General features: G+C 35.0%; 1 protein-coding gene across 1 annotated transcript; it reads right to left on the bottom strand.

Annotated features, from left to right (window-relative positions):
- Positions 1-25,386: 25,386 nt before the first annotated feature.
- Positions 25,387-140,427, bottom strand: CPS1 (carbamoyl-phosphate synthase 1; the record flags this gene model as incomplete). The annotated part of the gene is made up of 38 exons (XM_081260634.1): positions 25,387-25,513; positions 26,266-26,395; positions 27,680-27,792; positions 28,526-28,585; positions 37,898-37,996; positions 40,632-40,706; positions 43,131-43,301; positions 44,620-44,709; positions 46,321-46,428; positions 48,869-48,946; positions 53,445-53,520; positions 55,114-55,181; positions 55,603-55,797; positions 62,250-62,431; positions 64,492-64,555; positions 65,013-65,078; positions 66,509-66,650; positions 84,781-84,899; positions 88,278-88,454; positions 93,117-93,315; positions 94,753-94,963; positions 96,616-96,760; positions 99,751-99,879; positions 101,635-101,792; positions 102,756-102,945; positions 105,841-105,936; positions 106,955-107,053; positions 109,059-109,136; positions 109,813-109,951; positions 110,785-110,891; positions 111,461-111,589; positions 113,394-113,483; positions 116,472-116,564; positions 119,252-119,308; positions 121,380-121,469; positions 122,387-122,531; positions 125,463-125,572; positions 140,302-140,427. The coding sequence occupies 38 exons, from the start codon at positions 140,425-140,427 to the stop codon at positions 25,415-25,417; spliced, it is 4,503 nt and encodes a 1,500-aa protein (XP_081116760.1). The 3' UTR covers positions 25,387-25,414.
- Between the last annotated feature and the right edge of the window lie 3,752 nt (positions 140,428-144,179).

Raw genomic sequence — 144,179 nt, 5'->3', positions numbered from 1 at the left:
TAAACAACTCACAAATAAATCACTGCCACTTATAATAATGCCCAGATACTGCTCACATAGGCATTGTGCAAAGCACTGATTCACATACAATTAGTCACCTCAATTAAGAATGTGGTATAATAGAAAAAGAGTACAGCATAGAATCACTTCAAAATACTTTAAGAGGAAAGGAAGAGAAAAAAAAAATGATAGACCAAAAACACAATAACTAGAAAAAATACTGCTACCAAGCAGATGAAAATCTTGGCCAAGAACATTGCTATGAATTCAAAGTGACTGAATGAATTAATCAAAGAGTTCAAAGAACTACAAGAACCCAGAAAAAATATATAGTGAGACAACAGAAGGAGATGAAACATAATCTTAAGTGGCTCAGAAAGAAATGAAAAAAAAAATCACAAAACTAAAATCCACCAGAGAAGTAACAAAAAGGAGACAATACTGCTAAAAATAGAGTAATGTGCATGAAGACAAGACCTGGGGGAAACAAAATGAATTGGAATGAGAGAAATTATTAAGTGAGGAGAAGGAAAAAGAGACATAAAACACTAATATCCTCAAATTCTATATGCAGAATGTGAAATATATTATTTAAGTGAAATAAACTAAGGAAGGGACATAAGTTATTCAAAGGAGGTAATCAACAGATACCTAAGGAAAATAATATCCATATAAAATATTGTGAAGGAAGAAGAAGAAGGCAGAAAGAAGAAAGTATATATTAATTTCATTGTGGTTTATTCTATAAAGTAAATTGATAAAAACTAAAGAAATAGATAAATGTATTGTTTTATATGTAATACAAATATATCTATAACCTTCTTCCTATGTCTATATTAAAAATAGATGTACTATTTTTAAAAAACTATAAAACAGAGTGAGGGAAAAAATAATAAGGCTGGTTGGAGAAATTACTTACTCTGGAATTTGATGATGAAATATGCAAGAGGAGCCTGGAACATCTTATAAACTTGTAAAGTCAGAAAATAAGAATGCTAAAAAAAAAAAAAAAAGAAGAAGAAAGAAATCATCATAATTGGTAGAAGTAGGGCAAAGAGACACAGGGCCCAAATGAAAGATCTTCCCAAAACCAAAACTGAAACAACTGAGCAACAAAATAAATAAGATTATGTTAGATTATAACCCAATATACAAAATGAATATCTTTGAGCCCTGCTGACATAAAGTCATGATTGGCTACATTAATAAATTTTGCAGAGAGATAAATCCACAGTGCAGAATTTCAAATAATTTAGGGGGGAACCATTGCTCTCAAGGAGGTGGAGCATAGCTCTTTTTTCTTTAAGGGTGGGTTTTATATACAGGCTTTCTTCCAAAGAGTGAGAAGAATCAAAAGTAATTTTACAATGAAGATGTGATGAAAATGGTCTTCCTCCCCAACAGATATAAATTCAATCTAATCATGAAGAAAATTTCAGATAAACTCCAATTGAAAGACTTTCTATGAAACACCTAATCAATACTCTTCAAGACCTAACACAGGAGCTGAGGTTGTAGCTCAGTGGTATGCACTTGCCTTGCACACATGAGACATTGGGTTCAATCCTCAACACCACATAAAATAAATAAATAAGTAAAACAAAGGTTTTGTTTCCATGTTGAACTAAAAAAAAAAAAACAACCTAATACTAAATATAAACACAAAAAATATGAAGCCATCAAAACTATAAAGTAGTAGAAACTTTTGCAATAAGGAAAAACTAGTTGGGGTAGCACACACCTATAATCTCTGCAGCTCAGGAGAATGAGGCAGGAGGATCACAAATTCAAGGCCAGCCTGAGCAACTTAGCAAGGCCCTAAGCAACTTAAAGAAAGCCTGTCGCAAAAATAAAAGAGCCTAGGGATGTGGCTTGGTGGCAAATTGGCCTATGTTTAATCCCCATTTAAAAAAAAAAAAAAGCCTAAAAAGACATGAGAAAGAAAATATTACGCAAAAACCAAAAAAGTCCTGGGCATGATGGCATACGCCTGCAATCCCAACTGCTCAGGAGGCTGAGGTGGGAGGTTCACGAATTCAAAGACAGCCTCAGCAAAAACAAGGCACTAAGCAACTCAGTGAGACTCTGTCTCTAAATAAATACAAAATAGGGCTGGGGATGTGGCTGGGGATGTGGCTCAGTGGTTGAGTGCTCCTGAGTTCAATCCCTGGTACAAAAAAAACCTCCAAAATGTATGAATAAAGTATATACTCTAAATAACAATAAGGTATCATTTTAGGTTTATCAATTGTGACAAATGTACTATTGAAAAGTAATACTAAAAGAAGAAACTTGGTATAGGTTATATGGGAACTGCTTGTAATATATTCATTATTTTCCTGTAAATCTAAAGTGGTTCTAAAATAAAAAGTTTGTATATATATGTGCGTATATATATACGCACATATGTACATTTGACATACATACATCATATTTAATTTATATACACATTATATATTTATGTATATTTGTATATTTCATTTCATATATACATTATATAACAGAACAAACTCACAAATTATCTTTCAAAACCAAATCCAAACATGGGCTATATGAAAGAAATGCCCATGCAATTAAACAAATTTAACTTTGAAGATTGAAAATGAAAGTATAGCAAAGAATTACCTAGCACATCCAATTTTAAAAACAACAATTTCAAAAAGTATGAAAATCAGTGATTGGTCCTAATCATAATAGCTAACCAAGCAGAATATACAGACAAAGGTAATAATGATGAGTTTACAATATACAATAAAGATGTTCATGCTGTGAATATCTTTTTACTAAGTATAACACTGAAATTCTAAACACAAAATCTACCAAAAGACAGAGAGAGGGAAAAATACACAAAAATGAAAAAAAAATTATCTCTTCTGGCCACGACATATTAAATAAATGACAACATAAATACATAACAAACATATGCCTTGCCTACATGTGTTCATGGAAATTCAAAGTATATTCACCATATGTAAAGCCATAAAGAAACTTCCACTAAAATTTCAAAACTTACATTTGAGATTTGTTCACTACGCAATACTAGAAATTACTTTTAAAACACAACAGCAATTAAAATACAAACCTTGAAAATATTGCACTTTTTATTAAAGATTGTGAAATTTTAAAAAAGAGGGCTCAAATTGTAGACTATCTAGGAAATAACTAACTTGAAAACTATTGAGATAAGGGTCTATGGGACTCAGATAAAATGAGACTTAGAGTAGAATTCTTAGAATTATAGATTTATCAATTATGAAAAAAAAGAATAAAAATAAATTAAGGGAGCAATCAATGCACGATGTGACAAACAAAATTTTAAAAATTACCTAAAGGACTTTAAGGATGTAATTAAATCAGTAAAGAAAAAACAAAGCAGAAATCATTGACTTAGAAAAATAGAACATTTAGAACCACAGAAAAAGTGTTGGGTTAAATAGTAGGTAGAGAAAAATGTAGCAATGTATAAACTCTCAGTTGACCGAATGAAGAAAAATAAATAGAGGGATAGCACAAAAGTACACAAGATCAAAGAGTAACGGAGACTTGGAAGGGTCAAGATGGCAGGGTAGAGGAGATTACTTTCCAAGCTGCTCCATGGAGTGAAACCAGAAAAGTGGACAGTTTCTCTTTGAGGTAGGTGAAAAAAGAAATTCTACTGGGATTTAATACTGGACTCTCAGAACAGCCCGGGGACTCAAAAGTTTGGATAGAATACATTTTTTTTTAAGAGGAAAGAAAAAACCTACCACTAGCACCAGCAGCCATGGATGCTATCCACAGCAGGCAAATCAGAGAGAAAACCAGGTGAAATTCAGGTGTGGAGAGTGTTGTACCCAGGGGAATTTAAGACACTCAGACCCCAGGGATTCTGGCGCCTCCCACTCTTTGAATCTCATGATTCACAGGACCAGCTGGGGAAACCGGGAACTTGATCAGTAGAGGTAAGGGAGAGTAAAAGTGGCTTTGGGACTCAGCCCAGAAGACCTAGATGTGGGAGCTGAGGGACAGGGAGGGGGCTAAGGACGAGTTTGTCCACCTAGATTAGAAGCCAGGGGAGATTCCACTGATACAGACTCCCAGCATGGATCAGAAGCAGCCAGGAGGTGTGCTGACTTAAAGGCTTTAGCCTAAACATCATTGGCAAAGCACTGGGGATCTAGCTAGACCCAAACCTCAACTTTAGGATCTCGGCCTCTGTGAACCCCTGCCACAGCACTCTACAGAGACCCCGTGCTGTGAGTGAAGCAGACAACACACTCTGACCCACCCCACTCCATTCTCCAAGAAGGAAAGCTGAGAAAGGGTAACATGACTAGCTTTACAAAAAAAAAAAAAAAAAAAGGAATTGGCAGCCCCCAACACTACCCTTGCACACAATACACACCTCAAGAAAAAAACAGAAAGACAGACAATTGGGAACTGACAACCAACATATTATATTATTGACAATTTTTTAACCATTGCAACAGAAATAATTTCTTAATATTCCATCAATAAGCTTTTTTTTTTTAACTTTTGTGGGCTGAATGGTCTGTGGACATTTGTGCATGCACATATTTGTCTCACTTCCCATTTCTAGCATTTCTTAAAGGTAATTATTTTCTTGACTGTCTATTGAGGACTAAAGTTTTTGATTAGTATACTTTGGTTTTGATCTATTTTTTTCTCCTGTTTATATTCCTTTATTTCGTTACTCTCTTTTATTTCCCTCACAGACAAATTCTTTCACTCTTCATTTAATTCTTTACTACTACTTTTCACATCCTCCCTGTTAATTATCATTATATCCTATATATCTCCTGCATTTTCTCTCTTCATCTTTTGAAATAGCAAACCCCTTTGGAAATATAGATCTCTACTGTTGGCAATGGCTTACCATACCGTTTCTGTGTCTAGTGCCAATTAACATTGTAGATGCCAAAACAAGAACTAAGGATTAGTTTAATGCTGAATATTGTTGATTGCATTGATTATTGTTACTATTTGTCTCCCCCTAAATCATGAGGTACTGAAACCTTCAGGAGCACTATAAGTTTATAAGGTAGAGGCTCTACCATCTCAGATTCTCACTGATAAATGGATAGACATACAAACAACATGAAAAGGCAAGGAACCAAAACATCCCATACAAGTCAACATACCTCATTAACATAATCAAATATCACAATAGAAGAAATGTCAGAGAAGGAATTTATAAAGTTTATAGTTGAACTGATCTGCAAGGTAAAAGATGGTGTAAGAAGTGAAATCAGAAAAGCCAGGTGTGGTGGTGCATACCTGTAATCCCAGCAGCTTGGGAGGCTAAGGCAGGAAGATTGTGAGTTCAAAGCCAGCCTCAGCAACATGCCAAGGTCATAAGTAACTCAGTGAGATCCAGTCTCTAAATAAAATAAAAAGAAAAATAAAAGCCAGTGATATGGCTCAGTGGTTAAGTACCTCTGGGTTTAATTCCTGGTGAAAAATAAGGAGAAGAAAAAGAGAAATCAGAGAGAAATTCCTAGTGAAAGATCACTTCAATAAGGAGATAGAAATCCTGAAGAAGGAGAATCCATCGGAAAATCTCTAAATGAAGGAATCAATAAACTGAATTAAAAACTCAATGCAAAACTTCACCAGAATAAACCACTAGGAAGACAGTTTCAGGCAACAAAGACAAAGTAGGTAATCTGTCAAATAAAGTTTACTATGGAGAAAAGATGTTAAGAGAACACAAACAGAATTTTTAAGAAATATGGCATAACATGAAAAGACAAAATTTAAGGTTTATCAGGATAGATGAAGGCTCAAGGATAAAAACCAAAGCAATGCACAATCTTTTCAATAAAATAGTATCAGAAAATTTCCCAAACCTTAAGAATAAAATGAAAAAAATCAAATACAGGAGGCTTACAAGGCTCCAAATACACGAAACTGAAACAGACCTATACCAAGGTACATCGTTATGAAAACATCCAAAATACAGAATAAGGATAAAGTTTTAAAGGCTGATAGAGAGAAATGACAGATTGTATTCAGAGGGAAACCAATCCATATCTCAGCTGACTTTTCAACCTACGCCCTGAAAGCTAGGAGGTTTTGGAATAATATATACCAAGCCCTGAAAGAAAATGGATGCCAACCAGGAATACCATACCAGCAAAATAAAGCTTCAGATTTGATGATGAAATAAAAATCTTCCATGATATACAGAAATTAAAAGAATTCACAACTAGAAAGCTTGCACTACAAAACATGTTCAATAAAATATTTCATAAAGAATAAATAAAATTGAAAACCAGCAAAGGGACGAACTATACTAGAATAGTCAATCAAGGGAGAAAATAATTCAAATTAAAAATCAGAAACAAATCAAATTGACAGGAATTAAAAATTATTTCTTAATAGTAACTTTGAATGTAAATGGCCTAAACTCATCAATCAAAGACAAACAAAAAACAAAAAACCAAGACCCAACATTAAGCTGTCTCCAAGAGACTCATCCCATGGGCAAACATATCCACAGACTGAAGGTAAAAGATGGAAAAAATATATCATTCACATGGATCTCCTAAACAAGCAGGATTTTTAATCCTCATATCAGATAAAATAGACTTAAAGCCAAAGTTAATCAGAAGAGACCAAGAAGGCCATTTCATACTGTTTAAGGGAATTATACAACAAGAAATAACCATCATAAATGTTTATGCCCCTAACAATGGAGCATCTATATACATCACAGAAACCCTTCTCAATTATAAGAATCAAATAGACAACAACTCAATAATATTGACATTAACATGTCTCTCTCATCATTGGATAGATCGTCCAAACAAAGACCTTTACAATTGAAAGAACTTTACAATGAAAACTACAGAACACTAAAGAAAAAAATTGAAGAAGATCTTATACGATGGGAAGATCTCCAGTGTTCTTGGATAAGCAGAGTTAATATTATCAAAATGGCCACACTAACAAAAGTGCCATGCAGATTTAATTGAATTCCTATTAAAATTCCAATGATGATCTTCACAGAAATAGAAAAAGCAACCATGAAATTCCTTTGGAAAAAATAGAGGCCCAGAATAGCCAGGGCAATTCTTAGTGAGAAAAGTGAAGCAGAAGGCATCAGAATACCAAACCTTAAATTATACTACAGAGCTATAGTAACAAAAATGGCATGGTATTAGTACCAAAACAGACAGGAAGAACAATGGTACAGAATAGAAGACACAGAGTAAACCCACATAAATGCAGTTACCTAATACTAGACCAAGGTGTCATAAACAAACATTGGAGAAAAGAGCCTCTTCAAGAAATTGTGCTGGGAAAACTAGAAATCCATATGTAGCAGAATGAAATTTAACCCTTATCTCTCACTCTGCACAAAACTCAACTCAAACTGGATCTAAGGCGTAGGCCTTAGACCAGAAACTCTACAACTATTAGAAGAAAAGGTAGGCCCAACACTCCATCATTTTGGCTGTGAACCAACTTCCTCAATAAGACTCCTAAAATGCAAGAAGTAAAATCAAGAATCAATAAATGGGATAGTATCAAACTAAAACGCTTCTTCACAGCAAAGGAAATAATCAAGAGAACAAAGAGAGTGCTTACAGAATGGGAGAAAATCTGTGCCATCTGTACCTCAGATAGAACATGAATCTCCAGGATATAAAGAACTCAAAAAAACTTAATGCAAAATAATAACCCAATCAATAAATGGGAAGAGGTACTAAACAGGCACTTCATAAAATAAATACAAATGCTCAACAAATATATGAAAAAATATTCATCATATCTAGCAATTAGAGAAATGCAAATTAAACCACACTGAGATTCCATCTCACTCCAGTCAGAATGGCAATGATTAAGAAATCAAGCAACAATAAATGTTGGTGAGTGTTTGGGGAAAAAAGTACACTCATACATTGCTGGTTGGACTGCAAATTGGTATAACCACTTTGGAAAGCAGTATGGAAATTCCTCAGAAAACTTGGAATGGAACCACCATTTGACCTGGTTTTCCCATTCCTTGGTATATACTCAAAACACTTAAAGTCAGCATACTTCAGTGATGTAGCCATGTCAATATTTATAACAGCTCAATTCACAGTAACTAAACTATGGAACCAACCTAGAAATACTTCAAAGATGAATGGATAAAGAAAATGTGATATAAATATACAATGGAATATTACTCGGACATAAAAAAGAATGACTTTATGATTTTTCCAGTAAATGGATGGATCTGGAGAGTGTCATGCTATGTGAAATAAGCCAGTCCCCAAAAAACAAAGGTCAAATGGTTTCTCTGATATGTGGATACTAACATTCACTAAGGGGCAGGGTGGGAAGAATAGAAGTTCAGTGGATTAGACGAAGGGGAATCAAGAGAAGGAGGGGGAACAGGAATAGGAGTTACGGTAGAATGAATCTGACATAACTTTTCTATGTACATATATGAATACATCACAGTGAATCGTCACTTCATGTACAACCACAAGACTGGATCCTAACTGGAGTAAAATGTACTCCATGTTTGTATAAGAATACTCTACTGTGATATATAACTAAAAAGAACAAATTGTAAAAAAGAGTAATGGTTACTCACTAACACATTACTTATACAATCAGACATTTTACTTAACTCAATATGAATCTTTTAAGACTAATTTGATTAATTATTTTTCTAAAATTATGTGTTTCAAAATAACACAAAAAAAGAGAAATAAACTCTAAACAGAGAAATTATTTTAAATAAAATAATTTTCAAAGGCTTCTTTTCAACAAAAGGCGTCAGTCCTGAACAACTCCACAGGGAATTCATAGCATTTCTTAATTTTTTAACCCCCCATATCTCATAGGTTCTATGTCATAGCAAAATAAAACATAAAAGAACAGAACAGGCTGATCTCATTTATCAATATGGATATAAAAAATTCTAAATAAAAAAAAGAAACAGATGATGCACAATTTCTTAACATGATTATGCTGAATGGGAAAAAAAACTAGAAGCATCTTTTTAAAATTAGCAAAACAATGAATCTATCAGTTCTCACTACTATTATTTATAATTCTTTCAGGAAAACTAGCTGAAACAAATCAAAGTAAAACATTAAAAGGAAGTAAAAATTTCAACAGAAAAAGGAAAAATAATTACTTACAAATGAAATCTTACAAAAGCCAAGAGAAACAACTGAAAATAACAAACAATAAATGACTTCAGTAAAATGTCTGGGTACAAAATCAATTTATGAGATTAATGGCTTCAATATACAAATAAAATGTAAAATTGGGAAAAATATGTCATTTATAGAGGAGATTTTGAAAAAATAACCAGGAACAAACTTAGGAAAAGTACAAAACCTGTATGCAAATTTCATACTTAAGATTACTACATTCTACCTGTGTGGAGTAACATTTAAATGTTTCTGAAAAACTCAGAAAGACTAGAGTAAATGGAAAACAATTCTGGTTCTTCGATGCCAATGCTTCATGAATTAATTTATAAACTTAAAGTGACTCTAATAAATTAAAAACAAGCACTACAGTGGAGAAAGGATAGTCTTTTCAATAAACAGACCTGGGAAAGCTATAAATCTTACCTTATACTTTGTACCATGTGCAAAAATAAATTCTAGATGGATTGCAAATGTAAATGTGAAAGAGAAAACTGCAAAGTTCTTAAATGAAAAACATAGGTGAGCAATTCATAAGCAGGCAAAATTTTCTGAAATGTCCACAGACTATGCTCTCCAAAAAGTAAAACCATTAAAATTCTGATAAAAGGCAAACTATAGAATGCAAGACATTTATTTGTAACAGATATATACACATAGATTCAACTGCATTCAAAAAAGTGTTTAGATGCAGAATAGATAAAACAACTACTATCAGTAAGAAAAAAAGAAGACAAACTACTGGAGGACAGGTAAAATATTTAAGCAAGCAGTTCACAATAGTTATTTTCATGACCAGTAAACATGAAACGATGTTCAACTTCACCAGCCATCACACACATGCAGATTTAAACAATATAGCATTATCACCAGTTTAGAGTCTGGACATGAGGTGTTTCCTAAAAGCTCCTGTGTTCACATAGGAATATTGACAGGTGAAATGATTGGATTATGAGAGCTCCAACTAATCAGTCTATCCTAGTTCCAATGCACTGACTGGGTGGTAACCCAGGAAGGTGGGGCACGACTGGAGGAGGTTGGTCTCTGGGACCTGGAATTGTGCATCTTCCCTGCAGCGCTCCTCTCTCTCTCTGCTTCCTAACTGTCATGAGCTGAGTGGCGTTCCTCTCCCCTGTCCTTCCACCATGATATTCTGCCTCAGCTAGGGCCTGGAGCAAAGGGGTATATTAGTGAGAGCAACAAAAAGTTAACACGCCATACTTCTGCCACCGTAGCTAAAATCCCTCCAAAACAGAAAATAGACAATATAAATGTCAGGTGAGAGTGTGGATTAAATGAAACTCATCTGATGCTAGTGGGAATGCATGCCGGCAAAACAACTCCAGCAGCATCTGCTAATCTGGCCACATGTGCACACTTTCTGACTCAGCAACTCTCCTTCCAGATAAACATCCCACAAAGATAACACATATCCCCCAAAGGCCATGTTCAGGGATACTCATGGGCACCCTATTCAGAAGAGCCAAAAACCAGTAACAACCTGATGTCCATCCATAGAAGAATGGATATAGAAAGGATGGGATATTCACACAAAATACTGTGATTCGACAATGAGAGTAAACAACCTACAGGTATCCACAACAGCATAAATGAAATTTATGAATTTTTTTGAGCCAAAAAATAAAAAAGCCAAATGCAAGAAAGTATATCATATATAATACGGACCTCTGAAAGAAGTCACAGCTAATCTGGTGCTAGAGCAGAATAACAGTCAATCACCCTTCTGAGGAGATGAGAACCACAAGGGGCTTTCCATGGAGCAGGTGACTTTCTGTTTCTTGATCTGGGTGAGGATTTCGTGGTATGTTCACTTTCTGAAAATTCATCAAGTGGTATAGTATCGATACATGTATGCCTCTGTATGTAACTATATTTCGAAAACAAATTTTACTAAAGCAAAATAAGATAAACATTTGATAGAAAAACTAACAGTAAGAATTTACTGGTAGCTAATGAAATTTGAAGAACAATTCCAAGAACCAGTCATTTTATGAAATCATATTTAATAGGTAGAATAGTTTAAACTGGTCACTGTTTCTCCATCAAGATCAAATATCTGCCTATGTCTACCCTGCTCTATTTTCCTAGGAGATTGAAAATCTCTGAAAATTTATCATCAGACAAGACAAGGATTTGGTTTAACAATGCAGGCACCAGCCAGAGCATGGCAGGAAGGAGGAGGAGTAAGAGGTCAGGTATATATTCCCAAGGCTCATACTCCTGCTGTGCGGAGGCTGTGATTTTTACAAGTAGTTGCATTCATCTGTGGAGCTGTGTCCAGCTTCTTTCCTGGCTACAGGCTCCCTGGATTATGGCAACATGAGTCCCTCTCCTATCTTCAGGGCTACTGGTATCAAAGTCTTCCCACTGTTACTACTGCCTGGGTGCCTCATGCATGGCCCTCCATTCCCTTAATTTTGCTCAGTCCTGTGTGTACTACATTAAGTCCTCTTCAAATAACTCTTTGACATTACTATTTCCCACACTGAAGTCTGACTAATACCAGCTATCAATATGAATAGAATTGGAGTTCTCATGAGTAGAGAGAATATTGGAACAGATTCAAAAACTTATAGAAATTTAGGATGTTATAACGTGGCATGTGCAGCAGGGAAGTTACAAAATGCTATTTCAGTTTTTCCATATTTAAAATATCATTCTAAGAAAAATCTCCAAGATACCCAGGGCTTGAATCCAGGCCATGGATGTGTTAAATAATTACATTGTAGTCTCAATAAGATGGCTGGATCTTCGCAACAAATACAAAATTCAAATCTGAAGTATTATCTATTTTCTGTTTGGAACTATACAGTTAATATTTTTTACCCTTTTAGTGAGATTGTCAAGCAGCTTGAGGAAACCACTGTTGAGAACCTTAGAGTGAATAATGATCAAACTCTTAGTCCCAAGGCAAGCCCAAGAACCCAGGTCATGGAAGACTTTTCTCCTGGGCAACTTGATGATGAGAAAAGTCAGTCTTCTCCTTTCCCTCAGGAAGAGACCAAAGGGGAGAGGAGACACATCCTCACACTGATCCTATGTTGTATTGTCATCAACCAAAAGTGGCCTCAGCAGATAATTCTGATCCTGTCACCTAATCACTGTCAGAAAGTATGGCTTAATAACACCCACTCCAAAACTTTAATAATCATTTTGGCAGACCTCCAAAACTTAAATAGCTTATACTTAACAACTCTGTATCATAGGTCAATTCATTTAGTTACCTAGGTGTATCTTTTATAACCAGTCTATCTTGGAGATGTACTAGGAAATGACTTAGACTCATATCAGGCATTCTGTTGTTGCCTTGATATTTTTATGCTACCATGAACAATTGGGAATGCCTGCTTTGACTATTCTTTTTCAATATAAAATTATTATGACCATGTTATATAAATTTTATACCAAACTTGACTCTCTGACATAGAATTTGGGGAACTTGAGTGCCCTTATATTAATTTATTGGAATAAACCTGACAGAAAAAAAATGCATTAGAATCACATGGCTTGTCAAATATGCTACCCAATTTAGATAGCAATTAGAGGTGAAGAACAGTCCTGACCTGAATTGACTTTCTTATTTCCAGGTTTTTGCCAGAGAAGATATTGTCAAATTATTGGATTTTCAATATTTTAGAATTGTTTCATAGGCGATGAAACTAAAAGGATTTCAGTTACCAACATTGTGTATCAAGTAACCTGCTTCCTATTGCCCTTAGAACAGCATCAACCTGGTTACTGTATCTACTTCCGGCCTCAGCTTAGCATCTCTTTATTTCATTCACTAGGCTCCAGCCATACCAACTTCTTCACTATTTCTCCAACACACCCCAGTTCTTTCCTCCCCTGAGATCTTATGATATTGCTGTTCTCCACATCTGTAAACCTTACTTCTGAGTCTTGTATTGACATCTCCTTGGTGTCATTTAAATGTGCCTGCAATGCCATCTTTCCAAGAGGCTGCTCCCTCCCCACCGTGGATCCTGCTGCACTGTCTCCTCTTCAAACCAAGGTCAGATATTTATTCATCACCTATTTTCAAAACAGGCTGTCATCTAGGACACATCACCCATCTTGTCCCCAAGTCTGTCTCCAGTATGAAAGAATCCAGCACATAGCAAGTCCTCAATATACATTTTATATATTTCTTAATTGAATAAATAAATGATGCTAGATTATCAGAGTAGTGAACTATTCTGAAGGATAAGCATCTATTAGATCTAGCTTTTATATTGTATAAACAATTTGGGAGATTGAATACATTTTATCCAACCTTAATCCTAAAAAGGATTTATATGAGATATTTATCTCAAGGATTACACACAAGACCAACTAGCAACTTTTGTGCTTCATCTGGGATCATATGTCTCTTACAACCAATCTTATTTTTGTTTTGGGCTGCCAAGAAACTCAGGGCCAAATCTGAGACCCATCTCCAAAATCCAGACAGAAATTCATGGTGCACATTTGGAGTACAGAATTCCCCCTTTGAATCATTGCATAGTATTTATATATCCATCTCTTATTTGTGTGTGTGTGTGTGTGTATGTGTGTGTGTGTGTGTGTGTGTGTATCTTTGTTTATTTGTTTTTTTGTTTGTTGTTGTGGTTTGTACTGGGAATTGGACCCAGGACTGTTTTATCACTGAGCTACATCCAAGCCCTCTTTATTTTTATTTCTAAGCAGGGTCTCATTAAGTTTCTGGAGTACTCACTAAGTTGTAGAGGCTGGCATCAGACTTTTTGTCCTCCTGCTTTAGCCGCTCAGGCCACGGGGATTATAGGTGTGCACCATCAAATCCCCCTTTTTATTTGTTCTATTTTTATCATGTTGTGCTGTATGCTTTTCTGTAAATCATCTCAAATCCTATGTGAATTGACCTAAATTGCAAAATTTAACAACTGCATAAAATATACATGTTTGTTTATTACTTACAGGCAGTATTCTGAGGCAGCTCAGGATCTCTTCTCTGTGAATCTTTCAAGTGTTTATCCCCACTCAAGACTAAGGTAACCTTAAAGTCCTTTGGCTACCATTCAGTATTGATAAAAATACTATCATATGGTATGTTCTATTTATTTCATAACATAGATCCTGTAAGACTTTTGGCCCTTATGTATTTATATATGTTCTCCACAGCACTCAGAATATATCTGCCATATTATAGATCCTCAATAGACTTTTATTAAATTAATTGATAAACAAATAGCTAAATTCACATGGCTCGATAAAAGGGTGAAACTGTGCTTAAAATTTCTAGATAAAATCAAAAATAGTTCAATCCTTCTAATATTCTGGAGATTCACCTATCAAATGAACGGGAAATTAGGGATTTCTTTCTTTCTTTCTTTTTATTTTTTGTACTGTAAGGGGAAATTTTTTGTTTTTCATTTTTTTGCAAGAACAAAGAAAGCATCGATGATGTTCAATTACATAAATATTAGGAGACAGTCTATGCCATGCTTCCAGGATGCAGAATTTCACTAGGCACATATTCGTCAACTATGTGAGGCTTTTGTATTGATTCTAAAGTGCTTTTTGGATGAACTTTGAAAGCCATTTGCTGAGTGTGGGATTTTGTAGGCTTGAGGTTGTCAATAAATGTGTTTTGCTGCAATTAATAACTATATGCTCTTGCACCTGTGGAGAAGATGAAGTGTCTTTCTAATTTCATGTTCAGCAATAAACATGAGCAACTGTCTGCACGATTCCTCTTTTGATTCCAGCTGCCAACAGCTTGGAATGCTTTGAGTCCGGCTACCTCTTCATTCCCTCATTAGCTGGTGTCCCCATTTATTTTTCTGCCTAAATGGGTACAGAAGTCATTTTGTTTAGCTCATTCAGATCTGTTGAGAAAGATACCAGCAAATCAACACCTGTCACTTTTCAGTAAATCCTAAGAGGAAATGGGCTTTGTAGCAGATTTGCCTTGGCAGGGAACAAAATGCTCAAGGATTGCAATAAATGACTTGATTCTATGAAACTGCCATCTCCTACTTTAAAGTGGTGAATAAGCATCAGTCTATTATGGATGTAATTAATCCAAATCACTTATAAGACAATAAAATTTAATTATGGGTTCCTAGAATATAAGAACCTACCAATTATTGTTAATAGGCTTTTCCTTGATTGTGGCTAGTGAGTCAAAATTGTTGAAGGCTATTTCTCCAACAGTTAATTTTTTAAAATAAAATCACTCTATTTTTAGTTTAGTAGCTCTGGGTTAGCATTGCCTTATAGTGAACCAAATACTTCACTAACCTCAGTTTAGCTACTGTATTTTGGAAAATACATAAAGATCTAAATATATGTATGGTTTTTATATAATTGGCATTTAGATACCTTCTATCTCTATTATCTGTGAAGAGAAGTATTTCCCTCTTATCTCTGAGCACCTGAATATCTGTTTCTACATTGATTTTTATACATCTCTGTGTTTGAAAGTGCAAACGTCGCAAAATATTTCAAAATTCATTCTGATTTTATCAGATCTTACAGTAGGTCAGTTTTTTTCAATTGCTTGAATGTGTGTTAACAAGAATATTATGGAAGTAAAGACCCTTGTGTCTACAAAGGGTTAAGTTGTGGTCAGAAATGAGTAGTTGATTTTTTTTAAAGTACCTTTAAGATTTAAAGTACCTTTAAGATTTAATATTTATTGAGTTTTTGCTATGTGACAGGTACTTTTCTATAGCAGTCTACATGCATTATCTTGTTTATCTGTAACACAATTCTATAAACTAGCTGTTACTTCCCCCAACCTTATCACTGACAAAACTGAAGCAGAAAGGTTTTTGATAGCTTGACAAAAGTTATATGGCAAGTCATTGTTAGAGACCAACTTTAAACTCAAGAACTTGGATTTTAACTATTATATTGCAGTCTTCTCCCTTGACACCAGGGTGAAAGAAAGTGTACACAGCATACAGGCACTCATTTCTTGAAGGCATGTCATGTTCTCATTGTCACAAAGAGCTCTGTGATTGATACCAAAAATTCCTATCTGTGCATGCTGTGTATGGATGCCTCTTTAGAAGAATATGTCCAAAGTGATTTTTAGAGCCATGAGTATAGTCTGTTACCTAGATCTAGGTATGCAACTATATCAGAAATGCCCACCTATCTTCTAAACTTCATCCAAATAGATATTTCTAGTAATAATTCTGCTTTGCCTTTGAGTCAGTCAAAATTACTATCATCATAGTCCTTGACCCATGTTGACTTTAAAATATCACCTACCCTCTGATAGCAAAATATTACTTTGTACTCTGGAGAAGCTAATGTATCTTCAAATGAAGAAAATGCTGTTCTTACACTGCTGATGAGATTTACACTGTGAATGGTGTTTACAACAAAGATGGTGAGTATGTAAGGACAACTTCAGGCTCTTGGATCAATTCTTATTTACAAATGGTCCATTTGGAGTCACCTGTGTGTGATTAATTGAATATGGCTATTAATTCTCTGCGACTCCCCCAATTGAGAGATAGAGTCCTCTTTCCTTGGATCTTAACTGTCCTTCGTGATTAATATATCTAACCAACAGAATGCAGAGAAGAATGCCATTTCTGGGAGTTCTTAGACCACAGCATAAAAAGATTTCCATTCCCACCTGGGTCCCTTGACATGATCACTTGAAAAGAACCCAATTGCCATGTCTCAGCCTTGAGGCAGACATATTAGAAAAATGAAGGGAAGGCATGCTGGTTATCATGGTAATCACTACGGCTGGGTCCAGGCTTCCACCCACTCTTTCCCTGATGGTACACACATCCAGTGAAGAACCTTGGATTCTCCAGACCAGCCAAACTACCAGCTTAGTACCACAAAATGACCTCAGCCAGTGCCACAAGAGAAGAAGAATCAAACTGACAAGTCTGGTCCAAATTTCTAATCTACATAATTATGAGATAGAATAAAATGGTTATTTTAGGCTAATAACTACTGTGGTACTTTGTTATCCAACAGTGGTAACCACAACAGAGTATGGTATATGGCTTTGTCTCAAGGAAATCAAACCTGACATTCTGATCCTATCATCACCCAAACACAAAGACAAAAGGCCCATGGAGGTCACTTCATATTTATAGCCAGATTTCACTTCCATGTTTGGATCTGCCTAAATAACTCTGGGCCTCTGACTCTTTAACTGGACCCTCAGAATACATCTCCAGCATATTCAGGAATGAGCCCGTGGAAGCTGGCCACTCTCTGGTTTCTCTCTCTATCCTTGAGTCCAGCAAAAGGCCTTCACCTTCCTCTGGGTCCAGCAAAGGCCTTCAGCTTCTGAGTGTCACTTATATTTTCATGAACATCTTCACAAGGACCCCAAAACCAGGTCCCATAAGTCAATGTGCAGAGCAGCCGCCTCTTCCTTCGGTTTGTGCGTCTCTCCCACATTCCTCCTTCTGTGTGGCCTCAGGCAGTCACTGCCCCTCTGTGAGCCTCCACCTCCCATCTCAATACTGTAAGCATTGAGAACACATAATTAAAATATCAGCATAGCAGCTTAGTATAAATAGAGTAAGTGCTAAACACATATTCACCTTTATTTTTTGTTATTATCATTTAACCTAAAGCAATAAACTCATACCAATAAGCACCTGTGTGACTAACAATTACAACACCCTATCACACATTCCCATTCCAATCCACATTCCCTTTTAGTTCATTCAGGACCACATCTGCCACAACCAAAGCCTTCTAACAAAAGTAACCACAATGCCCAGAAAACCACAGCATATCCTGGACATGGTATAATGGCCAGCCCCATCATGCTCAGAGACTCTTACCAAACTCACTAAAGCCATTCCTGTGATCCAATTGTGCCAATGAAATTATTCTTTACAACATTATGATTTTGTTCCATAATATATTACATTTGATGGACATATCAAAGTTAGTTTTATTTTATAGAATATTGGAACATTTCATTTTATTCCAAGTAGTATAATACTAAGAAAGCTCTTATACATTCAATGAAGAGTCATAATAATTCATAGTTTTATATCCCTAGGATGCTTTTTTATATAATTGACCCCTAAACATGTCATTATTCCATCAATTTTACTTTTATATTGATAGGAAGTCAATGATAACTATTAGGACTTCCTTTGTTACAGTTCATTTATTTACAGTATCTAATAGATGCTTAATAAGACATAAACATACTGATAAACAATCTCATTCCAGTCTTTAAACCTAAACATACAGTTGTCTAATAGATGTCTTCATTTGAATATCAATAATAATAATAATAATAATAATAATAATAATAATAATAATAATGGCTAGCACTACTTTTTACACAGCACTGTTCCAAGTTCATGATTCATATTTTCTCTGTCTAAACATCACAATGCCCTTATGGGTAGGAGTTTTTCTTCTCACTGTAGAGGAAACTGAGATATTGGAAATTTAAATAACATGCTCAAGATTATACAACTACCAAGTGTCAGAACATATATTCAAATCCAAGAAAACTAGCTATAATATCTGGCATTCAGTATCTGTGTACCATTTCCATTCTGCCTATAATGAACACTGAAATGCACAGGCCCAAACATGACATCATTTTTGTTCTACTCTAACTTCCGGCTCTCCAGGGCAAAAAACAAAACAAAAACAAAAACAATGTGACCCCTCACCTATTTTTTCCTAGTCTATAATGTGAAACTTGGAATTTTAATACCCACTTTCATTCATCCAAGTATATCATAGCAGTTCTTCCCCTGAAAACATCATTCCTCAAATTGGATTTCTCTTCTTTCTCTCTCTCTCTCTCTCTCTCTCTCTCTCTCTCTCTCTCTCTCTCTCTCTCTCTCTCTCATTGGAATAGCCTCCTAGTTTCTGTGACTCCAATTGGGGTACATTCAATCTATTTTGCAGTCAAAGTGAGTTCTCCCAAAATGGAAACACACCTTCTGACTTAAAACACTTCAACAGCTTCTTATACATTTAGTGAAGTGTCCTAGCTCCTTAATGTGACCTACAAGACCCTTATGATTTAGTCCTGTTTCCCTGGCCTCACCATCAACCATGTATGCTCAACTCTCCCATTATACTCAGTTTCCTAAAACTAAAAAGAGAGGAGAGAAATATAATCCTTCTGATCAAACACTTCTCACCACAATGATATTTTAGTATCAAAATGTGTGGGCTCAATCATGTTGAACAGCAACTATAATTTAAGTTCTGCAAACACAACAGTCAATAAGACAAACATGTCTCTGCCTTTCATGAACTTGTATAAATACTAGGGACTTATGATTTGCTCTCAGCAATAGGTGTCAATTTGAAGAAAAGAGAAGCTACGATGATTTGGAAGAGTGACCACCTTAATAGAGCAAAGAAAACTGTCATTGATTAAAACCAACTCATCACATTGGTATTAATATTATGAAGACAGTAACCAAAAACAGTAACTAGAATCTTTGTGTATTTCTGAGAATATCAGTTTGAAAGCAGCTTTCCAGAGCCAGCATAGTAAAACCCAATAGGGTAAGCCAGGGACCATTCCATGAGGAAACAGTTCACATTGTACCACATGTTTGCATTCTCAAATTGCTGGGGCCCCCAGATCCACAGATTTCAACAGAACCAGACATTAGACTTAGTGAGGCACATTTGAAATGAACAGGACTTTGCAAAGGACATAAGGCACATAATGATTGATGTAGCACAAGATGATTGTTTGCTCTGGAGGCCTCCCCAATGTTGAGAAAGTCAAGTCAGTGTTGTTTATTTCATTTTGATCCAATGAATAAAATTTAAGCCTAATTTACATAAAATACTTACAACCTATGCTTTCAAAAATCTCTACAAATTCCCACTCACATTTTAACTGGAAAAACACCATTTCCCCTGAAGCTCCCTGTATATTTTAATGAGGAGTGGAAAAGGAAGTGTACCAAACATTGTACTTTATGTCCCCATAATAGGAAGCTATTTTTAAAAAAAAGAATCTATATACAAATATTCTTGAATAAAAAGATTAATATTACAATCCAATTAAATTATTCCATATTGATTTCACTTGCAGTATTCTATGAGGAAATGTTTAAAGAGCTATGGAAAGCACTTAGGATACTTCTGTTACATTAAAGATCCCAAAATCCTGCCATATTTCAACCTTCCAGGGGCTCCATAGGCAGGTAGAAGAAAGATTGCTAAACAAATTACTGAACACCCTTAACTTTCAGACAGGAAAACATAGTTATCTGGGCACTAGATACTAGAATATATCCTTGATTAACAAAATAAAAATTTCAAGTTACTCCTCTCCTTTGATGACATGTTTTAAACTTGTCCTTTATTCCTTTTCTGCATTTCGAGGATATCTTGTCTCAAGGTTTTCATTATGGCTGCCCAAGGGCACTGAGCTTTGTGTGGGAAATTGTCTACAGAGGACACAAACATCTTTGTTTCCTGAGATGGCTCCTGTTGCTGCTTTGATGAACAAAAGCTCCTCCCTGTGGTTTGTGTTTCTTCTAGGAAATACCTTAAAGAAATAATTTGGTAGGCTGGTAGTTTCAGGAAAAATGGACCTTTACTGATGCTGGGGAAAGCCCTTTTTTGTGAGCAATTAATAATTTCCTTTATGGATTAAGTCCTTTATAAAATAAAAGTTGCTAAGACTCAAAAATCATCTTTAAGCAACAAAAAGCATGCACAACTGGTACTAATTTGGGCTTGCAGAGAATTTCTTTTCCATTGCTGCATTGATCTCAACAGCTGTAGGTACTTAAATTCTCTTTCAGGAGCCCTTGCACCCTACATTATGCACAAGAGAAGAAGTAGAGACAATTATTACTAATCTTTCAAAGAGCCCGGGGAGCCACTCAGAGGGAGCACAGACAACCTTCTCCTGCCACATTCCCTCCATACTCACCAGCCTCAATAGCGTCTTATAAAATAGCACAGTAATAGTCGTAGGAAATATAGAATTTTTATACATAAGAACAAAGGGGAAAGAAATGGTAAGAGAAAGAAGGGAGAGAAATAAAGTTGAGCTAGTCCTTTTCAAGTTAAGTGTGTCTCAAATGATATGTAATGAAAGGTCTTTGTGGGTTTGATTGGGTGTGTGTGAGCATTTATGGCACCTGTGCCCGCAGGGGGCCGAACCAGCAGCCAAATGGTAAGGCTGGTGTGTAATTACAGAGCACTTAACTGCATTCAGACATGGTTTGTTTCTCTGATAATTTCCACTTTCATTGTTCAAGAGGCTGTGGACACTGTAGAAGCTGAGGTTCAAGTACCTGCAGCTGTTGAGATAAGTGAATGGTGTAGCCCTTTCAAAAGTTTCCAACAGGAATGCTGCTGGCGAGGAAAGTTTGACAGAAGTACACTTAAACTATTCTACTTACCTTTCCAAAGTCACGAAATCCTCAATCTATAAATGGATTGTTCTTCATTCCTCCTCTTCTTTCAGAACTGGCAGAGTTCCTGCTCCCTACCCAACCCCACCCATCTTCCTTGCATGCTGTTAAATGCTCCATATGGGAAAAGCTTCTTGGATTTACTACTGGGCTTTACAGACACAGTGGCTGTGTTGTCTGCGCTGGTGATATATTACAGATTCAGACATTTAAAAACACGTGTTAACCTGTTTATAGGAAAGAATAAATGTGTTCCAAAAAGGACAGTGCCTCACCAGAACTGAGCACAAGTATGTTTCTTACTACTTTCTTGCATTCATTTTTCACCTCTGACCAAAGTTCTTGAATGCTTTATTATTTTTATTGAAGTATTTTTAAAGTTTGAAACATTAGAAGACAGAAAGGAAGCAAAAACAGCAATTAACATAATTCTATTTTCACTATCATGAAAGGGATGTATCTGGTCTTTGGTTTCCCAAAGATTCTTGATTACACCCTCAAGACAGTGTTCATATAGAAACCAACCAGGTTGCTGATTAATTATTATTAGCTTCTGATGTTACTGAATTTTGCAAATATTCTGTTCAAATTAATATAAAAGGTAAGAAACTTTATTAAATCCTCACAATACAAAAATTAAATATCACTTCAAATATTTGGAAGTTATTTCAAACTGAGTTGCATTTCTAAATTTGTCCCTACCAGCCTGTTTACTTGTGGTCAAAATGCAATCTTTATCTTTCTCTGTGAGCGTGAATATGTGTGTGAGTATGAATTTGTATGTGTGTGTGTGTGTGTGTGTGTGTGTGTATGAGAGAGAGAGAGAGAGAGAGAGAGAGAGAGAGAGATACATAATTATGACAGTGCTATGGTTTGGATATTATTTAAGTGTGTCTCCCCAATGGAGCATGTGTTGGAGACTTGGTGTCCAGAATGGTAGTGGTAGGAAAATGGTATGGGCCTTTAAGGGGCGGGTCTTAGTAGGAGGTCCTTGGGTTAATAGGGCCCTTCCCTTCAAAAGGAGAAGGTATTTCTTGTGGGACTCTGGTGGGTTCTCTTGAGTGTGAGTTGTTATATAAGTCTAATCCTGACCCTTGGGTCTCTCTGGCTTCCTATTTGACTATGTGATCTCTTGCTCACATAAGCATTCCAACTGATGCACAGAGGCCCCCAACAGAGTCTAACTGATTCTAACATCATGTCCTTGAACCCAGAACTGTGAACTAAGAAAATCTCTTTTTTTAATAAAGTTAGCCTGCCTTTGGTATTTTGTTAGAATAACAAAACCTGTACTAGAGAAAGAAAAAGAGGCACAATAAAGCAAATAAGGTGAAGTATATAAAAACTAAACAAAAAAAATTAAATACTTTAGTTCCGAAATTTTTAAGTCCAAAATGTTTTTCCAAAATAAAAAGATTTAAAACTTTTATGTTGTTTAAATATGCACAGCTTGAGAGTCCAGCCCCAAATTCTATCTCTAGCCCTTTCTCTGCACGTGTATCTTGAGTTCCACTCACATCAGATTACTTGTATTTCCCTTAAATGAATGTCCTCACCCTGTAGTTTTCAACACAGTACAACACATGAGCTCATATCCCCAAAATGCTTTTGTCTGATATCATCAGGCAAGATTTCTTTTTTTGCTATGAGAAATGGTTTCTTTTTATTTTTATCTGATCAAAGTATAAGTTACCCAAAAAAGGCTGTATTTTGTGTGATATTAAGCATGTTACTTAACTTCTGTATGCCTAAGTTTACTTGTTCATAATATAGAGATAACAGCACCTACTCATAGGGATATTTTGAGGATCAAGTTCTTACACTGTACTTAGAACTGCCTGAGAAATAGCAGGTGCCACATGTTAATTATTACGGTGGTGGTGGTGGTGTTACTGGTGACAAGTAGTATACTAAGAGAAAAGTATTAGAAAAATTGGAGTAGGAGGGACATGGCTATTCTACATAAAGCACATCAGAAACTCATTAAGAATCTTCAGGCAAATGTATGAATAACCAGGAATTACACTTTTACAGTTACAAGGAAGAAGCCATTAATTTCTCATCCACAGTGGTAACAAGAAAGAAATGGAGAAAACAAATTTGAAATAGTGTCATATAGATCTATGCAAAATGGTCAACAATTGGCTTTGGGATGAGAGACAATGAATAAAATCTATATGGCATCACTATCTTAGGACTGTCACAAGTCACATAGCCTGGTAAGTCCAGGATACAGCATCACTGTGCCCATTGGCACTGTCTCCATCAGTCAATGTGTGTCAGCCTCTGATTGGGTTCAGTCGCTCTTTTCTGTGTTACACAAAACTTCTTATAGAAGTTTATTATACATTGGTGACAATATTTAGTCAGTGTATGGGCGTAGCTACACATTTTAAAGGATCCAGATCAAAGGTGGTGTATAATAACATGCCTACATTATAAATTTTATATTGACACCAGAGGGATAAGAACCAGGTATGGTGGCACATGTCTGTAATCCCGGCTACTCAGGAGGCTGAAGCAGGAGGATTATAGGTTCAAGGGCAGCCTGGGCAACTTGTTGAGACCCAGCCTCAAAAACGAAACAAACGAACAAAAATTTAAAGGACTGGGCATGGAGTTGAGTGCTTTGTCTAGGATGTGTGAAGTCCTGGGTTCAATCCCCAGTATTGCATTAAAAAGAGAGAGAGAGATAAGGAAAAAAATATATGAAAAACTAATAACAAAAGCTCCTCTATTTTCAACACTAATTTGCTCATATCCTCTATGAGTTTGTATAGAAAAAAAATTAGCAATGTGATCCTGGCCCTAAGCTCTGTGTTATCATTGAAATGAATTGATTTGTATATATCAGTGTAATTAAATGAATAAATACAAGACTATACTGGCAATGTCTCTTAAGAGTATTTTATTTAAAAGTTCACAATTAGAGCACTTGTAATAACACAAAACATTTAAAAATGACAAAGGCTGCCCAGAAGAAGGACTTTTCTAGTATGTAAAAGGAATGGTGTCCCTGTGTTTAAATTGTGTGGAATTCATAGTGCATGTGGGACTCAGTAGATCTACAGAATCCATTATCTGAACGAGTAAGCAAGAATTCCAAGTCATTCCAAAATCGGAGGAGAGGGTGAATGACACAAATCTACAGATTTCATTTTACCTACGTAAAACTCCAATGTAAAACAAAGAAGTACTTAACTATCTCAGTGTTCTCTACCATCAGTGAACGTACTCCAAAGACCAAAACAACAAACCAGTATTCTGAAAAGAAATCCTTAACCTAAAGGCCTCTGTCACATTTCTTGAATTCAGTCACATGAGAACGGAAAATGGTATTTGTGGATTAGCCAGATAGGTGAGAATTATTATCAAAAAGAAGCAATACACAACATCATGATGAAGTGGCTCATAAATTAAACCTACATTTTATGTTACCAAATTTTTATAGTATTCTGTGTCCTGAGTGTGGCAGATACTATTTAAAAACAATGCCAAGGGTATGTTTAAAGTACTGAGAGTTCAGAAGATAGAACGGCAACTTTTTTCTGCCATGATTGTCATTAATCAGCACCATAAAATGTTAACTGCAAATAAACACATAGGTGAGCCTAGCCCACCCAAAACAGGTGTTATTAAATGGATGAAAATCTCACGAAGAATGAGTTACTTAAAAAGGACTCTAATCAAGTTTTGACAATTAAATTGTGAAAGATATGAAATATTAAGGCATAACAGGGTAAACTGAAATAAAGTTTGGTATCAATATTCATCTCTGGAAAACAAAGTTGGGAATCAGTTCATTTTGATAAAACAGGGCTCAGGTTGATTGAAGAATGGGACTGGGCTTCTGCTTCCCTATGCTGCTTTCCCAGCACTGTACTGCCTGTAGTGGAAAAGACTCTTGGAGTCCACATTGCGAGATTTCTGCACAGCTTCAGCAAAAAGTTTGGTCACCTGCAAATAAATGATAAGAATCTTAGCAACCCACGTGCAATGAAAGTGAATGTTCAATGAATAAGAAGTGAAAAGTCACAACTGTGTGCTCTCAATTTCTAAACGGATATGGGATGAAAGGAATAAAAAAATTTATTTCATGGAGATTTTTCCCCATTTCTCAGATGTCACTATGAATAAGCTTATTTCTACCCCAACCTCCAGGGATTGATATTGATTTAGTATGTGTGTGTGTGCACACACACACGTTATGTATATGGTGGGCAGGAGGTTAATGAGTCTCAAGTCTGTGAGTCTACCTATGATAAATTTGGTGGGTCATTTCTAAGTAAAACTGAATGGACCTTATACAACCATTTTCTGTGGATTGGACAAGCACTTGTACCTTCAATTATTTATCTGTTGCTTACATGTGGTCACTTTCATTGAGAAACAGTGGAATAAAATTTCAACCTTTATTCCATACCCCACTGTCACTTTTTATTCAAAGGGTACTTGTATAAGGAATGAAGTAATGAAAGAGCCATGGTTATTCAAGAATTTTAATGCTCTCAATTGCTTGATCACCAACTGTCCCATTAAAGCCATGACCCACCATGTTACTACCATTATCTTAGACTCTATTAAAAATTCCAATCTATTCTGAACATTGCAAGGAGAAGGAAAGAGATGTGCATATACTGATTAACATTCCTAGTGTGGGACCAAAAATAAAACCTATGTGTAGCCTATACTCAAAGGAGAGAACATACCTGAAAATTAGTGAGGAGAGCTATTCCACTGTCAACAGCTGTCCTCCGAATCACATAATTATCATGGACAAACTTAGTGTTGTTGTTGGGGAGGTTAATCACTAGGTCAATGCTGCCATCTTTAATCAGTCTGGAAGAATAAACAAAATAAATTAAAACTTGCAATGTATATTGTATAATTTGTTTTTAAAATACTAACATAAATGATTCTCTTGGTCATTTAAGTCAATGTCATACTGAATTGACTGCCTCCTGCCTTCCTCTATTCCTAAGTAAATTTTCAAACTCATTTGGGGATTATAACTCTTTTATTGTGTTCTTAAAAAAGTTCAACTGAAATTTTAATTAATGGGATGTAAAATATGTTTCTATTTAAAAATGCTATCTGACCATAGTAAGAATTGATAATTTGATACATATTTACTTTTTTTTTTTTTTACAAAGTGGTGATATCTGTATCAATGAAAGCCTTCCTATCCCACAATCCAAACTCATATTCCATCTACTTCACTGCCTGCTTCCCAGGGCCTCTCAGCAGATGGTGTAAAAACACAGGTAACTTGATTTTGAATTAAACTGTTTCACATTTTGTTACTGGGCTGTTACAGACACTACGAGACAGTTAAATACCAAAAGCATAAAGTAGTACTGATTATTGTCTTACAAAGCTCTAAAGAGAGGAATTACATTATCTTGGGAAGCCTGTGACGGTCTGTACATGATGCCATTTTTTTATTAATTTGATAATAATTTATAGGTTGGCTTTCTAAAAGCTTGGACAAATAGTAGCATGTATAAGATTTGGTATAATGTAGTCAGTGGGTAGGTTGTAACATCCTGAAATGGTCTGCCATGCACTTAGACCACATAGTTTAGTAGTGACATGCTGGTAGCTCACACAATGTTCTGAAATAATGTCTTACAAAACCTAATGGTGATGTGGTCTAAGGCATGATGACAATGTGATCAGGCAATGAGCAATTTAGAAATCTGATGGATGGCATTACCACAATGCTCATGAAGCAAAGGCTCAATAAATTGATCCACTGATGCACAACATCAGTGAAATGTAGATGATTAACCTTACACTTAATATACATGAGTTTGACATGAAATAAAGTACTGCAAGGCATTCATTCTTGCTTTCATTTTTCTGTCAATAAAATGATCTTACCAAGAAGTATTTGAAAGATGTTTCATAATACCATGCACACCATAGACAAAGTGTGTTCTATAGTATTTGAAAATTTCATTAGTGAAATTTTACTAGCATCCACAAATATATTCATTTTTAAATTGGTTGATTAAAAGGATTTTTCATAGGCTTATAATTGTAAAGTAACACATTTACATTATACTCATTCCCACAATTAATCCTCTATGTCACAAACTCAGAAAATAGTTCAGCTCTTACTTTCTGATGGAAGACAGGCTGGGATTCTGTCCTTCCTGAGATGGCCATGCCACTGGGGTGGCGGGGACATTGTTGGCATTGAGCCAGTCTGATGTGGCTTCTGTGGCAAAGAGCTGCATTCAAAATGAGAAATCAGTTACTGTGTCATAGTCAAAGTTTTTGTAGATCAAGGAAGCCTACTAAGATATATGTATCATTTAAAATATAAAGAAGAAATTGATAAGCAGGAGAAGTAATATGGCACCAGTAGTAGAGACTGGGACTCAAAATCTAGAGGCATGGGCACTTTAAATACTTTTAAAATATTTGCAGTAAAAAAAAAATAAGAATCTCAGCTGTAACTGTTTTGTAGAAGAGAAAAATATAGAATTATTCATGGCTTAGGACTTATTTTTATCAGGTCAACAAAGCCCCATGGTCACAGACCCACCCTGAGCCATGAGAATAATTTTGCTTTACTGAACCAGGCTTTGTGTACAGGTATTCACTGCAAAGAAGTTTTGCCTGTAACTATAACAGCTGGAAACTATGACCTCAGATGGAAACAGGAAAATAAAAAAGAAAACTATGTGAAAATGCATTGGAACTTTGTTCCAATTAGGCTTCAGCTAAACTTGCTAAGATTTTAGCTGACAACGTGTATTGAGTTTGTGGTAATTTTGTTAAAAACTAGTCTTTCTAATCTTTTCCTTCTATTGAAGTTTAGAAACTACCAAGTGAGTTCAACCTTTCAGGTTGAAAGGAAAAATTTTAAGTGATTTATTTCCCTCTTTCTACCATATTTGGTTTTGTGGGCAGATATCAATGCAAACCAAAAATACTGAAAAGAATAATAATATAGCATACCTTGAAGCCTTCATTGTGTAACTGCTCAGCCACACCAAGGAATCTTGGACGGAATGATTGCTGAAATGGAATTTAATAAGATTCACTCTCTAGATGTATATGCTCTTTATTTAAATATATTCAATATGGCGGTCCCTCACACTGTCAGAAAAGACAAAACCACATGTTGCTGGGTACTTTATATTAAAGATGACAGGTTTTTTCCCCCTTTTATTCCCCTATACTGATTATAAGTTCTTATTAATTTTCCAACAGATGAAATTTCAACCACACTGATTTGTTCTATACTATTACAAAGTCTCCCTATTGAATCCACTTAGTCTTTGACTATAGGTTTAGATCCCCTCAATTCTACATGGATCCTTTCCCATGTCAGGGGCATGTAAAAGACACCTGGGTTAGGATATGAACACCAAGTCTTCCTCTTGAGTTGTTCTGCCTGTCCAGCCTGCTCTAATTGCTAAGTTCTAATTCCATGCTACCTTCAATAACTCAGCCACTGTCCTGGTAGCTCAAGTACAGGTCCTGGAAATAGCTCAATCATTTGGAACTCAATTTTGCATTTACTCTGAGGCAATAAAATTTTGTGATTAAAGAATGAGGTCTATACCACACATACAGAGAGAGAAAAAAAATAGAGCTCTGGAGTCTCTAAGCTGCATATCGAATTTTAGCTTTACCATTCACAAGTAACATGTGCTTAGAGAAGTTAATATCTTTGAGCACTCATTTCTAAAGCAGTGATGACAATAATATTTCTACTTCTTGTGGACTTACAACTTACTAACAAATTAAGCCCAAGTTTTCAATTCTGCTTATATTATAAGAAAACCAACACAGGTATACTAAAATAGGTTGAAGTCATAATCTAGAGCTTACATATCCTTTATATTTTTTCATATATATGACACATATTTTTTAAATGCTCTAATCATTCACCTTTTACTTTTCTCAAAAGAACAGACCTCTAAAAATATAACAATTATTCAAAGTTACCACAAGTGGTATATTTGTTGCTCAATTTAAGTTTTTGTAAGTGCCTCAAATCTCGGGCAATTGGACAAAATGTGCTAAACTGCACGACCTTGAGCAACTTCACCTCTCTATGATATATTCTCCTCATCTCTTAAATGGAAATAGTAACAGTACCTTGTCACAGGGTTAGTGTTATTTTCAATAAAGTAATTGTAAATAGTACATAAGTGCTAATACTACAACTTAGCACAGTGACAGGCCCAATAATATTTCTCAATAAATATTAATTATTATTATTATTATTATTATTATTATTATTATTATTATTATTGAAATCATTGTTTTTTCCAGTTTCTTATATGTTAGATTTCTTCATCTACCTCCTCGTTTCCAAGCCTGGGATCTTAAAGCAGCTGTTATACTAGTAACAGTTACACTGTTACCCAAACGAGTTTCCTATCACATATACACATTTTACTTCCACACAGGTTTCCCTAACGTTCCAACTCACTGTTCAAATACTTACTAATAGTCCATTGTCCTTTCCTTCCCAGGACCCGAGATGGTTTCCAGGTCCTACCTTCCCTGGACTTCTGCCCATTACCATCAGGGCACTCCCACTTCTAAATATACCACCCGTGTTTAAGAGCTCATCTTTGTAAGACAGTAGTCAGGATGAAAGGAAACAAAGCTAAGTGACATATCTAAAGACCAGTCCTTGATCTTGGCTTCATTAACATGGATGTCTGAGCACCTGTCCTATATTATTTAAAGTCATATTTAAAAACATATCCATTCTTATTTCTTATTTTATTTTTTTAAGAGAGAGAGAGAGAGAGAGAGAGAGAGAGAGAGAGAGAGAGAGAGAGAGATTTTTTGTTTTTGTAGATGGACACAACACAATGCCTTTATTTTTATGTGGTGCTGAGAATTGAACCCCGGTCCCACAGCTAGGCCAGCGTTCTACCACAATCCCAGCCACAATCTAGCCACAATACCAGCCCAAATATCCATTCTTTAAATGGGACCATTTTGCTGGTTTCCCTTGAAAAAGGTTTTAAACAGATGATGTAATTTGGTTACCTCAGTAAATGTCTTAAACCTATTTAGAAATCATACTATAAATGGTTGAAAATCATGGACATAATCTTATTTCAAAGAAACTAGGAATTGCAATAAAACCTATCAAGATTCTTGTACAATATTGATAATGTTCAGTGGATAACACCTTCTCGTATTTATACGCAGAGGTTCTCTGAGAGTAGATTTAAATCCTAGGGAAAGACCCCAAAGATTATATTCAAATATAAAATTCTTTCAGATTCTGACGCTCTCAATCCCAGAACTGAAGTTTTATGAAACGAAACTATTGGCAAATAGAAAAGATAAATGCAACAGGATGGATCTCAGCTAAGGCAGGCTAAGGGGTTATTCATGACAGTCTTCTAGAATATGAATTGAAACTATGCCCAGGACAATCATTTTCCATATACAGTTGGGACCAAGCAGGAATAAATGAGCTTGGATACAGAATCTCATGGCTAAACATTTAAAAGAGTAGAATAAAATTAGACAAGTAAAATTAGAGAATAACTCTTAGTGACATTAGGACTGTTTAATGAGTTATATGGCAGACTCATAAAAAAAAGTCAGGCAGAAGAACAGAACAATCATATGCTAAAGCATGATCTTTCTGGTACAGGAAGGAACTGAACTAGATGACATATTTAGTTTTGTTCATGGTCTAAAGTCTCTTGATTTACAGGAAATATACATGAAATATTCAAAATGAACCTCTGAGTTTTGTTAAATTCCTAATATGAAAACTTATATGGTGACCTCTGGCTAAACACAGAACAGATGGAACTTTGCCCAAAATCAGATTAGGAGATAAAACATAAAAGTGTTCAGCAAACTTATTGAATAAATGATACATTAATCATGAACTTAACTATTAATCTCTTAGACTTTCTTAACAAAAAGTCACTGAAAATATAGTGATAATAATAGTAAATAATGACTTTATTTATTTATTTGAAATACTAGGAATTAACTCAGGGATACTCTACAATTAAACTACATTCCCAGTCTTTTTCTTTAAGACAGGGTCCATCTTTTTCTTCGATTAGGTGCAGGGTCTCTGGTCTAATTCATATGTCCTTGATCCAATTTGAGTTTTGTGCATGATGAGAGATAGGGGCTTAATTTCATTTTGTTGCATAGGGATTTCCAGTTTTCCCAGCATCATTTGTTGAAGAGACTATCTTTTCTCCAATATATGTTTTGGGCAACTTTGTCTAGGATGAGATAACTGTATATATGTGGGTTTCTCTCTGTGTCCTCTATTCTGTACCATTGGTCTATAAGACTTCCTTAACAAGACTCGTATAGGGCAAGAAATATAATCAAGAATCAATAAATGGGATGCATTCAGACTAAAAAGCTCCTTCTCAGCAAAAGAAACAATCAGTGAGGTGAAGAGAGAGCCTACAGAATATCACACACACATAAGATAGAGCACTAATCTCTAGGATATATAAAGAACTCAAAAAACTTAATAGCAAAAAACCAAATAACCCAATCAATAAATGGGCCAAGGACATGAACAGACACTTCTCAGAAGATGATATACAGTCAATCAACAAATATATGAAAAAATGTTCAACATCTTTAGCAATTAGAGAAATGCGAATCAAAACTACTCTAAGATTTCATCTCACTCCAGTTAGAATGGCAGCTATCAAGAATACAAACAACAAAGGGTTAGGGTTATGGCTCAGCGGTGGAGCACTAGCCAAGCACGTGTGAGACACTGGGTTCAATCCTCGGCACCACATAAAAATAAATAAATAAAATAAAGGTATTGTTTCCAACTATAAAAACTAAAAAATATTTTTAAAAAGAATACAAACAATAATAAATGTTGGTGAGGATGTGGGGAAAAGGGCACAATCATACATTGCTTATGGGACTGCAAATTGGTACAGTCAATATAGAAAGCAGTATGGAGATTGCCTGGAAAATTGGAATGGAACCACCATTTGACCCAGATATCCCACTCCTCGGTTTATACCTAAAGGACTTATAAACAGCATACTACAGGAACATAGCCACATCAATGTGTATAGCAGCACAACTCACAATAGCTAAATGTGAAACCAACCTAGATGTCCTTCAGTAGATGAAGTAAAGAAACTGTGGTGTATATACACACAATGGAATATTACTCAGCATTAAAAGTGAATAAAATCATGGCATTTGAAGGTAAATGGATGGAGTTGGAGAATATGATGCTAAGTGACATAAACCAATCCCCCAAAACCAAAGGCTGAACTTTTCACTGATATGTGAATTCTGATCCATAATGGGGGGTGGGGGTGGAACATGGGAGGAATGGAGGAACTTTAGATAGGGCAAAGGAGAGGGAGGGGAAGGGTGGGAAAGATTGTGGAATGAGATGGACATCATTACCCTAAGTACACGTATGAAGACACAAATAGTGCGACTCTAATTTGTGTACAACCAGAGATATGAAAAATTGTGCTCTGTATGTGTAGCATGAATTGAAATGCATTCTACTGTCATGTATAACAAATTAGAATAAATAAATTTAAAACTAAAAAATAAAGACTGAGTCCATCTTAAGACAGAGTCTCACTAAATTGCTAAGGCCAGCCTTAAATTTTCCATTCTTTTACCTCAGCCTTTGTAGTTACTCAAATTCTAGGTGTGTGCCACCATGCGCAGAAAATAACTTTTAACTATATTTCTGAGAAGGCTATTTCACCAGTAAAGTGGTTCTCAAAGCAGACTTTGAGAACAGCAGCAAGCATTACCTGGGAACTTATTAAAAATATGAAAATTTAGGCTCCACCCAGATTTACTGAATCAGAAACTCAAGGAGTATATCCCAACAATCTGTAGTTTCACAAACCTTCCAGGCAAGTCTGATGCACATTAACGTTTAGAAGTGGAAAAGAAGGGAGGCTGAGTGGACGATCCTTCACTCATTTTGCAATTTAAGGTCAAGATGCATTAACCTCAGCCAAAGTCACAATGAAAAATGTTGAGGGAGGAGTACTAGAATGCAACTTTTTTTCTTTGTCATTTTAAAGTAAAATAAGTCAGCAAGGCCTCTAAGATCTGCAGACACCAGGCAGAACCTCATTATGGAGCTGTTTCAGTGCTGTCCCCCAAGTGGAAAAGATAAATATCCAACATGACAGTATTGGCAGTTCCCAGCCAGGGAACCACTCTGCCTTCTGGTCTGGGGTGTTGGCTTCCATAGACACATTATAAACTTCTATCAAACATGTATTGAACACTTGTGACACATAAAACAGCCTCTCTACAAAAAGAAATTACAGCTGTCAGCTTGCATCTGAGTAGCCTCAGATTTAAAAGCTGATTGAAAATACCTGTGTAAGAAACCATTTGTTACTAAAGGTGAAAAGTACAAGCTGATTTATTTTCTTGGAAATGTTTATAAGGAGGAATCCCTTTAAAAGTGAAACACACACACACATATATATATATATATATATATATATATATATATATATATATATATATATATATTTCCTCCAATGATCATTTTTTCCATTAACCCAACTGCTAGCTGAAGAAAAGAAAGCCAAGTTAATACTAAGTAATGCCTACAGATTCTCCAGGGACATCAGGACTGACAACTCTATGGTTGTTCCTAATGATGCTGTATTGAAGATAAAAGGTTATTCATGTCACTTGGAGTTGTCCTTTCAAATAAAATGCTTGCTTTGTGTTTCTGAGAAATGCTGAAGCGCAGATGTCAGGTTGTGCTTGCCATTTCACAAGCATCAGTGAATAGCCCAATCAGAGGGGGGAAAAAGCGAGTGCTCTTGATCTACTCCAGAGTGAATCATTTATTGTTAAAGGGTGTTCCAGAAAACCTCAAAACAAGGCAGATTGCCTACTCATAGAAACTAAAAATAAGTTCTGATGTGATGAACAGTGGCTGGAACTACTGCAGGAAAATCAAGCATGATTTTGTTGCCACATAAACCTATATTAAGCCTTTCTTACTTTTGAAATGCCTTGGAATATGGCAAGTCTTGGTAGAGACTTGAAACAGTTAAGTTGGCCAGGATCCCTTGTCAATATGTGAATCCTGACTTTTTCTCTAAATCCTCGTTAGGCAAGATTGATATGATGATACTACGAATATTTCATACTTCCCAGGCAATTTGGCCCATGGGATTTAACTTTGGAAGGGCAGAAAGAAACAAAGAGTTTTTAAAGGAGTAGGGTAGAAAAGAGGTGAGAATTTAATATTTAGGACTGCCTCAGATAATGTGTGTGTGCACACACGCGCACGCGCGCGTGCGCACACACACACACAAGCACACCCAATCTACTTATTAAATATTGAGAAGTGGTTTTTGAAACCTGCTAGTAATAAATGCCTATTTAAAACATATAACAAGTTTAAACACTAAGAAAAAATGTTTCCTGGCTCAGAGATACTTTTTCCTCTGCTTCATGTTTATCTGTTCCTACAACTATCTCTTGAAACCTGCAGTAAAATTAATAAGTCAAGGTACCTTCACTAAATCCTTCTACCCATACCAGGAATTTGTCGGGGGTAGGGGAGAGGAAGACAAAGGAAGCCCTTTACATCAAATGGGATATTGATCATCTTCCCCATTAATAATGAAGAAATAAATTATCAAATTAACTGCAGCAAAGTTGGGTACCAATGTTCTTCTGTAAGTGAAGTTCATACAGCTTCATATTAAATGAATGTTTCCCTTAAGAAATCAAAATGTAATCATGAACTTGTTCTCTCAGAACTTTATTACCTAACTCATCTTCAACCATATACTTTCCAATATATTTACTAGGCCCAAGCTCCATTTACATTTTAGCAGTAGTATTTTATGATCTTTTCAGTTTTGACTTTATATGTTTGAAAAAAGTTTATATATATTCTCTAACCAAGTAAGATCATGGTCAGTAAAGTGTTTTCTAAAAGGAACAGTGTATCCTGAAATATGAAACTTGGATTACTTTATCTGTATCTGCTATGAAAATTGGATAAAAAGGAAAGATTTGATTCCTTTCTAGCTAAGAAGATTTCTGATGGGTTTTATGGCTATTAACTCTCTGGTTAGAATATTCTGTCATGTTTTTCAGTTTAAATTGTCTGATTAAGCACTTTTTAAAAATCACTATGAATGAAAATCCCCGATTTAGCAATAAAGAGACTATACATTAACTGTTGGAATGGAAAGTTTTCCTTGCCTATCATATAAAATAAGTTAAAAAATGATTCTTGTCTACCTCGAGATTTACAGTCCAGTCCTGTCAAATTTTTCCACAGTTGTAAATATTTCATTAAATATAATTTTAGCAAATATTTTCTTAAAACTTTGTTTTTGACTTTATACTTAAGAACATATTTTTAAATTCCTAACATTTTGTATTTATACACAGACAGAAGGTCCTTTACCACAATTCATGTAGATGCTAGAATACTGATATTCTTTAAAACTGACATCCTTTAAAAAGAATTCATTCAAAGGTAGAATTCCAATGGACAAAATCGTACTGCTTTAAGAAACCAATTTTTTCCCTTAAAATAAAAAAACTCCCTTTTTTCCTACAAAGCAAAATTCTGTTCACTGATGCCAAAATCACACAAATACTTCATAGGGATCAAATTAATTTTGGCTTCACATTTCCCTGCATCGCTGGAACCAAACAAGGCACAATTTTATACATCACTGCCTTCTTAAACTGGTATTTTAAAATGTTAGCACTATTATGATTAGTCTGAAGATCAAGGCTAAGGGCATGGTCTCCTTTGAATGCCCCCAGGTCTCACATTAAACTTTAAGCCATAACTGGAAGTTGGGCAAATATTCTCATACTTGAGACTTAATAATACTTAATATGCGTTTATAACGTGATGAGTTGCTCAGATGATGTGATTTGTCTCTAAACTGCCATTAAGCTTCACAATTGCAAGTCATCTTGTTAGCCTCTGCTCTAACTATTCACCATCACCCTTCTGGCACCTTTATTTTATTTTATTTTATTTAGTTCCTTCTGGCACCTTTATGAAGCAAAATCTCAAGTTACTCTTTGCAAAAACTTCTCCAAAACCACTACTTGTCCAGTCTCCAGAGTCTCATTTACTAATATTAAGAAACCCTAATGAGACGGCATTTATAATAATCACCTACTGACTTAAGAATACCTGTTACTGTTCTAATTATATTTTTATTGATTTTTTAATGTAACCACACAGGGTTTGTACTTATTAAAAGCATGGTGGGGATGTTATATAAGGCCATCCATCATTTTTATAGGACCTAAGAATTACTAATCTCAAAAAAAAATGACCATTGAGAAGCATATAGTATTTTTTTCAGGAAATTTGTAAACATAATGATTTGTGCACTTTTCCAATAAACATTCCAAGGGATAATAGATGTTTTCTGTGTGCTATTTTATCCTAAGATTTACATTTGACTTGAAAAAATAAACTGATAACGCCCTTTTCATTGTACATGATATTTATAATAATTTCTCCCTGATTTGACCTTGAAAGCTTATCAAATACTAATATTTTAAGAACTTCCACAATATACTATGGAGTATTTCTTAAGTTACTGCCCTGCAAGAATGTTCAATCTGGGAAGTTAGACTGAGAACATTTCTCAAATAATTTTCCTTTCTTCAAACTTGAATCTTTGTCATTTAGCAGACATCGAAATATGAAGGACTGGGCATATGCAGGACTGAATGAGAAAGGAAAGAAGGAGGGAGGAGAGGAAGGAAATGGAAGGAGAAAGGAAGAATATTCAAGAAAGAACAAACATGACTTCAATTTGAGAAATGTTGGGTTTGAAACATCCAAAAGAGGTAGACAGATTGTTGGAAACATGAGATGATAGAAGAGAAAGAATTAAAGGGGTTACTTACAGCTAGAGAATAGATACTATAGACACAGAGGAGATGGCAAGGGAGATGGTCAAAAGAGGAGAGAATGGAGTGCACTCTATTCAAAGCCTATGTTGAAGGGCTAAGAAGGAGGAGCCATGAGCAAAATATACAAAAAGGGCCATACCAAGGAGTAAGAGAGATTGCTGTTGTTTTAAGGTACCTGAGTGCCTTTTAGAACAAATCCTCCTTCACTACAGAAATTTCCTTTCTTTTTATCTTATTATTTTATTTTTGAATTGGCTACTGTAACAGGAAAAGACAAAAATCAGAGAACAAATAGAATAACAAATGTCCATTTTTTCTATAAGTTGGTATTTTCTTTAGTGGAATGTGAAACAAGTCTCCTCTCTTCTATGCCACAATTAATGTCTCAGGCACTCTGTGCTACCCCGGGAATGTGCACACCCTTACCTGGATTCCAATCAGGATGCCTTTCTGAGGTATCTTAAACCCTGTGGAAAGCATTGCCTTCAGGAAGGCTGTATGAATACCTTCACCAAAGCAAGCCACCTGTTTAGGAACAAAGGAAAAAATAAAACAGAAAGAAAATAAAGGTCAACTGTACTTACCAAAACAAAGCAAAGCAAAACAAAACAAAATACAAATGGAAAGCAATTTACTCATAGACTTCTTTCTTAGATTTTATCAATGTTGCCCAAAGACCAGGAAATCTGAATCCAGGGATTAAAAGGCTGGCCAAGGCAGATGTATCTTATGTTTTTAATTAAGCATAATGAATGAATAAGCAATTCTTTCTCTATTCAACAACACTCAGTGGAACAACATACTGGATTCTACTGTGAGTTATTTGGATACAAATCATAGCTTCTGGTCCATAATGTGGTGAGTTACCAAATGTTAATATGACTTAATGTTTAAATAACAGTATATGTCATATATACTACCCAGCAGCGCATGAATTCACAGGTCAGTAGTAGAAATGACTAACTGCTGATCAATTGGTTAGGAGTCATTTCATACAGCTTATAGAAAAAGCTCCTGGGAAATTCAATAGCAGCATGAAAATCTCAGAGGAGCTTGTTCGTTTTTTTATCATTTTCATAGAATGAACCAAAATATCCTGCAACTAGTCCTGAATGCCACAGCCATAGGTTTAAAAAAAGATTCCAAACTAACACGTATTAGGAGGTACAGAGGTTTCATGGAGGGTAACTGTGCTACAATCTAGCTACAAGTCAAATAGCCACCATAACTAGAGGACAAGTGGTATATTTCAACATGATGGGAGTCATTTCTGCCATGCACATCATCATTTGGCACAGGTACAGAACCACCATTATAGTAAATAACACCGATGTCTGAATTCATTCTTTAAGCAAATGACTCCCTTACTGGGCAAGGATAGTGCTCATAACTATAACCTTCACTGACCACAAGTGCATGCTGCTTTTCACTCCACAGTGACTATTTTAATCAGTCCTGTACTGACCAATTATCTTAAATAATATCACCCTAAGTTAACAGATCAGAAATTTTACTGAAATGAATTGTGGAATCAGTCATAAAGTACAGGTAAAATGACACAGAAGTGGTTTCAGCAATTTTCTGTGAAACCATACAAAGTAGTGAATATTCCATTAAAGATTAAGACTTGCATCCCCAGTTTACCACCAAGAAAATAAAATGTCCTTTCATTCATCCAGGAGCTGGAGTCTTACATGAACCTGGAACAAGCCATTTAAACACCGAAAAATCTCTCTGAAGCATAATTGAGATTTCAAAGCTAAAACTATTATTCTGATTTCAATTATAAAACAGACCTTGAAACATGACACTTGATGGCACTTGGAAATATGACTTATTTCTAATAACAGAGGAATTTTCTCCTTTTTATACTTAAATTAAAAAAAAAATGTACAACCAAGAGCAGAGCTCAATTTCTTGTTCAATATTTCAACAATTCCAAAAATGTATGTAGGGAAGCGGCAAGGACATTAGCACTGAAACCAAATTTGTCACGCTGGAGAAAATGCATGAAGGAATATAGACCTCTCCCAGGCTGACCCTGGACCAGCTGAAAACAGCCCTATTACTACTGACCATGGGATCGAGATGAACCTGAAGTCTCCTTTACCGACCAAAAATAGAATGTAGTACCTTGTCTAAAGTTAGATTTTCTCCCCTATTAAATTAAAAGAGGTAGCAAAGGAGCCAAAAGTCCCCTCTTCTAAGAATCCATGTAAAAACAGGATAGTCATTTATTCCTCATTGCCTGCCTTCTTGTCTCACTTGGCTTCTTCTCACAGATCTTGCTTGTAACCAGGCAACCATATAAAACATCACGTATTTGTTGTAATTAAATATTCTCCTCTTTCAGGCTTTCCTTAATACCAAGAGAAACAATGACGCCTCACAGTCTGATGTTGCCACTCCGATGTGCACTGATGAGGATTTGAAGGTTGTATCTAGTATGTCTGTCAAGGGCTAGGTGATTCATAAAATGTCCTGACACTGACATGTAGAGAACTTTCCAGAATCTGACAGCTCGCTATGAGAAAACACATTTCACATTCTCAAAGAAACCTTCTATTGACATAGTCCCAACACAAGTGAAGAGGGACATCCAGTGGCCAGTCCCATTATAGTTTATAGAAAATCCCCAAGTGGTTCAAGTTGCTTTAAAAGTGGTCCATAGATTTTGCATGTATTTGCAGATTTTCACACTATGTAGGTCTATGATCTCTTTAATGCTGTCATTCTACATGCTGTCTGTAAAAATACTATGATCTGATTTCATGATAATAAAGCAGGGGATGAAGTGCTGTTACAGAGAAAACTGAGAACCTTAAAATAAAAGGAAACACACAGGGTGCATTTACTGAGAATGCAGTAAACATCTAGAGAAATATTTGAAATTTTTGTAATGTGGAAATAAATGTGTAATGTGGAAATGAATCAAGACTACATATATTATTTTCCCACGTTGAAATATAACTGAGAATTTTGACTGTTACAAAAGAAGTGATTTCTCTTTAATGCAAAATTCTTCAGTACTTTGAAACTCTGAAAGTAGAAGTTTGTGTTTCTCTCACTACTCAGTATCTTCTTTACTATATTCACATCATAAAACCATAGATTTCAAAGTAGATTTGATGAAAGTACTCATGGATCATTAACTAGTTACCTCTCCAGTGGAAGCCATCTCACATCTCAGAATGGGGTCAGCATCCCTCAACCGGGGCCACGAAAACATTGGCGCCTGTCAGACAAAACAAGGAGGAAAAATATGTGAGGGAAAGGTACAAAAAGATAAGAGAGGCTAAATACATTTAGTGGATCATCTCTCATAGAATTCATTTAGGCTATGGAAGAAATAAAAAAAAATATTTGGTCCAAGAATCTGACTTGAAAAATAGCTTTAAAATTCTGTTCCAAGAATTTGTTGAGCTCTTGGCCAAAAACTAGGGTTAAATAATCACAAATTATTTCTGTAAATAGGTCCCCTGTGACCAGTCCAGACCAGTGCTTCTAATCTGGACTACACATATTCTTATTGGAGTGATTTCAAACAACGTCTACTGGGCATTGGTTTCCCCAAACACAAAGTTCAAACACATTTTCTTTTCCTTGATAGGCTTTTGGAACATTCTTCTTTTTCTGACTATTTGAACTTGTAACAAGCCACCTTGCCAGCATTGGCTGTCTGTAAGCTGACTTCTGAGACATTAAACTGTTGTTGACACCTCTTAAAAGCTTTGAAAACATTCTACTTGGGAACACTTTTTCCCAGAACTTTCATATGAACTGGAACATAGGAGTGGTTCCTTTTCTTTTACTTTACCAGTGAAATTCACTAAGAACCAAGTTTTTGTATCTTGCATATATGTCCAATTATCTGATCTAGACTATTTCGTCACTGATTCTGTTACCCTTCTAAGTTATCATGGGAATTCTACCTTGGGCTCATTTCACTGGGTCATCTAAATCAAATTAGTATATATTCCTGCACTCCAGCTTTCCTATTCTTCCTTCTGTTGATGTCCATCAACCCACTAGGGCTATTGACTATGTAAAAAAAATTCAAAATTCATATACAATGACAACTGGGAAAAAAGCAAGCTGGAAAATATGGTGCATTTTGAAAACTGTTTACCCATAAATATTATTTTTAGCTGGAAATTATGCATGCATATTCATATATACACATGATATTTATAAGAAAAATAAGTGACATATTTCTATATCTATAATTAAACATAAATTTTAAAATTTATATACACTGAAATATATTTTAGAGTGCCTACTACCTGTTTGTCTCAAACAAAACCACATCTTACACACACACGCACACACACATACAAATAAAAGCTTTACCAATTTATGTTTGTGTCATAGTCTCTAGGAACAAAATGCCACCTTTGTCCCCACATGAAGTAACATTCCATCTTAATGCACTATAAAATCCAAAGTATCCTAAGTTATCAACTTAAGCAAGTTTAATAAATACTCTGATTCATAGCTTCAACTTGAAGTTCCCACTATAAAAATCAGAGGTCAGTCACTTAGCACCCTTAGAAAGAGAAACTTTTTGAAGACATCCAAAATATGTCAAGAGCACCTAAATAAATCACGGAGTATAAATTAATTTTATTGTATGCTTCACTTAAGAAATGATGTGGATGCTAATTCACAATAAGGTGGGGGGGCACTAGGGAAGAATAATGTTACCTTTGATTAGGTAGAGGGAAGTTATGGGAGGGAAAGGGAGGGGATGTGGGGATAGGAAAGATAGCAGAATGAAACAGACATTATTACTGTATGTATATATATAATTACATGACCAATGATTCTGCAACATGTACACTCAGAAAAATGAGAAATTATTCCATTTATGTATGATATATCAAAGTGAATAAATGCATTCTAGTGTCATGTGTAATTAATTAAAACAAATTTTAAAATTTTAATAAGAAATTAAAATATACTTATATATTTATATAATATTTATTAATGTTTATGTATCACACTAGTCCTCATGCCTGTCCATCAAAGAAGTTCAAGACCACAGTTATAAATATTCCATGCATGAACATACTTAGTCAGTTAGAGAAGTACCATGACTTTATTATTAAGGTACTGTTAAAATATAATTTTAATCCATTACTCTCATAGCATCTCTATAAACAGCAAATTCTATCTCAGTCTTTCAAAAGGAAAATTTATGCCACTGAAGAAAATACAAACTAAGAAAGGTGACCAAGTTGGTAAGCATTTAACCATCTCCTCGGGGTAACCACTTTTACAGAAGTCATGCTTACATCAAGGTTTGACACAATTTAAAAGTGGCACAATTCTACCCTTATCCCAACAAATTATGTCTAGGATTTCTACTTATCAACTAAACTGATACCATCATGTGTCAGCTGCATAAACATAGTTTACAATTTACTTGCTAGTTAATTTTGACTTTAGGAATTCTAGATGTTGGGGGAATTCTGTAAAGGTACAACAGTTACATGGAATTTTCTACAGTACAATTGCATCTCATTATTGAAAGGAAGTATAAATCCCCAGTCTGTCACTTTAGTTAGAAGGTTCATAAAGTCACTAGACTTTTTATGTCAAACTTCCTTTTACTTCACTGGAACTCATAAAATGACTACTGGATTTTTGAAAACGTTACCTTGATTGCAACATAGTCAGCAGGAATTATGGGATGTTCCAGCGTTGGAAGATGCTGCTCATCAATGTTCTCTCCAATCATTACCTTTGTGGCCACATCAATGAAGTCCACCCCAAGGGTCTTGGAAACAAAGGGGAAAGATCGAGAAGCTCTCAGGTTGCACTCAATCACCTGAAGAGAAAGGAAAATTCAACAGGAAAGAGATGATGAGAGCCAAAAATAGAGTATTAATATTTTCCTTGCCACTTGATTTCCAACTGTTATTAACTAGAGCCCAACACTTGTTTAGCTGATCCTGTCCCTTTTCTCCCCATTGCTTAGATTTTTTCTAACTGGTTTCCTCTTTGTTGACATCTTTGGATTTTTCCTTTGGACTCTGACTTTTCATCCCATTTCCCCAATTGAATCCCACACACTGCTGGTAAATTCATTTGAATTCAGAGATCAGATAATGCCAGGCCTCTACTGAAAGGCCTTTTTAAAAATTTGCTGGCATCAAAGACTAGTCCATGAGGACCTTCTATCCTCTTGTCTCAATACACCTCTCTGTTTTATCTTATGCCACCTTCCTGGCCCCAAACCCACTTCAAAGTTTACTTCCCATTTTTTACCTAGAAAAATACCCCACTAAGCTGAACTACTTACTATCTCATAAAATATACTATCTTCTGACCTTTGTAGATGATCTATGTATAATATCCTCTCTAACTTCTTTAATTGTCAGAATCCTAACTATTCTGTAAGGTCCAGCTCATAAGACAAAACCTTCCTGGAAGACTTTTATGATCTATGCCAAACCAGGCAAATGATATTCAGGCTCATGCACATGTGTGTAAATACACTATCAATTATAATCTCTCTGTTCTTTAACCCCCAAACTATTTTTATTTGTATAATCCCCCACCACAACAACAATCAGCTACTATACTCTTATATTTATTTACAAATTTCTTTTTTTCATGGTCCTAAGTTACAAAGTTTTGGAGAACAAAGATTATACCTTAAACACTTTTTGTAGCCATTATGTAATGGCATAACTTGTTTAATTGGTTAAATAAATAAGTTACTTAGGAATAACCTGGTTAATTTAAATTTTGTCTTACATGTTTACTTTTTATAAATGGATTCCAAAATAGCTTTCTTCTCTGATTAAGGAGAAAGCAGAACTTTAATGAATACATTTATGAATACTCTCTGCATTATTTTAAGATAGCACTGTGTATTACTGTAGATGGTAGAGTATACAGTGATCTTCTTTCCAATGGATCAGAGTGCTTCACAAAGCTGTGACTGACATATCAATGTCACCAAGAGCCTGTGGCTTCAAACAAAATCAGCATTGTAAGCTGTGCAATGTCACTCTCAGGCACAAGTAGCTGCAGGGGTCTTGGTGGCTCTCTGGCTGGTGCTCAGAGTCTACCAGAGGGACACAAACCAAACTGATCAGGCTCTATGGAAGTACCCTCTCATGGACGTTGGTATTTCTTACCAAAACATCATTTCCTTTGACAAGAAACTGGACATTGAATGGGCCAGAGATGGCAAAAGCCTTTGCAATCTTTCGGGTAGCATCCTTCACCTAAAACAAAAGACCAATGACATGGTGATAAAGAGCATAGCTTAGATTAAAAACCAACAAACAAAAATGTGTAATACCTTAAATTTATATTGCTTAAATTTCTCATTATGGAGATTTATATCTATATTGATGATGATGATAATGATGATGATGATGGTAGTGGTAGTGATGGTGATGAGGATGATAGGGAACATTATTTGGCTTCTATTAACAAAATAATATGTACTATATAATCATAACAGGCTAGCAGTGGAAAAAGACAAATAGTATCACAGGATTATCTGCTTGTCAAAAGCCCTTATATCCTACAATTATATACCCTGATCTTACATACAGGGTTAAATGAAATCCTTTCTGTCTACTTGCTTCAGCACCAGAAACTGCAGTCCAAACTCTATATCAATCTAATGACCTACCTGCTGAGAGGTGCAGGCCCTGAAATTACATGGTACTGCAAAGAGACCAGGGAGATTTCCTTTATGTTGCTTTTCTGTTGCCCTAAACTCTATAAGGGTAGATATTATGGTCAGAAGGAAATGGTGTTTGCCTGCAGGGAGGCCCTGCATGTCTGCATGTCACATATAGGAATTTCTGAACCCAACCAGAGCCAGAAGGTCCCTATGCTAAGAGGGGGCACTAATTTCAAGAAGCAAGAGCACCTTGCTCATTACCATTACAGGAGTAGGTCAGCAACTTAATTGGGTATGAAAGGAAGTGGAGTCTGTGGCACAGTGACCTCTGAGAGATTTGGAAAAAATCTGAGTTTTTTAAGTCATTTATCCTGACATGAGACAGTGAAACATATTAGAATTTCAGGGACTTTTTTCCTTTTATACTGCTACTATTAAAACTCATCCTGCTACAACCACATTCTAGAACAAAGTAAAGCCTTCAGGATACAGCCCAATATACAATAGGCCTATGTGGATTCTGATGGCAGGATTGTTGGAAAAGCCAAGCCTGACTTAATGTACCTGAAGATGTATTGAGAGGCCCCCCTAGGTGAACACCAGCCATGCATACTGAGTGCTGAGGCAGAGTTTACTTTCTTGGGAAGTTCTTTAAAGAAGTGGCTCTCAAAGATGGGTCAAAAGAGACATATCAGGAATTGCTGATTGGAGATGAGGGTAAGGGTGAAAAATGAAAGCATAGGTTCCAGAAGTTTCCCAAGTCAGACTGCTGCACACCTGCTTTACCACTCCTATCAGCATCACTTCATATGCTGCTAATCTGTAAGTGGCTCTCAACCACTAAAGTCACCTGCAGCAGCCACTCTCTCAATGTGGTCCCCAGACCAGCAACAACAGCATCACTGGGGGATCTGGTGAAATTGCCAATTTAAGGGTCTCACTCAAAACTACATGATTACAAATGTCAGGGTAGAGTCCAGCAATCTGTATTTTATCAAGCTCCCTAGGTAGTTTGAATGCACACTATGGGCAGTGAAAGAAATTATCTTTAAAGTATTCAGCTAAGGACAAGGAAGTTCCCCTCATTATTAAATTTAAACTGAAGCATGTCTTACATTGCTACCTAATTTTTTTAAACTGAGCTTTTTTATTTTTTTTCATCTTTTGCTATTGCCCTTCTCTTTCATTTATAAATGATGACCTTTTCAACGGCTCCTTGGCTGATGGTTTGTGTGGGCAGCATCAGAGTTGCATCTCCAGAGTGGACACCTGCATCTTCAACGTGTTCAGAGATGGCATGGGAGATAACCTGGCCAAAAGAAGATTTTAGAAAGTGCTGTCAGACACCTGCTCCAAGGAAGCTGCTCCCTTACCCACCCCTTTGATCCTAACAGATGCCTCCTCGCCTGGAGCATTGAACTGTTCTCTTGCTAAGTTTTTGATGAAAACAGGAGAATGAGGTGCGCACACACACTGTCCAAGGCCCCTGCTCAGTGACAGTTGCCTCCAGAGGCAGCTGAGAGTGCCTGAGAGCTGCCTTCCTCTTACACTGATTAACATGGATATAAATAAACATAAAATTAAAACCTAAACCAACCCATCCTGACTTTTGAGAACAGGACAAGAAGCTACAGCATTGGAAAGGCACAGGGGATACCTTTTTCTTTTAGAACTAGCAAAGAAAAGAAGATAGGAGAGGTGAATAATCCAGCTAGAGGAATGGCATAACTTAGGTGGACTAGAAAGCATTTTAGATCTGATCAAGACATCTATAAATTGAAGTCTGAGAGAGAAGGAATGCAAGAGGAAAATATTCTTGTGTTCTTTTAGAAATATGGAAATGAAAGCAATGCAAGAATAAATAACCAAGTTCATCTAAGCAGTAAGTGACTGAGTTAGGATTTTGAACCCTATCTGTCATATTCTAAAGTCCATGGCCTCAATCACTTTCCTGGACGTTAATAATATGTGTGTATGGGGTGTGGGGGGGAGTAATGAAGCTGAAAGTGAGGCAGAATAATAGGGTGACTGTAAAAGACTCACATAAATTATATGGAAGATTTGCTTATCAGATTTATAAATGACTTAAATCAGAGTGATATGGAGTCTACATCTTTCTGTTGTCGCTTGTGAGCACTGTGACCTGGGCAAGGTGCCTTATCTACTTAGCTTTGGTTTCTGACAAGAAATAACAATCGTTTTTGTCTCACATAATATTTTTAAAGATAAAACAAATACATATACAATATCTGGCTTGATACTTGACACAGAGGAAGAGTTCATGTTGTGTGTGAGTGTGTGTGTGTGTGTGTGTGTGTGCACGCGTGTGTGTGCATACACATGATTGTATGGAAAATGGGAGGCAATCATCCCACTTGGGAATAATCATAATGTACCTGAACTTCTATGCCCCATTTTGAGTATGCTAGTTTAAAAACTGTGTGAATAACCTGGAGTATATATAAAACAGAGGGTACAAGAGATACAATAGTCAGCAGCTGAGAGAAGCTAGGTGCTGAATATCCTAGCATCCTGGAGCCAAATCGGATCACCAGAGCAGTACCAGCATAATAATGGAATAAATGCAAATGTCTCTAGGACAGTCTTATAGCCTCCACTTTCACAGATGTACAATCATATTCCTCTTGTTTACATCTGAACCTTCAAATATTTAAAATGTTGAAAGAGAAGAGATTAAATTTATGCTCTGAAATTCAGGAAGTCAGGAATGACAGAGAGTTCCCGTAACAAATAAATAAATAAATAAAAATAAACTTCCACAATATACTCTTGCAGTATTTCAGCATTTTTTGTGTTATATCGCCTAAGAGTTTAAAAGAAATCAGATGACTGCCTTCTGAAGACATTGTAAATATATATACATCTCCTGTCCTTAGGGAAGGGAAGCTGGAATAAATTATCTCTAATAGTGCTTCGAATAAAGATTCCATGCTTCTGTGGTAAATAGACATTAGATGTTTAAAAAGAAAAATAAGAAAACTGCTAATCGGGACAAAAAAAAAAAGAGAGAGAGAAACAAAACATTTGACATCTTCAGTAGTGTTTTGAAATATTTGCAAATCAGAAGATGAAGGCTTTTTATTTTTCCTTGATGACATGGACCTCTAAAACATAGCTTCCTATATTTCAAGATAAATCACAAATGCCTTGTTAACACAACTGGCAAGCTTAAGTGAAACATCCTTCATATTTTCATTTCTCCCTGAAGCATGTGTTGCTCTATTAGGGATACCAGATGTGATATAATAAAGTAATTTTATATTATTATCCTATACACCTTCCTCTGTTTTGTTTTGCCTTTATTAATTCAATAAAAAGGGGGGAGGGTGGGAAACCAAAGGAAAACCAGGGATTCAATTAGAAACTTCAGAAAGAAAAGTATTGGATGTTTTTATAATATTCATTGAGACATAAAAGGAAAACTGCAGACAAAAGAAAATGAGAGAGGAAGTCTATTCAAAAAGAATGATGAGAAGAGGATGATAATTAATTTTGAGTATCATCAAAGAAAAATTCTAAGAGTATGAAACAGGAAATACGATACCCATGACACATCAACTGGTTGTCAGTGAATTTCATTTTTTTTTTGACTGAGCAACTTCTCCACTGTTGTCAGCTCTGTTTTGTAGAAATTGTGAATTCTTATCTGTGAATGTTTCAAGACTGCTAAGGAAGAAAAAAATTGATGGGAAGGAAAGGGATAGGGGAGATGAGGATAAAGCACTCACCCTTCCGTCTTTGCCAACAGCATCCATTTCTACTTCCCGGGCCCCCTCAACAAATTTTGTCAGCACTACTGGGTGTTCCTGTCAACACAGAAAACACAGAAGAAAAGAACCTTAGCTGAAATTATGTTCATCATTGTCAAGTAAAATCCTATAGTTTGAGTAAATATGAAGAAACCTTGCAGAAAACATAAGGCTGCAAACACCACATAAACTCATTAGCCAGTCTGTTTTGTAAGAACAAGGTCATTCTCTGCTTATGATGAGACCAAGGGTCTTTCTGCAAACTGAACATGAGTTTCAAAATCTCAAATACTGACTTCTAGGCCAGTTAGAGGAAGCTAAGAAGGATACAAAATGTGGCTTCCTTCTCTATTACCAGAATCATGAAATTTTTTCTACTTTATCTATAATTATATATAACTATTGCTTCCAGTTCTTTGTCTCTTCCTACCCTCATTTTTTTCAACCACTACAACTTTCTAAAAGTTCCTTACATGAGAACTGTGAACAAACTAAGACTGAGAGTAACATTTACTTTTGTTTTTTATTGAGCCAAAGATGAAATCCTTTGCCAGATGTTGATGTGCCTTATCCAGCTTTCAACATTGCCAAAGGTAAAACCAAACATATTCTTCACTAATTTTAGCACATACTTCCTTTCCTGGCTGTTTCACATTGCCACTCATTTCCTCCCACACTCATTTCCTCCAGGACAGTGTTGACCATCATTTGCTTTTTCCAGACTAAATGAAGATATTGCCTGATAATCTCCCAAGTTTAGATGTCTCCTACTTCCTCAGTAGGACTCCTAAAGCTCAGGAAATAACATCAAAAACTAATATATGAAATAGCATCAAATTAAAAAGCTTCTGCACAGCAAAGGAAACACAAGCATGAGAGGAAAGCCTACAGAATGGGAGAAAATCATCGCCAGCCTCTCTGTGTCCCATTCTCCAGCAGCCTGGACCACATGTTGTGTTCTTACTAGACTCTGAATCTACCTGTCTCCAAGTCCGTCTTTCTCTTGTGTCTTCTACCTTTTCTCCTCAGCTTCGGCTTTTCATATCTCAACTTGTTCCTTGGGCCCTGGCTTAGATGTTCGCTCTTCCCTACAGCCTGCTCTGAACATCTTGTTTTCCTCTTGAACACAAACACCTTCTGGCCACCATCATGGAACACATCATCTTGTGTGTGCACTAAATTTAACATATTCTGTCTCCTTGAACACTTTAAACAGAAATGAATTTTGTGAAGAAGACATAATAAACAATGTTTCATGCCATCAATAAGCTTCTTCCTTCTTAAAATGTATTATTCAGTGAGGTAAATTTTAATACTGTCTTCTTTTCTGAAGATTATTGGACAGGCAAGTATTTATTAGCAAAGAGAGAGATTTTTTTTCCCTCTTGTTAAAACCCTGGATGTTTACTATAGAGGGCCTAATTGAGTTCCGTTGAGACAAATGAGGAGTTTTTTGTTGTTGTTTTATTTTCTATGCCATACGACAACATTAACTCCAAAAGAGAGAGAGAAAGAGACACACAGAGAGAAAAGGCAGAGGGAAGATGGTTTTTCAGCTGTTTTGTCAGTCAAATCCTCTAGCTAAGCCTGAGATGGAGATCCATGTTAAAGTGATTTACTGAAGGAGTTCGAAAGCAAGGTAGGGAAGCAGGAAAAGCTGGCATGTTTGTGGTCTCAGTGAACATGAGACTCAGCCTTACTCCACAGGAAGCTCTGCAGCATGAATTACACCACAGGGTTAAATCCCCTCCTGAATCCAAGTGTGTCATTATCTAGGGTTTTGATGGTGGACATGAGGTGAGGCATCTTGCCTTCTGGTTGATGAGGCTCCCACTTGAGAATAGTTTTCCAGTGAAGAGTGTAACTGGGAAGTATGGTCAGCTGTCACAGCAGTCGGGGGACAAGAGCTCCCACAGATAAGGGGATTGGTGGGAGCAGGCAATGACATGCACCATCCTGGACAACTGAATAGATTTTTGAAAGAGCCCTATGTTGAGAAATAAAATCTCCTAATAAATTTTAATCTAATAATACACATTGTTGCTAGGCACAATGGCAAACACCTGTAATCCCAGCAGTTTGGGAGGCTGAGACAGAAAGGTCTTGAGTTCAAAGTCAGCCTCAGCAAAAGCAAGGCTTTAAGCAACTCAGTGAGATCCTGTCTCTAAATAAAATACAAAATAGAAGTGGGGATGTGGCTCAGTGGTCCAGTATGAATAATAATAATAATAATAATAATACACATTGTTGGTCTTTTTAAAATACTTTCTTCCTTTGGTATCTAGAAACTACATTTTCATGTTTTTTTCTCAGGATCTGTCAGGGTTCTTGATTTTCCACTAAAATGTTGGCTTTCCTCTTAGCTATTCCCGTTTCTATAGTCCCTTCTTTAGTAATTGTTTCCATCCCCAAAGCTTCAATTGAAATGATAAGCTATTTATTTTAAAATCTATATTCATATCTCTATCTCTAGCTGTGACCTTGATCATCAATTCTAAATATATATAACCCTCTGCTTTTAAATCATCTCCACTTAGATTCCTCACAGGCAGCGCACATTCAAAAGGTCAAAAATTAAATACATGATTTCCTCCTCTAAAACTTTTTTTTTTCTCCAGTGTTCCCTATCTCAGTAAGTGACACTACTGTCCATCAATTGTCCAAGATAGAAATTCAGGAGTCATCCTTTATCCTCATTTACCCTCAACCTCCATCCACTCACTAATTTCCTTCAATGCACATCCTCAATATTTCTCTCTCTACCTTTACTGCCATTCTTCTGAGCTAAGTCATTGTCATGTCTACCCTGAGCTACAGCAACAGCCAACTAAACTCTCTGCATGAATTTGGTTTTGCTATATAATTCACTTTCTCTGCACTACAGCAGACTAATCAATATAATCACCACATATTTGGCGTCCTGACCATGTAACGAATGCTTTATCAGTTTTGAGAAATTCTATACTCTTTCTCATCTTCAGATCTTTACACATGCTGTTTTTTTCTTCCCAGTCACATGTACAATATAAAACTTGCACCCAATTAACTCTTAACCAACAATCAGACATAATTTTAAAATTCCTTTCTCAGGATCTGGACAGCAAGACTTTTACACTCTGCTTCTGAATCCTGTATTTTATCCATTACAATGCTCATTGATTACCATATTTAATTATAATTACTTGAAATTTTGATGTTCCTAGCAAAGGGAGCAGAGACCATATCTTTCAACGAGTATATCCCCTGATAATGGGAACAGCACTAACAAATAGCTTCTATTATATATTAAATGAATACATAAATAGAAATAATGATTGATAGGGACTGGTTTTACTCTACACATATTGAATTGAGGAACTCAGATTCTGCTGTGGTTTGATGGGGACACTTGAATCAGAAACTCTTCAATCAGGATATCTGTATTATAAGACTTTGGTTCTAACAATAAAACTGAGAAAAATATTTTTAAATAATCTAATAAGTAGAAGTCCTATGAGGTTCAATGTTTCAGGCAGAAAAGAGGAGAACCCTGCTGATCACATACATGAAATCAAATGGGTATAGTTACTGGTCTCTCAAAAGGGGAGAGCTGCAGGACCCCTGACAGGGATTAACATAGAAGGAACAGTTTGTGTCTCACTCCAGACAGCATTGACAAAAAGTGGGCATTAAAGAGATTCCCTTCACAGTTATCTGACTTTCACACCAATGTGAATTCTAAACCCACATGGTTTTCCTTCTTTATACTCTTAGCCTCTTCTCATTCTTCATCCTTACCCACTCTCTTCATGACCTAAACATCCATGGGGAGCAACTATCACAGAGAAGAGGAATCTGGCTTCCTGTGTGCAGGAACAATCCATGCCCTTTATTCCTCTTTGAAATGACTCTGATTTCACTTTTCAGCTTCCTCCAAATTCCACTTGCCTAACATGAAACTCTTCTGAGTTGTTCTTTTTTTTTTAAACCCCAAGTAGCTTTTGAAAGCTTTTAAAAGGAAAACATTACTTTCATCCTCCACAGTACAAGGTCTGCAGATCAATAACCCCACTGGGTAAATCTTAAATGGATCATGCCAAGGTAACACCAAGGGAGAAAGCAAAAACTGTGAGCAGTGAAGGAAGGTGGTGGAATCACAACAAAATTATAAACATTCTTATTAACCCACAAATAAAATGTGCCAAAATGAAAAAAAAAATTAAATAGGGGAGTGAGGGAACGTACTGTTTGTGTTGCATGGTTGACTTAGACAAAGTCCCCAGGTATAAGAATGAAAAATCAGAAATCCTTTTATTGGTTAGTGATGAGCTTGTTGAGTAAGCCTTGAGGTTAGGAATCCCAGGAATGACTATATCTGGGTCTAATTCATGAGAACAGGGTGTTTTCCAGCATCCAGTAAGGATGCTTACTTTTATAGATTCCTGAATTCTAAAACGAAGTCTGTTTTGAGGGAAATCATCATCCCATCAACAATGTGTGAAAAGATAAACAGCATGCAAAATAAGATGGCCATTAAAGGAAAGGACAAAGTCACCAGGAGGAAATTGGACACTACCTGAGAGACTCTAGTGGCCTCCTCCAGGAATCTTTTCATTTCATCTTCCGAGAATACCACATTCATGGCAGATCCACTGGGAAAGGAGGGAGTGAAAAGCAGTTAAGTTCTTTTGCCACTTTGGAAATAAGGCGTGCTAGACTTGATCAAAACAGCTCCAGACAATCTTCTGGTTCCAGTCTGGACTAAATAAGTCGACTGTCTAAATTAAGACTTTACTACATTGAATTATTAAGCAAAAGTGAAAAGTCACCAGAGTTGAGAATGGGTCCAAAGGGAACCCTGATGGCTCTAAAGGTTGCATTTCCCCAAGGTTCACTCTATCTGACTTATTAATGTTTGGCTGGTTCCAGGTCATTATTAAACCTTAGAAGGATTCAGCCTAGAGCCTAATTTCACTAATCCTGTTTCTTCAGTCAGATGATCCTAACTCACTAGCAAGCTGTCAAAGCAAACCACTCTACTCTCTCTATCACTAAAGAATCAATTTTTAGTAACATTTTCAAATATAATATACAGTACCTGGTAGAAACTTATTCATCTGTGTCCTTATTTCTAAATACTTAAGAAATAATGTTATCTGAGATCAATTTACACTGGACTTTTGACATTTTCAAAATGGGATGGGAGGAAAGAAGAAGCAATATGGAGCACTAAAGAATAAGGTGGATAAATCATTTCCCACTTCCTTTTTTTAAAAAAGTGGTATTCATTTACCTTTTCTACCCTGTTATAAATTTTTGCATAAAAAGCTTTAATTGCTTCATCTGCTTAAGACAGGAAGGCTAAGCAAATAATGCTGATAATCCAGAGTATATAAAACTGGAACAAAGACATAGATTGCAAAATGGGAAAGGAAATGCAATTGTCAACGCTGGTTAATTTTTTTAATTTTTCCCAATCCTTTCTTAAATGCTTGTTGTTTAAATTAATTCCCTCAAAGAACTAGTATTCTTAGACTCTGGTTTACACAAAATGACATTTCAATAAAAAGGAAAGTTTTCCACCTCATTTGAAATTTTTCATTATTTTAAAGGATCCCATCTCAAATTCCATTTGCACTTTCAAATTGTGCACAGCAAATTGTGTTTCTCTTATTATCCTCTGTTCAGTGAAGTGGCTCCTTACATGTGGTAACATCTGAAGAGAGGAAGTGATAATTCACAACTTCTCCTTTGATGATAGAATTTAGTTTCAAAGTTTAATATGAAAGATCCTAACTGCCCATGTTCCTCGCTGTTCTAATTCATCTATTTAAAAAAATCTGATCTCAAAAACTCAAAATTGCTAAACAAAACAATATCAAGAAGGTGCTGAAATAGTCAAAGAGAAGCTGTCATTTCTGGGTATCAGAAAATAGATGCTTGCAAGAGACCTTCTAATTTTTGTTTGAATTGTCCTGTTTTCTTATTTGACACTCCCCTCCCCTCACTCAGTTTGGCGAGGAGATGCCTGAAGCTATGCTTCTAGGTATAGGACTGAGGTCTCTCCCTGAAGGAAAATTGGTAAACTGAAGGAACACATGTTGGTCCTCAAGCTGGCTGTGATGGTTTCGAGATTGTGGATGGATTCACAAATTACAACACATCAAAGTCTAGTGCTATCAGCATACAGCATGCATTTCTGTATCTCCCAATGTTTAAATCTGTTTCTGAAAACAATACATTACCTCAATACATAGGAAGGTCTCAACAAGCAGGGGTAGCCCACAGATTTTGCAAATTCCAGTGCTTCATTCTAATTAATAGGAACAACAACAAAAATGTGTGAGTAGCTAAAATATGCAATCAAAATGCAGACTTGTATCTTAGATCAAGGGATAACCTAACTCTTTTTATTCTTTCTCTCAAAAGACTCCATTAAAATGTAAATTGAGCATTGAAATACATAAAATTCCTAGTTTCTAATTCTAAATATCAAATCTAGTTCAAAAATAGTTTGAACTTCTTTTCATTGTCTGAATCTTAATGAGAATACTGCTATCTATTTATAATCAGCATTTAGAGTGCAATCATGGAAATACAGCAACTTTACAGTAAATTCACTACGCATAATGTGCATCCTGTCTGCCCTCTCCTTAGTATCTTCAGTAGTTAACATTCAGGTTACAACTCTCCACAAAAGAACCTTAAAAGGAGATACTTGCTTCTCTCCTTACCAAAGTATTAACAGCTTTCCACGGTGCCTGGGCCACATTCAGTTCATCCAAGACGGCTGAGAAGATGGAGCGATCCTCAGCCCTGTCGATCTGCAGAGGGCTTGTGCCCATGATCTTCACACCATTCTTGTACAGAGGGACTGCAAGGTTGTTTGGAATCTGGCCTCCAACAGATATGATGCAGCCACTACATGCCTGGAAAAGACATTCACACCATCAGCTGCGGCAGTAGTTTCATCAGGAATGGACAGCTGTGCTCATAGTGCCACCATTTCCTTACTGACCATCTTCAACCTAAATTTTATGTTTCCATCCCTCTTATGAAGGGATGATATTAAATTATGTCATAAAGAGATAAATGAACTTAGTTTTTACTTTTCAGGCTATCACATCCTAAAATCTATGCAAGATTTCCACAAAGTTCACATGGTATATATCACTGGCAACATTTGCACCTGTGACGTCTGGAAAAGAAAAACAAGTTGATGAATTTGCACTCTATACTACAATTATTTTCTGGACTACTCACATAATTTCCTAAATGGATACCAATTTCTTCTTCCAACGTGCCTCTCCTGCAACCCCTTCATCCAACCCTTTACATTCAAATTAAACCCTCTACAAAACTGCTTTGCCAAGTTAGTCCTATACGCAGAGTTCTCCAGAAGTTCCCATTGCCTAGAGAATAAAGTACAAATTCATTACCTCAGGTCATTTAAACCTTCCACTCTTGGCTATCACCACCCTTCTCAGCCCCAGAGACTCCACTACTCATTCCCCCCAAGAACGTATATTCTCACTAGCAAACTCTCTGTTCCACCAAAACTTCTTTGACTGTTACTCCTTTCTCTTATAGTTATCTAGCCTCTAACCACCTCGTGTTCCACCTCCATTTCCTCTCCTCTCCTGCCACCTTAGCATCTATCCCCACTACCCAGTAGCTGCTTTTAGTTCCTATTTCCTTCCTACTTGCTTCATAACCAGTGCCTGAATCATTGCCCTTCATTCAGATGTTAGATTAGTTTAAATTTTCCTTACTTAAAACCAAATCTCCTATTACCAGTCTAAAGTTAAGGATTAAAAGATTGAAGATTAAAAAATATTAGCCCACCAAATCTCAAAGTCTCTTAAGATTTTTTTTTTAATATTTATTTTTTAGTTCTCGGCAGACACAACATCTTTGTTGGTATGTGGTGCTGAGGATCGAACCCAGGCCGCATGCATGCCAGGCGAGCGCGCTACCGCTTGAGCCACATCCCCAGCCCAAGTCTCTTAAGATTGATGTTGGAATAATAAACATGAGCCAGTGTGTGATAGTGGGGATTGGATTTGTAGATACAAGACTCTTCCCATCTTGGTTCCCTCTGTTTACTACCATGTTCAACCTAAGGTTCAGTCCTTGTATATAAAATTAGGGTTAGAATACCTTCAGACTTCTTGTGCATAAAATTGGAATCAGATACCTTCCTGCTTCACAAGACTGCTATGTGGATGAAATAGGATAATAAACATTAAAAATCCTTTGTACACTTTACATTTATGAATAAATAAAATATAATTATTAATATTTAAACTATCTGACAGTCCATGGATCTTGGCATAATTTATGTTTGCCATAATGACCTGCTATTAAATATTAGTAGAATTACTGAAGTGATAGATATGTGCCAAATACATCTTATTATTTGAAATTGTTCTGAAACACTCTTTTAAGGGATAAAGCTGATTTCTCTCTGATGAGAGCAATTACAGTACTGCCTAAACAAACACCCTGCAAGTGAATGCTTTAAGGCATTGTAAATAGTACTGAAAATAATAATCCAACGTTCTGCGTATTTATAAGTGTACTTAAGATACTTTTATCATCATTTTAAAATATGTTCAACATACATTCTTGCAAAATCTTTAAAAAGAATTATTCACTTTACTATAATAATCTTTTTTTCTTATTATCATCCTTGGTTTATTAGCAGTGTTGTTAAGATTTTGAGGCTTGAAAACAAATTCTTCAAGTTTTTTATGTGAGACATTTCAAATAACTTTTAAAAATAAGAAAAAAGTAGCAAAAACTGTAGTTACTTGGTCTAAATGGGAGCTTAAAGTTGAATGAAAAGGCCTTCATTAATAAATACATGGATATTTTTTCAAAGTGGAATTATTACACTGATTTATATTTTCTAAACATCAACTTTCAAAATAAGAATAGGCTAATAGCTGATACTTTTTGTATTCTGGTCAATATGTTTTGACCTTCATGATGACCTTCTAAGATGACTTTTATTATCCCCATTTACATCCAAAAAAAAAACTGAGACTCAATCAGTTGAAATGATTCATTCATATCTCTTCCCCAGCAGTAGAGAGAGGGTGTGTGAATTCAATTCTGTAGACTGAACAACAGGTATGCTCAAGTAAATGACCAAATATTCCAATCTTAGGCTAACTCTACTTGGCTGGCTATTTTCAGAAATGTTTAATATTAGAGGATAAGAGAAAAGCTATTGCTAAAGCATTGTTTTAGAAAAGTGATACAAAGAAAATCTTCCAGTGCACAACCAAATCCTCATAGTTGACCTCCAGATATATATAACATCATTGGGACAATAAATCATGTCCACAGAAATGTTATAGAGTAACAGTGTGAAGACGTAGTGCAGGTTTTGCCCACACAGCAAAAGGAGTTCAGTATGAAAACATGCTTATTAGATGAAGTCAAGGTAGGGCAGTTTCATAGATCTAATCTTAAATTGTCCCTAACTCTAAGAACAGGGCTTGTATGGACATTAGGACAAGAACCTGGTATCCCACACAGGTAAATCATCATCATTTTGATAACTTGTGTCTAAATAGTTGTAAATAATTTACTAAAATAAAATATTCTAAAATTTAGATATTATTCCACAAATTTCTAAAATATTTAGACTTAAAATGATACATTAGGCTCCCAAAACTCTTATCTAAATTTGTTCTGTGTTTTTTGTTTGTTTGTTTGTTTTCTGTGGGGGTTTGTTTGGTTGGGTGGCAATGGTGGTCCTTGGGATTAAACCCAGAGCATCAAGCATGCTAGGCAAATGCTGTACCACTGAGCTACATCCTCCATCTGTGTATTTTTTTTGCTCATCTTTGATTTCTGTTCTATTAAATCTGATACCACCAAGAAAAGTAACACAAGAGTATTTCTGAAACAATATTCAAGCTGAAATCACACCAGAAATTTATTTTAAGCACTAAAGAATTAAAAGAAAATATCTTAAATTTATTTGACATCATTTTAATTGTTCCTAGCCACTAATCACTTTGGTCAGTCCTAATTAGATGCAGTATTTTAGGCACGATGCAATATGAGAAAATTTATCTTACTAATAGAAATAGCATTTGCCTCATTAAAAATGGCCCTGATTTTTAAAATTTCATGGATGATCTCCAATTTACAAAATTCCATTATTTATACATTTGCCAATGAGGAAGGATTGTGGTTCATATTTTAGTAATTTTAATTTTCTCTTCTTCTTTTGTTTTCCCTTATTACAGTGCTGGGGATTAAAATCAGGGGTTCATGCATGTTAGGCAAGCACTCTGCCACTGAGATACATCTCAATCATTTATATTTTAGTAACATGTTGTTTTACATTGTAGGCAGAACTTTAGGCTTATATTTAATTACAATTAAACCAAAAGCTAGAAATGAATCCCAATTCTATTTAGAGTCATACATTCCCTAATGAGTTTTGCCTACCACTAATTAATATCTGCAATTACTTAATTCAGTTAACTCCTGTGCCATTGTCTATAGGTATATATATAGAGAGAAAATATGGCAAAGAAACCGTTAAACAGGGTCCATGTTTATAGTCAAGCAAAGCAAGCATTATACAAGCAAGAAAAAAATTATTTAAACTAGACTCTAAACAAACAGGGACATCAAAAGGTGTCAGATATATTATCTGATGAGGTTTTCTTTGTTGTTACTCTTTGTTGGTTAGATGGGGTCTTGCTATGTTGCCCAGTGCCCAATCTGGTCTTAAACTGGACTCAAGCAATCCTCCTGCCTCAGCCTCCCAAGTAGTTGAGACTACACACGCACCACCGTACCTGGTTCAAATCTATCTTTTAATGAACAATTGCAAAAGAGACTGAGAAACGAGGCTTGAATATAGACCAATATTATGGTTGTTGGTGAACACAAGTTTTTAACTCATGAGTATTCAAAGGAATAAAGGTGGGGGGGAATATGAATTTAGGATCAGATCTATATGGTTCCTTTTTTGTGGCCTATAAAGATTATTGAATAATTTATCCCTAGCAAATAGATCTACTAAAAGAAAAGCACCATGTAGCAACTTTATAAACAATGTAACAATTTCAAGCTATTGACCTCAACATACTCTGAGAACACCTTTATCCTTTGTAAGAAATATCCTAACCTAAACTGTAAACCAGGCAAAACTCATCTTGCAAAGCATCACAGATGGTTTACACCAACTTCTTGCTTCCTTGACTCTACTCCACATACCAAACAAGCAAACAAACAAAAAATCAAATTTAAATCTCTTCTCAGAAAGCAGAACCTATAAACATAATCACAAGGAATAAATGACTGTACTTAAGGGGTCACTCTATAAAGCAAATGAATGATCCTATGGTCAAAGTGAGTGGCAGTAAGTGGAATTATAACATTTTACATGAAAAATTAAGAATAAACAGGAGGATACCTCAGCACCTTCTTGCTCTACCTGCTATGAAAGCCTCTTCCACAACAGCCTGCTTCACCTCTGTGGCATGTTATTACTGACTTTCCCTTAATGCCTTATCCATGGTTTTTTCCTTGATACCATGCAAATGGCCTTGGTCCAAAACTAGACTGAGACTCAGACCAGGAGACCCATTGTACCCATGGAGCTATGCATCCTCGGGAAAGTAGATTGCCCAAGTGACTTAGATGTGTGCTTCTTCCTTGATCAGAGACAGCGGAGCAGCACTACAGAGCCTTTGATGAAGAAGTCCACACCTGCCTCATAAAAGGAAGTGCACACACTTATTACATGTGTGTATGATAAGGTGTGTACTGTGTGATTTATAACATTTCTTATGAGATAGTCTGAAGAATACATTAGTGGGATAATGTTCTTCCATTCCAACATAACATTGCAAATTACCTCATAATATATAGGAATATTACTTTAAATGCCAATTAGCTTCAAAGAAAGGGCAGTTTATTTCTTTCTATAGCACTGACTTTGGTTATTCTAGAAGAATCTCATTAATAGTTATATGTAACTGTATCCAAAAGCAATTGTAGAACTTTTTCATCTTTTCTTAGATGATTTCACAAGGAAATCACAAATCTGTTCCTATTGCCTGTGATGCTTTTTCATATTTTTGAAACAAATATTTGGTTTTTCACATATTTATATCATTAAACCCAGTTTTATTGTTAATATCTTAAAGATAGGGGCTTGATTTTATAGCTGTCCATCTTGCTGAACCAGGTCTATATAAGGTACTCAAGACATGTTTGCAGACTGTATTTGTTTTGATGCCCACATATGTTTCTGAAATGAATATTAAGGAGCAACAAGAAAAACATTATCAGAAAGGGGACTAAAAACAGCCGATATTCTGCATAAAGGAAAGTTGGGCCTAAACACAATTATGATTGTATATGTATCATAATTCGGTTTCTCCTTATAATAATAAAATCATCACATTGCTATACCATGTTATCTGCACAGTGCCTGAAAGTAGCATGTTTTACATGCATAGGATGCATTAATAAAAAGAGAGAGGGAAAGAAAGAGAGACAGACAGACAGAGACAGAGAACAGAGAATTCAAATTGCACAAGTCAATTAGTTTTCAAATCAAAACTAGAATTTAAGCATTGTGACTCAATTTAGTACTTTTTTTTCTCTAAATGACCATATTTTATACATAAGGATGATTCTCTGTGGTAAGGAATTAACAATAATAACTCAAGACATGATTATTGAACATCATTTTGGAATTTTCCAGTTGCTTTTTTTTTTTAATTGTATGACAACTATTTGTTCTACAGACGCAGAGTAACCTGCAATCATGTGAATCCACAGTGAAAACACACTCAATAAGATTGGCATGGAAATGGAAAAGCAACTCTAAGAAAAGGCCTTAAAGGAAGCAAAATCATTCAGAATGGACTCATTGATCTTAAACTGAAGACTAACAACTTTATCTGATGGAACAGGCATTAACTGGTCCTTGGTAAACAACTTATGTCTCTCCTCCGGGAACTGTTCCTCATCAAAACACATCCCATGAACTAGAAAGAAACTGTTTATAGTTTGTCTAGATGACCAATTAAAACATTCTGCAAAATATTTATGAAAGGCCACCTTGATAGCTAATATGTGGCTGGTACATGTTACCAAGTAAAGTTTTCAATACAGCCAGAATGCTTAGAAAGAAAGAGAATTTTACATGAAAATAACCACTTAATGCCAAGGCCTCAAGAATATAAGGCTGGACTGATTTTCTTTTAGAGTTTCACTACAAAATTAGGCAACAGAAGACACTGGCAGAAATTTCTCCTAGGGGAAATACAATATAAATCTAGAGACGTGAATACAGATATACATAAAATGCATTATATATATATAACTTTTTTTTTACCTCCTGATGGTAGATGTCTAGGATTCTCTCCAAAGACAACTCTTCAAAGTACAGTTTGTCACACTCATCGAAGTCAGTGCTCACAGTCTCTGGATTGCAATTCACCACCACTGTCTTCTTGCCAAGCTGACGCAGTGTTCGGATACTGGAGACAGCACACCAATCAAATTCCACGCTGCTGCCTGCAGAGGCAACAAAATGGGCAAAAGGGGGAGAGAAGCATGAAGTTGCAGCACAAAGAGAAGCAGAAAAATATATCACCAGTCAGTCCATGCTAAGGTAGCCAATGCCTTTCAATTTTTAAAACTGCAAAATATAAATTTCAGACCTCTGAGGTACACTATATTCGCAGTAGGAAAACCAAGCACTAATTAAACAATCATGAAAATTTTGGCTTGTTTTATATCCAGAATTCTACAATTGATGATCTCCATATTTGAGGAGCTCGATGTTAATAGGAGATAGTTTCAATGGTAAAAATAACCCTCATGTTCTGAAAAGAAATGTAAAATGAACACAATCCCCTCAATACACAAAAAGAGTAAAGCCAATGATCAGAATACTTGTACATTTGCTTCAGTTTTTCCACTTAATCCACTATTTGAGGGCTAAACCAAATAATCCCTAAGTACCTTGCTGATCTGACATATCTTGATTGATTAGAAAGTCCTGTCCTTTCTGAGCATATCCTTTTAAGCCTGGCAAGGCCACCCCATGCAGAGTGAGTGACCTTCTGTGAAGCAATCTGAAATATAATAATGGTCTAACAGCCTCAAATATCACCTCTGCTGGGATGCCATAGAACTGAAAGTCCTAGTACTTGTCCTAATTCTTTGTATTAATACATTGTCTCCTAAAAAGTCTTGTCAAACTATAGTGTTCCAATACAGTAATACATTAATTCTCACTATAGAGCAAGTATGTACTTGATTATCAGCTTAGCTAGTCTTGCTAGACACTAAGGTTAATGCAGAATTGTTGAATAAATTAGGTTAAATTTTAAAACAAGAAAAAAAGGTCCAGAGAGGTGAAAAGTTTAGGCCATTTACCTATAAGATAACTGCTATGGGCTGAATGAATCAAAATTCAGATTTGTGTGTCAGAAAGTTAATTCCTAATGCAACAGTGTTGGGAAAGTGAAACCTTTTGAGATGTGTTTAGGTGGAGACCTCATGAATAGATTAATGCCATTATAAAAGGCCTCAAGAGAGAGTTTGTCCTTCATGTTCTTTTTGCTTTTGCCATTGAGGACAGCATTTTTTCCCAAAGGACACAGGTATTTAGGATGTGATCATGGAAGCAGAGATCTAATCCTCACCAAATAACTGAAGGGGCTGATTCCTTGATCTTGAACTTTCTACCCTCCAGAATTGTGAGAAATAAATTTCTGTTCTTTATAAATTACTCAGTCTCGGGTATTTTGTTGTAGCAGCAGAAATGGAACTAAGACAATAATAGAGTGATTAAAAAAAAAAAAAACGGTTTTGGCCTATGTCAGATTTGGCCAAAGATTGGTAAACTAGAATACCCTGAAGCATTAATTAATTATAAAAACTCAAACTGTACTTAAAGAAATAGTAAGACTACATGTATTTAAATTGTGTATTTTATCATTTCCATATCAGAATGCCTTTCAGGGACTAAATATGAAATGCAGTTGTTGGTTAACATCCTGCCCACATAATATACACCTTGTGTAATAGATTTGGAGTGGTTATTAAACATCTAATTGACTAGAGAGGAAATGTCACCATCTCTGGTGAGTTTGTTTTAATTGGATTTTATAAATCTCTACCTGCCAATGAGACAAACTCTGCATTTGATGTATGCATCAAACGTTAACTCAGAGACTGTATAAGTAATGTAATTTCTAGCTGATGTATAAGTCTTTGAGGAAAATTTAGATCTTTATGAAAAACTGTTAGAAGAGAAAAAGCCAAGTCTAATTCACTCCCCAAATCCAAAGCGGATGTCAATTCAGTTGAAGAGAATGAAAATGATTCAGTAACATGGTAAAATGAAAGGAGATGGAATTTCTAGTTTAAAATCTGTGTTTGAATTCCACTTCTACCACTAAGTAGCTATATAAGTTTGGGTTTTATTTCTCTGAACCTCAATTTCCTAATTTTCAAAACATTTACTCTAACAGCATTTACTGTACACAGTTCTTAGAACAATGGAATTAACATTAATGAGCACTATATAAGTTGTGAAGTTGTATATACATATGTCATCACTTTACCAATGTGATATGGACCACAGCCCAGCACCATCATTCCATGTTCATCAAAATTGATATCATGCTCCTGAGGATGGAAAACAACAGAAAATATAGAAGTTATTATGTTATTCTTCCATTTAATTCAACTATTTGTCCTGTCTTTTAAATGTGTCTTTCTCATTCTTTCTTTTGTTCACATGAAACCTCTATTAGTCTCTGGGAACCCAAAGTATGGTGTTCTCCAAGTTACTTTTTCATTTAAAAAAAATAGTTGTAGCTAAATATTTGTAAGTGTAAGTCATGAGAACCCAGCATAATGGTATGCTTGTGTGACCATTGTCTTTATCATATTTTCACTGTCTTGATTTCATTATCATAAGAGAGTTCTTAACAGACTATATATCATTGCATATACCTCTGTGAGGCCCTTTTTATTGCCAAGATAAGTAAATAATCAAAGAAGGAAAAAACTATGTATTCCCAATAGTAGACCAGCTACTAAAATTAGAGCTCTCTGCATATGGCAGTTAGGCAGTTCTTACCTGACCATTGTAGGTAACATACAGGTAGTTTGTTACTGATGGGTATTCTGCAGCCAGTGTATCAATCTGAAAGAGAAAAGTAATTTATTAGTTGATTGATTAACATGAATTTTACTCCCTATCTCCATTATAACCTTTTTCACAACTGTGGTTTTATTTTTTTGTATGCTGCATTCATATTTACTTAATGCCTAATGTTGTCAAATATAAAGGCAAGAAAAGCTATGTATAATGTAATTGCTTTCTAATTCTGAATTAAGAGAGAGAAAAAAAATGATGTGATCTAGTTATCACTTGAGCAATTAACAGTCATATACACCCAGGGGATTGCTGGGTCACTATAGTAGTTCCCATGAGCACAACAAAATGATCATGTAGTTCACTGGTTACCAGGAAGATTTAACCTGTCAGCTATTTAAAGCAACTGTCTATGAAATCTAAAATCAGAGAAAATGGTCTATATGTAGGGATGCATTTGGTTGCAAATTAATGTGTAGGATTTACATTACCAATGGCACCAAGACATGGACTGACACAAATACTATAAAGCATACACGAGGGATGAGAGACAAGGATCTCATTGAACATATTTGGAAAAAGTAAATCAATTCCACTCTCAAGGGCTCAGCTTAGTGAGCAAGAATTTGAGGCCAACAGGGCAAGCTGGCATAAAGCAGGTGAGAAGGAAGAAAGATAACAATTGCTGAGTGGAAAATATTTAGTATCAAGCTTGAGACCTAAGAGTATACATGTGCCCCCTGAGCACACAGAGAAAAGTCAATAATTTTAAAGGGCAAAAACTCACTGGTGGTACTTTAAGTGAACACATTCCTTCCATTAAAAGCCAAAAAGGCACAACTATGACTGTTCATGTATGACTGTCATGAATACTAGAGGAACTCATTACACCCAGCCCTATCATGATGCATACTGAATGAACCATAGCAACGGGGCACCTGAAGTATCATCTTGTAAAATATTTTTGAGCCCAGCCTGGGCAACTTATCAAGACCTTACCTCCAAATTAAATTCCAAAAGAGCTGGGGTGTAGATTGATGGAAGACTCTTGCCTAGCATGTGCAAGACCCTGGGTTCAACCCCCAGTACCACCAAAAAAAAAAAAAAGGTGCCAAAGGAAATAACTATCTTTTCAAAAGGGTCAGCCAGCATGCTAAGGTATTTCAAATCCTAATATTACACTAAGAATTTTTCTTATGACATATATATTTGAACATAGGTCAAAAAGCAAAGGAAATGTCACTTCTTTTTTATAAATTTATTTAGGTTATAAAAATTAGGTATCCATTCTTTTCTTTACATCTCACTGTTTTCCCTTTTAAGCATAAAATAAAAGTTGAATAAAATTGATGACATCATGAGCATCAATTGGACAAGTAGGATCATTTTTCAAACCCTTCTTTCTTATTGACAATGACTTTTTGAGTGGTGCCTACATTTCACCATGGAAATCCTGGGAAAAAAAGAAACTCCCTTACCTGTTTAACCCAAGGGTGGATATTTTTCTTTAATCTCAGCTCCCTTGTCTGAGTCTCAGTCAGTCCTAGACATTTTGAAATCTGCTTGTCCGAGAAGCCAATCTCCTTTGCCTTTCTCAGGGTTTCTTCTGTAATGGATTCACTGGGGTTGAATGTGAACGATTCAAGGTTAGACCAAACACACAAAAAAACAGTAAATGGTTTAATTCCAAAAGCAACAAAGACTCCTTATTTTCTACCTTCAAACATAGTTCACTCATCTTGTGTTTAAAAAATATACAAATTACCCACTAAGTCGCCCAGTCTCTGTATTCTTTTGCATTGGCAATGATGACCTCTCTGTGCTCTTCCACTTTCATAGCCTATGTGCCCTCTTTTCTGCTTATTTCCTTAAAAAAATAGGTCCTGTATTTACTTTTCATATGAATTTTCTTGTTCAGTAATAGAGACCTCTCTGTCTAAATCCAGAGCCCTTTCTCAATTTTCATTTTCCTCAACCTGTCACCATAGAACCCTTTTGAAGCTTCATTCCTTAAAGAGACACTTTCTCTGGCCTCTGTTAAGTTGCTTCCAGCCTACTTTATTGCTCACAACTATTTGCTGTTTGGGGTTTGGGGGTTTTTGTTTCTTGCTTTTCTGATTTTCCCCAAGCCTCTACCCTCTGTAATCTACTTCTCTCCCCCTATACAGTCAGCCACTATCGTGGCTTGAGTTCAGAGCTGGGTGATGACTCTCAAATCTGTGGCCTCTTCTCCAGTGACTGACTTGTGCTCTAGGTCATCATGCATGTGAACTTGAGGAATCATCTTTACCCATGTCCCTGTCTTGCTTCAGACTGAACCGCCTCTCTATAAACTGCCTCTACTTATTAATATCACACACCTTTCTATTTGAGAAAGTAGTTTGTGGCTTTATAATTATTTTCCTTTCAAGCTAGATTGTCTTCATGTTTTTCTTATGTTCATTTATATCATGTAGAGTTTGAGTTGCTTCTCTTGGGCTGTAAAGCCTTTGACATACTTTTTATCCACCCAACTTCTTCCCAACCCTCAGCTACTCCACAAAGGTCAAATAAAACCAGGTCTCATCCACAAAGTTTCTCAGCTTCCTCTCACCCAATGAGCTCCTTGAGCTTTTCCTGCCTTTTTTGCTTGAAGCTATGAACACAATCAGAACTATATGGTTTGGCATATCAGCATTACCTAGTATTTATATTATTTCTTAACATTTATTGATCCATCAAATATTCCCTACTAGATTAAAATTCCAAGAGGGCAAAGTATATATTTGATTTATTTTCCAGGTTATTCCCCAAGTCTGGCACATTATCTAGCCCACAGACAACAATCAATAAATATTTATTAAATGAACAAAAGAAATTAAAACTATTTTTTTCATTTTACAGAAAAAAACGTACATGTAAATTTGAAATCAACTTGTAAACAGATTTCAAAATATGCAGAAAAATAATTTGTAAGGTGCTAAGCTACAGAAGAATAAAATACTGCTATAAAACATCTGTAGTCAAATACCTGTGGTTCACCAATTTCAAGCAATAGTCAATACAATAAAATGTAATTATAATAATTCAATAGTTGATACAATGAAACTAAAATATAATAGTTTGTTATAAGAAGACCTAACTTATACTAAACAAAACGTTTTTGTGGAATCTATTAATAGAATATTACTGAACTAAGTCTCTTGCATATTTCTCATTCCAAACTTTCATCTTCTTTATTTAATTAATTCATATTCTGAGTTTGGAGGGCAATCAAGCTGCTGTATGTAATGGCTATTTCCTGCCTTTCTTGCATCAGTATTAGTTTGGATTTTTGCAGCTCCAGCTCTTCCTAGTCAATTTGCTTGTTCTATTACATAATTCCCTTCTGTCTCAAATCAATGCATTATTTCTCCAAATGCATTTAATTTGTTCTTTTTATTCCTACTTCGAGTGTTCACCTTCTCAAGTTTTTGATAAGTGTTCCCCGAGAGAAACACATTTTTCTGTCAAGTTCTTGAATACAACCTGATATTATAATTAGTTGATTATAACATGTACCATACCCTGGGCTATAAGCTCTAAAACTATTGCTGTCCAATAAGGTAGCCACTAGCCTCAAAAGTTAATCAAGTAAATCTTTTTAAAAACTAAAAATTTAAGTTTACATTCACACTTAGTCACACTACAAATGATTAATAGTCACACGTAGCCAAGAGCTGCTGTATTAGTGTGGCTTACAGAAGATTTTATCATAGAAATTTCTACTAGACAATGCTGCATGAGAAGATACACAACCATATTTGGAACAATGACCTGATCAACTGTGAGCCAAAGCAATTTATGGAGGGATAAGCTATGTGGTATAATGTAAAGCCGAAGAAAAGAGATAACAGTGTGAGTGGTCATACTTGAGAAATACTGTGGCAGTAGAGGAATACGAACAGAGCCATAAAGAAAGTTCAGCTTTGTATAGATGACAGAGTTGATGAATGCACTATAGGCAAGGGCAACTGTATTCACAAGAATTTGAGGGCAACAATGGACATGGCAGGTATAGGAAATACAACAAGGATTGTAGCTGGAAAAGTGGCTGGGAACGGGATGGTGAGAGTGGAATCTCATTCACTGTCACTCTTTCATTAGCGCTTTAATGTTTAGTGACCATCAGGCCTGTGCTACCTGTGTGAATGATGGGGAGATAAAATATTGAATTCTTACATGGTTAGAGTATTTTAGGAGACAGACAGATAACTATTGATGTGTCTACACTGTGAGACGGCCATGAGAGAAACGTAAACAAGATGAGGCTCTGGCTAATCTTCCCATAGGTAAGTTTAGAAATGCTTTATCCAAGAAGTGATTTCTGAGTTTCCAAGGGACTCTGAAGCACCCAAGTTTATGATTACCTTTAGTTTTACCAAAAAATAAAAATAAAAAGGAAAAAAACAACATACAGGAAAGACTTGTTGTTGCTATCTGTTTTAGAAATGTATGTCTCTAATTTCCTTGCCAAGAAGACGATCCTAAACCCATTGCTCATTTGTTTATGTGCAAGTATGCATTTACTCTCAAACTGGAAGTACACAACAAGTAGACTATTTTTCAATTAGAACTTTGGATGAGGTTCTTTTGAAAAAAAAAAAAAAACCTAATTTTGAGTTTTCAAATCTCAAATCATATTAATGTTTACATGCACTGGAAAAGGCTACTTGTTTTCTTTGTGTTCTATTAATCTTAAAAACAAAGGAATAAAGTTTGGTTTAGATGGGAAAACAGTACACATGTAACACAGAACATTCTTACCCACAGATATTTTTTCTACTGCTTGCTGAAAAATGTTCCCATTGTTGCTGGATAGCAATGAAGAAGAGCAAAGAATAAGTAGATCTTTAATATGACACTGCAAAAACCATCTTTGGCAAAACCCATATCATGTTACTGAAGAGACAACCATTTAACTTAAATGACACACTTCTGATGTAACTATGGACCAGCAGCACCATAAATACAAGTTCTAGTCCAAGGACAAGAGAAGTTACATAGTTTTCTTTAGCTTTTGTGGGATCATGTTTTTCTGTTTGTTATTGTGGGGTTTTATTTTTACTTTTTTTTTGGTCTGGTTTTGTTTTGTTTTGGTCATTAATGATTTATTTTAACTTCTTCTTATATGAAACACCAAGCAGTTCTTTAAAGATTGTTACGTGGCTTTAAATGGACATTGTAATGATACTAAATAAACATAAAGGGAAAGATTAAATCCTTCATATTTCTATTAAGGACACAATAAACAGTCTTTTCAATTACTTGAACATACATAATTCCTCATTCCTTTTTACAAAAGAATTCAATAGATTATATATATGTAGAAATCTCTGACAGTCTTCCTCCTCTACCCACAAAATAAAACTTTGACTCCTGTCAGTAAGAAATGAAAGAAAAGGAGAACGAAGGTAGGGAGGACAGGAGAAAGGAAAGAAAGGTCGATGGACTGTATTGGCCTTCTACATAAAAAAGTGAATTAATTTTGTGCTAAGCTCTGGTGCAAAAAAGAAAATAGCCTTCTGTCACTAAGACTCACTCAGTTATTACTTCTCCCCTGAGAATCCCCTACCCCAGAGAGCTTTCATTAGTTAAAGGGGTTGACTGAGAAGAGTGACAATAACACAAAGTAATGATCATGATACTTTAGAACAAGGGTGAAGTTATTTCTGCCTGCCCCCTCAAGCACACCAAGTAAGAACCAGAAACAGATACATCAAGTTAGACCTTCACAGTGCATATTTTAAGCTCAATAACTGATTCTTAGAACATTTTCCTGATGAACCAAAAACTACTTTAACCTTGCCCAGTTTTCAAATAGCTAGATCAATAGTACAATATCATATTTTTCAGTGTCTTGAAAAGCAGAATGCCTTAAATCAAAATGGTATATTACCACATTCATGTTCATCTACCTTGACATGGATGCAAACATTGAAAAAGTACATTCTTACAAAATTCAAAGTGGTATATTTTTTGTAGCATTCCCCTCGTGATCTCTTTGGTTATTAATTTCTACTCTTTAGATGTATTTGTGAAATAACATAAAGCATTCTGGAACCCTCCTTACTGGGAAACTGACATTAATCCTGACCTATCATAGCAATTGCAAAGACAAGTAAGCTCCTTTCCCAAATTGAGTGCTATGTAATTCTGCAGGGTACACCTAACTCTAAAAGAGGAACACATAGACTTCCTCTGTATTTCCCTAATTTGTTTTCTCTTCTGTGTAACACAAGGATGGCTGAAATATCATTATACACAGAAGAAAATGGACTTTATTCCTGACATTCTAATACAAAATTTTATTTTGTGTCCCATTATAATAAAATAAGAGAAGAGACAGTTTGAAGACACCATTCATTAGCTTTGGGCCAGTGATTTAGATAAGGTTAAACCTCCTTAGAGCCAAATTCAAGATGAATAATCTTAAGTGAACGTAAAGTTCACTTAACAATGTAGAGATTCAATACCTGCTCTTCCTCCACATCTGCCCACATTCTCCATTTTGTCTGATAAAAAGAACTTCCAACATAGTAAGTTTCTTGTTTTTTGTTTTTCAATCAAGCTAGGGAGAACCTTATTTTAGGGAACAAGACTATAACACTTTTATTTTTCTGAAGGAAAATGAATACCTCAATTTGGAACAAACTCAAAACAGAATAATTACTAAAAGAAATATAAATGCCAGATTTATAATTCAAAACTGCTTTTTGAAGCATCAATAGGGAATGCACCATTTATATTATATTGTAAATCAAGGGAGCATTATACCAAACTAGTGATCAAATAAATGGAGCATATTGCATTAAAGCACACAGTTTTTAAATACGTATAATAAATTATCCTTCTGTTATGTAATAAGTATTTATATGTCTTATTATTTCATTTAGTTTTACTCTTTTAAACATATGTACATTAAATCCATACTTCAGAACTATATCCTCTAAAATATGCTACATACACTTTTCTTTCCCTACCAGCTTTCCTTGCTTTCAGAGTTCAAGGGCAAATTCTTCAAAGGTTAGACATTCATCACTGTATAATAAAACTGAAACAATGAAACAGAGATACACCAAATTGTTATGATGTTGGTCTTTCCATAATCTTTAGTTCTTCTCTAGTTAGCAGCACAAAATGACAGTGTGAATTTTTTAGAGGGGGGAGAAATGTCTTAAAACCAGGCAATCAGACTTTTACACACTCTGCCTGTAATCTTTTAACTTTAGACAGCATGGCTCAGCTTCTAGGGCAGGAAGTCTCTTGCGTGTTCTCTGGTTTATAAACAATACAAGCCTTTCTTCTCTCTCTCTCTCTCTCTCTCTCTCTCTCTCTCTCTCTCTCTCTCTCTCTCTCTGACTTCCAATGTAGATTTTGTTGTTGTTGTTTAAAATTCCACCCTGTCACCTCTGAAACTTCCTCCACTCACACTTATTCTTCAATAATAAATGATAAAAGGAAATGGAATAAATTCCCCTTAATGAGGAAATTTTCACCTGGCACAGAGGAGCTGGGGAAATCTATTAGCCGACTGGAGGAATGCCTGCAGCATTGCAATTACCAGGGGAACCAGCGCACTTCACACAGTCCTCTCTTCCACTTGACTGGCTTTTATCTGATCCACCAACTCACAATTAATACTAAACAAATTTCCCTCCAGATTGCACAAGCTCTAATGTGAAAATGAGCACTCCACTTGGCCTACAATTATGAGGTGGGCTTGCAATTTATTATCTTCTTTTTCAAAAAAAATCTCCCAAAAGGCAGAACCTGAAAATTCACTAGGTCTGATGCTCAGTAATGACACCTCCTTTAATAAGAAAAGAGGCCTGAGTGAGATGTATGTTTTCTGCCTCACATAGCCCTTACCTCCCTCTCCCTTAAACATTGCATGGCTTTGCTGATTATCTGTGGCATTTCACAGGTTTCAGACCATGCTACAATCACAGTAATTCCATCAATTAAGCAGCTATTTGTCTACTCATCCTTTCTTGCAAAGAGATAAGGTATAACCCACTTTCTAGTAGAAATGCAAAAGACATTAGTCAAAAAAATAAGTAATGTTTAGAAAATCAAATGATAAAAATCTGCACAACTGGGTAAATACTACTTATTTCTCTTAATTTTCAAGAGCATCATGGCTTGGTTCTGGGTAGCAATGAGATCTTTGAAGGAATTAAAGGCCTTGATTTTTTTAGTCTACATTTTTACTATTGCATTATAATTATGCATAATAGTAGTATTCATTGTTACATATTTGTACATGTGCATGATATAACAATGTAATTTTTTCAAAACCATTCCCCAGTATTTCCCCTTTTTCTCCATGCCTCCTTCTCCCTGGTTCATTTCCTCTGCTCCATTCGAAAGGCCTTATCATTTTATCTCATATACAGGATAAACAATACCTACACCCATGTTCAGGTGAAAGTATGGTAACATGAAAATTATGTACTAGGATCTGAGTCCATTTAGCATCATCAAACAATGCTATAATAATATAAGAATCAGTTTTCAAGAAATGGCATACCTAAAACCATATTTAACCTTCAAGGCTATTAACGACAGTAACAAAATCAAAATGAAAAACAAACCTTATGAAAAGTTCATGTGTGATTTTGCTTTATGCATTTTCATTTGCCTGTAGTCAACTTCAGTTTAAAAATATTGAATGGAAAATTTCAGAAATAAACAGCTTACAAGCTGTTGATATTTTTAAATAAGTAATTTTCAATTTCCTGAATCCTATAGTCATATTTTTTTCCCTGTGGTGCTAGGGATTGAACCCAGGGCCTTGCACATGCTAGACAATTGCTCTAACACTGAACTACATCCCCAATTCCATGTTCATCGTTTTATAAATCATTAATAACCCTAGTAGTCCAAAAATATTGTGACATTATTTTCAATCTGGCAAAGCCATTTATATGCTATTGAATATAATATTATAATTATGTTCTATGAACAAAAAAATACTAATAATGAGGCAAATAACATAGCACAAGTTAGTTGCAATTTTGAAGCTTAATAAATCACATTTTATTTATCCATGATTCTTAATTGAAAAGTGCAAGGACTCTTTCTCTGTTCAAGATTTAAGATGGAAACCACCTAACCAAAAGAATAAATTCTGTCTGTTAGTATATCATAGAGTTTTGTCACATTAAAAAAAAAGTATGCTTCACCCCTTTATGTGTGTTTTGCTTTATGCATTTTCATTTGCCTGTAGTCAACTTTAGTTTAAAAATATTGAATGGAAAATTTCAGAAATAAACAATTTACAGATTAAAAAAAAGTATGCTTCTAACCAAATAAGTCTTACCTAATTAGACTGAACTAAATGTTGTTTGTTATTCTTGATTAATATGTTAATTCACAATTCTAAATCCATCCAATGCATACTTTCCCAAAAATAAAGAGAATGTATTCAGTAAATAAAACCCTGGGATTTCCATGAATATAGGTCCAGAATTTAAATCTCAAGATAAAAAGGCACACTTTATAAAGCCTCAGCAGAAAATTGAGACTGAGCATTTTCATGTGTTACATAAATTTATTTTAAAAAGTCCTATATTTTAAAGCCTCCCTATGGTCTTTGTTTAAATCAAGTCATAGCTCCACAGAGTACTTTTCCAAACATCACATTTGTTGTCCCAAGCCATGGATGTATAATATCTGATACATAACTTTCTTTGACTTCTAGAAACTGGACAAATCCTAGAGTCTGGCTCCAACTCAACTGAGAAAAGAACTTGTCAATTAGGTGAAAGAATAAACACATAAAGTGCTTAGTACAAAAGTCAGCAGGTAATGTGTGCTTGAGACTGCAGATACCTAAGGATAAAGACCTAGAGGAAGGAAAAGAGGCAGAGGAGGACAAGAACAGGAGCTCAGCAGAACAAAACTGGCAAGTCACCTAAATTTAGCCCTGCACCTCTGTTCTTTCTCCTCCCTCTCCTGTGTAACACTCCTGTACCCACACCTCAAGGCAGGGAGTGCCCCCATACTTGTCATTCCTTGCAGATCAGAACTGATCTTTCAGAGAGAATGTGCTCTCAAGCATTTTCTCCACCCTCAGGAGACATGGCTGCCTCCTCTGCTCCTGGAGATGAAATCCCACACTCCATCTCGAAGGTCAGACCTGGGGACTTGCCCCACTACAGGCATCCCAGGTATTAATTAACACGTTAAAAAAAAAAATCTGGGATCAGTGACTGCTTGTCTAACTTCTCTAGTTCTAGCTCTGGCAGCCTGTTTTGCCTGAATTTAATTTCCATTCTATGCTCAGTTGTTTTACTCAGAGCCACATAAACACAGAGGGCAGGGCAGATACACTTTATTCAAAAGAAAAATATGTGTCCATATACATGAATATATATACATGATTTATTATAAATCAAGCAAAATTTTAAGAGGATATCCTATCTGAGGTCTCTATAGCCTTGAAAATTCTGTTTACATTTTCTAAAGGTGACCTGCTTCCTTCCTGCCAGGCTCCCTGTATTTCCCCACTAGAGTTCTGGAAAGGGCACATTCCTCACAATGCTTCTTCTCTAAGTGGGGTCAACAATTCAGGCAGGGAAACATGCAGCTCACAACTTGACAGCTAAGGAGCAACTGATCTCCAACTGTCTGATTTAAAAGTCATATCTCTAAAAAGAAGCTTTTGAAAAGGGTTAGTGACTAGAAGTGAAGGCAGAAGCCCTGAGCAAAATTCCTTGCCTTCCTCTACCTGGCGTGACACAAGTACGACACCTGCCTCAGTGTGACTCAGTTCACCATCCATAAAGATAGAGTGGTATTTTTCACCTGTATTATAATAGAAATGTGCTCTAAGGTCATCAGAAAATGCAGATATTTGTACTATAAATACTCTGGTTTCCCCTAGCCCTTTTTTTGGTTCATCAATTCATATTCTTCAATACAATTGAAAATATTTATGAATATTTCTCACAAAAACTTTTCAGAAAATGCAAAAACTTGAAAACATGGATACTTTTTTTCGGAAAAAGCATACGAAATGCGGGCTTGTTCTCAATAGGCAATAAAGATTTTATAATGCACCTTTGAATAATTTAATGCTTACATGTATATAATCCCTATTTGATAATACAATTATCTAAATCCTCTTTTATTAGGAAAAAAACTTATTCAGAATATTCCTAGCTAAGAGAATATTATCAGAATATTCCTCTTAAAATGTATAACCACTCACAAAATTAAAACAAAGGAATGCTGATTTATAATATCTTTCAACACAGAGTTAGTTTATACCTTGAACTACATACTTTCCAATCAACAATTCTGTTCATCCCTTTGAGAAACTAGGAATATTTATGAACACTTTGCATTTTTATGAACATTATGTGTTTTCTTCCTTTGCAATTCCCCCACCTTTGCTATGACTGAGAAATCATGATTTTCACTTTCTTAACAATATTTCTTTCTCTCTTAAAATGGTACATTGCCATACAAATATTGTTGTTACTTTACAATAATTCCCAAGAAGATATATGGTAAATAGAGAAATGGAAAACATGCCTGTTTCAGAATTAACATTGTACCTTAGAATTATGAATTTCATTCTGGACTCAATACAAATTAACAAAATTTCTGATGAGGAAAGACCTAAAAACTAGACCTAAGTAAAAGTATATTAAGACATTATGCTATTTGGGATTTGCCCTAATGGAATTTGCAATTTAATTAAGGGACGATACTTCTAACTATGTAATAATTATAGAACAGTGAAAAGAAATTTTGTGGCTTCAACTGTTAGAAACAATGGCAAATAGGTAGATAACATGTAGTTTCATGACGGTACTTAAATGCCTTAATTATTTTGTAGTAAGAGTCTTACTTTTATAAAACATATCATAAAGAAAAATATAAGAACAGTTTGTCATTTCTTAAATAGGATTCATACAGTTACCTACTTCCACATATTTGGTAGTTTGAATCTCCTTTTACACTCATACCTTCCTATAATCAAATTTGAATTTGATAGACTCATCTAATTCTCTTCTCTAAGCCATACAGTACTGTTCTTCCTATTTTATTTATTTTATAGGAAATTCTCTCTTTCCTTTGCTCCCATGACAGGGTAACATATTGAAGAAAAGAATGCTTCCCTTGGACTCAGAAAGTCCTAAAATCAAATCCTGGCTCCAACATGTACTACCTGTGAAACACTGGAAAGTTTACTTAACATCATAAGCCATCATTTCTGCCATGAAATATGGGGTAGGGACACACAAATTCCTAGAAACTTTTATGTTGAGACTAATACTTGATACATGTGCAAAAGCCAGTCTTCTTTTTAACCTTGGTTCACCTTTCATTTCTTTGTGTCTCTGTTTCTCACATGTCCATTAATGCATCCTGTCTATGTACAGCTATTAGTATAAGAGTTTAAACCCACTGAAGGCAAACTAATGACCAAGAATTATTTGTGAACAAAGGGTATATACCCAATACAATGCCTTGTACACAATGAGTACCCAACAAATATTAATAATTGACTAGCTAAATATCATATGGTCATGTAGCTCCTAATAAAGAGAAATACCATCATGTAAATGAATCACTCATCATGTTAAGATTAGAGATAATCTAATAATTACTGTCTATTAATAGATACATACACATTATAAACATGTAATTATCTTAAGGCAACTTAAGATTTTTGTAGCTGTCAAACATAAGAATTAATATATGGAAAATTAAAAATACACGTTTTGTGAATAATCTAGATATCACACTGAAAATCTCTTAAGTAAAACATTAATCTTGTCTGTACCAGAATCATACTCTTTCACACTTTCAACAATTCAAAATTACTTGTCAAAACTATAAAACAAATTTTAAAAATAAATAAAGTATCTCAGAATACTAAATATTTGATGTAAAATTTTATGTTATATCTAATTTAATAAATCATTAGTTTAAAAAATTAACGAAATCTTATCAAATCTATTATATCACCTTAAATATCCTATCATATGGAACATAAAGCGAAATTAAAAATAAAACATGTTTTGACATTAATTCACAGAGGCATAAAATTTCACATAGTAATACTCCTCTTTTGCAGAGGGAAAAAATGACATGTTTGTGTAAGCCTGAATTTTTAGTTTTCTTTAAGAGCTTTAATAAGTAGATTACAGTATAAGTACAACCAGAGGATGGTAATATATAGTAACTGGTGGGACTGTTTTCCTTTAATGTAAAATACTTTACATGCAGTACATTATATATTCAGCTATTTGTATGTAAGCCCAGCAAAATAAGAAGGGAGTTGTTTGGGGTTGTTTTATCTTGTTTTGTTTTTGCTTTTTAATAAAGTGAAAATGAGACTTAAAAATACAGTGTGAGTTGGTAGTGAAACTAACAGACATAAGACCATTTCTGCACATCAAACCAAGAAGACTCCACTAAAGTGTCACAGGATCTCCATTCCCATTTCTATATCCAAAAAGACAAATGGTATCATAAGCATGATATACTAAAGAGTCATAAAAGTTATCATATGTGACTGTTATAATTGTGTGTATATACACACATATTTTTCTAATTTACTTTCATATTTAATAAGGCTGAAGTTGTTAACTTTTTCTATAAGAAATTACAAATAACCACCAGAAAGTAAAGGGCTGACCACTCTCTTTCTTACATCTAACAACTCTTAGGTGACAATTTTCTCCTGGAAACTTCAATCAAATATAAGCACAAAACGTTCTTGTCTGATTTTGCCATGCTTCGTGAGCAAGTTAAATAAAAAGTCAATAGAACTACCGTGTGTAGGAGAGGACGTTCAAAGGGAGTGTTCCAGCTAAGGTGACACCTGCATTATTACATCTGCCAGAAGTTTGTGGCTGCAGGGAAATGGCCAACTTTACTGAGCTCAATTTAGCACTTGAATGCCCAAGTGGAACTCGCCAGGCTTGCCCTAGATTGTTTTCCTAAGCAATAGGCATGCCTATGATTTTCAGCACTCACCAATGGGCATAGTTTATCACACTGAACACAGTGATGTTCAGATGGAAATCAGACCCTTCAAAACCACACTTTACTCTTTCTTACTACATTAACTATAGCAGTAACTGCCAGTGAAGGGGGAAGAGAATATTATCAAAATTTAACAAAAATAAAACCCATGAAGTCTATAGAATATTGGATAAAAGAAATTTCTGCATAATTTATACCCAAACCCATTAATTATGTCAATAATTAATAGAGAAATCCAAACCTTAGCTTCCAAACTTATGTGCTATAAACTTCATTTCATTGGTTCTGTGCCCTAGTTTTGAACATCTAAAATGGGTGAAAACAGATTCTTTTTAAACAGTCATCTACAAAAATACCAACATAAATAGCAGCATTGTGAATAAAAAACAGAGAGCAAAATGGACCGTTCCAGGAAAATTGCCCAAATTAAATGGAATGCAAAAGAAGAAACAATCATCACAAATGGCAGAAAATCTTCCATTTGGTAATTTAACATCAGAGGCTGGCTGTCTTTAAGCTAATCACTGGAAGGATTCAAAACTTAATGCAGCGTAGTTTTAGCTAGTAAAAGAGAAAAATTCTACAAGTTAGGCAGGTATAATAACATCCTTGAGCTGAATGTATCAGTCAGAAATAGCTAAAGAACCCAAAAACCAAAATAAAATAATTAATTTTAGCATAGCAGGCAAAGGATTTAACAGATGTTCAAAGCTAGCAATTAGTACTCTCACAATTTTTTCTTGCCTCTGTGTGTGTGTGTGTGTTTGTGTGTGTGTGTTTAACATAATGGTTATCTTTCAATCTAAACTTTCTACTCCAAATTGATATTATAAATAAAAATGGAATGTAAGTTTCTGAAGTCCTATTATAGACCACACCCTTCCTTCCTTATAGCACTAGCAATCCAACTGAGAAATCTTACACTTGTGCTTTTCTATTTATTATGAATATAGTTAAAATATTTATTCTGCGTGCTGGGTCTAAAGTGATAGGACTATCAGCCTTTTATTGACTGCTGTTACTATACTGGAAGTGCCTTTTATGTGTCATCTGGTTTCTTCCGGATGTTATCAAATTTGCCTTTCCTTACCAATAACATATATTTTGTGTCTGTATACATATATAGGCACAGTTACATACTTAACATATCAAATATTAGAGGTTAAATATCAAATGTTCCAGGTTCTTGAGTCCTACTCAGATTTGATCTCAATTTTGTCATTTATTAGTATGTGATACAGAAGAAGCTGCTGAATTTATCAGTCATATTAAGAAATTGCAAACTTAATGCTGTGGAAATATTGAATAAAATAGTGTGGTTGACACAGTACCTGATAGATAGTCCAAAAATTCAGTAATTATTATCTTACGTTTAGAAGATATTCAGAATTACTGAGTTGAATCAAAACTCAAGTTTCTATATTAACAGAGTTCTAAATCCATCCTGTTGTTACTACAGAGAATAAGCTATATCAGGAGAACCTAGTTAATGAAGACATTTGAAACATGTATTTGATAAGTGATACCTGTACTTCCGTTCTCCAAACTGGGGTTTTTTGCAAGACTAAGATTAAGTCTATGTGGTAGTGGAGAAAAGGACTACAGGAAATATTTTTATAATTGTTAATATCTCAAAATTAGCATAGTTTTCTTTAAGTGAGTATTTTTGGAAATTTTATACAAGAGAAGCATAAGGTATAGAAGTCAGGGCTGGAAGGATGAGTGAGTACAGGAAAGACACACAGACTAGAGTTTGGACAGTTAAGCAGTGAAGACCAATGGATAGAGCTCATGTACATGTTGCAGTTTCACTAAAAATTCTGATAATCTTTCTCAAACTCCTTGCTGGATGATCTGTTAATGTGAAGTTAATACATCTTCAGTAAACATTAATCATCTAAATTCCAGTGTATATGCATGAAAAATTGGAATCCTGCATGACACAATTCACACCAAGTTGAGTAAAGAGAAACTTCCGAACCTTAAAGTCAACTGTAAATGTTATCATCCTGGTTGATTAATGCCACTATACTAGCTTATAAATTTGGGGGACTACCTAGAATGGTCAACTTGTCTAGCTTGCCTTTGGGCAACAATAAACAATTTAAGAGGAAAATGAAAAAGTCAATGAACTCAAGTGGGAAAGAGAATTTCTTTTTTCCTGAAGCTGTCTGAATAATGATTATCCCCTAAATTTTAAAAATGGATATTGCTCTGAAGGTCTTATAAGGGCTGCCATTGCTAAGCTCCTGGACTGGAGACTACAAACTGAGTTCTGGTGTGGGTTCAGAACCAGGATACTAAGTTAATTATAATATTGCCTACCTATCTTGACCAATCACCCTGAAGAAGATTGGGGTTTCATTATATGTTTATCTCCATCCTTCCAGGAAATTAATATTTTACTATAATTCCCACTTTTTTACAAGCATAGAAATTAGTCATTTCCATAATGCCTACCTTGCAATAATCATTGTTTTATTTGTCCTATATCTGTCTATGGACATTCACACATATTCTAAATATGAGAGTATATTCATTTGGCAGTCAAATTCTAGACTTCATTTCAGATGATTATATGTAAATACAAGTCACAGATTGACCATCAGTGCAAGTGATATTCTCATCCTCTCCTGAAGAATGTTTATTGGATTTTAGAAGAACTTGACATGACTAACAATTGCAGAGTGAGAATTTTGGTTCATTAGCATAACAGAGTGCTATTAATCTTTTGATAATAGTCTTTGTATCACTAGTTTTCATTGCTTCCTTATAAAAATAGGTCTGGCATTAAAACTAGTGGCAATACTTCATAAAGAAATGATACATTTCAAAATAAGTAAGTAAATGCAAATTATGACTGGTAAAATGAGTCCTCAAATGCATATATTTGAAGTCATGAAATAATCTTCATAATATAAGTGGTATTTTCATTTTCATTTTCAGGAGAAAAAAGGAAAAGTCTCAGGCACTCATCATGTGCCAGGACTGCTTTATAATTATAACATATAATTACAACAAAACTATGAAGTAGACATTATCAGAAAGGAAGTGAAGCAAGAGGACGGAGGTAATGTGTCCGTGACTCCACAGCAGGCAGGGACCTGCACAATGATCTGTCTGGCTCCATTGCCCCTTCCCCTTATAGGTACAAGGAAGGAACTGAACCAATGTCTAGCATTCTACGCTCATCCTCTAACTTTCTTCTCTTCTCCCAGTGAGATCCCCATTGCCTATTCCCCCAGGGATCCATGTGAAAAGTGCAAAAGGACATGGGCACCTTAATACAAGAGTGCCCAACTTTGTTTTCCTTTCAACTTCAGACCCCTATGTGCCACGGTAGGATTGAGACAGCTAGCCTCAGTGGCCATCCATTCTTTCCATTTACCTAACACTTCTAAATAGCAGTCATTATCATAATGCTATGTATGCACCAGTGACTCTCCAAAAAAAAAAAAAAATGAAGTCAAATATCTGTTAGATAATGAATTCAGATATTAGGTTTACTAATGCCATGGATCATCTATTGACTTTCACTCCAAGTTATTGTCAGCTTTTGTTACATAATAGCATTTTAGCCTCCCTGAATCAAAACAAACTTACACAGCATGTAAATAATTTTTATAATCTTTTACATTATTAAAAGCTCCATATATAAAGTGTTTTAAATGTAGATCACTTTGAAGATACATGAGAAAGGGCCTTTTTTACAAATAAATTTATGTCAGCAAATGAAAACCAAAAACATCAAATTATCAGCTAATAAATGCAACAGAATGTGGAAGTCAGAAAGACATTATAAGTGATCTATGACAGTGAACTGTTCTAATCCTCCAAGGACCTTTTTTACTATCAATATATGCTTATTTGTGCTTAGTTAGTATCTCAACCTGCCTTCTAGACGTAACAAAAACTATTTAATTAAAACATTAAATTTGTCCAAAAATCAGAATATACATCAAGTGGAAATTAAATCACGATAACATCTGCTCTTTTCCACCCCAAGTCTCTTGCACTGTTACATCTGGCACTCTGTAAGTTTCTAGCACCCTCATGTGGTTTAATTGGAGTGATTTCATAGGCATTTGAAATCAGGTTCCTTAAACTGAACAGTAGAACAGGCTATAATTCAACATGGAAGTTCTGCTGGCAGCATAAACCAGAAAAGGAAAACTTAAGTCAGCAAAACTCTAAGATGAATGTATAGGCTCAATTCCTAACTTATTTGCTATATACTGCTCATTTTATGTGATCTCTAGAAAGGATGATTTACAGGCAACTATAGCTAGTTTCATCTCTGTCAGATAGGAATCCCCAATGTTCAAAATCAAGCATTTGACATGGGAAATTGTGGAATAAAGAAATACCTAATTTTGCTTAAAAGTAAAAGCAGGTGTTTTTATTTCTCAGATAGTGTACATCTCAATGAAGCCAATACAGCAACCCAACTATTTTTGTAGTTGCTAAATAGATGAGTCACCCAGGCTATCAGAACTTCCACTGTCCTCAACAACATTGTAACTAATTAAACTTTCTACATTTTCATAAATCATTTGAGAAAAATTCAAATGCAAAAAAAAATTCCTTCTCTAAACATATCCCTAAGCTGGTTCTTTTCAAAAAGAGATCATCTTAGAGACCTCTTAGAGGGGAGAAACTAAAGAAGACCATACTGTCTGTTCTTAATTTGGAAATGAATGCTCCTCTTATCAAAGATATATGTTTGAAACATATCCGAGATGTCATAAGCTTGAGATGCCCCAGCAAGCAGTCTTCCCATGAAAAAATTTAAAGTAGATTTTAAAGTACTGACATTATTAGAATATTCTCAACATGAAATAAAATTTTTAAATAATTGGTTATAAAGGAGATAAAAATGTAAATGAGGAAGAGGTAAGGAGTCTATCAACAGAAACTTGCATGTGGCTTATTTGTATGCTGAACTAGACATTCCACAGTTAAAAACATCAGTAGGATACGAGATGAAGGCATTTTCTCATCAATATATAGCAAATGCATAAGTTGATATCAAAAAGTAAATGTAGGGGCTGGGTTTGATATCAAAAAGTAAAAGTAGCTCAGTGTTAGCTCACTTGTCTAGCATGTGTGAGGCACTGGTTCGATTCTCAGCACCACATATGAATAAATGAATAAAATAAAGGTTCATCAACAACTAAAAAACTATTTTAAAAAAGGAAATGTAGCCTTCATATCTTGAAAGAATTTATAAAAAGTATGACTAATATTCATTTAATTGCTGATTAATAAAATTTAAATCTGCATAAGATTTGGTAATTAAATAACACACTCAGTACTCACTTTGGCAGCATATATACTAAAATTGGAACGATACAGAGAAGATTAGCATGGCCCCTGCACAAGGATGGCACACAAATTCATGAAACATTCTATATTAATAAATAAATAAATAACACAATCATACATGTAACTGATTTTTTGTAAATTTAAAGGACCTAATAAAATCATCACATATGTGCTAACAAGAGTGGAGGTAGAAAATGACTAAAAATATTAACAGAAGTCTTTCAAAAAATAATATCTGAAAATTTCCTACTTATCTTCTGGCTATGGCTATTATTTTCCAATGTCAGTAATACTTACCTCATTGAAGCAGAATTTTGGCCAAATGCGTAAGAGTAAGAAGACTATTCAGAAACTGTACAGAAGCCCTGTGGAGGGAATCAGAGAAAGACTGGCTTACCTGTTGAGCCCTTTCAGTGTCTTTTGCATTTTTAAAATGTCACGCATCTTGTACAAAAACCACTTATCAATGGATGTGAGCTTCTCTATCTCATCAAGGGACATGTTGTCTTCCAAGGCCTGCCAGAAGGAGAAGAGACACTTTCTTTGGCAAACATTTATAAATGTCTTATTTGGTTGGAAATAGAGAGCAAACCATTCCTGTCTGTGTTGTTTAGAGAGCCGGAGGCTAACCACCTAGATATGAAGCATGAAACTGACCTCATTGACATTCCTTCCAATAAACCTAAAGATGCTGCCAACCACATCTATGGAGAGCAGACGGAGCAGATGCCTGCCTTGAGCTGTTACAGTGGTGTGTGCTTAGGGCAGTCACCCTAACAAATTCTGGCTCCATATCCTCTTAATTTCGAATGGGTTACCAATTATGTATGTTCCAAGTTTGGTACAACTCTTTGGAATTAATAGAATCTCTTGAAACTATAGTTAAATCAAATTGGTAAGAAAATCTGGAATTGATATAATGATTGTTTTGCTTGTGTTTATGATAGTTATATTTCAGCAAATTGCATATTTTTAAGCCCTCGTTCTAGATTCACACAAATATGCAAGAATCAGTGAGAATCCATGGGTTGCATCTGACTTGACATTATTTCTCTAGAACAGTGCTTTGCAGAAGACTTCTAACATAAAATTATTCTGAATCAGTTACTATGACTTTTGTGCTAAGACAAGCATTTTACAAAATCCTAACACTTTTTTTAGAACAATGTAGTAATAACTTAGATTCTATAGGCAGCACAACCTTTTTCTCAAGTTCTCTTTAGCAATTTCTCAAAAGGAAAATTACAACTGTGTAATTAAGCAGAGTAGAAAATGCATCTGAAAGAAGAGATAAACTCTTAAAACCAAAACTTTTATATGCAAAAGCTGTCTATTGTTATTTTGTGCATGTAAAGATATACATGTGCATATGTATACACACCAAATATACCCAATGAAAAATAATAACCTTGTAATACTTCAAAACCACTTATTTTAGAATCATATTCTATATTTTTAAACCTCACTAGGAACTATATGTAACTACTACATATAGTAATGCTGCTATTATATTCAACCAAGGAAGTTTAGTTTCCTTAGACCTACTTATTTCTAGTATCAGAGACCATGATTCTAAGTGGTAAAATATATCATGACTCACAATTCTATTGACCAGAGTAAGATGACATCTAAGGGGAACACTCAAAGTCATGTTCATTTCCTAAGTTCATTTATGTCACTTTTACTTAACTTTTCCTGAAACTATAGTCAGAGTTCCCAAGACTACAATCTGTCCTATTTTCCAAGTGATTGAATGAATGATCAACACCATTATCAGGAGGATAGAGCCTTAAGATCCTTATGCTTTTTGACAGATCATGAGATTGTCATCCAATCCTGGACACTGCAGGAGGACCTGGAATCCTGTTCTCACAGTCATTTTACTGTAAGAAAGAACACCTTCCAGTCACATCCACAGTTTCCAACAGAAAGTAAAATCCCATCAGTCTTGGGACTTCACACACAGCAGTTTTGCCATGTTATGCTGCTGTAATGAAGTTCATATTGACCCCAGACACGTTCAAGGTTGCTTTACTGTTCTAAAAGTAAAAAAAAAAAAAAAAATGATGCCCTGAATTCTCCCAAAATCAAAAGAGGTGATGATCCAGTCATCCTGAAATAAGACTCTGCAAAAATCAGACCTCAGAGCAAGTTGCCCTTTTCTAAAATCATGAAAGCAGGTGAAGATTTACACACTTCCTTCATTCTTTTTCCCCCTTCAGCTCTCCACAAACCTCACACTCTTTGTCAAAATCACCAAGTTCCTGGTTGCTGTGGAAATGAACAGTAATGATGACCTCTCACAAACAGAAACCAGTTCCTTCTCCTGGCACTCTAGCAGACAATAATTTATATCTTAGACACTGCAGTTCTTGCTTATACATAGGGTACTCTGTACAGGAACGAAACTCCACACATTTGCCCTGAATTCTCATCCTTTGTAAGTCTGTTAGAAAAGAATGAGAGATTTGCTTGAGTTTTACAGCCTGGCTGGGAACTTGGAAATGCTTCCCTTTTTCATCTGCCTCAAAGTGGCAGAAACATGATTGCTAGACTTAAAGGAAAAATCCATTTACTATCCTTTGCCTGAGTAAAAAAAAAAAAAAAATACACACACACACACACACACACACACACACACACACATGCATGCATACACCCTCACACACAAGAATGTCACAGATTTATTTTTATATAAAAGATGAAAATAGGAACAATAAATGAAGGTGAAATGGCTTTTTAGAATAATCTCTTCTACCAGCACCCCAGAAAAATGCTAATTTTGAACCACTAACACTGAAAAGTGTTCATCAAAAGATAATACTATCTCTCAGAATTTCAATAGTACTTAAATATTCTGTGTGTAAAAACCATAAGATCGAGGAGAACACATATTAAATGCAATGAAGGAAGCAACCCTTCCTCTTCTTCCCTTCCCCTCCAGGACTCTCAACATACGGATATACTCATGAAGTGAGTTCAAAAATCATAAACAGCACTTTTCTGTTGCTACAAAGGCAAATTATCATAAAGTCGGATTTCCTCTTTAAAGGTAAAATTCATATTTTCATCAACTAATCCCACATGCACACACACACACATAAAATGGTCAGCAGAGCTTTGGAGACAGAGTGTGGTTTGATACTGTTGAAGGATTAATGCCTGTGCTTCTTTAAATGTCAAAAAGCCATTCAGGGATTTCTGACCAGACAGATTCCAGCTGCCCAAATCACCTTTTATAAAATCAGATGAGCTGAAACTCCAAAACTCTAAGCACAGTAAATATGAAAGGAGATTAATATGGCATTTAATTTGCATAAAAAGGAACTAGAGGATGGAAGTGAGAAATGTGGGGCTCTTTTGTTCTAAAAGTAACACCAATAAAATAATTACATGGAAAAGTCTATAATAATGGAGATTTTTTCATAGTCAGTTGTTGTAGTTGTTGTTGTTTAAACACAGAAAAAAAGCAAATAATTAGGATTATTCTAGGGTCTCAGGTAGCAAATACTCAATGATAGCCTTGTATACATCTTCCTTTCTAAAATACAGTTTTACACATTTTCAAGGAATAAGTAATGAAGGTGATAGGAAAGGACAAGTCAATATTGTCAAATCTACTAAAGAGCATAGCTACTATATATACTAAAAGGAAGGGGCATTTTATCTATGTGATAATCCTTTAAAACTGCAATGTGCCCTTAAGTCCAAGCTTAAAGTCAAATTAACAAAGCATTATTTTTCATTAATTACAGAGTATTTGATGAAATCCATGTAGGACTCCAGTCTTCCTCAGAAGTCTCTATTGAAGACAAGTAAAATTTTTCCCCAAATCCATGAATTCCTGACCATATTCTAAAATAAAATAGCGCTGGACCCCTCCTAACATATCACCTTGGCGATGGCATAGATGCGAGTGCTGGATGGTTCTGCCAGCTCTCGTTTGAGATCCAGGTTCGATGGCCACTCTTTGTTCATTGGAAGACGGGAAGTGAAGCCATCTACTGATGGGTGGCACATTCGTAAAGCCTTCTGGAAACTCTCCTCAAAGGTGCGACCAATAGCCATGACCTGTAATGCACATATGAGATATCATAATGAAGAAAAGAACAACTATTTTTTAATTCGTTACAGATCTGAGTGCAGAATATTTTTCCCAAGAGGCTTAAGAATGAAAAATAAGTGAGAACACTGCTCAAATTTGGAGGCAATTTTTTTAGTTCCTCTTCCCCTTTCTCCACGGTTTAGGTGTAATGAGTCTTTAACATTAGGTCAGTCTTCTGTTAGAGAATTCAGCTGTGTTCATCTGTACCTGCTTTGAACCAACAGACCTTAAAATAAAGAATAAGTGGCCAGAGTATACAGACCCTTCCTCAATAAGTTCTTGCTTTTATGACAATGTCCTTTCTGATAGAAAGCAAATAAAGAGAAAACAGACATATTAAAGCAAAAACAGAACTATTTTTAAATGAGTGTTAGCATCCATGATGGGTTGGCTTTCTTAAAAGTATTAATATTAACAGAACCTTGAGAATCATAACAAATACTGATAGATTATGATTTCAAATATAGATGGAGCCTAAATTCTCCATGACAAATTTAATGTGTCTTTCCACAATCTTTACAACTAATAGTACACTAATCAATTAGAAAAAAACATGTGGTGATTAAGTTTGAACAAGTTACAAGTTACATCTTGCAACCTACCCATTGAATAAACACTGTTTTTGATACTTGCCATGGAATAATAGATTGCTATGCATTTCTGGACTTCAATTTAAAATAATAAAAGTCATAATGCTGCCTTCAGTAAATTTCCATGGGTCCTCAAATAGATTTGAATTCCCATTAATGTCAGCTTATGAATCATCAAATCAATTGTGTGACAAGATACATACACTAAAATACACTAAAGTAAAACAGATAAACTTTTCACACTGTTCCAAAATTTAATTAGAAATAAGGGAAGATTCATGGATAAAAAAAAAAGTGTTGGTTCAATTCAGATATCAAATTAGCAACTCATAATGATACCTTTAAAAATTAGACAATATATTTATACTCTGTATAGCCCAGGCATGGAAGCATAAAACCAAGAAAATATTTTTAAGGTATTTAATAAAATTTGAAGTATTATCCAGTTAAAATTTAGCTCTTAATAAACTAGTCGTACAAATAATTCTCTCTATATATTTACTATTCATATTCTAATTTGTACAAAATGGTGTATGTACTTCATTCAACAAGAAAGCATACCTATATAATAAAGGCATGTATAACTTTAACCTATTGCTCAAATTTTGTACTTTTTAATACTTTATATTATTAAAATTTATTTTTATTAAGTAAAAATTTCACCATTTTTCAGTAAAATAATTATCATGGCCTTCCTTGACATTGTTCTCCTGCATTCTCACAGCACCTGTATGTACATACTATTTTTACTTTTATGACAGATTAATTCATATCATATTTGTTTCTGTTTATAAATTCTGAGCTTTCCAACTGCAGATAATGCATCACAATTATCTATAGTTTATTCACTGTTGTATCCTGTCAGTGTCTTGCTTGTGGTAAGAATTCAGGAAATGTTTGCTAACTGGAATTGAACTAAATGTGAGGTGTTAAATATTCACTGGCAACAAAACTTCCTCAGATAATAAGTCCCAAATGAAAACATTACAAAATTCACTCAAATTCTTTGGCCTGCAAATTTTACTGTGAACATTTATGAAAAAGAACATTTCCCATGAAGTGTAAACTAAATAATAGTTGTTTGTTTGACTGAAACACCACCAATGCAGTGTTTTCATAAAATTGGAATTCTAATTCTATTGGGCTTTGAGAAGCATGATAGGAAAAATAAGATTTAAAATTAATGTGGAGGTATAAAAACCACCACTTGGTGTTTTACAACTAGTAAGATATTTTAATTTAAAAGGTCAAGTTGTTCCTTATCTTTCATTATTTCAAAATCTTCCATTAATACCTTGAAAATTAAGGAAACCAAAATAGCAATAATTCTGGGTTTTTTTTATTGATTGTTCAAAACATTACAGAGCTCATGATATATCATCTTTCATACATTAGACTCAATTGGGTTTTGAACTCCCATTTTTACCCCAAATACAGATTGCAGAATCACATCTGTTACATACTCACATTATTACATAATGGCATATTAGTGACTGTTGTATTCTGCTACCTTTCCTATCCCCTACTACCCCTCTCCCCTCCCCTCCCCTCCCATCTTCCCTCTCTACCACCTCTGCTGTTGCTCAATTCTCTCCCCTTTTTCCCCCCTCCCCCTTGCCCCTCATAACCTCTTATGATTTTGTGTATCATTGAAGGTCTCCTACCATTTCCATATGCTTTCCCTTCTCTCTCCCTTTCTCTCCCCCCATTCGTCTTTGTTTACTGTTAGTCTTTTCCTCATGCTCTTCCTGTTCTGTTCTTAGTTGCTCTCTTTATATCAAAGAAGACATTTGGCATTTGTTTTTTAGGGCTTGGCTAGCTTCACTTAGCATAATCTGCTCTAATGCCATCCATTTCCCTGCAAATTCTATGATTTTGTCATTTCTTAGTGCTGCATAATACTCCATTGTGTATAAGTTAACTCAAAATGGATCAAGGAGCTAGATATCAAATCAGAGACGCTGCGTCTGATAGAAGAAAAAGTTGGCTCCGATCTACATATAGTGGGGTCGGGCTCCAAATTCCTTAATAGGACACCCATAGCCCAAGAGTTAATAACAAGAATAAACAAATGGGACTTACTTAAACTAAAAAGTTTTTTCTCAGCAAGGGAAACAATAAGAGAGGTAAATAGGGAGCCTACATCCTGGGAACAAATTTTTACCCCTCACACCTCAGATAGAGCCCTAATATCCAGAATGTACAAAGAACTCAAAAAATTAAACAATAAGATAACAAATAACCCAATCAACAAATGGGCCAAGGACCTGAACAGACACTTCTCAGAGGTGTCAATCAACAAGTACATGAAAAAATGCTCACCATCTCTAGCAGTCAGAGAAATGCAAATCAAAACCACCCTAAGATACCATCTCACTCCAGTAAGATTGGCAGCCATTATGAAGTCAAACAACAATAAGTGTTGGTGGGGATGTGGGGAAAAGGGTACACTTGTACACTGCTGGTGGGACTGCAAAATGGTGAGGCCAATTTGGAAAGCAGTATGGAGATTCCTGGGAAAGCGCCCTTCTCGGACTATTCCCTGAGGACCTTAAAAGAGCGCACTATAGGGATACGGCCACATCAATGATTATAGCGGCACAATTCACAATAGCTAGACTGTGGAACCAACCTAGATGCCCTTCAATAGATGAATGGATAAAAAAATGTGGCATCTATACACAATGGAGTAATAATTCTGTTTTTATATATGAATATCATAGACCCATAAAACGCCTTTTTTTTCCCCTTTCCCTAAATTGGTGATAGATGTAAACTTTATTTCTTGTGATTAGTGGCATGTATTTCTGAATGGCTTTTCTGAGTTGAGGCTACACTTTGTGTTATGTAACAATGAATTCCTATATGGAAGTATATATCATAAATAATCATTGTTTCACACTCAAACCAGCTTAGATACCTAGACATAGATTGTATTTCCACATTGCACAACAGATGAGATAGACATAAAGTAAGACAGACAGAAAGATAAAAATTTAAGCATATGGTTATTCAAAAACTCTCGTCCTATATAACATTTATAAATATAATTTAATGATGATATTAAGGATGGATTACATTTGGGGGCTTTACTGTAACTCTACCTTAAAAGACATCGCTAAATACTTTACACATACTAATCCCAAACCTTAAAAGAACCCTATACCTTAGGTATTGTCATCTCCATTTCATGGATATGATCCTGAGCCTGAGAGTCTCTAGCTACTAAGTGACAGCTTCAAGAGCTCCACCCAGTAGATTTGGTTTTAAGGTTCCTGCTTTATCCACTATGCCAAACCTCCTCCATGCAAAAGACAGAAGGCCTTAGTTGGGGGAGGCAAAGGAGTAAATCTCAGAAGCAAGCATCTGAATTCCTTTCCTTCCTTTCACACAGAAGAGCACTGCATCTTTGATGACAGAATAATCAAGCACTAACTTCAATTTCTAGTAGTCTAACACAGAACATTACGAAAATTTTTCTAAAGATACTAAAAGGTTAGAACTTTTCCATGTAATGAAAGGAACCTTAATATTTCACTATGCTCCTCTCCATTTAGAATGTTTGATCTGGAAGGTCCTTGAGACATCATTTGGTCCAACCCTCTGCTTTATAGATGTGTAAAGTTGAGGTCCAAGGAGATAAAAATACCAATTCATAAGACTGGACTAAAGTCAAATTCTTAACCTTAGCTCAGAGATCTTATCAGTGCTCTTTGTTGTCTTATATGTCATTTAACTTTCTTGATTTGGTTATAAAACATATTGTAACTCTGTTTTATTTATATGAACATGCATGTGTATGTATTATATACCCAAAGGCATGGCTTTCCCCTTAATCCAGCAAAATGACCATGTAACAAATGTTTCATACTAAGATCAAAGAGAGAGATGCTCAACACTAAAGACAGAACAAAATTACTGTGTGTTCTCCAATCAAAAACCCAATCTCCAGACAACCTTAGGACTTTCAATGGTGTTAAGGATTTAACAAAATCACTGAGAACAAATACAAAATAGAGAAGAACACCAAGAACTCACCTCTCCTACACTTTTCATAGAGCTACCAATTCGGCTAGATGTTCCATGGAAACGGTCAAGATCCCAGCGAGGAATCTTGGTAACCATGTAATCCAGACTGGGTTCAAAGCAGGCTGAAGTCTTCCCTGATACGACATTCTTGATTTCTGGAAGTGGGATTCCTAGGGCAATCTTTGCTGCAATGAATGCCAATGGATAGCTAAAAAGAGAGACAGAAATTCTTTGAGGTTTTTTTCTTTTCTTTTCTTTTTCTTTTGAGCCATAAGTATTGAAAACAGCCCAAAATATTAATTGATCTTTCTTTAAAATTCTGGTATTATTCCACTTTAGTGCATAAGGCTTTCCTGATACTGTGCTCTGCATAAATATTTAATAACCATTATTTAAAATAATGTAAGTCATGATAAAGTACAGAGGCGCTGCGGAATCCGCTTTCTATGCCTTGCAGGCACTTCTACAGCTCCCAGCCTTCACCTCTTCAACCCTAAATCAATAGCTTCCTTGATAAATAAGGTTTGACTTCCACTTGTGTTTAACCTCCACTCAGATGAGAATCTGCAAATGTTATTTTGAAAACAGTATCATACTTATCTGTAGGTAGGAAGACAGTATAGTTAGCTGGTACTAATAAGAACTCTAATGGTAAGGAAAATGGAGGAATTGCAAGTTTGGATCCTAGCTCTGCCTCTGGGAACTCAACTATCTTCATCTGTAATGTCAGTTTTTGGTTATTTTTATTTGAGAATATAATTCATGAACTATAGAATTTAATATGAGTTCTTTATTACGAACAACCCATCTAACAGATGAGACAAGTATTGTGCCCAAAGTCAAATAGTCAATGGAAGGACCCAATGGGAACACAGGTCTTGTGACTCCTTGGCTTGTATACTTGGCTTGTATCACACCATGTAGCACTGTGTAGCTACATAAAAATTTATAGAAGTAAATATTTTTGTTCATTTAAGTTCTATATAATTAAAATGCCAGATGCTAAAGATATTAATAGAAACAAAAGGTTTTAATTAGCTTCACCTCCCAATTATGCTTGTTAGCAGTTGTTAAACAGAAGCAAATTTATTTTTTGGTTGCAACATTTACCTGTGGAAAAATCCTACATTGTCAAGTCTCGAGAAGATTATTTTTAATTCATTCATTTATCATTAAATAATAGATAGCATTGTATGCTTTTATCATGTTCAACATTGCTAAGATCAAAACAATATGTATCAAAGGCTTGAGTTGAGCAAACTATAATTTTTATATTTTTTTAATACTTGCTATAGGGCTATATACCTAAAGAATCCAGTTGGACGCTAAAATTAAGGATCAGTGTGCACTTTGCAACAACATCTGCAAAGTGCAATTAAGAAGCAGATTTTTCACAGCCTGTTTTGACCACCCAGATTTGATTAGTTTATGATTAGCCAGCAAACAAAGCCAGCTAGCAATACCGTTTGCTTCAATCTGGCAGCAAGCTCATTAATAACCATGTCTTTAGGGTTCCATAAATGACTTGGAGCTAGCACACAGAAAGGAGGGATATTTATAAACGCAGCACAATCTTCCACTAAGGAGTCCATTTTTCCATTTCCAAAGAATCTGCAAGAGGCATGGTCAATCATTCTGATCTTACCCAGTGGCCTTTGAGGCCAGGGCAGAGCTCCGGGACAGTCTGGCATTCACTTCGATGATGCAGTATTCCATTGAGGTAGGATGAAGGGCAAACTGAATGTTGCATTCTCCCACAATGCCCAAGTGGCGAACAACATTGATTGAAGTACGCCTCAGCATCTGAAACTCTGCATTGGAGAGTGTCTGGGCAGGGGCCACAACAACAGAATCACCTGTAAACCCAAGCAGCACACATTATCTGGTGTTATATTTTAATAGCCAACTTCAGAGACTTAGCAAGCCACTTAAACGATGAAAGACACAGAACAACCCTGGGATATGTTGGGAAAATAATTATCGTGTGTTTGTATTTGTGTGTGTGTGTGTGTGTGCGTGTGTGTGTGTGTGTGTGTGTTAGAGAGAGAGAGGTATTCCTTCTGATTCTTGTTTTGTCCATATTATTCTGACATATTCCTCTATTTTTTTCTTGTGATACTGGGGATCAAACCCAGGGCCTTGCACATGTTAGGCAAGTGCTATACTCTGAGCTAAACCCCAGCACTCTGATACATTACTTATAGAGACCCTACTAACCTTGCCCAAGCTCATCTAGCTGTTAAAGCTTTAATCATATACTTATTGGATTGACGTTAGCTTTTTCAACTTACCTTCTCTTCATTCATCTCAAACTGTCTCTCAAGTTCTTCTTTCTATAGAATATTATCTCTCTTTTCTCCAGCCTGGCTCATCCATCTGTCTTTTGTTTGTCATCCCTTTTCATTCTCAGTGCTCTCCAATCATAGCCCTTGTGTCTTCCATCTCATGGTCCTTGGTCTCCATTCCTTCTGCCCACAAATATGCTCAGAGGTCCTCTGCTTCAGCAAGCCCATCTCCCAATATCAACCAGACACACAGACTTGTCTCATTCTTTATATGACCAAACTTCTTGAAAGTTTGCCAATTCTCCTTATCCCTCATTATGATATAATCCCTTACCATATGGCTCTCAAAACTAACTTTGCATTGAAATTGCCTTCTTGGACATCTAAAAACCCAAATTAAATCTTCATTATTGACCTCGTACATCATTTGACAGTGCCAAAAAACAAAGCTCTTTTATAAAACTAAGTACTTACCTTGGCTTATTAGATAAAATTCTACCCTCATTTCTTCCTAACTCTTCATTTCTCTCCTTTGTTTTCAATACTCATCCTTTTTCTCCTCCCTATAAATGTAAGTGTTTCCCACAATTCAAAGTTGACTCTATCTCTCCTCTTTCTGTAACTATGCCCTTGAATACTGTGTCTCCAACTTACTTCCTTTGTACCAAATGACTTCCAATGACCTTATACCAACTTTTTTCTTTCTGTGCTCTTGAGTTCCATTTCACATTCTCAACTCCCCTCTCAAAAGTTCCACCCACATCTCAAATTTAGCATTTCTAAAATCTAAGTCATCATCTTTGCCCTCTTGTCTAACTAGTTTAGCTTGCTAAGAAAGCTATTTTTGTTACTTGAGTCTATTTTCTCAATCACTTGGTGACTAACACCTCAATCTGGTTTAAACCTTCTCAACCTCTCTCTTTACCTGTCAACACTAAACTGTATAGATTTTACCTCAGTTCGTTGCTTATATTTGGTTCTGTTTACAAATGAAGTCAGGATAGTATTTTCTGCCCTACTTCAGAGGGATTTTATGAAGGTCAAATTAAATGTGACAATATTTGCAATACCACAAGATATTGAACATGTGTTAAATGTCATCATTAGTCTGTCTGCTAGGTATAGTAATTTAAAGAAAAGAAAAGAACTTCATGAAGACTTCTAGGGCCATCAAAGTCAGGAGCTAAAAGCATTACTATAATTCTTGAAGATTCTCTGCCTACCTGTATGAACGCCCATGGCATCAACATTTTCCATGTTACAGACAGTAACACAATTGTCATCAGCATCTCGGACCACTTCATACTCTATTTCTTTCCAACCCGTCACTGACCTTTCCACCAGAATCTGGTTGGTCATAGCAAATGCCTGGAAATTGGCGATACAAGTACCAAAGAGTAAGGAAAGGCACCGGCTTAACATGGAATTTTAGCAAAATGCTCTGACCTAAATCCTGGTCAGGCCTGAAGTCTCAAACACAGTCTCCATATTCCACCACACTCCAGACGGCATAGTGTGTCAGAAAATCAGTGAGACCAGGAATAGCATCCTGCAGTGAATGTGCTTGATTTACATTATTGAGGCTTGCCATTCAAAGTGCTGATATGACATTAAATCAAACTAATTTAGGAAAAAGAGAAAATAATTGAGCAATCAGGCAGAGGGAAATGAAATTATTTCAGCAGCTAAGCTTCTGTGAAACCAGAAAATGTGATAAGTACAAATAAATGTGGAAAAATAAGTCTAAAGACTCTGGCTTTCTCTAAAATAGCTGAGGATGCTTTGTACAGTGACACACACAATAAAAGTTAGTTGATGTTGATGAGGGGGAGAAAGGAGATGATGATGGTTGTAGACAGTTAGGCAAGATGGCATAGGAAACTTGGGAATTAGAAGAATCATATGCAGCTATTATTATGGCTAATCACTGCTTAAGTGCTTAAATACTTGGAGTCGTATATCATGCATGCCTGATTAGACAGAAATGAATTAGTATAATTATCACTTCATATTTACTGAGTACCCACAGTTGGTAGAATACTGAACCCAAAATATGAAAGAGGCAATCTCTGACCTTAGGACATATAGTGACTGATAATATAAGAGAGAAATGTCCCTTTTTCTGCTAATATATATGATTTAGAAAGGCATGAAAGGGAAGGTACTTTGAATTTTTTTTCAAAATTATTAGTAGGTTGTATAATAACATAATAACTCAGTTTAAAATTTTCCATAGTGTATATCAAACCTATTCTTTTTTTTAACATCAGTCATTGCTACAGGATGTAGCTCATGCTACTGAAAATGTGAGGTTTGTCCTCAAAGCTGCCCATGATGAGGTTCTGAAAGTGGTCAGGCCACTCTATAGCCATTGTTAACAATTATTAATGATTAATTTGCCATTTGGGTTGCCTTTAAAAAGAAGAAGTATAGAAAACAAAGGGTATGAATTTAGGAAATCTTTCTGCATTCTAATGAAGTAGAATGGATATTTGGATACAAAGAAAATTGAGATGATTTTCACCTGTTTTCTCTGTTTGTTTTCTTTAAGTCTCAGATTTTATACAAAATGTTAACTTAGGGACCTAAATGTGTTAATGAAGATCCTAGTTGTACTAAGTATAGCCTCAAAAATATAAGGAGGTGACTTAGGATGTAAAGCTATGATTAATTAATTTCAAGGGAAAAGTCAGGTTTTCAACAAGGAAGCTCATTCAACAAGCTAGTGATTATTTTAGCAGAATGAAAATAATTGAAAACTATCTCATTCCAAAATTGTTTTATCTTCTGCATAAAAATTTTTTGAACTTAGAATGGTTTTTCATAAGAGAAAAATATATTTTGATAGAGAATAAGTATGTATTGCCACTATTGACAGTAATGATGAGATTGCTAATATTAAGAACATTTGGAACATCTGATAGGCTATAGAAAATTAATTTTTGTATATCCATATAAATGTTTTTGCTTTAAATATACGATTCCAAACAAGAACTATTTATATGATTGTTTTCCTCTTTTTTTTTTTTTGTATCAGTGATTGAACTCAGGCATCTTACCACATCCCCAGCCCTTTTTATCTTTTGTTTCGAGACAGAGTCTTTCTCAGTTGCTGAGAACCTTGAAAAGATTTCAAACTTTCCATCCTCCTGTTTCAGCCTCCTGAGCCACTAGGATTATAGGTATGCACCACCACACCCAGCTTTTTTGTTGTGGTGGTGGTAATTTTGGTAACATTATAAAAACTAAATCCAAGTTGCAGATTTATAAGCCTGTCATAGTGTCATTTAAATATATTTAATTTTATTTATCTGTACTCAACATATACCATCAATAATTCAAGGGTCTCATTTTGCTTTAATACCAAAAGTAAGTAATGATTAAGCTAAAAATTGTTCTAGAGCTATTCTCTAAGCACTCCCTAAAATAGTCCTCAAGATAATCCTGCCAGACTTGCCTCCACACTGTCATGTAAGTCACACAAGCTTCTCAGCTGCCATGTGTTCATTCATTCAAAGTAATTGTTGAGCTCCCAGAATTGCCAGACACTGTCCTGTGGAAATAGAATACGGGCAGAATTCTGGAGCAATGTTTTGTGTGTTAATTTCTGGATTTCTTTTGTTGTGGTTTGTTTGTTGAGCATATCTTAGGTTTCTCAAGATATTTTCTTTAATACTCAAAAAGTATTTGTCAGTATATTGAAGTGATTTTGAGAGAAAATAAATTATAAATGATTAAGTCTCGATTTTGACTTTATGTGTGTATAGTAAGTGACAAAATCTGCTCATTTATTAAATTGAGAGATTTTCAGTATATAGAGTTTAGTCATCTGAATTTTAGATAAACTGTGCAAAGTACTTTGCTTCACTTACTGGATATGTGAATTCACGTCACATTATTTTAAAAAATCATGGTAAAATGAAGCATTATATTTTGATTTTTTCTTAACCACTAAAAATATTTTAGTATTACAAATGCTAATGAGTTGGATTAAGATATAGTTGGATTAATTTCTAATCACTGAAGACTGTAAACAATAAAATAAAGACAGATCTTCAGGCAGAGTGACCATTGGTTTACCTAGAGCCTTAGGGACTCTCAATGTGTCCTGGCATAAATATATGCACTTCTGTTCCCTCTTAGAGTGTGGTCTTTTCAACCACACTTTCAGAGAATATGATAGTGATTTAGAAATTTTTTAAAAAGGGTCATTTCTCATCTGCATAACTTTCTCCAGTGGAAAGGGACTATCAATAACCAGTTCATTTTTTTGTTTTTGTTTTGTTTTGTTTTGTTTGGATTTTTTTTTTCTTTTTCTTCTTTTGGTTAGTAAGAATGCCATCTATGAAAATACCTACCTTTGTGCTAAGGTCCAGTAAGGTCTCCCTATTGGGACAGATGCCTGAGCCTAAGCCACCCAGTGCATAAGCAGAACGAATCATCACGGGGTAGCCAATGGTGTCTGCTGCCTTCAGGGCATCCTCAATCTATAAACAAAAAAAAGAACACCAAACTTGAAAAGATACCACACTCTCATGAAAAAAAAGAAGAAACACATCAAGAGCCTGGCAATTTAGGTGAATCAATTGATCTGGTGTGCATGAGTATGGAAAGGTTCTATTATTCCCTCATCTCCTTCTGAAAATATATGTTGCAATGCAAATGTTAAGTGAATTTATAGAATTCCAGGAGACTTCATATGTGTGTGTGTGTGTTTGTGTGCGTGTGTGCTAGCGCATATTCCATTCTAAAATGTTTATTCCATTCAAAAAATATTTTAAATCCAATCCTATTTTAAGGGCATTTGCACATAAATGATGTATTACTGATGTCAGGAAGAAGGGAAAATCACTTCAGTATTGCCAGTTTGTATGGTTCTTAGTTTCAGTTGAGGAGATTGAGATGCCTTGGCACTCAACCAGTGATAAACCACTTCATCTCTGGCCTTGTGTTTCTCTTTACACACACACACACACACACACACACACACACACACATGTAAAATCTTCACTTTTTCTGATAAATCATATTTTTTTCTCTAAAAATAAAACCATGGCCAAATAATCATCATTTATTTGAAACTGGGAAGACATATTGAATTATTGAAATCTTAAATTTTGAGTTTAAATGAAACAAGGTTTTCTACTGCTGAAGCTAAGTTGGTATTACTCCACAACAAGCCATTAAAAACACTGTATAGAAAGAGATTTTTCATTTTTCAAGTTCAGTCTGAGAGTAGTCCCAGAAGCTTGGATTTTTTTTAACTTACAGAATACAACATATGGTGGTTATATTTTTCTGTCATGGAATATTATTACACTACCAATGGGAATGTAATTACACCTTTCCCATATGCCTGTTTCTCATCCTGGGGAAGCAAGGACATAATTATATCTGGCAATGGAAGAATAAATGTATGGCAATAGCTTCCCAAAGTGTTCAGAAGAGCTTTCCTGGGATTATTCCTGATTGACAGTACTTGGTAGCATTCTTTTCTGAAATACACATACCCAACTTTAGTTTTCCCAGTTGTGCCTGCCTTATCCCTTAGAATTTGCCTATTTCTACATTGGAAAGTTACATTTAAAACTTCCTCTAGCACCTCCACTTCATGTAACATGTGTCCAAAATCAAAAATAAAGTTTAGGACAAAAACGGATGAACAGCTAGTTAATTATTTCCTGGTAACTGGTAAATCCCTATTGATAGGCATAGCATACAATAAAAAATGAATAATAGAAAAATCAAAACCATCCTCTTTAAATATCTAAGATACAGATTTCTCAGTCATCAGTCTTACTGACTAGAGGCATTTCATTCTAAAACTTTTATTCCATTCAAAAAAAATACTTTAAATCCAATCCCATTTTCAGGGCATTTGCAATAAATGATGTATGACTGATGTCAGGAAGAAGGGAAAATCACTTCGGTATTGCCAGTTTGTATGGTTCTTAGTTTCAGTTGAGGAGATTGAGATGCCTTGGCACTCAACCACTGATAAACCATTTCATCTCTGGCCTTGTGTTTCTCTTTATATAAAATAAAATATTTATACTTATCCCTAATATTTCAATATTGAATACTTCCAGTAATATACAATGTCTCTGAGGTACTAATACATTTCTGGAAGAAAATACATGCAAGTATAAGAATTTTAACTGTTATTACTACACATGACAAATCATTCTCCCTACAACCCAAAATAAATAATGCCTGTTTCCCCAGAAAGAAAGATTCCTTACTGATTCCACTGCAAAACTTGGAGCAATTTTCTCATTAATCTCATTTAGCTTATCTGAGAATAGCTGTCTGTCTTCTGTGGCCATAATGGATTCAACCGAAGTTCCAAGGACTTTCACTCCATATTCCTTGAGCACACCTCTCTTGAAGAGTTCCACTCCTACAGGAGAACCAATTATTATTAGTTTCTATAATCTCATACTCTGTGTCTCCTTTAACTGATACCTGAACACAATATTCTTAAAAGGAAATCTTAAAATTAATTCCAAAATCTTAAAATTAAACCCAAGCAGTCACTGCAGTCCACAATATAATGCACTTAGAGAAAAAGTTTGAAATAAAATTTCTGATGCTGCTATTGCTTATGCCACTACCACCTTCATATTACTTTTAGTGTCCTTATTAACATAAATTATAGAAGTACACTAAGCCTTAAGACTTCAATATAGTCCCATTCCTTCAAAGGTATATTTAGATAATGAGATTCTGTTACTTAAATAATCTCACAAACATGGGTTTCTATCTAGGTTGAAAATATCATCAAAACTGTTTTTATTTCTTTTACTTTGCCATCTAATTTTGGATAAGTCTTTTATGTTTGACATACAAATATATTCCCAATTGTTCACCCCAACGTCATTAGATATCTTCATTCATGATCTAGCTGCAAAGATTTGAAGCACCCTAAAGAGACTAAGTAGTAAACTCAGCTGATGCCTGAAGAATGATAGGAGCTGATCTATCTCACCGTGAACATATATGTAAAAGTCAGATGTTCCAGGAGAAGAAGAGCACTTATTCCATGTTAAAACTCATTGTTCATTCATAATACTTCTTACAGCTTCATGATAACAGAGAAAAAACACATCCTAAGATGGAGGGAAGAAACCCAGGAAACCTATGAAAGCTAAAGTTTTCTGTGTTGCTCAGCTGTTTTGTGAAACAAATGAATAGTACTCATCATATCACATTTCCAGGTGGCTGTTTCCTAACTGCTTTGTCACACATTAAGAGGAAAGGTTTTCAGAGTACACAGAGCACAATTGTTAGATGAGTTCAAACAAAATATGTCACAAGTAGGTATCAGGGTCAAAACTCTGCAGCTGAACTTAAAAGAACTCACCGCAGTTCAGAGCCGTCTGGCCACCCATGCCTAGAATTAACCCATCAGGACGTTCTGCCTTGATGACCTCTGTGACGAACTGAGGGGTGATGGGGAGAAAGTAGACAGTATCTGCTTGCTTCAAGCCCACCTCATTGGTCTGCACCGATGCGATGTTGGGGTTCATCAGGACAGTTTTGACATTTTCTTCCTAAAACAAAACCATCAAGTATTTGAATATATGGTCCAAAGACAATGCTACCCTCAAATGAAGGGTTATGGGGGAAAGAAGATTTGGGGTTATTTTGTGGGCTTGTTGTGGCAATCAATAACAGTACAAGTGAATACAAATCAAAGAATGACAACATTTGGTCAAAGGAACGGAGAAATTGCCTCAAAACAAATAAAACTATTAAAAAAAAAAAGTTCTTCACAAGGATTACCACAAGTTAGAGGTCTACAAATACTATTGAGCTTTATGGCTCAACTGACCTTAAAAGAATAAAATAGTTCAAAAATTTTAAAATGAGTAAATAGAACTGGAGGCAACAATGAAGCTGCTTCTCCTTCTATAATCTGTCTGAAAATAATGTTGAGTATACTTTTTAAATGTAGGATAATGTGTTCTCCTCTTGTTAGAAGCACTAGGAGCCATTTGCTGGTTCCCATTGTTTTCTAGATTTTTTCGCCTGCTGTAGTACTTTAACAAAGCACACTATACAGCTGTTCATACATATTATATAAAATGAAAATAACTATAGGGCAAAAAACATAAAAACAAAAATCCATGTTTATGTTCATGAATGCATATGTGTGCACACCCTCATGGTATGCATGAAGAAAGTATCCATAGCCCTATCCATTTCTTACACATGGAGGCCTTCAAAACAAGTTTTCATTTAGGCTACTAAGAATGATATGTTTATAAAGCTGGATGAGGGCAACAGTTAGCAAATTATTATGAAATATGGCCAGATGGTTCTTATTATTTCATGAGTTAGCATGTCAATTTTAGATTCCTCTAAAACGTTAACAAAATATTCAGAAGTATTGAAATCATCCTTGAAAGCCCTACATACATTAAGGGAAGGATCTGAATAAATATTAAGTATATTTTCTGCAACTTTAAATTCAAATAGTCCCTTGATGCATGTAATATACTTTTGATTAATTTATTTGATTTTTATACAAAGACCATGGGAGATATTTCTGCTTTTTGGATGAAGAAATTAAGATTCAATGAGGTTAAATGGCTCACCAAAGGTCATGGCTGGAAAGTGGCAATACTAGGACTCTAATTCAATATTATGACTCAAGTCCTATGCCTTGTCTCAATATGAGTCACCCTTTAGGATTTTAAGAAATTGTTCAGAATGAGAGCATTTTTAGTAACAAAATGTTAGCATGATACATATAGATAAGCAAATAAGTCTTGAATGTGGGTTGGAATTTAAATAATTGAATCTGAACTGAGAAAACATCATCAACAGGAGTTACAAAAAGTCTCTCTACTAAAGAAAAGTTCCACACACCGAAGTATATTTAATTATTTTTCTGAATGTGCTTAACATAATGAATATGATTATTTTCATAAAATTATAAAAAAAATCTCATGCATACATAAGTATTCATTCATTTCAAAACAAATAATTTAAAAAATATTTTATTAATTTTATATCACTTTTTCTAATATTTTTCTAATTTGGGTTATAATACATGTACCATATAAGTGTTCTTAATGTTTTTAGTTTATAAATTTATCTCTAATTGCCTCCTAAGTGGTCATAACATGACAACTAAGAATTCCTATACTTCAGCTACAGATAGATATAAAATACATAAAAACCCAAACTATAACCTATTAAATTTTTATAAAACTCCCAAATAGCATAAAAATTGTAAACCATTTACAAGTCTTCTAAAGCTTGAACACACTCAGATTGTATTACAATCAATCTAAACCAGTGGACATCCTCTGATTATCTATCTAATAAGAAATCAAATCATAATTCAATGAAGCAAGGCATCTTTTTAAAAATATGAACAAAAAAATATGTGCCTGTGCATATAAATCCATGCATGCGTGGAGAAGAGTATAAAGAAATGAAAACAAATGGGAAGAAGAATAAGGTATTTGGGGCTATGTTCTACCTCTCTTCAACAGACATCTATCAGAGGAAACTCAATGACTATAGAATAATAAGAAAAGAAAACAAGAAAAACTTTAGCCAACTGCTTTTCCATGCCTCCTGTCCTCTGCGGCTGACATCTCTGTGCTGTTTTCCACTGGCGGGTCCCTGGTGAACACCTCTACACTGCAAAGCCTGAGGCAAAGTCACGGAGAGCTCACATTGCCTGATTAGCACAAGATGCAGACCAAGTGGGGAAATAACACCAAAAAGGGGCCAAGTTTGCTCTCCAATAGAAATTCCTCAGATATATAATACAATTTCTCTAAAGAGGTATTTTACTACAATCAAGTTTAAAAATATTTCAAGAAAGTGAAGAAGTAAGGACATATGCTTCCCAACTTTGATATCAAATGCTCTTTTTCACTTGAAAATGCAGTCATACCAGCCAGTTTTCCAAGTCACTGATGAGGAAATTGGGTCCCCTGGTGACATGTAAAACTTTCTAATACTTGAACAAAATACATTGTTGTCCTTGCTCTCCCAACTAGAGATTCCCTTGTCTACCATAAAGGTGCCTGAAGCATCTTGCAGAGCATTTGAAGTATAATAAAGCACCAAGGATGCCCATATTCCCTCTTTCACATGAAAGACAAATGTATTTGCAACATTCACTGACTCAAAAGAAATAAGCAGCTTCTATAAACATAGTTTTGTATGCTTTCACTATGAGTAAGCAATAACATAATTTTGGAAATCAATCTAACCTCTTTAATTGACAGGTATGCACATTTGAAAAACTTAAAAATTTTGTTCATGAACAAATGTCTTTTAATATAAACATGTAAGTAAGTATAGTTAAGGAAAATAATTATAGCCACTTTGAAAAGAGGTAGGTCATAAATCTAAATTGTAAAATACTAATTAGACTCATTAAAGAGAGCATATTAATTCTAGTAGAGCTCATGTTCTCTCACCTTCATGGCTTTTACAGCTTGAGATCCTGAATAATCAAATTCACCCGCCTGGCCAATGGACAGACCTCCAGACCCTAGGATAAGGACTTTGGAAACCTATAAACAACAGGATAAGGACATTAGTTTTATTACTAACTTATGAAAATAAGGCATTTTCAAGAGTGAAAAAAACAAGCCATATTTTCTACTTTTATGTAATGGTTCTAAATATGATGCTTCAAAAAATATATGAAACATGAGGGAAAAGTTTAACAATTTAAACATCTCTCATTTCAATGCACTTCCCAAAGTTCATAAATATTTTTTTCACTTAAGTAAAAAATATTTGGGGGCTGGGGATATAGCTCAGTTGGTAGAGTGCTTGCCTCGCATGCACAATGCCCTGGGTTCAATTCCCAGGACCACCAAAAAAAAAATTTGGAAGAGGTTTTGTGAACACATATACATATCTAAAATATCTATAAAATATATTAATATACATAAATACACATCTATGTATATATGCATATATAATATTTTTTAAAATACAAGTATATCCTTCTAAATTTTATATAATAATGATGTTGAGGAGATATAGTTTAACTACAAAGAAAATTGTCATATTAATATATATTCAAATAAATAATTCTTATGCCTTACTAATCTTAATCCAGTTGCTATTTGGAAGTAAAATTATATTATTCAGTTTATGATACTGAACAATAATTTAATAGTTGAAAAAAAAAAGAGTTGTGTTAACTATAATGATTTCTGTAGTCTGACCTGTATCTCAGGCTTTACATAGTTCTATAATAGTTTGGGTAAAGAAAATATATCAAAATACAAACTAAATTAACACTATTCATTATTAAATTATGTTATTCAAAATGTTATAACATTTGAAGAAAGTAAATAGAAGTAAATTTTAATAGATATATTTTAAATCTAAACATGAAAAGTTCCAATGAATATCATCAAGAGCAAACCAAATAATTATTTGTGAAATTCTAAGTGAATACAATGTTACCAGTCATCTTTCATAAATACTAGTGTCATTTATACCATTTGCTTTAAAAAATCACATGATAGAGAAAATCCAAAATGCATAAGCCAAAAGAAGCCCACTCATACAGACCTCAATTCGAGATGCAACTAGTGCTGGCTTTGGTAGAACTGATGTAATGGTGGTTCCTTTTCCTTTCTTTATCAGTGAGAAAAAGGAATCAAATAGGTACTAAAAAGAAATATAACCAACTGGTTAGAAACTTCAAAACATATATGTTTGCCAGTAAAATACAGGATGCTCTATTAAAGTTGAAATTCATATAAGCAATAAATGATTTTCCTATGTAATATTTGGGGTTTTGTTATTGTTTTTGCTTTTTTGCCAATAACCAAATATCTACTGCCATAAAAATTATATAAAATAAACACTTCTAACTGTTGCCTACAAATCCTATGAAAATAAAGTTTTCAACAGACCATGAAGATTTCAGATAATGCCTTCTGAGAATATCAAGTTTTCAGCCTCTTAGCTGTAATTCATTTTCTTCTTCTAAATTAAATCCTAACTAGACCAAAAAAATTGAAGTTATATCACTATGTACCCTAAAATAAAAAGCTGAGAATTTTCTTTTTTAAGTTTCTGTCAGCTCTAAAATAATCTCTAAAAATTAATCTTAAACTTTACCAATGAGTTTAATTCTCATTGTTTTAGTAGTGTTATGATTTTGGGTGTGAGGTGTCCCCTAATTAATGCACGAATATTCCAAGGCAAGACGGTTAGATTATGAGAGCCATATTCTAACAGTTCATCCTAGTTTAAAAGGACTACTGGGGGAACAACTGTATTCAGCTGAGGAGTGACTGAGGAAGAACTGGGGGCATGTGCTAAGAGGGTACATCTTTCCTATGGCCCCTCTCCTCTGCTTCCTGGCTGTTATAAATGGAGCAGTGCTCTTTCACCACACCCCGGAACCACTACCACCATGACGTGCTGCCTCACCTTGAGCCCAGAGCAATGGAACTGACACCTCTGAAACCATGAGTCCCAAATAAAGTTTCCCTCCTCTAAGTTGTTCTTGTCAGGTATTTAGGTCCCAGCAAAGCTGACTAACACTAATAGATACAACGAATTTCAACAAAAATATTCTTTTTACAATTATTTGGCAGGACCAAAAAAAGGATTAAATCATAGTGTATTTGACTGCCTATCATAATTGCAATGTTTCTAATCTGAAGTACTAACATAAGCTAACAACTTAAATTTTAAATTTAAAACACTGCTTGTCATGTGTTACATGATATATGTAGCTGAATATTATTTATGAGCTTCATTATGAGTAGGTTAATATCATACTGATTTTGACTATTAAGAACCAATATTCCCCATAATATTAAAACAAGAATAAAATATAAATATCTGAAAGGGCAATTCAGGGATGAGAGAGAGGACTTTATAGAGGGGAAATTGTTATTCTGCTCCTCATTTTACCTGGATGTCTTTTCTGAGGGTTCTGCTGACAAAGAACTATCATCCTACTCACTACTAGAGGCCCCTGGGTGTGAGAGAGAAGAGTCACCTGACACTTCCCAGATTTCCCTCAGTGTCATTGTGAGCTCTTTTTTGTAAAGATGTGCTTGAACATTGAACCAAGAGCTCACATAAAAAAGTAAAAATATTTAGCTTGGAAGCAAAGATCCTGCAAGCATTCCTTATGGTTCTTTTCCTAAGCCATCTGATCACATGAATGTGCATGCAGCCCTCTCTCGCCCTCCTCCCTGCCTGCCTTCTTTCTCCTGCTGCTGTTTATTCTCCCTTAGTGGCTACACAACCAGTTGCCATAGGGATTTTTTTGAAGTCACAGATGGGGGATTAAAATTTCATTTCAGTTATGAGAAGGAGTGAGCAAGAGGGAATTCATTTGCATAGTACAACAATTGTAAATTTCAGAACTAAATATATTAGAATGATAATGGGTTTAAATAAAAATAGCATCATAGTGTTGCTGCAGGTTTCTTAAGGGCTTTCCCACTTTAAATTTTAGAAAAGATTAAAATTGACTCCATGATATTCATGGAGAAATTTTAATACAAAATGTGTGTTACCAAAGCACCCTTCTTGAGAATGTCTGGCACCAAAATTATCTACGGTAATTATTTTAGTTTCTTGAATTTTCACATAAACACACCTCTGATTTATTTTAAGTATATTAATAGGCCCCATCTTTCTGACATACCTCAGTGTCTGTTGGCCCTGGGCTGACCTCTGGGTGGAACTGCACAGCAAAGAATGGTTTGCTCTCATGCATAATCCCCTAAAGGAATAAGAAACAGGAAAAAAATTCCTTCTGTAACAACAAATGTCAAGAGTGGCAATGTATTGTTCAATAGACAATAAAGTTCAAATTAAAAATTGAACCGAGTGCTTAATAACATTCTGATAAATACCAACACCATTAAATAACCTGATTGGAGATTTTTAAGGACTGACATACCAAACCATTTCCATATGAATAGAAAATGGGCCAAGGAAGACTCAACCAACTATGATTCCATAATTAAAAAAAAAAAACCTATAAATTTGATCCACAGCTTTTGGGGCCCCTCTGGGCTCTGTTCAAAATATACCCAAATTCTCATATTATCAGCAGCTTCTAAATTGTTTCTCCAAGGGTCTTCTCAAGGCTACTGCAGTGCTACAGAAGTGCCCAAGACTAGCCTGGACGGGTCCCAAACAGATTTGGACCAACTGCCCATAAACTATGAGTGTGTAAGATGCTGTTGAGTAAGAACACATGTACTGGATCTTGAGAGTCAACTGATGAGAAAGTAAAAGAGAAATAACTTTCAAAAAGGAGACGGTTCTGGGAATAGTCTAGAAGAGTTCTTTCGCACACCAAAAATAGGAAAATAGGGAAAAGGAGCATGCACCGCAGGATTAACACCTGAATTTCACATCACCCACTGAACAGGCTTATTGAGAGCACTTACCTCATTTGTTTGATCATTGACATTCACAAAAAGTGGCTTCCAGCCAGCTGGGAGGGCGTTGTCCAGAGCGTAGCCATGATTCTGAGCAGTGATGAAAGCCTGCCTGTTTGTGACATTCAAAACAGGCTGATTCTGCCCTCTGGAGAGAAAAGGAGAGAAGGAATAGGGACAAGGAAAATAAAAGAGAATGCAAATGCATTAGTTGTGAAAAAGAAAAACCTTTTACAATTCAAAAGTTTCAATTGCTTAGTGAAAATCACTTTGTGAGAAAAGTCACAGATTGTTAATCCCAAAAATTTTAGAGACAAAAATCAATTCGGTAAGCTTTGTTGTGTGTTAAATATCAGGTCTATTAAACTTCTATAATCGGTTTTAGAAAAGCTCTCATAACCAAAAGAGTTGCTCACTACCTGAACAGAAACAGAAAAATAGAAGCAACTGATTTTAAGTAATTTTAAAGCCCAAGGAGAGTTCTTGAGAGATACTGAGATAGGTGACTGATCAGACCTGAATCATTTTGAATTATACTTTCTGTGGAGGGTGGGCTGTTGGGGAGCACCTGGCATTGAATAAATTAGCATCATTTGAGGCAAAAATTGAAACCAAGACATTCTGAAGATTTCTCAGTTATTAAGTCATACTAGCTTCATAAAGTATGATCAGTGATTTGAAATCAAGCTTAAAATCAGAACAATTTCCCTCGGAATACCATTTGATTGAATATTACAACCTCAATCTATGCCAAGAGAAGGAAAATGACTTTAAACTACAGCAAAGTTATCGTTAGAGAAGGCTGCCTTTCAGAAATGCAATAGAAATGGTACCATGTAGTCTGGTGACTGTGAACTGTGGAATAGGATGGTTGTCTATTGATTCTAAAGAAAAGGCAGGTGAGTTCTCTAAATTTTTTTGTTTGGTTACAGTTAGTATTTCAGAACTGATTTGGCCAAAAGCAAAATAAGACAGTCTTACCTGTTGGCCATAGACATCTTGTAGGATTTGGCCCCAGCAGCCAGTCCTGTTATTAAATTTCCTGTACTGATGCCAAACACTGGCTCCTTGCGATCGCTTTCCAAAATCTAAACCAGGAAGAACTTTTATTAGCACAGTAGTAGCACAGGTTCCAAAAGAATGCTGTCACTGAAAGAATAAAAATGAAGCACCCTTTTTTTTCCCTCTCTTAACAAGGTAGTTTCTCTCTTAACAAGGAAATAGTAACTAAATTAAAAAGATAGACTATAAAGAAGGACATGATTGACAAATTGGTAGCATTAGAATTCAATAAGACATACTTGACATTCAGACCCAACTAAATCTAATTTAATATTTCCTTAGCAACTTGAAGGTCTTATAGGCCCCATGGTCATTGTACTGAACATGAGTTGTCATTTTACAATCATAAGGAATAATACATGTGAAGATTGGATTCCAGCTCTTTCAACTGCAGGACAAAAGCCCAAGGTTATTCTCCCTGAAGAAAAGCTGTGTTTCCTCTGGTATTCTCTCCTCATGGTTTGCCTGTATAATGTCTACATTGATATTGCCTGAGAGGTCCCAAATACAAGTATTAAAACATAACTGAATAAGTTCAAATTAGAAGACCCTCGCCTCACACACTAATATTCACCACCGCCCAAGTTCACTGCACCTTTTTGACGTTCTGAATTAGTGGCTGTGCAAGAGCTGGGTTCCCAGGTCCTCCAGCAATCAAAAGTCCATCATACTCCATCTGGGTGAAATCATGATTCCAGGGAACTAAATGCACTTCAGCTCCTCGCTGGAAAAGAAACATAAGAGTGATGAATCTAATTACATTTCCATTGCCAAACTCTAATCTTGCTGGATCTTCTTTTGACTAGCCACTCCTTAAAGGGAAGGAAAACTTAGTATATAATTTAAACAAATACGGCTGAACAGAAAGTTCTTTGTGTGACTCAGTGTGTTTTATGTGGAATAAATGGAAGCAATGGTCAATACAAAAAGGGAGAAAACACTTTTGAGGTTTTGACTCTGAAAAGATAGATAATGCACTTTCCTGTTCTTCATTTCAGGGTATGAAGGCTCCATGATTGGACTCCCAGGAGCACAGGTATCTTTACCAGCTAGAATTGCAAACAAAGGTAAAACCATTTTTGGCAGAATTTTAGTTGCTCCATCTCTCTTACCTTTTTCATTTATGCCTTTTGTGTGTGACTTTTTTTTTTTTTAAGATAGGATCGTGCTAAGTTACCTTGGGCCTCAAACTTGCAATCCTCCCTCCCGAGTTGTTGGGATTACACACTTGCACCTCTGTACTAGGCCTGGGTGACAAAACTTTAATCAACTTACTTTCTTAGGGTTTTCTCATGTTATCTATGATATTTATATTCTGAGGGGAAAAATAGAACTTTTTGTTGTAATAATATATAGAAAGATACATTTGAGGGTTTCCCTAAGCATTTCCTGAGAGAAGAATTTGAGAGAAATAAGCTTATTTGGAAGGATTTAAAAATAAATATCAATAGAATAGAGAGTAACTAACCCATGGGACACCCCAATTAGGTATACATTATCACCATGGACAATTGAAACTCAAGCTCTTTGGGGAACTCTGAGAGCCAGTGTGGAGTTCATCCATGGGGCAAAGGAGCCATATACTGACTCTCTGCTCATAGATTGTGGGATGCTCCAGGGAAATTTCTTATGCAGAAATTTCTTGACTGCCAGAAACCTTGAACCAACCAAAGAGATGTAAGAAGCTAGCAATTAGAAAATAGGTCACATGAATTAAAACGGGAAAATGAGAGTGGAATATGGATAGGCCACTCACAGCATCTGCTACTGAGAAATCCATGCAAATTTTGTTAATGAAACTGACAACAACCTGAAATCATGATTTGGATAGTTCTGATATTCTCTAACTTCATAGGTGCACTGAAGATCTCCAATATTCATGCTAATTTGGTATATGAGTGTGTGCATGTGTGTGAGAGATAAAGACAGAGAGACTATGCTTCTTAGAGAGGCATGGAAAGACATAGAGAGATTGGGAAAGGAGAAGTGATCAGGAGAAATATAAAAAAGTAATAATATTTAAGGAACATTTTTACAAAGATTAAATTCTTCTTAAGGATTTTCAAAGTTTAATTTTAATTGGTTACATAAGAGTTAATATAAAGCACTTTGAAAGTTTGTACTATATCAGAGCATAATTCCTGCAAATATATGGTGCATAATAAATGTAGGCCAATAGAGAAGATATCAGACTAAATTTAGCTTTCTAGTCATCTCTAAACTTCAATGAACATGAATGTGGCATGTGTCAGAATGTCAGTCAATAAATGATAAAAAAAAAAAGAGTCATCATTCTTTTTTGAATTTTAGTGGCCCTGGAGAGTTTTTATTTTTTTAACATAGCAGTCTATATCTTTAATTTGAACAGGGATAAATGTGCTATTTTATAGATCAAAGGCAACAAGAAGAGTGTTGATCCCTGACATTCTGAGAAAATACTCAAGCTTTCTCTGAAACACAGGAAATCAGCTGAACACTGACAACCAATATTACCTACCCTCACCCTGGAGATGGGATACATTACTTACCTTCACTAGCAGGCGGATGACATTGTTTTTGATCCCACAGTCTACAGCTACCACTTTTGTGGGGTTTCCTTTGCCATACACCTTGACATCCTGCCATTGTAAAAACCAGAATGTAAGAGGAAATCCCCAGCTATGAGCATTAGTCAAAGGCAACTGAAGTCGCTGTGCACTGAGATTATAACGGATTGCTAACTACCAGAGAGTGACTAAAAGGTAATCAGTTTGTAAGAAAGGCACAGCAAGTGCTATAGACTGTATCTTTTTATGAGAAAATAAAGTACTCTGCTATTTTATGTAACCTGTTGATTAGAGTAATAATAAAACTCCCTGAGAAATCAACGCTTCCATAGTTAAAACCATCTTTCCCTTGCTTTGCCCCATTAGCAATGGAATTTTCAAATATCATTGTCTGATTCAGCACTAAACAGATGAGGTGATAGATAAATCATGTTTTAAATACCACTTGATCCTAACTTGCAATAAAGATCAGATGGAGTAGAGCTGAATCACTATTCATTGGGCTTGTACAGTGAAGCCAGATGGATAAAATCTGTATGAGAGCCACAGGAATTACTAAACTCATGTAGACCACTGGTCCTTTTAGGTTGCTGCAGAATCATTTGCATTTAAATGGTAGATTTCATAAAAGGATCCCAGAGCATATCATAATCATTACCTATGTCTTAAACACTGCTTGGAGGCAGATCGATTTTCAGAGGCATTTATCCAAGAAACAGTTCTCCAAACTCATAAAAGGGAAAAGAAAAGAAATGGAGAGAGGGAAGCCTGGAGGACTGAGTGGCCACACTGGTTCCAGCTTTGAGAGTTAGCCAGCACATTCTGAATTTAGGATGAGTTCAGAGTTTGTCAAAGGTTTTACACGAAAGGTACAATTTGAATATTTGAAAGAGCATTTCACTTTAGCTGAAATGTCTCTCTCTCCGCAAAGTTTATATGGAATGTGAAATCATAATCCTTAGACTGTACTTGAGGAGAAAATATAAGAAAAGTTTGTCATTATATTTTTTTTTCTTGCTAACTACTCTGGAGGAAAATATATATATACTCTAGTCCTTCCATGATCTTGGGAATTACATCTGAAGTCATCCATGCTACAGGTAATCTCTCTCATAAAATAATTTGAAAAAGTACAGATTTATTCTTAACCTTAGCCTTCTGCTATAAAATAAAGAAATATTACCATCTAGTTGTAGCTATACCAAATTGCAATTACAAGACAATGAATTAAGTTATCAACACTTCCAAGGCTCATATAATCAAACAAAACTCAGAAAACATATGTAATCTGAATCAAATGGATATTTTATCATAGCTATAATGAAATTATTTAATTTCACTGGCATTAAGAAACAGGAACAACTTTCTCCACTACAATCTTTCCCTTGATTAAATATAAACATGCAGATATGCTCATTTTTTGTTGATCTCTACATAAACTTGCTAACATTAGCATGAGGATGATATCAGAACCCCCCTCATATGCCAAAATCTGCAGACATTCAAGTCCCTCACATAAAATATATAGTATTTTCATACAGGCTACACACATCATCCATTATACTTAAAATCATTTCTAAATTACTTAAATATGCTATTGGATTATATTATAGGTAATAATGGCAAGAAAAATAGCCTGTATGTTTTCAGTACAGACACAATTTTTTCTTAGCATTTTCAATCCACAGTTGGTTAAATCTACAGATTGAGTTTGCAGATATAAAGGGGGACAACTATGTACACTTTCCACATATAGTGACAGAAGTTATGTAAGACATCAAAACACTTGAATATGTGAATTTGCCTGACACATCCCTCTGGGAGAGATAGATCTATCATGTAGTAGTTTCCAAACTTGTTTGACCACAGAATTTTTTTAAGGCAAACTTTTCTAGGCCTGAGTTCCTTACATTTGGAAAATGCCACACTAACCTAATTACTTGTTCCCTTGTCCATTTATGCTTTGCTCCAACATTATGCTGAATGAATTCCTCCATGGTTTCCAGTAATTCGAGTCAGCCAGTGATATGAAACCCTCCAGATCTGGCCCCACTGCATTCCCACTCATCTTTGGCAAACTTGTGAACTGACATGCACAAACCCTTTGGTTCAGCCATATCAAACTACACTATCTGTTCAAACATGCCCAATGCTTCATCTCTCTCTGCCTCTCAGGGCCCATTTTTTCTGCCCTAAACACAGTTCTCTTGGTTCTCCATCTACCTATGTCCATCAGCTCTCTGTATCTCCTAGAAAGCCTGACATCTCTGCAGAGTCCTCTCTGATGCACCTGCACACTTTTAGTGCTGCTCCACACATGCCCTTGTGGTATCTTGTGCACAACCCAAGGACCATATTTACAACTGGATCTATGTGTCATGATTTGGTTGTTCCCTTTTCCCACCAGACTCTTATGTTCCCCAGGGACAGAGATAGTATGTAGCTCCTGGGATTCACTCATACCTGCATCTGTAGATACTCAACCAAAAACAAAAGACAACTTTCTAAAATGCGTTTCTATACATACACTAAGCATATTTCAGTTTGGGATGGCACAGTCATCATTATGAGCATTATTTTTTTAACTCAGCTATAATCCAATAAATCTTCAATGTGAAGAAATATTTCCCTTGTACAAAATGACCCCAGACTCTGATTATTGTGTCTGATTTCTATAAAGTCCTCTGGGATCTCTGACAGATTACTAGCTCTGATTCCCTATCATTACTATGACTATCTTTGGTAATTCACCTTTATTTGATGCTGTTAAAGGCTTAACCTGAGAAACAAGAAAAGGGGGAGAAGGAAGTTAAAATAACTGTTATCAGTCTCTAATATCACGGCATGAATGTTTCTATGAATCCTGTAGGTAAAACTTATTAATTTTAAATGCACTGATTTTGTAATATGTATTTTAGCTACTGAAGTACCTCTTAAACCCTCAACTCTTGCACTTCCGGAAGATGACTTCTGCCTCAATGAAGATTTTGATACTACAGAAGAATGTAGGTCTAAAGTGAATGAACCAAAATTACAAAATACAAAGGGAAAATCTCTCACCTTGGTTGAAACCTCAGCAATCAAATTCTGCTTATTTGGATCCACAAAATCCACAGGCTGACCTTCAAATTCAATTTTCCCAAGCATGGTACCCTATCAAATTGAAAACATTAGACAGTTAAAAGGAAGCAATCGGGAAGGTGCTGACAGGATAAACTCACAGGGACTTTGAACATCTGCTCCAAGATTTAGATGTCTTTATAACTACTTGTAACCATCATCAGAAGATCTTCATCTTCTCAAATGGGAAAATGAAGCAATCGGCACAAATATTTTGAGAAATACTCTGGGAAATTCAATTAGTTCTTTTAGGGTTTAGATCATTTCCCAGATTGAGCAGAGTCAAAGGGAATCAGAATTTGGATGTTCAGATTCCAGGCTGATATAGATTGAAATATTTAGTGTGCCTGAACTCCTTAGTTCATATGACTTAGAGACATTTTCTAGGAAGGGACAAAATGATCTATTGAAAAGAAAATAAGTCATCTAAAAACTACAGAAGATTTAAAAGAATTGCTATATATTTTGATAACCAAACATAGTGAAATGCAACATAAATCATAGACTTCTAGAAGTTGCAATAAAATTATTCACTACTTTTTCATGTACATGTGTCTCTAAGAGCCTGAACTTTAAAGAGTATTTAATTCTCTTTTTAAGTTTTCACTAATCAGCTTTGCTGATTAAACATAGCTCCATTTCCCTCTTTTTATCAGCTGTATCTTAAGACTTATTTATTTGTTAGAAAGTCTACTTGGAACCACTTAGGAAAATAGCATTCTATATTTAGTTATAATGGTTTTTCCTTAAAAAAGAAATAGATCCTTTCTTTCCCTTTTAAAATTGTTCCTTGGAGAAGTCATTTGGTTAGTAAGGGTAGAAAATGGTAGCTCACTATGCAGGCATGATGGTTATTTTAGTGCTCTATTTAAAACCAGCCTTGACATCTGGGAAAACGAACCAAACACCATCTTTCATCTCCACACTGGATTGCTAAAGGTCATGGTGATTAGTACTTACTTTGGGAAACCAAGTTCCATTATCCCTTGATTATGTCTATGAAACCCTAATTTTGAAATTTTATTTTCTCCTTTTTCTTAAAGGATGTTGATGAAATATGATCTTACTTTCCAACCTGAGATTAATATATATATATATATATATATATATATATATATATATATATATGTTTTTTTAATATATATTTTAATTATGATCCACTGTTACTCATAAACAGGCAATACTACTATTTGACCTGTGCTAGTCTTTTCAGTCAAAATTTAGGAAAACAAACTGCCTGTGGTGAAATAAAAGTTTGTCTTAACCTCACACATCACACAAGAGACACAAAGTGATCTTCTAAAGAGTTTTACCCAATCAATAGGGCTAACTATATTCTATTCAACCTGCCAATTCTGCAGCCTGAATTGAATTCCCCAATTTTATTCCCTTTTCATCCTAGAAGCATCGTCATTGTTTACTGCTCCCACACATTATTAGGCTAAGAAAACATGAGAATTTACCTAGAATATATAATTTCACTGGTGTCTATTCCCAGGAAAAACATGGTGGAGGTAATAAAATCAGAACTAAAATAGAATCACTGCATAAACTCTCACTGTCTTCCTTCTGATCATGGAAATGTAGCCATGTTCTTATTTTCAAACCTGTTTTTACTTTCTGCTTGTGGATAGCCTCTGTCAATATGCAGTTGAATTTTAGTATGTGCAACAGATTGGTTCCAAGACCCAGTGGATTCTGTGTGTGATCTATGAACATCCTCCCATATACTTTATATCATTTTTAAATTATGTATAATACCTAGTGCTATGCAAGTAGATGTTATATTGAATTACTTAGGAAAAACTTGAAAAAAAAATATGTTCAGGTTCAGTACAAACATTTTTCCCAATTGGCTGAATCCATAGATGCATAACCCATGGATACAGAGGACCAACTAGCCATATATTCTTACAAAGGATCCACAAAAATTTTCTTGAAGAATCTGTTTCACACATTTACTCTTAAACTGTGTTCTTTTTAAATAACATTCAATAAGAAAATTTTGGTTGCATTTAGGGAATCTAGTCAACATTAATGAGGGAATATTTTTCTCTAGTTTGGAATATGAAGGATTCATGTAGGATCAATCTCTTACAGCAAGAAGAAGCAAGCAGATGGCAATGAGACCTTCTCAGATCTTGGTGTCACTGCAATCAGACAAAAAAGCAAAAGCCAACCTTTCCTTTTACCACTTGATCAACAATATAGTCTCAAGAAAGGCTACACAATTAAGGTAATCCATGCAGAGTTTCTTTGGCATACCCATGAAATATTACTCACTAATTTCACAGATAGTTCTTCAAAGGGAACTAAATAAAGATCAGCACCAATGCCACATACTTTCTGATTTGTATTCTCCAGTGTGTAGGTACTAAGTTTAGGCAAAATTATCATGGCCTTAGTTCCATTCTCCACTTGCTTTACCAAAGTCCTGTCACGTGAGCTGAATTACAAATGCCTTGTCTTTAGTGTAAACAACACATAGTGGTAACCCCATAAACTCCTGCCAGGTGAATTAATCCCAAATCCAACCAGTTAAAAAAATGCCAATTAATTTTCAGCCTTGAAAATTACATTTAAAATAGGAAAGCAAAATAACAGAGACTCAAATAGTAGAAGCTGGCCAGATTTGTTCCTTTCCACATTAATAGGTCTCTCAGACACTGGGAGGAAAGTATGTGAAGAAACATAGATTTGGCTAAAGATGATGATCGTACCTTATCCCGAATTATTTTAGTCAGCATTCTTGTATCCACTCCATAAATTGCAGGAACCTATAAAAAAAATCATAGTGACAGTGAAATTGGAGGAAATTAGATTCAGCATATTGTTTTCAAGTTACAAACTTAGCCTCATCTATCTTCCTGAGCAGTAAATAATTTTCCCACTCCTTCTTTTCTTTGACCCAGGGTGACTGTGTTGTCAGAATACGGTAAATTGCTGCTCCATTTGGGCATGGGACTCTTACTTTCCGGGCCCTTCCTCAGAGTAAGAAATGAGAAATTCTGAACATCAATCTTCTGCTACAGTTTTGTTACTTTTAACCTAGGATGTTTTATATGTGTATACACACACACACACACACACACACACACACACACTTATATATATGTATATGTAAGTATATATATCTCTCATACAATATTTTCATCATATATATGCATGTATATATACTCACATATACTTATTTATTTATTTTTTAAATTGGATATAGTTGAGTACATATACATAAAGTTTAATATACATATATATTTTGTATGTACAAATATATTCAAAAATATGTATTTTAAGATAACAGAATCAGTGAACTTCATAGGCAATAATATGCAAATCTTTGATTTGAGCCAAACATTCCTGGCTCACAGTAAGTTCTCAATACATTTTTCTGAAGGACTCTGTTGAGTAGCCATGCTGCACTAACATATGCCCTATTCAGGCAATGCTTCCATTGGTTTTAGTTTCTTAGGCTAGGTTGGATAGAGACAGATGTAATATATATAATGAAAAAGCAATGGATTGGGAATTATGACCTGTGCAGATTGTGTAATCATCCCATACAATAGTTTCATCATCTTTAATCCTTATAAGCATAAACAGATTCCCACTGAATATCTTTCCATAAATTCCAATTTGTTTTCTTCTACCAATTATCTAAGAGATGCTTAAACAAAATGCTTGTCCTCCTCTGATAATAGAAGGGGTGAACTGATTATTACCTTAGAACCTTGTCTACTTTATGTATCTGTGATCATAGAAGATTAAAAGTACATTTTTTAAAAACTAACAAACCGTGGGTTAGATTTATGCTAAAGATATTAGTTCTGATATAGAGATGTTATAAAATCAGTTGTGCTGAATAACACAAAGAAAACACTAAAAGAAAATATCCAAAATTACCATTATAGAAATTAGCTGTCTAAAAAATGAAGATAAATTCAGCAAAGAGTTGAGAAGAAAACATCAGTGGCCCACAATATCATACAGATGTCTTCTCCCTTTTAAAAAGGAATAAGATCTCAGAGATTGAGATTTTTAGTTTGTCAGAAAGAGGCAGCATTTAGCACCAGTATTTAGACACTTATTGGAGAGGCAGAGTTTTCTTGGAAAAATACTCTATCAATGACAGGCCCAGCAGCAGTTCAACAAAAAACAGGAATTATAACACTAGAGGTGAAGCTAAATATAGTTAAGTCCTCTAATGAATGTGAAGTGAAGTACTTCCAACTTCAAACAAAGTAAATCCTCCTATTCGATTAGAAATTAATATTTAAGGTATGGAAAGTATAATGTAACATTTTATTATATTTTTCCTATATTACTCAAATGAGATTATATCCAGTTATATGTCATATTGTTTAAAACCCAAAGATACTTGATGAGAATCTTAGTTTATACACACAAGAATTAAAGGTGATAAAAGTATTGTGTGGAATCATTACATGACCTGCACAGCCAGTTAATCCATACAGCTGGTATGAGAACCCATGAAGCAAATTCATGACTAGATCCTAGATAAAAGGGTGGGAAGAACTTAGATTTCTCAACAGTATAGAAAATTCAAAAAATTTCCCCATCCCTTTCCCTAATGAGAAATGCTACCAGGCATTCATGGGCGCCACCTACTGGATAAACTGAAAAAAAGTGGTCCTCGGCCAGGAGGAGGAAGAGTCCGGTTTAACCTGTTTGTAGTAAAGAAAAGGACTCACTCTCTGAAGTAAAAAGATCCCAGACTTTACAAACTCCCTCATATATTTGGCCGCTTCAGATCTGCTTACACCTTCCCAACTTTCCTTATATTCACTAGAAACCTAGAGGTGATTCTGGGCACCCCAGCAGCTTTCTCACCTTTTCTTCATGTAGCCATTGCCCTAGACTCTTGGTAGCCAGCCAGTGATTGTACTCATTACTATAATTCAGCACCAGCAAACCAGCAACCTAGAAAGACAGAAATCCTTTTAAAATGGTGACTACAGAACTTTATCCAACTCTTGTGATTCTTCTTGAGGATCACTTTACATGTTTAAAGAAAAGCTTTACTCTCTCCACCAAATGAGACTTAAAATGTTATAGATATAGAGCAAAAAGGGTTCTCTACACTTTGATTTTTAAATATATAATTGTTTCCTTAATTATCATGCAGGAGAGAAGATTTACTTTGCTTGCCAAATCCAGAAACTCAGCTAGTACACTGTATTCTTTTCCTGTTAGACTCATCAATAATCTAATTCATTTTTACCTGTTTAATGCACATGAAAAATAAAATAATTTTCTTAATCTACATATAAAGAAGACTGTGACATTTGGGGAAATTGTGATAAATGAGCTAAACTAAATGATAAATCCAAATCATTCCAAAATAGAGTGGTGAAAAAGTGGTAAATTTGGAAAGTAAATTTTTGAATTGTTTATATAATCCATATTCCTAAGATATTACCCCAAATTCCTTCACTAGAAGTTACTAATGAACTTTCTTTTAAACTGTCATATATTATTCATCCCTCAAAGGAATAAAATTAGATGAAAAATAAAATAGGTAATAGAGCACTTATTATCAGAGTCCTTTTAAAAGACAATTCTTCATCAATTCATATAGCATAGTTGTTATTTGGACTTTTAACAACATTTTCTCAGATTAAGCTGGTTTTCCAAGGCATTAAAATCTAAAGTGGCCTGAAAAATAAAACTCAAAATAATGTCATTAAAGATTATTCTCATTTATTTAGGAATAAGGTTGAGTACATGAATTTATTTTGTGTAATGTTGACGGAGAAACTTTGCCCATCCTAGATTCTTCAAAATGTCACTACACTGCTTCACATTGAGACTGTTTAAGTAGTCATCAGTGATACTACCTTGATTCCATCAGACTCCAAATATTTGCTAAGTCCCAGTTCATCCAGTGCAGTAGTATCTGGGGCTCCACCATTTCCAATAATAGGGTTGGCCATTGTTAGAATCTGTCCCTTGTAGGCAGGGTCCGTTAGGGCTTCAGGGTACCTGGGTAAACATGCAAAAACATTATCAACAACAACAAAAATGTGTATATCTACCAAAATTACAATTTACGTACATATCTGAATTAGTTAATCTTTAAAAATTTAAGAATGGGAGATTAAAATTCTGCAGCCTGTCTCAAGAATTTAGCAAACCTGGGGAAATTTTGTGATAATATCAAATTAGTATATGGTACAATTAATATGAAAAGAAAATCTGTTAAGTACTACCATATATTCTCATATAATTTTATTCTATAAAGTTTTTAAAGTGTTTGAATTCTTGTTAAAAATCATTTATAACATTTTGATTTTAAAACTATCGCTGCCCTGTTTAAAGTTTGCAAATAATCTGAAGATTTCCATAGCCTACCAGACATCAGTAAGTCCAAATTGATATTTACTGTTGAGGACTGCCAGTTTCACCAAGATATGAACTGCCAAAAATTGAAAAAAATATATGGATATCTTTTGGGATAGCAAAGAGTGTCCCAATCGTGTTAGTGAAATTTGCATGAGTGTGCGTGTTTATTAAAACTCAGTAAACATTAAAAATGAGTTAATAGGTGCTAGGGATATAGATCAATTGGTAGAGTGCTTGCCTCACATGCACAAGGCCCTGGGTTTGATTCCCAGTACCACGCCAAAAAAGAAAAATAAAGTTAATTTACATGAAAGAAGAACTCAATAACATTGAATTTTTAAAATATTTTAGTTTTAGAAAGAAATATACAAAGATAGCAGTTTTATCAACTTAGGAAAAATATTCAATCTCACAAAACCTGACCTAAAGCATTTCTGACCTCTGAATTAAAACATTCCATGCAACTATTTTAAAGTACTGATTTAGAATTAGGGATGCAGGAAGCTTATATTTTTAAAGTTGGGGGCTAAGAATATACAGATATATTCCTGATATGTTATCTATAAGAAGCATCATGAATAAGAAACATCCTTCCCTTCAACAACAATATTGCAATTGAGTTTCTTCTCTACCCTGTTACATTTTCTCTTTCTGAAGACTGAGTTAAGACAAATCTTTCTTGTGGATTTCTACTGAAAGTGAATTTACGTGCTGAGGGGCACAGAATCGACAACCTTGAAACTAATAAAATTCCGCTCAGGCAGTAGTCAACATAAATTCTTCAATCCCATTCAGACTAACTCCTACCAGAGCTAACTTTGTCAACAAAACCCTCTGTCTTTCAGCTCCGTGATCCCTAGGGTGACTCAAATGTTGTGGTATTAGCCACCATCTGCTAATTTTTTGAATGCCTCTCACCTGTCAGGAACTGATACTTTTTAACCAAGGCTTACACACAATATAAATGTATTTCTTGAAGATGAAAAACAAAATAACCCCTTTAATTATCAACCACATTACTGAGTGGGCCATGTCAAGAATGAAAGCTGCATTTCTCAAAGGAAAATAGGATCCGTGGACTAATCTGATAAATGAATGCATTTTTCTACATCACAAAAAAAATGTTTAATTAATTTGACTTTTACTTCCCTTTCTGTCTTTCTATAAAAGAACTAACTGACCATTCCCTTTAAATATACACTTACAGTATGCTCTAGTAAATGAATAAATATGGCTTGTTCCAGAGAACTGCAGTGTTGGAAGCAAATTAATCCATCAGGTCCTGTTTGACTTTTGTGATGTGACAAGATTTATTACCTGTAATCTATCACCGAGAAGAAAACTCTAGTGCCCTCCATCATTCTGATCTATATTAAACAGTTGTTTGTTGGCAGGTATATTAACACAGCTAGTAATTAGTGCTGTCGAAAAGCTTAAATAATTGCCTGGTGAAGCAAAACTTTGCAAACAGGTTTCATACACTGTAATTTAATGTTCTCACCAGTGGAAGTATTTTTTAAAAACCATCTAATATTCTTCATTTCACACAGAGAGGCAAGAGTTTTTAAGAAAAATGTACATTAATAACATGATGGCTGTTGGGTCAATCAATATCTTCAGTTAACCAAATGCCCCCATGTCTTTATGAGGCTAACTTGAACTTCCCTTAAAAAAATTAACCAAATGTTTCATAGAAGGTCATTTGGTTGAATTTTCTAATGGAAACCTTTTGAAATAGTGTAGTAATGTTTTTTTAAGACTCATAATGTTTAAATCCCTGGCTATAAATTACCATCTAATCCAGCCCCCTTACTATTTAAATAGGGAAAACAGAATTCAGAATAATTAAGCAATGTTCTCACTATCACATAATCAGTTATCATTAGAACTGAGACAAGAACTTCAAGAACTTCAGCTTCCTAGATAAGCATTTTTGACCAGATAAGCCTAGCCACATGATTTCTGTAGCCAATCTTATCTTCATTGCTATATATCACTTAACAGTTCTTACTTCGTAAGAACTGTTAATTATTTAAAATATTAGAGCTGTGCACCCACTCTCTCACTGATTATTTTTAAAGCAATTAGTGTATCTGTCAGTTTGTCTTTGTTATTAAAGTGCAAAATGATAAAAATACCCAAGAACTGCCGTATTTCCTTTTACACATGCAAGGTTGAGTTTTCACTAATGGAATGGCACTGGAGTGTGCTATTCCCTGGTCCAGTCTTCACCTTCATCAGATCCATACCTTCCCTTCCAGAAGCATATGGTAATTTCACATAACCCATGTCCTCACAACATGTTCTTAGAATTAATTTTCTTCTCTGCCCGCTACCCCTCACCCAGGTGCCACCAGAGTGTGCATGTGCTCTTACATTTAGAGTAGAGGAGGTATGTGTCTGCCCCTCCTTTCGGGGATGGCTGCAGTAGGCTATGGGCAAGACACTGCGACTACAGGGCAATCTATAGCCTGTTGGTGCAGGGATTTCAATTTACCACTAGGAGGAAGATTGTCCAGTTATTTCTCTACATAGTGGAAGGATAAAGCCTTGAAATGAAGCATCACTCACCCTCCCAGGCCAGTATTAAAAACCACTTCACCAGCAACCGAGGATGGATGGCCAAAGGAGTAACCTTTCATCTTAGTTCCATCTTCCAGGACAATATGTGCTGTCTGTGCCTGAAGAAACAGTGGCATGAATCTTAGCACAATGTTAAATACAACACACACACACACACACAAAAGAAAAAATCCAAAGAAAAAATACACAAGCATATTAAATAAATGCACAGTATATTTAATGACACTATGTTGCCCAGATTTGAAATTTCGCTTCTGTTACTTGTCACTTTTTCTCTTGTCACTGGCAGGTGTTTTGTGTTGCTTGAAAGAGAAACTGAAGCATGTCGATATCTTGCCTATTCTAAGTCCACTTGTAGAGTTGTTGACACGCCAGAAATATTTCAATTTAGCTAGAATGTCATGGCCTATCTTTTCCTCCTTAATATTCCCTGGCTTTGCTCAAGGATAGCTGTAAGGGAAACCTATGCGTTTGCAAAAACATTGTGAACTGTAGCATACAACTCCTCCTTGCTCTGAGGTTTAGAGCTAGAAGGAATCTTCAAGATTATCTATCACTGTGTTCCACGGAGCTCTTGTGTTTGATGGAGTTGTCCCAAGGGCTGCCCTCTCCACACCAGCTTTATGGTCATGAAGAAGCTGAAGCTTTATCACTCTATTAATACTGATACAAAAGCAAGCACTGTGTAACACTCTAAAAGCATAATGTATTTTGCTTTTTATTAGAGTTAATTATATCCATGTCTGGTTCCCTCTTAAGACTACAGGCATTCTGAATTTGATTAGTTTGCCATATTAATCTTTGAACCAGCTTCTAAAAATTCTTGGCTAAGAAAAAGGGACAATTAGAGAAGCTTATCTAAGAAGCAGACATCATCCACTCCTCATAAATACTCTAAATTCTATTGTTGAAACAATTCAAATCTAACCCTCAATTTCCATAAAATTCAGGGGAGAGAAAAATGTGTTAACACATATCTTAAGAGGCAAAATCTAGACTCTGTAAGAAATGCTATAGGACAAATTAATTGGAACATGGATTTTAAAAACAAACTATAAAAAAATCTTTGTAATAATTGAAGAAATTTGAATAATCAATTGCTGTTTGACTACATTGGTATAATCAGTTTTTAAAAAGATTGCAGTAGCAACATGGTTATATTTTTAACAGCCCTTATATTTTTAAAAGATAAATACTGGAATGTTAAAGGATAAATTAATATGATGTCTGAGATTTGCTTTAGATAATCAGGACTTAGTAAATAAATAGGAATATGATGAAACCAGTTTGGCCTTGAGTGAAACTGTTGAATTAAGGCTTGTCATTGGGTTGTTCTTTCTGTAAGGTAAGTCATTAGAGACCTAGACATACTAATTCTCTATTTCCTGTCCCCTACAGTTTTAGGATTAGTGTCATAGTGACTAATCATTTAGTATATACTCCCAACACACACACACACACACACACACACACACACACACACACACACACAAACTTTGGCAGGGACAGGTACTCAAAAATGATTTCTAGATTAGTATAAAAATTATTGTATTTACATCAAAAACTACTGTAGCATTTTCTACTAAAATTGAAAGAATATGTTTAATATGTTCTTCTCAACAGGAAATTTTATTATTTTTCTTATCAGACGTATGACATGCAGGTTTCAAGTTTACATTTCAGAGAAAAAATTAAAAAGCTTTGTATTAAGCACTATAGATATTTATGTGTGAGTGTGTGTTTGTCCATGGGAAAGATTAAATATTTTTGCCCTTTTTTTTGGCTTATCAAATTATCTTTGAAGTAAAGTTTTATATATAGCCTTGGAACCAATGTATGAGATTGCAAGTTTGACACTATCTTTAATTTAGTTATGGTTTGTCTTCACAGTCACTACTTGGAATTACTTAGCATAAAGAAAACCACATGATTAAATTAAAAATGAATGACAGCATGACATTTTGGGCAGCAATCAGCTTAACACAAAAATCTGAATTCTGCTTCTGTACCCAGAAAGTCAACTTTGCATGTATTCTACATTTTTTGTCAATTACTTTTGTCTAATTTTAATTCAAGACAGAGGATAATTATTTAGGAACTAAAAGTGATAATGTCCAGTGTATCTCCAAAGATTACTATAAGCCCTTCTATAGAGATGGATCTCAACAGGGATGTGTTTATTGAAAAAAACTCCCCAAGTGACTCTGACACGATTCACTAGATGGAACCCTCTGGTTGTAATGAAAATGCACTGTCAAAAAAGTTTTCTATTGGAAATACTATTTTATGTTCTTGAGAAAGTCATGTGTAACCAACATGCTTTCACAAAATAGAAGTAAGGAAGGATACTTTTTTTTTACATAATATGTAACTCTGATAGAACCTAAGATTTCTTAGTTCACAAAACTGGGGTATAAACTGCAGATTTCAATTATTTTCTACATACTAATTTATTTGCCCTACTCCGAGCCATGACTGCTTAAAATATCACATATAAATTTTTTTTTCCTCTATCCTCTTCTCATGCAAGAACATCAAACTGACATCTGGGCTAGACACTATTCAATATTTTAAAGAAAGTAAAAATTAATATAAGCAAATCCAACTCTTGTTAGCCTGTTCCTACAATTCTGTTTGGTATTTTTTCTTCTTCTCTCCAAGGAACTAGTTTTCTACTTTGCTTTTCTTTCTCTAAATATATATTTGAGGAGACATTTACTACTGCCTGAAATAGTTCCTGAGATTGTGTTCAATATGTCTTTTGTTCCTTTAATTATATTTTTTGTTCTTTTTGGCAGTTTTTATAGATCTTCCAATTCTCTTTCCCACTAGGCATTATATTGTTACAAGGCTTTTGTTTATTGCCTACATACCCTTTATATTCTTCTTAACTACACTGGCCTCCAATGAGTTTAAAATGATGAGTGCCAATTGACTTATCTATGAATTGATGGAGGACCTCTGAACAAAGAGCTATTATTTGGAATCCCCTCTTCTAGCTAACAGTTCCCCAAATGCTATTTCATTCCAATGCATCCAAAAGAAATCACCTTGTTACCATCATAAGATATTTTAGTAGCCTCAGTCCTAGCAGACAGAGATGCATAACCTACAAATTGGATAGTAATATTAAGTTCTAATTTAAGTGCCTACTGCCAGAGCACTTTGCCACTTTGAAAGCTGAAAAGTGCAAAGAAAACCTTAATGAAGGGAAATATGCACTGGAATATCAGGAAATGTAACCAATGAATTATGTGAGTTCTACAAGATAAAGAGCATTATCATAACATGATCCCTATGTATATAATAAACATGTAATGCCAGTAAGATGTTTTAGACATTCAAGCCACAAACATCAGTGAGCTCCATTCATGTGCTAAGGACTTCATTCAGTTCTAGAGACACATGGATGAATGTCCCCAATCTCCCCATTTAGTTACAGCTAGACAAGTGCATGTATTGTGAAATAGAGGAAGTCTCAAGAAGACTATTGCTGAAGTATCACTGAAACACCTGGAAGTACACAGATAGATAAGTTAGTATCCTTTCCTTTGGGGGATTTTTCTCTTTTTTGACATATGTCATTTATTTAATTTTTTCTACAATTTTCATTGGCATCTATATAATGGTGGAATTTCTTACTACATATTCATACATGCACAGAATATAACAATATAATTTAGCCAATATAATTGGCTATATATACCCTCACCTCCTCACATTCCTCTGTTCTACTGATCTCCTTTTGATTTTTCATGAGATGGGGGGGGGTTCTTTAATAAATAATTTTCTTTTTCCACCTATGCTTCAAGTAATAAAAAGTTAAAACTTCAATAAATGCTTGTCAAATTTTGAATTTAAAGTCCAAAATTTAAAGATTTCCTCAATTCTGTGATCAAATGTTTTCTTGGCAAGGTCCACCTTGATTGCTCTATTTAAAATTACAATATGCCATGGGGGAAAATTTTTTTTAAAATTAAATGTAAAAAATAAAATAAAATTATAATATGCTTCCCTAGTCCCCTGTCTCCTTGGTCTGCCCTTTCTTCATTGCCCTTGTTGCTTTCTACCACAGCATGCAGTGCCTTACTTATTATCTGTCTTATCCCACCAGAAAGGAAACTTCATGTGGGCAGTGCATTGGGTTTGTTTTGTTCACCAATGAGCCTTCAGCTTACATCAGTTCCCAGAACAAGTAATTAAGCCTCGTTCACACTTCGGTGAAATTACTTTAGAAAGAAAGCCTACTAATTGTTTGGCAGAGTACTGCTAAATGACTAAATAATGAGTTTGGTCAAAAAGGGAAAGTTCCTATAGAGAAAAAATTTATTTAAATAATACTCCAATTAAAAATAGTTCTAGCTCAGCACATAGTGTCTGATATTTAATAATACAGACTATAACAACTAATAAATAGCCACCCACTTGCTTCTAGAATGAACTCTAATTAACAGGAAATTGTGCCATCACCCAAGAGAAAACTCTTGTCATCATTTACTGCTGCCTCCTAATTGCTTTGCTTGCCTCTAGTTTCCCCTGCTCTACCCATCCCAGCCAGTGCACTTAAGGGTTTCTCAAACATTTATGGTTCTCAAACTCTCTGTTAGCATGTAAGGTCCCTTCATTGGTCCATTCTCTTTAATACCTTAGAATCTTACTCCCTGTGTCCGTTCTTTGTGCCTTCAGTATTTCCTGGTGTCCTATTTATACTCTGCTTATCCTTGCTAGTGCCCAGCTTACACCCTCAAAGATCACTCAAGTCACAACTAATCGCTGATTATTTTATGCTCCTGCCCGATCAGGAGCAGTTTGTATGTTAGCTTCTATGTTAATTGCTTAAGGTATTCTTTCCCCCACTAAGTCGTGACTTCTCAAACAAAAAGCCCAAATCCAAATTCAACATTGTGAATAGTGGCTTGTGGTTTACACGGTACTGTGGTTACCACACACTCTGTGAATATATAGAAAAACGGGGCACCGAGGGATGTTGGGATATTAGCATGCCAACACTATGGTGCTTCAAAGTAATTCTGTGATGCCTACTGACTTATGGTTATTTTTACTAGCTTTCACCTTTTTCTCTTGAAAGCAAAGATGGATATCCCATATACCTATAGTTTGTGCTAAAGGATAAAAGAAGAATCAGTTGAAGCTGAGCAGCAACTACTAACTGCAAGTACTTTTAGGCATTCCATACTAACCAAGTGTCATATAAGTAATGTCTTCAGAAGATTCTAGATGATTCCAACATCATTTTTTTCATTATTAATACTAATAATTGACTATTTTATTTAGAAATCAAATCCTCCATCATTAGCAAAAGAAATAAAATTGGATTCCGTATACATACCCCAAACATTCTCTTTTCTCTTTTTACTTTTAACCTAAAATGCTTGACAAATTTTACTACATGTCTACAGTAGTCTACATGTCACTGGTTGTAGACTCAAACTTGCAATTTTACATGTTTATACTAAATTTCCAAATATTTTGTAATAATTGGCCCATTTTCCTCCCTCCCCAACAAAACTGAGGCTATTGTTTTTATCATTATTGTTGTTGAGATTTATATGTTGTGCTGGTACATCCAATAAATATTTGTATAATTATACACTCAATAAATATTTGTATAATTCATTTTTAAAATAATAATAATATAATGTTCAAATACTTCAAATTTTCTTTAGCACCTCCCTCTTTTAAAAAAAATTGAGTAATACATTTGAATAAAGTAAATCATTACATTTCTTAAATGAGTCTTGTAGAAGTCAATTAACCAGTCCCTGTCCTATTTAGACCCTTTGTCATAACTTTAATGAAAAGCTGTTAAGATATAAACTGGTTTACATGTATAGGTATCTATGTTGACTAAAATCCATATGCTTTTGCACAGAAAATTAAGTTTTTAGATTTGAACAAATTTCCACTATTCTGGGAAAGGTATGTTATTCCAAATAGAATCAAGATGCTATCTATGTTGGAAAAATAGGAAAGCACATGACATCAACAAGAATTCTGGACTAATCTCCTCCCTAAAACATCCTCCCTAGCTAATAGTTAACAGAAATATACAAGGAACTGCCTCTAAAACTATTAAGGGATTTTCTCATCTAATCCTCACAAAAAAAAAAACAAACAATGAAGTAGGTAACATTAAGACCTCCATTTTACACTTGAGCTAACTGAGCCTTAGGGAAACAGAGATCATTCCACTAGTAACTGAAGGAGCAGCAATTCCTGCAGCCAGTCAGTCTAACATATTACCCCTTTTTCCTTTTCTAAGCTTATTTCTATTTCTGCTTTCCAATTTTTTTTAAGTGGAGACAAAAGGCAATTCAATCATGAACTCTAATTTATTTATAAGAACTTTAATTCAAAATTGCCATGGATAAGCCACAAGACCCAGGACAACTAAGAATTACCTGTCTATAAATCTGTAAGCTGTCATAGTGAAATGTCAAATCATTAATTATATTTTATAACTGAAGAGAGCCCAACAGGTTTGGAGAATTATTCACAATGACGCCAGGCCCTGAGTAATCAAGCACACAAGACTTTTAGGACCAAAGATGCTGAGGCAGGTAAGGAGATGCTCCCTCAGATTCTCCCTCCAGGAAAGACTTGTTGCCTGCTGTCCTGAACCAACGTTTAAATTGTATCTGCAAACAATATTATTATCTCCACCTCTTCAGAATTATGTTTGTCCTCTCTTACCCATATAAATATACCTACAAAACATACTAACAAGCTACAAACACACAAAAAAGTTAGGCCAAGGATTATAGCAAATATGACTATCAAGGAAAATGCAGTAAAGCCAGTGTACATTCTAGTTTGTTTCTTTTAGCTTGTATGTATTGTAATCTGGGAGTCAGTGGGATTATAAAATGTGTACTCAAAAATTGGGGTTCCTTGTTACTTTGTATGAATTTAAAGATTAAAGATTGAAATTAAAAGTCTCTATAACCTAGTAATATTAAATGTTACTTTAATCTGCAAAACTTTAGGAGGAATATCCATATGGTTATAGATTTTTCCACTCACAATATTTAGATGGATTAAAACCTAATTTTCTTATGTGTATGTAATTACTCCATTTCTAATCTCCTGCTTTATAACTTTTATTTAATATGCTGTTTCTAAATTAAGCTGAGTTACAGAAATATCTATATAATCACCATTCTTATATTACTTTTAAAATGAACATTCTAAACTGAGTTTAATATTGTTTACTAATGTCTGTAAAACATGAAGAATCTTTCACAAATTGTAAGAAATTTTTTATGAAAATATACTTTTGCAGATAAGTAGATATTATAACAAATTCTCAATGGTTATTTTTTGGTTTGTCTGCTGAGGCATGTTGTTTCACCAAATAATGAACTATTTTATTTTTAATGATATTATGCAATGTGATACTGACATTTTTCCAAATATCTTGAGGGTTTTTAATTTTTTTCAAAATTAAAATTTATTTTAAAATTATGTTTTGGGGTCTATTTTCATTTTCTGGTAAGATGATTGATTAGCTTTATAGGGCCACAAACAAATGACCAGAATTTTGTTCTTTAATACTCTCAATTTGAAAGCATGTTTTGAAAGGGTAAATATTGCAAAAACTTTTTTCAGCATAAAAACAATTCAACAGCTACTAATGGGAGTCACAAAACTAAATTCCACCTTTAAAAGGTTTGAAAATGTGTTCCTTGTGCTATTCTCAACTGATTTGGAGGACTTAGTTTTTAGAAACAAAGTTATAATCTAAATATAATGTATAATTAACCTATAAAAGTTTTTTAATTAGCCTCATGATTATTATTGTTGAATTTTTTCTTTGTATTTGCTATTATGTTATTAAAACTCATCTAATTGTTGTTTATTTATTGTTCCACATCCCAGTATCAATCTGGACTAACTTTGAGGATGTTGAACCTTTAAAGGAGTTTTTGTTTGTTTGTTTACTTGGGTTCTTTATTTCGAGACACTGGAAACAAGTCAAAATAAGATTTTCCTTGCAGGCTAAAATGATATTAGGCTTTTGTGCACATGGAGCTTAGAGAACTAGATGAGAAAAAAAATGGAAACTAAAGCAGTATGCTCTGTTATAAACACATGGGAATATTTTGGTTGAAGTGGAAGAAGTATGTCAACAACATTGTCCTAAAATGTTCTATTTATGTAATCTCTAACAGTCATATAAAAAAGTAATCTTTACTTATTTTTTATTTAAACAACCTGTTCTCAAAATTCAGCAAAAGAAATGAAAAATGGGATTTATCTTGTATTGAGATGAAATTCAGTATGTAAATAGACTCTTGAGTAGACAAATAAACCCCAGAAGGAGAAACAATTCAGAACATTCTAAAGCCAGGTTAACCTACAACTATGGCTTCAGGTTCCTGAGCATAGTAACAAGAGATCAGATTTAAAAGATCCATCTGATATTTGGGGCCTAATTAAAGTTCTGACCAGATTTTCTAATGTTTATTTCACTCTTCCTACAAAAGCAGATCTCCCCACCCTCGTGCTGACAGTGCACTGACATATCTGCAAAATGGGAAGAACAGCAGCATTTCTTCCCCTGCGTACCAGAATTCACCAGCAAAATGTTCTGGATATAAAGCCATAAGCTAACTCAGCAATAAACTCCATAAAAGATTTTAATATAAAACATTATAGAGATAATAATCCCCTTAAGCTAATAGTGGAAATGGAAATGATTTACTCTGGAAATCAGACCATACTGCTGTTGAGTCATTTATCTATGTTAAATTATTTGCATATCAGAAAAAGTAAAGGCCCCATGTGTTTATTTTCATTTCCACCAAGGCCTCAAGCTACATTACATATTTGATTTCCGGCCTATCTGATGTTTCTTAGCTATTGGTTTGCCTCAGTCCTCAGTCTCTTAAGAAATAAATCTGAAGTAGGCTTTGGAAAGAAGGAAGCCTAAAGCCAGAATTTATTTCAGATAATTATTGTATAGATAATGTGGTAAAAAATTAAAATCATGAAGTGCCTTTTTTGGTCAATTAAATCTTATTTTATATTCCTGACATTATACTATCAAAACATGGACATTTTGAAATTCAGAATGTAACAATTTGTTACATCTTTAAAATGTTTAATGAGACTTCTCTGTAGCTAGGAATGCCTAACATCAGGATTTCTAAGCACTGTAACTGCCAAAATTGATTAACCTTACAACACCCAAAGTCATCTTCCTTTGGTTAAACATAAGCCAATATGGGGGCAGGGGCGGGGTGGAATCACAAGGTTAATTTACTTGAATAGTTCTATGCTCTGGACATTTGTAAACTAAATGCACAGATCAATGAGTAATTTTATTTTAGTTATATTTTGCCTCATAAGTAAATATAGTATTTATAAAATTTGCTTTGCAAAATTTTTCATGAAGTTTTAGGTCTTTATACAAGCACTTAGTGAGTGCATGCTATGTGGTAAATTGGTCTGAATCTGAGAGGGATCTCCTTAAATATTGTAAGTTAATTCTTACTTTATGGTAATAAATTATATGATCTTATATTTAGCTCTACATCATAGAAGAAACTTATTTAGTAAAATTCTATAATGATGCAGCAATATCATTGATTCATTTATGAGAACTTTACATTAGCCAACCATCCTACAAAATTTAGAAAATCTATGTGCAACATTTAACAAGTTGTAAAAAAGAAAAAGAAGAGTGTAGCCTTGAAAATATTTTCATGAGTTGAATTCATTTAGAGCACATGGGGAAAAAATCAAGTGTAAATTAACGATCTAATACCTAGTTCAGAAATAAATCTGAACTAGACTGGGAAGTCTATTCAAGTTTGACCCTGGAGCCTTCTTCAGAGCTCAGCCACTGTAAAGACCCTGAAAAATATGAGTCATGTCATAGATGGTCAGTCTTGGATAGCAAACTCCTGCTGAAGCATGGAAGTGAGCTCTGGCATGACCATCACTTAAGAGCTAATGAAAACTCTACTGCACCCCTCACCTTTGGAACAAGTCAGAAATATGGAGAAAGTCTAATGGAGATCTAAGGGCATAGTAATGCTCTGCATATTCATAGCAGTAAGACCTAATCTCACCCCTAGATCATTGGAAAGTCTGCCCATACATAAGCAAATCAGGACTCCAGAGGGACCAGGGAAACAGGTCTCAACTAGGCTAGACATTAGGCAGTTCCCATAGGGTATTCTTAGCTTTAGACCCAGGCTAGAATTAGGTAGGGCAAGGCTAGTGATGCCTAGGGCACAAGACTGCAAGAGACACACCCTGACTCAACCAGAGAAAGCTTCCTTAAACTTTGCACCATAGGTGTCTGGCTCACTTCTCTCTAATGTATGCAATTTGTTCTATAACTTTTTCAAAGGTTTTTGTGTCAAAAAGCTCAACATATCAAGGCATGTTGATGGCAAACAAATGAATCAATATGTTAAAAAGGGAAAGATAAACATGGAGAACATACACAAAAATATTTAAGAGGCCACTATCCAACTAGAAAATTAATGCACACCAAAAGTAAGTAAAGTTGTCCATCATACAGACTAATGATGCAATTGCTCATTTAGAACTGGAACATAATTTATTACTGACAACTTCAGATTGCCACAGATAAAATCCAGCCCTAAAATGCATCCATATGTAATAAAGTCTAATAAAATCCTTAGTCTTAAAAGTATGTGATAACTTTTCTCCTTCACCTACCCCTACCTCTAATATGTACAAAGATACTCCAATATTATAATGAATGCTATTTCCTATGAATGACTATTAAAATGACTACAATGTAACTAATCGTAATTGTAGGAGTTTTGTAGTTGCCAATTTCTAATCAAATGACAATAGACCTCCAATTTAAGCTAAATAGATACTTCTATGTTGGAATCAGAATATAAAATCTTACAAAATGAAAGTCTCTCAAAGGGAATAATGACTCTTGGGGCTCATTCACATCAAAGTATCAGAGAGGACAGTTGAACCATTAGGTTCCTGGCTTAATTGTAACACAGGTCATCTTTTTTAAAAATGAGTGGATTAACATTAAAGCCAGTACTTACTGAATCCTTTTCTATTCATAGGGAATGTAACCTTTTCCATTTAATACTTTTGATTTCCAAATTCATTTGCAAGTAAAAATAAAACTACTTAATCTTGGTGACTTTCCAAGACTTGTGAACTCAGAATTTCTAAGAAATCAGAGACTGTAATCTTATTGTCAACTTATTTTACCTATTATTCTTCATATAAACTTCCATGATAGAGGAGTCTTTCATGGTTATTTACTAAATAATGAATGAATGAATGAATGAATGAATATGAATGAATGAAATAAGATATTCTGGTGTATGTCCCACCTTTTGGAAGTGAATATTCTATACTGAAGTTTTCTTTCTTTCTTTTTAGATTATTTGCTTTATGGTCCTTGAGTTTGATCCATTATAAGAAATATCTTCTTAGAAATATTTTTAATATTGAAGCAAAGGTGAAAGAATCATTGTTATATGTGAGAATTCTCACCAGATATCTTATCATTATAATAATTTGTGGTACATAAAAAACAGGAGGACACTGTTCCAACCTTCTGCTAGGTCTTTCTGCTAAAATGGTTAGAACAGAAAAATTTTAAAGTATCCACTTTTTGTTTTAAGGTTTTTTTTTTATAGGTCTTAAGCATTAATCATGTAATGATGACCACACAATTCTTTGAGTAAATCAAAAATTGTTTCCACACTACAGATGACAAAATTTAGGTTCCGAGAATACACGAATGACCAAGGTCAGAGCACCAGGAAATATGTAGCAGAGGTTAGAATCCAGATCTTTTTATTCCTCATCCACAGTATTTTCACAACCCTGTTACAACTGGCTGAATGTAAAAATAAATGCTGAACATTTTCAACACTAGTAGAAAAAGATTATAGTCTCTAAAACTTCATATTTTATGGTTGTTGCTCACTTTTACTTTGGATAACAAGTTCCTTTAAAATATAGAACACCTTTAAACTCTTTTCTCTTCCCTGTAAGTGAAATATGACTGCATCTGTTGGACAGGCACGTTCTATAAATATTAGCCACAAGCAAATAGGCTAGAAAACACCACAAAAAATACCCGTGCGTCAGTGCTGTCGTCAAATCCATCCTTTCCCTCTGTAGCCAAGGGAAGAGGAAGAGTGACCTCCAAGGACACTGAAAAAGCAACCCCACTTGCAGGGCAACTCTGACAGATCTGACCACAGGGTGTCTTTCACAATCCATTTACTAACTGTAACTAGCTACCAGGCTACTAACCTTTAGAAACTCTTCTCACTACTCTCCACTGACCATTGTGCAACTACATCCTAACAATTTTAACTATCATTCAGATACAATGCCCATAAATTTGAACATATCCTTCTTAAAGAGTTGAGTTTTTCAAGGGGAAGAACTGGGGGTAAAGTAAGTGGAGGATTATTTCAAAATAAGCAAAAATAACTCAGGTCCTCTTAGACTGCCTGTGGAATTTTAATTCACTATCAAGAAGTTCAAGAACTTCTATTTTTCATGGCTGGCACTTTTCCAAAACTCCAGCCAGTAATGACTGAGTGTGAGTAATAGCTTTTACACCATGAAATGATGGCTTATTCCACCAACAAAGTTGTCCTTCTTAGCGTGCACTGAGGCAAACCCTTAAAACAGATCTGCAAGCTAGAAGAACTGTTTTCCCAGTGGTCCATCCACATAATTAGATCATTCTGCTGTGCTTGGGGTTGGAGTGGTTGTTGTATAGAACATTTATGGTGATCTTCAGGAATGGCTTCTAAACTCGGCTACATCTACTATTTTAAGTGGTCACTTCTCTTCCTTTCTTCCTTCCTTTCTTTCTTTAATATTTTATTAGTTGTCAATGGACTTTATTTATTTATTTATTTATATGCAGTGCTGAGAATTAAACCCAGTGCCTTACACATACTAGGCAAGTGTACTACCACTAAGCCACAACCCCAGCCCCTGGTCATTTCATTTCTGTTTCTTATGTCTGACAGACACACACCTGTCCTTACCTACCTGCTTCTATGACAAGAAAAATATATTCCATGTGACCTGGCTTTGAATTCTTAAAAGATAACCTATAACCATAAGGGATAATATTTTCATTACTATTTATTGTCTCTGAGTTGACAGGTAAGCACCCCTAAGATATTACTAGTACTCAGCTAAAGCCATATATTCACCATCATAGTTTTTATATAGTTACTTTATCTTGGAAGATAGTTTAGGATATTCTCTTTTCTGGCTCTCTAGTTATAATTAAACCAAATTCAAGAAAATGGGTTTCCTTGGTTTAAAATGGTAGTTTTATTCTCCTGTTAGAATTTTCTCAACAAGGAAGGCTGAAGTTGTTAAGATACCACTAATGCTAACTTACCCATCCTCTCTGCGGAAGGGGATCTAGTCTCCCTCCCCTACCCACTTCTCTCTCCCTCATTCTCTAGCCTACCATCTATTCCTTTGCTGTGTCCCCCTGTCCCTTTCTCCCTCTCTCTTCTTCCCCTTTATTGGCATTCCTTTCCCACATATATCCCTGGAGACCACAAAAACCTATGACAATGCTTGGTCCTGCAGTTGTCTAAGTAAAACACACTGGATCCTAATTTGAGAAACCTAAGCAGTAGAAGCTGTGGAAGCACCTGGAAAGTTTTTAGTCAACCTAGTGAACACATAAAATATAAGCAGAACACTCAAAACTATTCTAACCAATCTTGACAACGATATATATATATGATTTTTTTCTCCTACTTCACATTTTTACAGCTCTTAAAAGAAACAGTACATTTAAAGCTACTGTGATTACTTCAACTTTATATTATGTAAAGATGATTTTCTTTGGCAAGGTGCCAATGGAGTAATTTCAGACTCCTCTGGCAACAAATGTCTTCATAAAATTATAGGAAAGGGAAGAGGTCCCTACAGAATTCCTAATCCAGTGGTGGGGAGGGGGCAATGCAATGCTCCTTTCCTAGATTTAGCCCTCAGTCATAGATACACTTGCAGAATATGAATTATCAGCTGCTGTTTGCCTTAGCATCTTTATGTACAAAGTGAAAACAACAAATCTGACCTTCTATAAAAAGGGCTATGAGGAAAAAGAGAATGCTAAAGGCGTATCTACATGATGACCCGAAAATACCCAAATTATATAGATATTTTACTTCCAAATTTAAAAAAATATATTTCAAAAGGGAAAACTTCCCAATGAGCCATTACAGAATAGGGGCTTAACCCACTATGTACTGTGCATGGCTCACACACATAAAAAATGACTCCATTTTTTTTTTAGACCCAAACCCAGCAATGAAATCTAGGTACAGACAGAACTATAAAAGCTTTTTTAAATAATTGTTTTTTTAACTCTATGTGCATATATGATTACATGACCACTGTAATTCTACATCAGAAGAATGAGAAGTTCTACTCCATCTATGTATGATGTGTCAAAATGCATTCTACTATCATGCATAACTAGAATGAATTTTTTAAAAAAGAGTATAAAAATTTTAAAATATTTATTTATTTTCTAGCAGTCCACTTACATTTTACACTTTCCAGGAATTGAGACCATTTTTTATTTGGGGTAACAATTATTTTAATATTACTCAGAGAAGATAAAAATGAGCATTTGCTAAATCAATAGATTCCACAGTAAAACAAATAGAAAAAAAAAAAATAGCACTTTGGAACAAGTTCAAATCTGTAGTCACCTTGTGAGAAGCACCTCTGCTTTGGTCCTAAACTGTGCCCCAGACAATGATATCAGAAACAAGGAATGTGGAATTACCTTGACAGAAAGGAGCCTGATACCAGGTCTGGAAAACTTCCATTGTTGCTGGGCAGTCACACTGGTAAAACCAAAGCCATTCTTCAGGGTCCTCACCACTTTGCAAGCTGTCAAAATCCTCGTCATTTTGAAGCTGAATTGTGACTAAAATTCAATGAAATCACGTATATTTATGAGATTTTAGTTATAAGATTTTCTTAATTGAAATGAAAAAAAGCTGTGGGGGATGGTGCAGACAGGGCTCAAGGCTGACTGCACAGCGATATCTGAGTTTCCATTCATTCTGCCATTAAATGTCTTTAGCCACAGCTCCTCCTTCTCCTAACTCCTCCTCCCAGGTGATGTCCAGAGATGTTCCATGGACATGTAATACAAATTGCAACACATCAAATACTACCTTCTCCTGCTGAAATAATGCTAGAGATGTAGAAAGCCAATCATCCATCAAAGGAATTGCTTATGCAGCTGAATAGAATGACCTAGGCACAGTGGACAACCTTAGGAATATCACTTACGCTAAAGAGCAGCAACTCTCCAGTGATGCTAAAGATCAAAGGCTTTTACTTGTGTTACATGTGGTGCCTAATTTACCTCAAAAGAAACTTTGGAGTCCCCCCCCCCAAAAAAAAAAAAAAAAACTTGAGTCCTCACCATTTTCTGCATGGAAAAAGGTAATGAGAACCATAAATGGTGAAAAAAAAATTATCAGAATAAACTTTTCTCCGAAAAGAAAACCCATCTTCATTGTTTTGTAGGTTAGTAGAGTGGCATATTATATTCTTACTATTGGTTTCTTCTGTGTTCCAAGTTTCAAAGCTATCATGTGGGACCATGTCTTAAAGGATGCAAATGCTTCAAGAAGATGGAATGGGAAAAGAGACCAGAAGGAATAGCATGAGCAATAGCATGGAGGCATGAAATCATGGTCCTTTAAAAACTGAGCCTGGTGAAACCTAGATCCTGGGTACAGGATAGGAAAATGAGTGAGCACCATGTCACAGATGACTCTGGGCTCCATGCCCATAAATAGTGTTCCTGGTAGTCCAGGAAGTGCTGTGAACAAGAAATAAAGGTGAAACATCTATTAAAGAAATATCATAGAAAATTAATTAGAATAGGCTGAAACTGGCAAAAGAAAAACCCCCAACTTAGAGAACTGAGAACAGAATGAGTGCTGTTGGTTTAGTCTATTTTAGCTTATTCTTCAATCTCATCTCTGGTCTTTTAAAAGTTATATACACATAAATATCTATATCTGTATGTGTAGTGAGGGGAGGCCAAGATTGTCTTTCTTAACTAGAAAAATTACATGCAGTCCTATAGAAAGTGTTTAAAAATAAATAAAATAAATCAAAATGTGTTATGGTTCCATTCCCCAAAGCCACCCACGCAGTGGACATTGAAGTATATTTCCTCTCTTTTCCCTTAAGTTTTAACTAACTATGAAAGTTAAAGTGCTGAGGAATCCAGAGCTTGACCATGAGAAAGACTTAATGCAAGCCACAGCTGTTGACAAAAATATGATGAACTGAGTATGGTTTTCCAGAGAGATTTTAACAACTGTGGGGTCAAAATCCTGCAACTCTTAAACCCAGAGAGAAATATAGGTGTCAGAGTTGTAGTGAGCTTTCATTTTTATCAGTAAAAGTTTCATTTCATGTTTCTAGTCACCAGAATAATGGGAAAAGGAACAGAAGATTTGGAAAATTCTGGATTAGAGAAGGAAAATCTGTTTATTGTGATTCTACTATTGTCATGCAGATTTGAAAGCCTCATAAAGTAGTGTGTAGTTTCAGGATCGTGTGTTTAGACAGACTGAAATCAACAACCCAACTGCAAAATAAATCTCACCTGAGTGAGGGAGCTTACCTTAGGATAAATAAAGGGGCAGGGCTCTAAAAGTTGATTGATAGAGAATATTAAAATTAATATTTAAAATTTAGAAATATTATGCTTTAATACAAGACGCTTTTCAAAGCATTTTAAAGAGTGCCTTTCAGTTTGGAATGATTTTGTTTCTCTTATCACACATCCACAATCCTCTCCTCCCATAACTACACACAACTGAACAGGGAGACAGACACACACACAGCCACACACGGGAGCCCAGGGAATCCACATAACAAAATGCCTTCTTTGTGAGCCAGGTAATTAAGGATCTCCTAAACATAAACCACTCATTCAGAAATGCAAATTATTTTGTATGGATTTAGTCCTATTTTCTATTGATACATTGACCTTATTGTCACTCTTTCCAGCTCTGGGCTATTTTCCTCTGTACAATCCCATGTAGAAAATTAAAAACTAAGCACTTCGCAAATTTGATGGAGTGAGAAACATCCTAATACCTTTTTATTCAATGCTGACTAAGTATTTTATTTCTTCCATGCTGAGGGCCATTGCCAAGTAGGAATGACGAATCGATATTTCCTTGCCAGCGTACCCCATGTTAAATGGACTTGCCTTGGAAATTTGCTGTGACCTTGCATGTGTGTTTGAGAAAGGTGACCCTGCTCAATGACCAGGGTGGATCCAGGTTTTATGAAGTATCCCGGTTTAAGATAATTTGGTTTTAAGGCGTTCCCGGTTTAAGACAATAGGGGTTTTAGGGAAGTTGGAGGTTGAAGATTATTGCTGCTGGGATTAGGGTGTTCCTGCTGTTTGTTCCCCTTGAGTTCTCCTGAGATTCAAATGGGATTTGGAAAAGAAAGCCTCGTGGAGTAGGTGAATGGGGCGGCAGCAGAACTGGGATTTCCCCAGAACGTGTGTGTGGAGGCCGGTGTGAGTTCGGGAATAAAGAATTGCTGTTTGAATCTACAAGGTGTGTGGTGGCTCGTGATCTTGTGCCCAGCCAAGACATTGCCACTTCCATAAATTGGAAATGTCTTAATGTGTGTGTGTGTGGAAAATGCCTCTCTCTCCCCACCTCTCTCTCTCTCTATTTCTCTCTCTCCCTCCTTCTCCTCCTCCCCCTCCTTTTCTTTCTCTCTAACTATTGTGACTATTTCAATAAAAGTTTTAAAAGAACTTGGAAATGACATACCTACTTTTTCAATGCAATACTACCTCATATATCTATATGTCTAACTATGTCATTCAAGCTGCATGCACGTGTGTGTGTTTGTGTGTGTGTGTGTGTGTGTGTGTGTGTGTGTAGAGAGAGAGAGAATTTTTTAACTAATACAATTACTTATGATTTCTTCAAAGGAATAGAATCATTCAGCATTCCAAATCCCTCAGAGCACTTAATATTTTAAATTTTACACAATTGAGATAACTGGTATAAAAATAGTGATATATCCAGTACTAAGTTATTTTCATTGTAGATTATAAGAAATTTTGAAAAACAGACAGTAGCCCACCCTGCCAAACATAACCTCTGTTAATATTTTAGGGTATTTTTCCTAGCATTTATGTCTATGGACAGGTCACAGTTTTAAAAACTGTAATAAACTTGCATTATGCTATTATGAAGTAATGTTATATTAAAAGTATGTTTAATGTTGTTACAAAGTTCTTTTAAAACCTTAGTTGAAATAACAGCAAAAAATTTTGTTTTGTTGCTTCTATTGCTGCTGTAATCATATCAGTACTGCCATTTTTATCAATATTGGCAGTATTTCTTTCCAGAAAGAACAACCTATCTACAAATTGCAATACCTGAGTGTCCCTTTCAATATATATTCAGCAACATTAAGTACCATCTTTTATTTTATTTGCTCCACTGAAGCAGGGCGTGTTTTGCTTTCTTTTAAATTTAGTTTCTTGGTGAAGTTGAACACATCTATATGCTTTTAATTAGTGCTATTCTTCTTTTGCCAACTGCTGTTTTCATGTTTTTTCCCTCCATCAATCCATTTATGTTAATGATCATAAAA

Source organism: Spermophilus citellus (assembly GCF_964194105.1).
Source record: "Spermophilus citellus genome assembly, chromosome: 11".
NCBI lineage: Eukaryota > Metazoa > Chordata > Mammalia > Rodentia > Sciuridae > Spermophilus > Spermophilus citellus.
This window is presented reverse-complemented; position numbering and strand designations above follow the sequence as displayed.